Source organism: Paroedura picta, chromosome 2 (assembly GCF_049243985.1).
Source record: "Paroedura picta isolate Pp20150507F chromosome 2, Ppicta_v3.0, whole genome shotgun sequence".
Classification (NCBI taxonomy): domain Eukaryota; kingdom Metazoa; phylum Chordata; class Lepidosauria; order Squamata; family Gekkonidae; genus Paroedura; species Paroedura picta.
In genome coordinates, this window is record NC_135370.1 from 13,027,311 (window position 1) to 13,171,489 (window position 144,179).

Genomic DNA, 144,179 nt, shown 5'->3' on the forward strand with positions numbered 1-144,179 from the left:
CCCACCCGGAACAATATATAAAGCTAAACGAACCGTTCACTGGGTACTTATCCGTACGAAAAACCCTATTGATTTACCTGTTTTTACAAGGAAGTAAATGTGAAAAAAATATTTCTACATCCCATGGCCTTTCCCAACCATTTAAATTTTTCTCTTACAGGTCTAACACTTCTGAAAAACCAATACAACGCCCACCCGGAACAATATATAAAGCTAAACGAACCGTTCACTGGGTACTTATCCGTACGAAAAACCCTATTGATTTACCTGTTTTTACAAGGAAGTAAATGTGAAAAAAATATTTCTACATCCCATGGCCTTTCCCAACCATTTAAATTTTTCTCTTACAGGTCTAACACTTCCGAAAAACCAATACAACGCCCACCCGGAACAATATATAAAGCTAAACGAACCGTTCACTGCGTACGTATCCGTACAAAAAACCCTATTGATTTACCTGTTTTTACAAGGAAGTATATGTGAAAAAAATATTTCTACATCCCACGGCCTTTCCCAACCATTTAAATTTTTGTCTTACAGGTCTAACACTTCTGAAAAACCAAAACAACGCCCACCCGGAACAATATATAAAGCTAAACGAACCGTTCACTGGGCACTTATCCGTACGAAAAACCCTATTGATTTACCTGTATTACAAGGAAATAAAATGTGAAAAAAGTATTTCTACATCCCATGGCCTTTCCCAACCATTTAAATTTTTCTCTTACAGGTCTAACACTTCTGAAAAACCAAAAAAACGCCCACCCGGAACAATATATAAAGCTAAACGAACGGTTCACTGGGTACTTATCCGTACGAAAATCCCTTTTGATTTTCCTGTATTTACAAGGAATTAAAATGTGAAAAAAATATTTCTACATCCCATGGCCTTTCCCAACCGTTTAAATTTTTCTATTACAGGTCTAACACTTCCGAAAAAACAATACAACGCCCACCCGGAAGAATATATAAAGATAAACGAACCGTTCACTGGGTACTTATCCGTATGAAAATCCCTATCGATTTTCCTGTTTTTACAAGGAAGTAAAATGTGAAAAAAATATTTCTACATCCCATGGCCTTTCCCAACCATTTAAATTTTTCTCTTACAGGTCTAACACTTCCGAAAAAACAATACAACGCCCACCCGGAACAATATATAAAGCTAAACGAACCGTTCACTGGGTACTTATCCGTACGAAAATCCCTATTGATTTACCTGTTTTTAAATGGAAATAAAATGTGAAAAAAATATTTCTACATCCCATGGCCTTTCCCAACCATTTAAATTTTTCTCTTACAGGTCTAACACTTCTGAAAAACCAATACAACGCCCACCCGGAACAATATATAAAGCTAAACGAACCTTTCACTGGGTACTTATCCGTACGAAAAACCCTATTGATTTACCTGTTTTTACAAGGAAGTAAATGTGAAAAAAATATTTCTACATCCCATGGCCTTTCCCAACCATTTAAATTTTTTTCTTACAGGTCTAACGCTTCCGAAAAACCAATACAACGCCCACCCGGACCAATATATAAAGCTAAACGAACCGTTCACTGCGTACTTATCCGTACGAAAAACCCTATTGATTTACCTGTTTTTACAAGGAAGTATATGTGAAAAAAATATTTCTACATCCCACGGCCTTTCCCAACCATTTAAATTTTTCTCTTACAGGTCTAACACTTCTGAAAAACCAAAACAACGCCCACCCGGAACAATATATAAAGCTAAACGAACCGTTCACTGGGCACTTATCCGTACGAAAAACCCTATTGATTTACCTGTATTACAAGGAAATAAAATGTGAAAAAAGTATTTCTACATCCCATGGCCTTTCCCAACCATTTAAATTTTTCTCTTACAGGTCTAACACTTCTGAAAAACCAAAACAACGCCCACCCGGAACAATATATAAAGCTAAACGAACGGTTCACTGGGTACTTATCCGTACGAAAATCCCTATTGATTTTCCTGTATTTACAAGGAATTAAAATGTGAAAAAAATATTTCTACATCCCATGGCCTTTCCCAACCGTTTAAATTTTTCTATTACAGGTCTAACACTTCCGAAAAAACAATACAACGCCCACCCGGAAGAATATATAAAGATAAACGAACCGTTCACTGGGTACTTATCCGTATGAAAATCCCTATCGATTTTCCTGTTTTTACAAGGAAGTAAAATGTGAAAAAAATATTTCTACATCCCATGGCCTTTCCCAACCATTTAAATTTTTCTCTTACAGGTCTAACACTTCTGAAAAACCAAAAAAACGCCCACCCGGAACAATATATAAAGCTAAACGAACGGTTCACTGGGTACTTATCCGTACGAAAATCCCTGTTGATTTTCCTGTATTTACAAGGAATTAAAATGTGAAAAAAATATTTCTACATCCCATGGCCTTTCCCAACCGTTTAAATTTTTCTATTACAGGTCTAACACTTCCGAAAAAACAATACAACGCCCACCCGGAAGAATATATAAAGATAAACGAACCGTTCACTGGGTACTTATCCGTATGAAAATCCCTATCGATTTTCCTGTTTTTACAAGGAAGTAAAATGTGAAAAAAATATTTCTACATCCCATGGCCTTTCCCAACCATTTAAATTTTTCTCTTACAGGTCTAACACTTCCGAAAAAACAATACAACGCCCACCCGGAACAATATATAAAGCTAAACGAACCGTTCACTGGGTACTTATCCGTACGAAAATCCCTATTGATTTACCTGTTTTTAAATGGAAATAAAATGTGAAAAAAATATTTCTACATCCCATGGCCTTTCCCAACCATTTAAATTTTTCTCTTACAGGTCTAACACTTCTGAAAAACCAATACAACGCCCACCCGGAACAATATATAAAGCTAAACGAACCTTTCACTGGGTACTTATCCGTACGAAAAACCCTATTGATTTACCTGTTTTTACAAGGAAGTAAATGTGAAAAAAATATTTCTACATCCCATGGCCTTTCCCAACCATTTAAATTTTTTTCTTACAGGTCTAACGCTTCCGAAAAACCAATACAACGCCCACCCGGACCAATATATAAAGCTAAACGAACCGTTCACTGCGTACTTATCCGTACGAAAAACCCTATTGATTTACCTGTTTTTACAAGGAAGTATATGTGAAAAAAATATTTCTACATCCCATGGCCTTTCCCAACCATTTAAATTTTTCTCTTACAGGTCTAACACTTCCGAAAAACCAATACAACGCCCACCCGGAACAATATATAAAGCTAAACGAACCGTTCACTGGGTACTTATCCGTACGATAATCCCTATTGATTTACCTGTTTTTAAAAGGAAATAAAATGTGAAAAAAATATTTCTACATCCCATGGCCTTTCCCAACCATTTAAATTTTTCTCTTACAGGTCTAACACTTCCGAAAAACCAATACAACGCCCACCCGGAACAATATATAAAGCTAAACGAACCGTTCACTGGGTACTTATCCGTACAAAAAACCCTATTGATTTACCTGTTTTTACAAGGAAGTAAATGTGAAAAAAATATTTCTACATCCCATGGCCTTTCCCAAGCATTTAAATTTTTCTCTTACAGGTCTAACACTTCCGAAAAACCAATACAACGCCCACCCGGAACAATATATAAAGCTAAACGAACCGTTCACTGGGTACTTATCCGTACGAAAAACCCTATTGATTTACCTGTTTTTACAAGGAAGTATATGTGAAAAAAATATTTCTACATCCCATGGCCTTTCCCAACCATTTAAATTTTTCTCTTACAGGTCTAACACTTCCGAAAAACCAAAACAACGCCCACCTGGAACAATATATAAAGCTAAACGAACCGTTCACTGGGCACTTATCCGTACGAAAAACCCTATTGATTTACCTGTATTACAAGGAAATAAAATGTGAAAAAAATATTTCTACATCCCATGGCATTTCCCAACCATTTAAATTTTTCTCTTACAGGTCTAACACTTCCGAAAAACCAAAACAACGCCCACCCGGAACAATATATAAAGCTAAACGAACGGTTCACTGGGTACTTATCCGTACGAAAATCCCTATTGATTTACCTGTTTTTAAAAGGAAATAAAATGTGAAAAAAATATTTCTACATCCCATGGCCTTTCCCAACCATTTAAATTTTTCTTTTACAGGTCTAACACTTCTGAAAAACCAATACAACGCCCAACCGGAACAATATATAAAGCTCAACGAACCGTTCACTGGGTACTTATCCGTACGAAAAACCCTATTGATTTACCTGATTTTACAAGGAAGTAAATGTGAAAAAAATATTTCTACATCCCATGGCCTTTCCCAACCATTTAAATTTTTCTCTTACAGATCTAACACTTCCGAAAAACCAATACAACGCCCACCCGGAACAATATATAAAGCTAAACGAACCGTTCACTGGGTACTTATCCGTACAAAAAACCCTATTGATTTACCTGTTTTTACAAGGAAGTATATGTGAAAAAAATATTTCTACATCCCATGGCCTTTCCCAACCATTTAAATTTTTCTCTTACAGGTCTAACACTTCCGAAAAACCAATACAACGCCCACCCGGAACAATATATAAAGCTAAACGAACCGTTCACTGGGTACATATCCGTACGAAAATCCCTATTGATTTTCCAGTTTTTATTAGGAAGTAAAATGTGAAAAAAATATTTCTACATCCCATGGCCTTTCCCAACCACTTAAATTTTTCTCTTACAGGTCTAACACTTCCAAAAAACCAGTACAACGCCCACCCGGAACAATATATAAAGCTAAACGAACCGTTCACTGGGTAATTATCCGTACGAAAATCCCTATTGAGTTACATGTTTTTAAAAGGAAATAAAATGTGAAAAAAATATTTCTACATCCCATGGCCTTTCCCAACCATTTAAATTTTTCTCTTACAGGTCTAACACTTCCAAAAAACCAATACAACGCCCACCCGGAACAATATATAAAGCTAAACGAACCGTTCACTGGGTACTTATCCGTACGAAAAACCCTATTGATTTACCTGTTTTTACAAGGAAGTAAATGTGAAAAAAATATTTCTACATCCCATGGCCTTTCCCAACCATTTAAATTTTTCTCTTACAGGTCTAACACTTCCAAAAAACCAATACAACGCCCACCCGGAACAATATATAAATCTAAATGAACCGTTCACTGGGTACTTATCCGTACGAAAAACCCTATTGATTTACCTGTTTTTACAAGGAAGTATATGTGAAAAAAATATTTCTACATCCCATGGCCTTTCCCAACCATTTAAATTTTTCTCTTACAGGTCTAACACTTCCGAAAAACCAAAACAACGCCCACCCGGAACAATATATAAAGCTAAACGAACCGTTCACTGGGCACTTATCCGTACGAAAAACCCTATTGATTTACCTGTTTTTACAAGGAAATAAAATGTGAAAAAAATATTTCTACATCCCATGGCCTTTCCCAACCATTTAAATTTTTCTCTTACAGGTCTAACACTTCCGAAAAACCAAAACAACGCCCACCCGGAACAATATATAAAGCTAAACGAACGGTTCACTGGGTACTTATCGGTACGAAAATCCCTATTGATTTTCCTGTTTTTACAAGGAAGTAAAATGTGAAAAAAATATTTCTACATCCCATGGCCTTTCCCAACCATTTAAATTTTTCTCTTACAGGTCTAACACTTCCGAAAAAACAATACAACGCCCACCCGGAACAATATATAAAGCTAAACGAACGGTTCACTGGGTACTTATCCGTACGAAAAACCCTATTGATTTACCTGTTTTTACAAGGAAGTAAATGTGAAAAAAATATTTCTACATCCCATGGCCTTTCCCAACCATTTAAATTTTTCTCTTACAGGTCTAACACTTCAGAAAAACCAATACAACGCCCACCCGGAAGAATATATAAAGATAAACGAACCGTTCACGGGGTACTTATCCGTATGAAAATCCCTATCGATTTTCCTGTTTTTACAAGGAAGTAAAATGTGAAAAAAATATTTCTACATTCCATGGCCTTTCCCAACCATTTAAATTTTTCTCTTACAGGTCTAACACTTCCGAAAAACCAAAACAACGCCCACCCGGAACAATATATAAAGCTAAACGAACGGTTCACTGGGTACTTATCCGTATGAAAATCCCTATTGATTTTCCTGTTTTTACAAGGAAGTAAAATGTGAAAAAAATATTTCTACATCCCATGGCCTTTCCCAACCATTAAAATTTTTCTCTTACAGGTCTAACACTTAAAAAAAACCAATACAACGCCCACCCGGAACAATATATAAAGCTACCCGAACCGTTCACTGGGTAATTATCCGTACGAAAATCCCTATTGATTTACCTGTTTTTAAAAGGAAATAAAATGTGAAAAAAATATTTCTACATCCCATGGCCTTTCCCAACCATTTAAATTTTTCTCTTACAGGTCTAACACTTCCAAAAAACCAATACAACGCCCACCCGGAACAATATATAAAGCTAAACGAACCGTTCACTGGGTAAATATCCGTACGGAAATCCCTATTGATTTACCTGTTTTTAAAAGGAAATAAAATGTGAAAAAAATATTTCTACATACCATGGCCTTTCCCAACCATTTAAATTTTTCTCTTACAGGTCTAACACTTCTGAAAAACCAATACAACGCCCTCCCGGAACAATATATAAAGCTAAACGAACCGTTCACTGGGTACTTATCCGTACTAAAAACCCTATTGATTTACCTGTTTTTACAAGGAAGTAAATGTGAAAAAAATATTTCTACATCCCATGGCCTTTCCCAACCATTTAAATTTTGCTCTTACAGGTCTAACACTTCCAAAAAACCAATACAACGCCCACCCGGAACAATATATAAAGCTAAACGAACCGTTCACTGGGTACTTATCCGTACGAAAATCCCTATTGATTTACCTGTTTTTAAAAGGAAATAAAATGTGAAAAAAATATTTCTACATCCCATGGCCTTTCCCAACCATTTAAATTTTTCTCTTACAGGTCTAACACTTCCAAAAAACCAATACAACGCCCACCCGGAACAATATATAAAGCTAAACGAACCGTTCACTGGGTAAATATCCGTACGAAAATCCCTATTGATTTACCTGTTTTTAAAAGGAAATAAAATGTGAAAAAAATATTTCTACATACCATGGCCTTTCCCAACCATTTAAATTTTTCTCTTACAGGTCTAACACTTCTGAAAAACCAATACAACGCCCACCCGGAACAATATATAAAGCTAAACGAACCGTTCACTGGGTACTTATCCGTACTAAAAACCCTATTGATTTACCTGTTTTTACAAGGAAGTAAATGTGAAAAAAATATTTCTACATCCCATGGCCTTTCCCAACCATTTAAATTTGTCTCTTACAGGTCTAACACTTCCAAAAAACCAATACAACGCCCACCCGGAACAATATATAAAGCTAAACGAACCGTTCACTGGGCAATTATCCGTACGAAAAACCCTATTGATTTACCTGTTTTTACATGGAAATAAAATGTGAAAAAAATATTTCTACATCCCATGGCCTTTCCCAACCATTTAAATTTTTCTCTTACAGGTCTAACACTTCCGAAAAACCAAAACAACGCCCACCCGGAACAATATATAAAGCTAAACGAACCGTTCACTGGGCACTTATGCGTACGAAAAACCCTATTGATTTACCTGTATTACAAGGAAATAAAATGTGAAAAAAATATTTCTACATCCCATGGCCTTTCCCAACCATTTAAATTTTTCTCTTACAGGTCTAACACTTCCGAAAAAACAATACAACGCCCACCCGGAAAAATGTATAAAGCTAAACAAACCGTTCACTGGGCACTTATCCGTACGAAAAACCCTATTGATTTACCTGTTTTTACAAGGAAATAAAATGTGAAAAAAATATTTCTACATCCCATGGCCTTTCCCAACCATTTAAATTTTTTTCTGACAGGTCTAACGCTTCCGAAAAACCAATACAACGCCCACCCGGAACAATATATAAAGCTAAACGAACCGTTCACTGGGTACATATCCGTACGAAAATCCCTATTGATTTTCCTGTTTTTATAAGGAAGTAAAATGTGAAAAAAATATTTCTACATCCCATGGCCTTTCCCAACCATTTAAATTTTTCTCTTACAGGTCTAACACTTCCGAAAAACCAAAACAACGCCCACCCGGAACAATATATAAAGCTAAACGAACCGTTCACTGGGCACTTATCCGTACGAAAAACCCTATTGATTTACCTGTATTACAAGGAAATAAAATGTGAAAAAAATATTTCTACATCCCATGGCCTTTCCCAACCATTTAAATTTTTCTCTTACAGGTCTAACACTTCCGAAAAACCAAAACAACGCCCACCCGGAACAATATATAAAGCTAAACGAACGGTTCACTGGGTACTTATCCGTACGAAAATCCCTATTGATTTTCCTGTTTTTACAAGGAAGTAAAATGTGAAAAAAATATTTCTACATCCCATGGCCTTTCCCAACCATTTAAATTTTTCTCTTACAGGTCTAACACTTCCGAAAAACCAAAACAACGCCCACCCGGAACAATATATAAAGCTAAACGAACGGTTCACTGGGTACTTATCCGTACGAAAATCCCTATTGATTTTCCTGTTTTTACAAGGAAGTAAAATGTGAAAAAAATATTTCTACATCCCATGGCCTTTCCCAACCATTTAAATTTTTCTCTTACAGGTCTAACACTTCCGAAAAAACAATACAACGCCCACCCGGAACAATACATAAAGCTAAACGAACGGTTCACTGGGTACTTATCCGTACGAAAAACCCTATTGATTTACCTGTTTTTACAAGGAAGTAAATGTGAAAAAAATATTTCTACATCCCATGGCCTTTCCCAACCATTTAAATTTTTCTCTTACAGGTCTAACACTTCTGAAAAACCAATACAACGCCCACCCGGAACAATATATAAAGCTAAACGAACCGTTCACTGGGTACTTATCCGTACGAAAAACCCTATTGATTTACCTGTTTTTACAAGGAAGTAAATGTGAAAAAAATATTTCTACATCCCATGGCCTTTCCCAACCATTTAAATTTTCTGTTACAGGTCTAACACTTCCGAAAAACCAATACAACGCCCACCCGGAACAATATATAAAGCTAAACGAACCGTTCACTGGGTACTTATCCGTACGAAAAACCCTATTGATTTACCTGTTTTTACAAGGAAGTAAATGTGAAAAAAATTTTTCTACATCCCATGGCCTTTCCCAACCATTTAAATTTTTCTCTTACAGGTCTAATACTTACGAAAAACCATTACAACGCCCACCCGGAACAATATATAAAGCTAAACGAACCGTTCACTGGGTACTTATCCGTACGAAAAACCCTATTGATTTACCTGTTTTTACAAGGAAGTATATGTGAAAAAAATATTTCTACATCCCATGGCCTTTCCCAACCATTTAAATTTTTCTCTTACAGGTCTAACACTTCCGAAAAACCAAAACAACGCCCACCCGGAACAATATATAAAGCTAAACGAACCGTTCACTGGGCACTTATCCGTACGAAAAACCCTATTGTTTTACCTGTTTTTACAAGGAAATAAAATGTGAAAAAAATATTTCTACATCCCATGGCCTTTCCCAACCATTTAAATTTTTTTCTTACAGGTCTAACGCTTCCGAAAAAACAATACAACGCCCACCCGGAACAATGTATAAAGCTAAACAAACCGTTCACTGGGCACTTATCCGTACGAAAAACCCTATTGATTTACCTGTTTTTACAAGGAAATAAAATGTGAAAAAAATATTTCTACATCCCATGGCCTTTCCCAACCATTTAAATTTTTTTCTTACAGGTCTAACGCTTCCGAAAAACCAATACAACGCCCACCCGGACCAATATATAAAGCTAAATGAACCGTTCACTGGGTACATATCCGTACGAAAATCCCTATTGATTTTCCTGTTTTTATAAGGAAGTAAAATGTGAAAAAAATATTTCTACATCCCATAGCCTTTCCCAACCATTTAAATTTTTCTCTTACAGGTCTAACACTTCCAAAAAACCGATACAACGCCCACCCGGAACAATATATAAAGCTAAACGAACCGTTCATTGGGTACTTATCCGTACGAAAATCCCTATTGATTTAGCTGTTTTTAAAAGGAAATAAAATGTGAAAAAAATATTTCTACATCCCATGGCCTTTCCCAACCATTTAAATTTTTCTCTTACAGGTCCAACACTTCTGAAAAACCAATACAACGCCCACCCGGAACAATATATAAAGCTAAACGAACCGTTCACTGGGTAGTTATCCGTACGAAAAACCCTATTGATTTACCTGTTTTTACAAGGAAGTAAATGTGAAAAAAATATTTCTACATCCCATGGCCTTTCCCAACCATTTAAATTTTTCTCTTACAGGTCTAACACTTCCGAAAAACCAATACAACGCCCACCCGGAACAATATATAAAGCTAAACGAACCGTTCACTGGGTACTTATCCGTACGAAAATCCCTATTGATTTACCTGTTTTTAAAAGGAAATAAAATGTGAAAAAAATATTTCTACATCCCATGGCCTTTCCCAACCATTTAAATTTTTCTTTTACAGGTCTAACACTTCTGAAAAAACAATACAACGCCCACCCGGAACAATATATAAAGCTAAACGAACCGTTCACTGGGCACTTATCCGTACGAAAATTCCTATTGATTTACCTGTTTTTACAAGGAAATAAAATGTGAAAAAAATATTTCTACATCCCATGGCCTTTCCCAACCATTTAAATTTTTCTCTTACAGGTCTAACACTTCCGAAAAACCAAAACAACGCCCACCCGGAACAATATATAAAGCTAAACGAACGGGTCACTGGGTACTTATCCGTACGAAAATCCCTATTGATTTTCCTGTTTTTACAAGGAAGTATATGTGAAAAAAATATTTCTACATCCCATGGCCTTTCCCAACCATTTAAATTTTTCTCTTACAGGTCTAACACTTCCGAAAAACCAAAACAACGCCCACCCGGAACAATATATAAAGCTAAACGAACCGTTCACTGGGCACTTATCCGTACGAAAAACCCTATTGATTTACCTGTTTTTACAAGGAAATAAAATGTGAAAAAAATATTTCTACATCCCATGGCCTTTCCCAACCATTTAAATTTTTCTCTTACAGGTCTAACACTTCCGAAAAACCAAAACAACGCCCACCCGGAACAATATATAAAGCTACACCTACCGTTCACTGGGTAATTATCCGTACGAAAATCCCTATTGATTTACCTGTTTTTAAAAGGAAATAAAATGTGAAAAAAATATTTCTACATCCCATGGCCTTTCCCAACCATTTAAATTTTTCTCTTACAGGTCTAACACTTCCGAAAAAACAATACAACGCCCACCCGGAAAAATGTATAAAGCTAAACAAACCGTTCACTGGGCACTTATCCGTACGAAAAACCCTATTGATTTACCTGTTTTTACAAGGAAATAAAATGTGAAAAAAATATTTCTACATCCCATGGCCTTTCCCAACCATTTAAATTTTTTTCTGACAGGTCTAACGCTTCCGAAAAACCAATACAACGCCCACCCGGAACAATATATAAAGCTAAACGAACCGTTCACTGGGTACATATCCGTACGAAAATCCCTATTGATTTTCCTGTTTTTATAAGGAAGTAAAATGTGAAAAAAATATTTCTACATCCCATGGCCTTTCCCAACCATTTAAATTTTTCTCTTACAGGTCTAACACTTCCGAAAAACCAAAACAACGCCCACCCGGAACAATATATAAAGCTAAACGAACCGTTCACTGGGCACTTATCCGTACGAAAAACCCTATTGATTTACCTGTATTACAAGGAAATAAAATGTGAAAAAAATATTTCTACATCCCATGGCCTTTCCCAACCATTTAAATTTTTCTCTTACAGGTCTAACACTTCCGAAAAACCAAAACAACGCCCACCCGGAACAATATATAAAGCTAAACGAACGGTTCACTGGGTACTTATCCGTACGAAAATCCCTATTGATTTTCCTGTTTTTACAAGGAAGTAAAATGTGAAAAAAATATTTCTACATCCCATGGCCTTTCCCAACCATTTAAATTTTTCTCTTACAGGTCTAACACTTCCGAAAAACCAAAACAACGCCCACCCGGAACAATATATAAAGCTAAACGAACGGTTCACTGGGTACTTATCCGTACGAAAATCCCTATTGATTTTCCTGTTTTTACAAGGAAGTAAAATGTGAAAAAAATATTTCTACATCCCATGGCCTTTCCCAACCATTTAAATTTTTCTCTTACAGGTCTAACACTTCCGAAAAAACAATACAACGCCCACCCGGAACAATACATAAAGCTAAACGAACGGTTCACTGGGTACTTATCCGTACGAAAAACCCTATTGATTTACCTGTTTTTACAAGGAAGTAAATGTGAAAAAAATATTTCTACATCCCATGGCCTTTCCCAACCATTTAAATTTTTCTCTTACAGGTCTAACACTTCTGAAAAACCAATACAACGCCCACCCGGAACAATATATAAAGCTAAACGAACCGTTCACTGGGTACTTATCCGTACGAAAAACCCTATTGATTTACCTGTTTTTACAAGGAAGTAAATGTGAAAAAAATATTTCTACATCCCATGGCCTTTCCCAACCATTTAAATTTTCTGTTACAGGTCTAACACTTCCGAAAAACCAATACAACGCCCACCCGGAACAATATATAAAGCTAAACGAACCGTTCACTGGGTACTTATCCGTACGAAAAACCCTATTGATTTACCTGTTTTTACAAGGAAGTAAATGTGAAAAAAAATTTTCTACATCCCATGGCCTTTCCCAACCATTTAAATTTTTCTCTTACAGGTCTAATACTTACGAAAAACCATTACAACGCCCACCCGGAACAATATATAAAGCTAAACGAACCGTTCACTGGGTACTTATCCGTACGAAAAACCCTATTGATTTACCTGTTTTTACAAGGAAGTATATGTGAAAAAAATATTTCTACATCCCATGGCCTTTCCCAACCATTTAAATTTTTCTCTTACAGGTCTAACACTTCCGAAAAACCAAAACAACGCCCACCCGGAACAATATATAAAGCTAAACGAACCGTTCACTGGGCACTTATCCGTACGAAAAACCCTATTGTTTTACCTGTTTTTACAAGGAAATAAAATGTGAAAAAAATATTTCTACATCCCATGGCCTTTCCCAACCATTTAAATTTTTTTCTTACAGGTCTAACGCTTCCGAAAAAACAATACAACGCCCACCCGGAACAATGTATAAAGCTAAACAAACCGTTCACTGGGCACTTATCCGTACGAAAAACCCTATTGATTTACCTGTTTTTACAAGGAAATAAAATGTGAAAAAAATATTTCTACATCCCATGGCCTTTCCCAACCATTTAAATTTTTTTCTTACAGGTCTAACGCTTCCGAAAAACCAATACAACGCCCACCCGGACCAATATATAAAGCTAAATGAACCGTTCACTGGGTACATATCCGTACGAAAATCCCTATTGATTTTCCTGTTTTTATAAGGAAGTAAAATGTGAAAAAAATATTTCTACATCCCATAGCCTTTCCCAACCATTTAAATTTTTCTCTTACAGGTCTAACACTTCCAAAAAACCGATACAACGCCCACCCGGAACAATATATAAAGCTAAACGAACCGTTCATTGGGTACTTATCCGTACGAAAATCCCTATTGATTTAGCTGTTTTTAAAAGGAAATAAAATGTGAAAAAAATATTTCTACATCTCATGGCCTTTCCCAACCATTTAAATTTTTCTCTTACAGGTCCAACACTTCTGAAAAACCAATACAACGCCCACCCGGAACAATATATAAAGCTAAACGAACCGTTCACTGGGTACTTATCCGTACGAAAAACCCTATTGATTTACCTGTTTTTACAAGGAAGTAAATGTGAAAAAAATATTTCTACATCCCATGGCCTTTCCCAACCATTTAAATTTTTCTCTTACAGGTCTAACACTTCCGAAAAACCAATACAACGCCCACCCGGAACAATATATAAAGCTAAACGAACCGTTCACTGGGTACTTATCCGTACGAAAATCCCTATTGATTTACCTGTTTTTAAAAGGAAATAAAATGTGAAAAAAATATTTCTACATCCCATGGCCTTTCCCAACCATTTAAATTTTTCTTTTACAGGTCTAACACTTCTGAAAAAACAATACAACGCCCACCCGGAACAATATATAAAGCTAAACGAACCGTTCACTGGGCACTTATCCGTACGAAAATTCCTATTGATTTACCTGTTTTTACAAGGAAATAAAATGTGAAAAAAATATTTCTACATCCCATGGCCTTTCCCAACCATTTAAATTTTTCTCTTACAGGTCTAACACTTCCGAAAAACCAAAACAACGCCCACCCGGAACAATATATAAAGCTAAACGAACGGGTCACTGGGTACTTATCCGTACGAAAATCCCTATTGATTTTCCTGTTTTTACAAGGAAGTATATGTGAAAAAAATATTTCTACATCCCATGGCCTTTCCCAACCATTTAAATTTTTCTCTTACAGGTCTAACACTTCCGAAAAACCAAAACAACGCCCACCCGGAACAATATATAAAGCTAAACGAACCGTTCACTGGGCACTTATCCGTACGAAAAACCCTATTGATTTACCTGTTTTTACAAGGAAATAAAATGTGAAAAAAATATTTCTACATCCCATGGCCTTTCCCAACCATTTAAATTTTTCTCTTACAGGTCTAACACTTCCGAAAAACCAAAACAACGCCCACCCGGAACAATATATAAAGCTACACGAACCGTTCACTGGGTAATTATCCGTACGAAAATCCCTATTGATTTACCTGTTTTTAAAAGGAAATAAAATGTGAAAAAAATATTTCTACATCCCATGGCCTTTCCCAACCATTTAAATTTTTCTCTTACAGGTCTAACACTTCCAAAAAACCAATACAAAGCCCACCCGGAACAATATATAAAGCTAAACGAACCGTTCACTGGGTAAATATCCGTACGAAAATCCCTATTGATTTACCTGTTTTTAAAAGGAAATAAAATGTGAAAAAAATATTTCTACATACCATGGCCTTTCCCAACCATTTAATTTTTCTGTTACAGGTCTAACACTTCTGAAAAACCAATACAACGCCCACCCGGAACAATATATAAAGCTAAACGAACCGTTCACTGGGTACTTATCCGTACGAAAAACCCTATTGATTTACCTGTTTTTACAAGGAAGTAAATGTGAAAAAAATATTTCTACATCCCATGGCCTTTCCCAACCATTTAAATTTTTTTCTTACAGGACTAACGCTTCCGAAAAACCAATACAACGCCCACCCGGAACAATATATAAAGCTAAACGAACCGTTCACTGGGTACATATCCGTACGAAAATCCCTATTGATTTTCCTGTTTTTATAAGGAAGTAAAATGTGAAAAAAATATTTCTACATACCATGGCCTTTCCCAACCATTTAAATTTTTCTCTTACAGGTCTAACACTTCTGAAAAACCAATACAACGCCCACCCGGAACAATATATAAAGCTAAACGAACCGTTCACTGGGTACTTATCCGTACGAAAAACCCTATTGATTTACCTGTTTTTACAAGGAAGTAAAATGTGAAAAAAATATTTCTACATCCCATGGCCTTTCCCAACCATTTAAATTTTTCTCTTACAGGTCTAACACTTCCGAAAAAACAATACAACGGCCACCCGGAACAATGTATAAAGCTAAACAAACCGTTCACTGGGTACATATCCGTACGAAAATCCCTATTGATTTTCCTGTTTTTATAAGGAAGTAAAATGTGAAAAAAATATTTCTACATCCCATGGCCTTTCCCAACCATTTAAATTTTTCTCTTACAGGTCTAACACTTCTGAAAAACCAATACAACGCCCACCCGGAACAATATATAAAGCTAAACGAACCGTTCACTGGGCACTTATCCGTACGAAAAACCCTATTGATTTACCTGTATTACAAGGAAATAAAATGTGAAAAAAATATTTTTACATCCCATGCCCTTTCCCAACCATTTAAATTTTTCTCTTACAGGTCTAACACTTCCGAAAAACCAATACAACGCCCACCCGGAACTATATATAAAGCTAAACGAACCGTTCACTGGGCACTTATCCGTACGAAAAACCCTATTGATTTACCTGTATTACAAGGAAATAAAATGTGAAAAAAATATTTCTACATCCCATGGCCTTTCCCAACCATTTAAATTTTTCTCTTACAGGTCTAACACTTCCGAAAAACCAAAACAACGCCCACCCGGAACAATATATAAAGCTAAACGAACGGTTCACTGGGTACTTATCCGTACGAAAAACCCTATTGATTTACCTGTATTACAAGGAAATAAAATGTGAAAAAAATATTTCTACATCCCATGGCCTTTCCCAACCATTTAAATTTTTCTCTTACAGGTCTAACACTTCCGAAAAACCAAAACAACGCCCACCCGGAACAATATATAAAGCTAAACGAACGGTTCACTGGGTACTTATCCGTACGAAAATCCCTATTGATTTACCTGTATTACAAGGAAATAAAATGTGAAAAAAATATTTCTACATCCCATGGCCTTTCCCAACCATTTAAATTTTTCTCTTACAGGTCTAACACTTCCGAAAAACCAAAACAACGCCCACCCGGAACAATATATAAAGCTAAACGAACGGTTCACTGGGTACTTATCCGTACGAAAATCCCTATTGATTTTCCTGTTTTTACAAGGAAGTAAAATGTGAAAAAAATATTTGTACATCCCATGGCCTTTCCCAACCATTTAATTTTTTCTCTTACAGGTCTAACACTTCCGAAAAAACAATACAACGCCCACCCGGAAGAATATATAAAGATAAACGAACCGTTCACTGGGTACTTATCCGTATGAAAATCCCTATCGATTTTCCTGTTTTTACAAGGAAGTAAAATGTGAAAAAAATATTTCTACATCCCATGGCCTTTCCCAACCATTTAAATTTTTTTCTTACAGGACTAACGCTTCCGAAAAACCAATACAACGCCCACCCGGAACAATATATAAAGCTAAACGAACCGTTCACTGGGTACATATCCGTACGAAAATCCCTATTGATTTTCCTTTTTTTATAAGGAAGTAAAATGTGAAAAAAATATTTCTACATCCCATGGCCTTTCCCAACCATTTAAATATTTCTCTTACAGGTCTAACACTTCTGAAAAACCAATACAACGCCCACCCGGAACAATATATAAAACTAAACGAACCGTTCACTAGGTACTTATCCGTACGAAATACCCTATTGATTTACCTGTTTTTACAAGGAAGTAAATGTGAAAAAAATATTTCTACATCCCATGGCCTTTCCCAACCATTTAAATTTTTCTCTTACAGGTCTAACACTTCCAAAAAACCAATACAACGCCCACCCGGAACAATATATAAAGCTAAACGAACCGTTCACTGGGTACTTATCTGTACGAAAATCCCTATTGATTTACCTGTTTTTAAAAGGAAATAAAATGTGAAAAAAATATTTCTACATCCCATGGCCTTTCCCAACCATTTAAATTTTTCTCTTACAGGTCTAACACTTCCGAAAAAACAATACAACGCCCACCCGGAACAATATATAAAGCTAAATGAACGGTTCACTGGGTACTTATCCGTACGAAAAACCCTATTGATTTACCTGTTTTTACAAGGAAGTAAATGTGAAAAAAATATTTCTACATCCCATGGCCTTTCCCAACCATTTAAATTTTTCTCTTACAGGTCTAACACATCCGAAAAACCAATACAACGCCCACCTGGAAGAATATATAAAGATAAACGAACCGTTCACTGGGTACTTATCCGTATGAAAATCCCTATCGATTTTCCTGTTTTTATAAGGAAGTAAAATGTGAAAAAAATATTTCTACATCCCATGGCCTTTCCCAACCATTTAAATTTTTCTCTTACAGGTCTAACACTTCCGAAAAAACAATAGCCCACCCGGAACAATGTATAAAGCTAAACAAACCGTTCACTGGGCACTTATCCGTACGAAAAACCCTATTGATTTACCTGTTTTTACAAGGAAATAAAATGTGAAAAAAATATTTCTACATCCCATGGCCTTTCCCAACCATTTAAATTTTTTTCTTACAGGTCTAACGCTTCCGAAAAACCAATACAACGCCCACCCGGAACAATATATAAAACTAAACGAACCGTTCACTGGGTACATATCCGTACGAAAATCCCTATTGATTTTCCTGTTTTTATAAGGAAGTAAAATGTGAAAATAATATTTCTACATCCCATGGCCTTTCCCAACCATTTAAATTTTTCTCTTACATGTCTAACACTTCCAAAAAACCAATACAACGCCCACCCGGAACAATATATAAAGCTAAACGAACCGTTCACTGGGTAATTATCCGTACGAAAATCCCTATTGATTTACCTGTTTTTACAAGGAAGTAAAATGTGAAAAAAATATTTCTACATCCCATGGCCTTTCCCAACCATTTAAATTTTTCTCTTACAGGTCTAACACTTCCGAAAAAACAATACAACGCCCACCCGGAACAATGTATAAATCTAAACAAACCGTTCACTGGGCACTTATCCGTACGAAAAACCCTATTGATTTACCTGTTTTTACAAGGAAATAAAATGTGAAAAAAATATTTCTACATCCCATGGCCTTTCCCAACCATTTAAATTTTTTTCTTACAGGTCTAACGCTTCCGAAAAACCAATACAACGCCCACCCGGAACAATATATAAAGCTAAACGAACCGTTCACTGGGTACATATCCGTACCAAAATCCCTATTGATTTTCCTGTTTTTATAAGGAAGTAAAATGTGAAAAAAATATTTCTACATCCCATGGCCATTCCCAGCCATTTAAATTTTTCTCTTACATGTCTAACACTTCCAAAAAACCAATACAACGCCCACCCGGAACAATATATAAAGCTAAACGAACCGTTCACTTGGTAATTATCCGTACGAAAATCCCTATTGATTTACCTGTTTTTAAAAAGAAATAAAATGTGAAAAAAATATTTCTACATCCCATGGCCTTTCCCAACCATTTAAATTTTTCTCTTACAGGTCTAACACTTCTGAAAAACCAATACAACGCCCACCCGGAACAATATATAAAGCTAAACGAACCGTTCACTGGGTATTTATCCGTACGAAAAACCCTATTGATTTACCTGTTTTTACAAGGAAGTAAATGTGAAAAAATATTTCTACATCCCATGGCCTTTCCCAACCATTTAAATTTTTCTCTTACAGGTCTAACACTTCCGAAAAACCCATACAACGCCCACCCGGAACAATATATAAAGCTAAACGAACCGTTCACTGGGTACTTATCCGTACGAAAAACCCTATCGATTTTCCTGTTTTTACAAGGAAGTAAAATGTGAAAAAAATATTTCTACATCCCATGGCCTTTCCCAACCATTTAAATTTTTCTCTTACAGGTCTAACACTTCCGAAAAAACAATAGCCCACCCGGAACAATGTATAAAGCTAAACGAACCGTTCACTGGGTAATTATCCGTACGAAAATCCCTATTGATTTACCTGTTTTTACAAGGAAGTAAAATGTGAAAAAAATATTTCTACATCCCATGGCCTTTCCCAACCATTTAAATTTTTCTCTTACAGGTCTAACACTTCCGAAAAAACAATAGCCCACCCGGAACAATATATAAAGCTAAACGAACCGTTCACTCGGTAATTATCCGTACGAAAATCCCTATTGATTTACCTGTTTTTACAAGGAAGTAAAATGTGAAAAAAATATTTCTACATCCCATGGCCTTTCCCAACCATTTAAATTTTTCTCTTACAGGTCTAACACTTCCGAAAAAACAATACAACGCCCACCAGGAACAATGTATAAAGCTAAACAAACCGTTCACGGGGCACTTATCCGTACGAAAAACCCTATTGATTTACCTGTTTTTACAAGGAAGTAAATGTGAAAAAAATATTTCTACATCCCATGGCCTTTCCCAGCCATTTAAATTTTTCTCTTACATGTCTAACACTTCCAAAAAACCAATACAACGCCCACCCGGAACAATATATAAAGCTAAACGAACCGTTCACTTGGTAATTATCCGTACGAAAATCCCTATTGATTTACCTGTTTTTAAAAGGAAATAAAATGTGAAAAAAATATTTCTACATCCCATGGCCTTTCCCAACCATTTAAATTTTTCTCTTACAGGTCTAACACTTCTGAAAAACCAATACAACGCCCACCCGGAACAATATATAAAGCTAAACAAACCGTTCACTGGGTACTTATCCGTACGAAAAACCCTATTGATTTACCTGTTTTTACAAGGAAGTAAATGTGAAAAAAATATTTCTACATCCCATGGCCTTTCCCAACCATTTAAATTTTTCTCTTACAGGTCAAACACTTCTGAAAAACCAATACAACGCCCACCCGGAACAATATATAAAGCTAAACGAACCGTTCACTGGGTACTTATCCGTACGAAAAACCCTATTGATTTACCTGTTTTTACAAGGAAGTAAATGTGAAAAAAATATTTCTACATCCCATGGCCTTTCCCAACCATTTAAATTTTTCTCTTACAGGTCTAACACTTCCGAAAAACCAATACAACGCCCACCCGGAACAATATATAAAGCTAAACGAACCGTTCACTGCGTACTTATCCGTACGAAAAACCCTATTGATTTACCTGTTTTTACAAGGAAGTATATGTGAAAAAAATATTTCTACATCCCATGGCCTTTCCCAACCATTTAAATTTTTCTCTTACAGGTCTAACACTTCCGAAAAACCAAAACAACGCCCACCCGGAACAATATATAAAGCTAAACGAACCGTTCACTGGGCACTTATCCGTACGAAAAACCCTATTGATTTACCTGTATTACAAGGAAATAAAATGTGAAAAAAATATTTCTACATCCCATGGCCTTTCCCAACCATTTAAATTTTTCTCTTACAGGTCTAACACTTCCGAAAAACCAAAACAACGCCCACCCGGAACAATATATAAAGCTAAACGTACGGTTCACTGGGTACTTATCCGTACGAAAATCCCTATTGATTTTCCTGTTTTTACAAGGAAGTAAAATGTGAAAAGAGCCTCTTGTGGCGCAGAGTGGTAAGGCAGCCGCGTGAAAGCTTTGCCCATGAGGTTGGGAGTTCAATCCCAGCAGCCGGCTCAAGGTTGACTCAGCCTTCCATCCTTCCGAGGTCGGTAAAATGAGTACCCAGCTTGCTGGGGGGTAAACGGTAATGACTGGGGAAGGCACTGGCAAACCACCCCGTATTGAGTCTGCCATGAAAACGCTAGAGGGCGTCACCCCAAGGGTCAGACATGACTCGGTGCTTGCACAGGGGATACCTTTACCTTTACCTTTAAAATGTGAAAAAAATATTTCTACATCCCATGGCCTTTCCCAACCATTTAAATTTTTCTCTTACAGGTCTAACACTTCCGAAAAAACAATACAACGCCCACCCGGAAGAATATATAAAGATAAACGAACCGTTCACTGGGTACTTATCCGTATGAAAATCCCTATCGATTTTCCTGTTTTTACAAGGAAGTAAAATGTGAAAAAAATATTTCTACATCCCATGGCCTTTCCCAACCATTTAAATTTTTCTCTTACAGGTCTAACACTTCCGAAAAACCAATACAACGCCCACCCGGAACAATATATAAAGCTAAACGAACCGTTCACTGGGTACATATCCGTACGAAAATCCCTATTGATTTACTTGTTTTTACAAGGAAGTAAAATGTGAAAAAAATATTTCTACATCCCATGGCCTTTCCCAACCATTTAAATTTTTCTCTTACAGGTCTAACACTTCCGAAAAAACAATATAACGCCCACCCGGAACAATATATAAAGCTAAACGAACAGTTCACTGGGTACTTATCCGTACGAAAAACCCTATTGATTTACCTGTTTTTACAAGGAAGTATATGTGAAAAAAATATTTCTACATCCCATGGCCTTTCCCAACCATTTAAATTTTTCTCTTACAGGTCTAACACTTCCGAAAAACCAAAACAACGCCCACCCGGAACAATATATAAAGCTAAACGTACGGTTCACTGGGTACTTATCCGTACGAAAATCCCTATTGATTTTCCTGTTTTTACAAGGAAGTAAAATGTGAAAAAAATATTTCTACATCCCATGGCCTTTCCCAACCATTTAAATTTTTCTCTTACAGGTCTAACACTTCCGAAAAAACAATACAACGCCCACCCGGAAGAATATATAAAGATAAACGAACCGTTCACTGGGTACTTATCCGTACGAAAATCCCTATCGATTTTCCTGTTTTTACAAGGAAGTAAAATGTGAAAAAAATATTTCTACATCCCATGGCCTTTCCCAACCATTTAAATTTTTCTCTTACAGGTCTAACGCTTCCGAAAAACCAATACAACGCCCACCCGGAACAATATATAAAGCTAAACGAACCGTTCACTGGGTACATATCCGTACGAAAAACCCTATTGATTTACCTGTTTTTACAAGGAAGTATATGTGAAAAAAATATTTCTGCATCCCATGGCCTTTCCCAACCATTTAAATTTTTCTCTTACAGGTCTAACACTTCCGAAAAACCAAAACAACGCCCACCCGGAACAATGTATAAAGCTAAACAAACCGTTCACGGGGCACTTATCCGTATGAAAAACCCTATTGATTTACCTGTTTTTACAAGGAAGTAAAATGTGAAAAAAATATTTCTACATCCCACGGCCTTTCCCAGCCATTTAAATTTTTCTCTTACAGGTCTAACACTTCTGAAAAACCAATACAACGCCCACCCGGAACAATATATAAAGCTAAACGATCCGTTCACTGGGTACTTATCCGTACGAAAAACCCTATTGATTTACCTGTTTTTACAAGGAAGTAAATGTGAAAAAAATATTTCTACATCCCATGGCCTTTCCCAACCATTTAAATTTTTCTCTTACAGGTCTAACACTTCTGAAAAACCAATACAACGCCCACCCGGAACAATATATAAAGATAAACGAACCGTTCACTGGGTACTTATCCGTACGAAAAACCCTATTGATTTACCTGTTTTTACAAGGAAGTAAATGTGAAAAAAATATTTCTACATCCCATGGCCTTTCCCAACCATTTAAATTTTTCTCTTACAGGTCTAACACTTCCGAAAAACCAATACAACGCCCACCCGGAACAATATATAAAGCTAAACGAACCGTTCACTGCGTACTTATCCGTACGAAAAACCCTATTGATTTACCTGTTTTTACAAGGAAATAAAATGTGAAAAAAATATTTCTACATCCCATGGCCTTTCCCAACCATTTAAATTTTTTTCTTACAGGTCTAACGCTTCCGAAAAACCAATACAACGCCCACCCGGACCAATATATAAAGCTAAACGAACCGTTCACTGGGTACATATCCGTACCAAAATCCCTATTGATTTTCCTGTTTTTATAAGGAAGTAAAATGTGAAAAAAATATTTCTACATCCCATGGCCTTTCCCAGCCATTTAAAATTTTCTCTTACATGTCTAACACTTCCAAAAAACCAATACAACGCCCACCCGGAACAATATATAAAGCTAAACGAACCGTTCACTTGGTAATTATCCGTACGAAAATCCCTATTGATTTACCTGTTTTTAAAAGGAAATAAAATGTGAAAAAAATATTTCTACATCCCATGGCCTTTCCCAACCATTTAAATTTTTCTCTTACAGGTCTAACACTTCTGAAAAACCAATACAATGCCCACCCGGAACAATATATAAAGCTAAACGAACCGTTCACTGGGTACTTATCCGTACGAAAAACCCTATTGATTTACCTGTTTTTACAAGGAAGTAAATGTGAAAAAAATATTTCTACATCCCATGGCCTTTCCCAACCATTTAAATTTTTCTCTTACAGGTCTAACACTTCTGAAAAACCAATACAACGCCCACCCGGAACAATATATAAAGCTAAACGAACCGTTCAATGGGTACTTATCCGTACGAAAAACCCTATTGATTTACCTGTTTTTACAAGGAAGTAAATGTGAAAAAAATATTTCTACATCCCATGGCCTTTCCCAACCATTTAAATTTTTCTCTTACAGGTCAAACACTTCTGAAAAACCAATACAACGCCCACCCGGAACAATATATAAAGCTAAACGAACCGTTCACTGGGTACTTATCCGTACGAAAAACCCTATTGATTTACCTGTTTTTACAAGGAAGTAAATGTGAAAAAAATATTTCTACATCCCATGGCCTTTCCCAACCATTTAAATTTTTCTCTTACAGGTCTAACACTTCCGAAAAACCAATACAACGCCCACCCGGAACAATATATAAAGCTAAACGAACCGTTCACTGCGTACTTATCCGTACGAAAAACCCTATTGATTTACCTGTTTTTACAAGGAAGTATATGTGAAAAAAATATTTCTGCATCCCATGGCCTTTCCCAACCATTTAAATTTTTCTCTTACAGGTCTAACACTTCCGAAAAAACAATACAACGCCCACCCGGAAGAATATATAAAGATAAACGAACCGTTCACTGGGTACTTATCCGTATGAAAATCCCTATCGATTTTCCTGTTTTTACAAGGAAGTAAAATGTGAAAAAAATATTTCTACATCCCATGGCCTTTCCCAACCATTTAAATTTTTCTCTTACAGGTCTAACGCTTCCGAAAAACCAATACAACGCCCACCCGGAACAATATATAAAGCTAAACGAACCGTTCACTGGGTACATATCCGTACGAAAATCCCTATTGATTTTCCTGTTTTTATAAGGAAGTAAAATGTGAAAAAAATATTTCTACATCCCATGGCCTTTCCCAACCATTTAAATTTTTCTCTTACATGTCTAACACTTCCAAAAAACCAATACAACGCCCACCCGGAACAATATATAAAGCTAAACGAACCGTTCACTGGGTAATTATCCGTACGAAAATCCCTATTGATTTACCTGTTTTTACAAGGAAGTAAAATGTGAAAAAAATATTTCTACATCCCATGGCCTTTCCCAACCATTTAAATTTTTCTCTTACAGGTCTAACACTTCCGAAAAAACAATATAACGCCCACCCGGAACAATATATAAAGCTAAACGAACAGTTCACTGGGTACTTATCCGTACGAAAAACCCTATTGGTTTACCTGTTTTTACAAGGAAGTAAAATGTGAAAAAAATATTTCTACATCCCATGGCCTTTCCCAACCATTTAAATTTTTCTCTTACAGGTCTAACACTTCCGAAAAAACAATACAACGCCCACCCGGAACAAAGTATAAAGCTAAACAAACCGTTCACTGGGCACTTATCCGTACGAAAAACCCTATTGATATACCTGTATTACAAGGAAATAAAATGTGAAAAAAATATTTCTACATCCCATGGCCTTTCCCAACCATTTAAATTTTTCTCTTACAGGTCTAACACTTCCGAAAAACCAAAACAACGCCCACCCGGAACAATATATAAAGCTAAACGTACGGTTCACTGGGTACTTATCCGTACGAAAATCCCTATTGATTTTCCTGTTTTTACAAGGAAGTAAAATGTGAAAAAAATATTTCTACATCCCATGGCCTTTCCCAACCATTTAAATTTTTCTCTTACAGGTCTAACACTTCCGAAAAAACAATACAACGCCCACCCGGAAGAATATATAAAGATAAACGAACCGTTCACTGGGTACTTATCCGTATGAAAATCCCTAACGATTTTCCTGTTTTTACAAGGAAGTAAAATGTGAAAAAAATATTTCTACATCCCATGGCCTTTCCCAACCATTTAAATTTTTCTCTTACAGGTCTAACGCTTCCGAAAAACCAATACAACGCCCACCCGGAACAATATATAAAGCTAAACGAACCGTTCACTGGGTACATATCCGTACGAAAATCCCTATTGATTTTCCTGTTTTTATAAGGAAGTAAAATGTGAAAAAAATATTTCTACATCCCATGGCCTTTCCCAACCATTTAAATTTTTCTCTTACATGTCTAACACTTCCAAAAAACCAATACAATGCCCACCCGGAACAATATATAAAGCTAAACGAACCGTTCACTGGGTAATTATCCGTACGAAAATCCCTATTGATTTACCTGTTTTTACAAGGAAGTAAAATGTGAAAAAAATATTTCTACATCCCATGGCCTTTCCCAACCATTTAAATTTTTCTCTTACAGGTCTAACACTTCCGAAAAAACAATATAACGCCCACCCGGAACAATATATAAAGCTAAACGAACAGTTCACTGGGTACTTATCCGTACGAAAAACCCTATTGATTTACCTGTTTTTACAAGGAAGTAAATGTGAAAAAAAATATTTCTACATCCCATGGCCTTTCCCAACCATTTAAATTTTTCTCTTACAGGTCTAACACTTCCGAAAAAACAATACAACGCCCACCCGGAACAAAGTATAAAGCTAAACAAACCGTTCACTGGGCACTTATCCGTACGAAAAACCCTATTGATTTACCTGTTTTTACAAGGAAATAAAATGTGAAAAAAATATTTCTACATCCCATGGCCTTTCCCAACCATTTAAATTTTTTTCTTACAGGTCTAACGCTTCCGAAAAACCAATACAACGCCCACCCGGACCAATATATAAAGCTAAACGAACCGTTCACTGGGTACATATCCGTACCAAAATCCCTATTGATTTTCCTGTTTTTATAAGGAAGTAAAATGTGAAAAAAATATTTCTACATCCCATGGCCTTTCCCAGCCATTTAAAATTTTCTCTTACATGTCTAACACTTCCAAAAAACCAATACAACGCCCACCCGGAACAATATATAAAGCTAAACGAACCGTTCACTTGGTAATTATCCGTACGAAAATCCCTATTGATTTACCTGTTTTTAAAAGGAAATAAAATGTGAAAAAAATATTTCTACATCCCATGGCCTTTCCCAACCATTTAAATTTTTCTCTTACAGGTCTAACACTTCTGAAAAACCAATACAACGCCCACCCGGAACAATATATAAAGCTAAACGAACCGTTCACTGGGTACTTATCCGTACGAAAAACCCTATTGATTTACCTGTTTTTACAAGGAAGTAAATGTGAAAAAAATATTTCTACATCCCATGGCCTTTCCCAACCATTTAAATTTTTCTCTTACAGGTCTAACACTTCTGAAAAACCAATACAACGCCCACCCGGAACAATATATAAAGCTAAACGAACCGTTCAATGGGTACTTATCCGTACGAAAAACCCTATTGATTTACCTGTTTTTACAAGGAAGTAAATGTGAAAAAAATATTTCTACATCCCATGGCCTTTCCCAACCATTTAAATTTTTCTCTTACAGGTCTAACACTTCCGAAAAACCAATACAACGACCACCCGGAACAATATATAAATCTAAACGAACCGTTCACTGCGTACTTATTCGTACGAAAAACCCTATTGATTTACCTGTTTTTACAAGGAAATAAAATGTGAAAAAAATATTTCTACATCCCATGGCCTTTCCCAACCATTTAAATTTTTTTCTTACAGGTCTAACGCTTCCGAAAAACCAATACAACGCCCACCCGGACCAATATATAAAGCTAAACGAACCGTTCACTGGGTACATATCCGTACCAAAATCCCTATTGATTTTCCTGTTTTTATAAGGAAGTAAAATGTGAAAAAAATATTTCTACATCCCATGGCCTTTCCCAGCCATTTAAAATTTTCTCTTACATGTCTAACACTTCCAAAAAACCAATACAACGCCCACCCGGAACAATATATAAAGCTAAACGAACCGTTCACTTGGTAATTATCCGTACGAAAATCCCTATTGATTTACCTGTTTTTAAAAGGAAATAAAATGTGAAAAAAATATTTCTACATCCCATGGCCTTTCCCAACCATTTAAATTTTTCTCTTACAGGTCTAACACTTCTGAAAAACCAATACAACGCCCACCCGGAACAATATATAAAGCTAAACGAACCGTTCACTGGGTACTTATCCGTACGAAAAACCCTATTGATTTACCTGTTTTTACAAGGAAGTAAATGTGAAAAAAATATTTCTACATCCCATGGCCTTTCCCAACCATTTAAATTTTTCTCTTACAGGTCTAACACTTCTGAAAAACCAATACAACGCCCACCCGGAACAATATATAAAGCTAAACGAACCGTTCAATGGGTACTTATCCGTACGAAAAACCCTATTGATTTACCTGTTTTTACAAGGAAGTAAATGTGAAAAAAATATTTCTACATCCCATGGCCTTTCCCAACCATTTAAATTTTTCTCTTACAGGTCTAACACTTCCGAAAAACCAATACAACGACCACCCGGAACAATATATAAATCTAAACGAACCGTTCACTGCGTACTTATTCGTACGAAAAACCCTATTGATTTACCTGTTTTTACAAGGAAGTATATGTGAAAAAAATATTTCTACATCCCATGGCCTTTCCCAACCATATAAATTTTTCTCTTACAGGTCTAACACTTCCGAAAAACCAAAACAACGCCCACCCGGAACAATATATAAAGCTAAACGAACCGTTCACTGGGCACTTATCCGTACGAAAAACCCTATTCATTTACCTGTATTACAAGGAAATAAAATGTGAAAAAAATATTTCTACATCCCATGGCCTTTCCCAACCATTTAAATTTTTCTCTTACAGGTCTAACACTTCTGAAAAACCAATACAACGCCCATCCGGAACAATATATAAAGCTAAACGAACCGTTCACTGGGTACTTATCCGTATGAAAAACCCTATTGATTTAACTGTTTTTACAAGGAAGTAAATGTGAAAAAAATATTTCTACATCCCATGGCCTTTCCCAACCATTTAAATTTTTCTCTTACAGGTCTAACACTTCGGAAAATCCAATACAACGCCCACCCCGAACAATATATAAAGATAAACGAACCGTTCACTAGGTACTTATCCGTCCGAAAATCCCTATCGATTTTCCTGTTTTTACAAGGAAGTAAAATGTGAAAAAAATATTTCTACATCCCATGGTCTTTCCCAACCATTTAAATTTTTCTCTTACAGGTCTAACACTTCCGAAAAAACAATATAACGCCCACCCGGAACAATATATAAAGCTAAACGAACAGTTCACTGGGTACTTATCCGTACGAAAAACCCTATTGATTTACCTGTTTTTACAAGGAAGTAAATGTGAAAAAAAATATTTCTACATCCCATGGCCTTTCCCAACCATTTAAATTTCTTTCTTACAGGTCTAACGCTTCCGAAAAACCAATACAACGCCCACCCGGAACAATATATAAAGCTAAACGAACCGTTCACTGGGTACATATCCGTACGAAAATCCCTATTGATTTTCCTGTTTTTATAAGGAAGTAAAATGTGAAAAAAATATTTCTACATCCCATGGCCTTTCCCAACCATTTAAATTTTTCTCTTACTTGTCTAACACTTCCAAAAAACCAATACAATGCCCACCCGGAACAATATATAAAGCTAAACGAACCGTTCACTGGGTAATTATCCGTACGAAAATCCCTATTGATTTACCTGTTTTTACAAGGAAGTAAAATGTGAAAAAAATATTTCTACATCCCATGGCCTTTCCCAACCATGTAAATTTTTCTCTTACAGGTCTAACACTTCCGAAAAAACAATACAACGCCCACCCGGAACAATATATAAAGCTAAACGAACGGTTCACTGGGTACTTATCCATACGAAAAACCCTATTGATTTACCTGTTTTTACAAGGAAGTAAATGTGAAAAAAATATTTCTACATCCCATGGCCTTTCCCAACCATTTAAATTTTTTTCTTACAGGTCTAACGCTTCCGAAAAACCAATACAACGCCCACCCGGAACAATATATAAAGCTAAACGAACCGTTCACTGGGTACATATCCGTATGAAAATCCCTATTGATTTTCCTGTTTTTATAAGGAAGTAAAATGTGAAAAAAATATTTCTACATCCCATGGCCTTTCCCAACCATTTAAATTTTTCTCTTACATGTCTAACACTTCCAAAAAACCAATACAACGCCCACCCGGAACAATATATAAAGCTAAACGAACCGTTCACTGGGTACTTATCCGTACGAAAATCACTATTGATTTACCTGTTTTTACAAGGAAGTAAAATGTGAAAAAAATATTTCTACATCCCATGGCCTTTCCCAACCATTTAAATTTTTCTCTTACAGGTCTAACACTTCCGAAAAAACAATACAACGCCCACCCGGAACAATATATAAAGCTAAACGAACGGTTCACTGGGTACTTATCCGTACGAAAAACCCTATTGATTTACCTGTTTTTACAAGGAAGTAAATGTGAAAAAAATATTTCTACATCCCATGGCCTTTCCCAACCATTTAAATTTTTCTCTTACAGGTCTAACACATCCGAAAAACCAATACAACGCCCACCCGGAAGAATATATAAAGATAAACGAACCGTTCACTGGGTACTTATCCGTATGAAAATCCCTATCGATTTTCCTGTTTTTACAAGGAAGTAAAATGTGAAAAAAATATTTCTACATCCCATGGCCTTTCCCAACCATTTAAATTTTTCTCTTACAGGTCTAACACTTCTGAAAAAACAATAGCCCACCCGGAACAATGTATAAAGCTAAACAAACCGTTCACTGGGCACTTATCCGTACGAAAAACCCTATTGATTTACCTGTTTTTACAAGGAAATAAAATGTGAAAAAAATATTTCTACATCCCATGGCCTTTCCCAACCATTTAAATTTTTTTCTTACAGGTCTAACGCTTCCGAAAAACCAATACAACGCCCACCCGGAACAATATATAAAGCTAAACGAACCGTTCACTGGGTACATATCCGTACGAAAAACCCTATTGATTTACCTGTATTACAAGGAAATAAAATGTGAAAAAAATATTTCTACATCCCATGGCCTTTCCCAACCATTTAAATTTTTCTCTTACAGGTCTAACACTTCCAAAAAACCAATACAACGCCCACCCGGAACAATATATAAAGCTAAACGAACCGTTCACTGGGCACTTATCCGTACGAAAAACCCTATTGATTTACCTGTATTACAAGGAAATAAAATGTGAAAAAAATATTTCTACATCCCATGGCCTTTCCCAACCATTTAAATTTTTCTCTTACAGGTCTAACACTTCCGAAAAACCAAAACAACGCCCACCCGGAACAATATATAAAGCTAAACGAACGGTTCACTGGGTACTTATCTGTACGAAAATCCCTATTGATTTTCCTGTTTTTAAAAGGAAATAAAATGTGAAAAAAATATTTCTACATCCCATGGCCTTTCCCAACCATTTAAATTTTTCTCTTACATGTCTAACACTTCTGAAAAACCAATACAACGCCCACCCGGAACAATATATAAAGCTAAACGAACCGTTCACTGGGTACTTATCCGTACGAAAAACCCTATTGATTTACCTGTTTTTACAAGGAAGTAAATGTGAAAAAATATTTCTACATCCCATGGCCTTTCCCAACCATTTAAATTTTTCTCTTACAGGTCTAACACTTCCGAAAAACCAAAACAACGCCCACCCGGAACAATATATAAAGCTAAACGAACCGTTCACTGGGCACTTATCCGTACGAAAAACCCTATTGATTTACCTGTATTACAAGGAAATAAAATGTGAAAAAAATATTTCTACATCCCATGGCCTTTCCCAACCATTTAAATTTTTCTCTTACAGGTCTAACACTTCCGAAAAACCAAAACAACGCCCACCCGGAACAATATATAAAGCTAAACGAACGGTTCACTGGGTACTTATCCGTACGAAAATCACTATTGATTTTCCTGTTTTTACAAGGAAGTAAAATGTGAAAAAAATATTTCTACATCCCATGGCCTTTCCCAACCATTTAAATTTTTCTCTTACAGGTCTAACACTTCCGAAAAAACAATACAACGCCCACCCGGAAGAATATATAAAGATAAACGAACCGTTCACTGGGTACTTATCCGTATGAAAATCCCTATCGATTTTCCTGTTTTTACAAGGAAGTAAAATGTGAAAAAAATATTTCTACATCCCATGGCCTTTCCCAACCATTTAAATTTTTCTCTTACAGGTCTAACACTTCCGAAAAAAAAATAGCCCACCCGGAACAATGTATAAAGCTAAACAAACCGTTCACTGGGCACTTATCCGTACGAAAAACCCTATTGATTTACCTGTTTTTACAAGGAAATAAAATGTGAAAAAAATATTTCTACATCCCATGGCCTTTCCCAACCATTTAAATTTTTTTCTTACAGGTCTAACGCTTCCGAAAAACCAATACAACGCCCACCCGGAACAATATATGAAGCTAAACGAACCGTTCACTGGGTACATATCCGTATGAAAATCCCTATCGATTTTCCTGTTTTTACAAGGAAGTAAAATGTGAAAAAAATATTTCTACATCCCATGGCCTTTCCCAACCATTTAAATTTTTCTCTTACATGTCTAACACTTCCAAAAAACCAATACAACGCCCACCCGGAACAATATATAAAGCTAAACGAACCGTTCACTGGGTACTTATCCGTACGAAAATCACTATTGATTTACCTGTTTTTACAAGGAAGTAAAATGTGAAAAAAATATTTCTACATCCCATGGCCTTTCCCAACCATTTAAATTTTTCTCTTACAGGTCTAACACTTCTGAAAAAACAATACAACGCCCACCCGGAACAATATATAAAGCTAAACGAACGGTTCACTGGGTACTTATCCGTACGAAAAACCCTATTGATTTACCTGTTTTTACAAGGAAGTAAATATGAAAAAAATATTTCTACATCCCATGGCCTTTCCCAACCATTTAAATTTTTCTCTTACAGGTCTAACACATCCGAAAAACCAATACAACGCCCACCCGGAAGAATATATAAAGATAAACGAACCGTTCACTGGGTACTTATCCGTATGAAAATCCCTATCGATTTTCCTGTTTTTACAAGGAAGTAAAATGTGAAAAAAAATATTTCTACATCCCATGGCCTTTCCCAACCATTTAAATTTTTCTCTTACAGGTCTAACACTTCCAAAAAAACAATAGCCCACCCGGAACAATGTATAAAGCTAAACAAACCGTTCACTGGGCACTTATCCGTACGAAAAACCCTATTGATTTACCTGTTTTTACAAGGAAATAAAATGTGAAAAAAATATTTCTACATCCCATGGCCTTTCCCAACCATTTAAATTTTTTTCTTACAGGTCTAACGCTTCCGAAAAACCAATACAACGCCCACCCGGAACAATATATAAAGCTAAACGAACCGTTCACTGGGTACATATCCGTACGAAAATCCCTATTGATTTTCCTGTTTTTATAAGGAAGTAAAATGTGAAAAAAATATTTCTACATCCCATGGCCTTTCCCAACCTTTTAAATTTTTCTCTTACATGTCTAACACTTCCAAAAAACCAATACAACGCCCACCCTGAACAATATATAAAGCTAAACGAACCGTTCACTGGGTAATTATCCGTACGAAAATCCCTATTGATTTACCTGTTTTTACAAGGAAGTAAAATGTGAAAAAAATATTTCTACATCCCATGGCCTTTCCCAACCATTTAAATTTTTCTCTTACAGGTCTAACACTTCCGAAAAAACAATACAACGCCCACCCGGAACAATGTATAAATCTAAACAAACCGTTCACTGGGCACTTATCCGTACGAAAAACCCTATTGATTTACCTGTTTTTACAAGGAAATAAAATGTGAAAAAAATATTTCTACATCCCATGGCCTTTCCCAACCATTTAAATTTTTTTCTTACAGGTCTAACGCTTCCGAAAAACCAATACAACGCCCACCCGGAACAATATATAAAGCTAAACGAACCGTTCACTGGGTATTTATCCGTACGAAAAACCCTATTGATTTACCTGTTTTTACAAGGAAGTAAATGTGAAAAAATATTTCTACATCCCATGGCCTTTCCCAACCATTTAAATTTTTCTCTTACAGGTCTAACACTTCCGAAAAACCCATACAACGCCCACCCGGAACAATATATAAAGCTAAACGAACCGTTCACTGGGTACTTATCCGTACGAAAAACCCTATTGATTTACCTGTTTTTACAAGGAAGTATATGTGAAAAAAATATTTCTACCTCCCATGGCCTTTCCCAACCATTTAAATTTTTCTCTTACAGGTCTAACACTTCCGAAAAACCAAAACAACGCCCACCCGGAACAATATATAAAGCTAAACGAACCGTTCACTGGGCACTTATCCGTACGAAAAACCCTATTGATTTACCTGTATTACAAGGAAATAAAATGTGAAAAAAATATTTCTACATCCCATGGCCTTTCCCAACCATTTAAATTTTTCTCTTACAGGTCTAACACTTCCGAAAAAACAATACAACGCCCACCCGGAAGAATATATAAAGATAAATGAACCGTTCACTGGGTACTTATCCGTATGAAAATCCCTATCGATTTTCCTGTTTTTACAAGGAAGTAAAATGTGAAAAAAATATTTCTACATCCCATGGCCTTTCCCAACCATTTAAATTTTTCTCTTACAGGTCTAACACTTCCGAAAAAACAATAGCCCACCCGGAACAATATATAAAGCTAAACGAACCGTTCACTGGGTAATTATCCGTACGAAAATCCCTATTGATTTACCTGTTTTTACAAGGAAGTAATATGTGAAAAAAATATTTCTACATCCCATGGCCTTTCCCAACCATTTAAATTTTTCTCTTACAGGTCTAACACTTCCGAAAAAACAATATAACGCCCACCCGGAACAATATATAAAGCTAAACGAACAGTTCACTGGGTACTTATCCGTACGAAAAACCCTATTGATTTACCTGTTTTTACAAGGAAGTAAATGTGAAAAAAATATTTCTACATCCCATGGCCTTTCCCAACCATTTAAATTTTTTTCTTACAGGTCTAACACTTCTGAAAAACCAATACAACGCCCACCCGGAACAATATATAAAGCTCAACGAACCATTCACTGGGTACTTATCCGTACGAAAAACCCTATTGATTTACCTGTTTTTACAAGGAAGTAAATGTGAAAAAAATATTTCTACATCCCATGGCCTTTCCCAACCATTTAAATTTTTCTCTTACAGGTCTAACACTTCCGAAAAACCAATACAACGCCCACCCGGAACAATATATAAATCTAAATGAACCGGTCACTGGGTACTTATCCGTACGAAAAACCCTATTGATTTACCTGTTTTTACAAGGAAGTAAATGTGAAAAAAATATTTCTACATCCCATGGCCTTTCCCAACCATTTAAATTTTTCTCTTACAGGTCTAACACATCCGAAAAACCAATACAACGCCCACCCGGAAGAATATATAAAGATAAACGAACCGTTCACTGGGTACTTATCCGTATGAAAATCCCTATCGATTTTCCTGTTTTTACAAGGAAGTAAAATGTGAAAAAAATATTTCTACATCCCATGGCCTTTCCCAACCATTTAAATTTTTCTCTTACAGGTCTAACACTTCCAAAAAAACAATAGCCCACCCGGAACAATGTATAAAGCTAAACAAACCGTTCACTGGGCACTTATCCGTACGAAAAACCCTATTGATTTACCTGTTTTTACAAGGAAATAAAATGTGAAAAAAATATTTCTACATCCCATGGCCTTTCCCAACCATTTAAATTTTTTTCTTACAGGTCTAACGCTTCCGAAAAACCAATACAACGCCCACCCGGAACAATATATAAAGCTAAACGAACCGTTCACTGGGTACATATCCGTACGAAAATCCCTATTGATTTTCCTGTTTTTATAAGGAAGTAAAATGTGAAAAAAATATTTCTACATCCCATGGCCTTTCCCAACCTTTTAAATTTTTCTCTTACATGTCTAACACTTCCAAAAAACCAATACAACGCCCACCCTGAACAATATATAAAGCTAAACGAACCGTTCACTGGGTAATTATCCGTACGAAAATCCCTATTGATTTACCTGTTTTTACAAGGAAGTAAAATGTGAAAAAAATATTTCTACATCCCATGGCCTTTCCCAACCATTTAAATTTTTCTCTTACAGGTCTAACACTTCCGAAAAAACAATACAACGCCCACCCGGAACAATGTATAAATCTAAACAAACCGTTCACTGGGCACTTATCCGTACGAAAAACCCTATTGATTTACCTGTTTTTACAAGGAAATAAAATGTGAAAAAAATATTTCTACATCCCATGGCCTTTCCCAACCATTTAAATTTTTTTCTTACAGGTCTAACGCTTCCGAAAAACCAATACAACGCCCACCCGGAACAATATATAAAGCTAAACGAACCGTTCACTGGGTATTTATCCGTACGAAAAACCCTATTGATTTACCTGTTTTTACAAGGAAGTAAATGTGAAAAAATATTTCTACATCCCATGGCCTTTCCCAACCATTTAAATTTTTCTCTTACAGGTCTAACACTTCCGAAAAACCCATACAACGCCCACCCGGAAAATATATAAAGCTAAACGAACCGTTCACTGGGTACTTATCCGTACGAAAAACCCTATTGATTTACCTGTTTTTACAAGGAAGTATATGTGAAAAAAATATTTCTACCTCCCATGGCCTTTCCCAACCATTTAAATTTTTCTCTTACAGGTCTAACACTTCCGAAAAACCAAAACAACGCCCACCCGGAACAATATATAAAGCTAAACGAACCGTTCACTGGGCACTTATCCGTACGAAAAACCCTATTGATTTACCTGTATTACAAGGAAATAAAATGTGAAAAAAATATTTCTACATCCCATGGCCTTTCCCAACCATTTAAATTTTTCTCTTACAGGTCTAACACTTCCGAAAAAACAATACAACGCCCACCCGGAAGAATATATAAAGATAAATGAACCGTTCACTGGGTACTTATCCGTATGAAAATCCCTATCGATTTTCCTGTTTTTACAAGGAAGTAAAATGTGAAAAAAATATTTCTACATCCCATGGCCTTTCCCAACCATTTAAATTTTTCTCTTACAGGTCTAACACTTCCGAAAAAACAATAGCCCACCCGGAACAATATATAAAGCTAAACGAACCGTTCACTGGGTAATTATCCGTACGAAAATCCCTATTGATTTACCTGTTTTTACAAGGAAGTAATATGTGAAAAAAATATTTCTACATCCCATGGCCTTTCCCAACCATTTAAATTTTTCTCTTACAGGTCTAACACTTCCGAAAAAACAATATAACGCCCACCCGGAACAATATATAAAGCTAAACGAACAGTTCACTGGGTACTTATCCGTACGAAAAACCCTATTGATTTACCTGTTTTTACAAGGAAGTAAATGTGAAAAAAATATTTCTACATCCCATGGCCTTTCCCAACCATTTAAATTTTTTTCTTACAGGTCTAACGCTTCCGAAAAACCAATACAACGCCCACCCGGACCAATATATAAAGCTAAACGAACCGTTCACTGAGTACATATCCGTACCAAAATCCATATTGATTTTCCTGTTTTTATAAGGAAGTAAAATGTGAAAAAAATATTTCTACATCCCATGGCCTTTCCCAGCCATTTAAATTTTTCTCTTACAGGTCTAACACTTCTGAAAAACCAATACAACGCCCACCCGGAACAATATATAAAGCTAAACGAACCGTTCACTGGGTACTTATCCGTACGAAAAACCCTATTGATTTACCTGTTTTTACAAGGAAGTAAATGTGAAAAAAATATTTCTACATCCCATGGCCTTTCCCAACCATTTAAATTTTTCTCTTACAGGTCTAACACTTCTGAAAAACTAATACAACGCCCACCCGGAATAATATATAAAGCTAAACGAACCGTTCACTGGGTACTTATCCGTACGAAAAACCCTATTGATTTACCTGTTTTTACAAGGAAGTAAATGTGAAAAAAATATTTCTACATCCCATGGCCTTTCCCAACCATTTAAATTTTTCTCTTACAGGTCTAACACTTCCGAAAAACCAATACAACGCCCACCCGGAACAATATATAAAGCTAAACGAACCGTTCACTGCGTACTTATCCGTACGAAAAACCCTATCGATTTACCTGTTTTTACAAGGAAGTATATGTGAAAAAAATATTTCTACATCCCATGGCCTTTCCCAACCATTTAAATTTTTCTCTTACAGGTCTAACACTTCCGAAAAACCAAAACAACGCCCACCCGGAACAATATATAAAGCTAAACGAACCGTTCACTGGGCACTTATCCGTACGAAAAACCCTATTGATTTACCTGTTTTTACAAGGAAATAAAATGTGAAAAAAATATTTCTACATCCCATGGCCTTTCCCAACCATTTAAATTTTTTTCTTACAGGTCTAACGCTTCCGAAAAACCAATACAACGCCCACCCGGACCAATATATAAAGCTAAACGAACCGTTCACTGGGTACTTATCCGTATGAAAATCCCTATCGATTTTCCTGTTTTTACAAGGAAATAAAATGTGAAAAAAATATTTCTACATCCCATGGCCTTTCCCAACCATTTAAATTTTTCTCTTACAGGTCTAACACTTCCGAAAAAACAATAGCCCACCCGGAACAATATATAAAGCTAAACGAACCGTTCACTGGGTAATTATCCGTACGAAAATCCCTATTGATTTACCTGTTTTTACAAGGAAGTAAAATGTGAAAAAAATATTTCTACATCCCATGGCCTTTCCCAACCATTTAAATTTTTCTCTTACAGGTCTAACACTTCCGAAAAAACAATATAACGCCCACCCGGAACAATATATAAAGCTAAACGAACAGTTCACTGGGTACTTATCCGTACGAAAAACCCTATTGATTTACCTGTTTTTACAAGGAAGTAAATGTGAAAAAAATATTTCTACATCCCATGGCCTTTCCCAACCATTTAAATTTTTCTCTTACAGGTCTAACACTTCTGAAAAACTAATACAACGCCCACCCGGAATAATATATAAAGCTAAACGAACCGTTCACTGGGTACTTATCCGTACGAAAAACCCTATTGATTTACCTGTTTTTACAAGGAAGTAAATGTGAAAAAAATATTTCTACATCCCATGGCCTTTCCCAACCATTTAAATTTTTCTCTTACAGGTCTAACACTTCCGAAAAACCAATACAACGCCCACCCGGAACAATATATAAAGCTAAACGAACCGTTCACTGCGTACTTATCCGTACGAAAAACCCTATCGATTTACCTGTTTTTACAAGGAAGTATATGTGAAAAAAATATTTCTACATCCCATGGCCTTTCCCAACCATTTAAATTTTTCTCTTACAGGTCTAACACTTCCGAAAAACCAAAACAACGCCCACCCGGAACAATATATAAAGCTAAACGAACCGTTCACTGGGCACTTATCCGTACGAAAAACCCTATTGATTTACCTGTTTTTACAAGGAAATAAAATGTGAAAAAAATATTTCTACATCCCATGGCCTTTCCCAACCATTTAAATTTTTTTCTTACAGGTCTAACGCTTCCGAAAAACCAATACAACGCCCACCCGGACCAATATATAAAGCTAAACGAACCGTTCACTGGGTACTTATCCGTATGAAAATCCCTATCGATTTTCCTGTTTTTACAAGGAAATAAAATGTGAAAAAAATATTTCTACATCCCATGGCCTTTCCCAACCATTTAAATTTTTCTCTTACAGGTCTAACACTTCCGAAAAAACAATAGCCCACCCGGAACAATATATAAAGCTAAACGAACCGTTCACTGGGTAATTATCCGTACGAAAATCCCTATTGATTTACCTGTTTTTACAAGGAAGTAAAATGTGAAAAAAATATTTCTACATCCCATGGCCTTTCCCAACCATTTAAATTTTTCTCTTACAGGTCTAACACTTCCGAAAAAACAATATAACGCCCACCCGGAACAATATATAAAGCTAAACGAACAGTTCACTGGGTACTTATCCGTACGAAAAACCCTATTGATTTACCTGTTTTTACAAGGAAGTAAATGTGAAAAAAATATTTCTACATCCCATGGCCTTTCCCAACCATTTAAATTTTTCTCTTACAGGTCTAACACATCCGAAAAACCAATACAACGCCCACCCGGAAGAATATATAAAGATAAACGAACCGTTCACTGGGTACTTATCCGTACGAAAAACCCTATTGATTTACCTGTTTTTACAAGGAAGTATATGTGAAAAAAATATTTCTACATCCCATGGCCTTTCCCAACCATTTAAATTTTTCTCTTACAGGTCTAACACTTCCGAAAAACCAATACAACGCCCACCCGGAACAATATATAAAGCTAAACGAACCGTTCACTGGGTACATATCCGTACGAAAATCCCTATTGATTTTCCAGTTTTTATTAGGAAGTAAAATGTGAAAAAAATATTTCTACATCCCATGGCCTTTCCCAACCATTTAAATTTTTCTCTTACAGGTCTAACACTTCCGAAAAAACAATACAACGCCCACCCGGAACAATGTATAAAGCTAAACAAACCGTTCACTGGGCACTTATCCGTACGAAAAACCCTATTGATTTACCTGTTTTTACAAGGAAATAAAATGTGAAAAAAATATTTCTACATCCCATGGCCTTTCCCAACCATTTAAATTTTTTTCTTACAGGTCTAACGCTTCCGAAAAACCAATACAACGCCCACCCGGACCAATATATAAAGCTAAACGAACCGTTCACTGGGTACATATCCGTACCAAAATCCCTATTGATTTTCCTGTTTTTATAAGGAAGTAAAATGTGAAAAAAATATTTCTACATCCCATCGCCTTTCCCAGCCATTTAAATTTTTCTCTTACAGGTCTAACACTTCTGAAAAACCAATACAACGCCCACCCGGAACAATATATAAAGCTAAACGAACCGTTCACTGGGTACTTATCCGTACGAAAAACCCTATTGATTTACCTGTTTTTACAAGGAAGTAAATGTGAAAAAAATATTTCTACATCCCATGGCCTTTCCCAACCATTTAAATTTTTCTCTTACAGGTCTAACACTTCTGAAAAACCAATACAACGCCCACCCGGAACAATATATAAAGCTAAACGAACCGTTCACTGGGTACTTATCCGTACGAAAAACCCTATTGATTTACCTGTTTTTACAAGGAAGTAAACGTGAAAAAAATATTTCTACATCCCATGGCCTTTCCCAACCATTTAAATTTTTCTCTTACAGGTCTAACACTTCCGAAAAACCAATACAACGCCCACCCGGAACAATATATAAAGCTAAACGAACCGTTCACTGCGTACTTATCCGTACGAAAAACCCTATTGATTTACCTGTTTTTACAAGGAAGTATATGTGAAAAAAATATTTCTACATCCCATGGCCTTTCCCAACCATTTAAATTTTTCTCTTACAGGTCTAACACTTCAGAAAAACCAAAACAACGCCCACCCGGAACAATATATAAAGCTAAACGAACCGTTCACTGGGCACTTATCCGTACGAAAAACCCTATTGATTTACCTGTTTTTACAAGGAAATAAAATGTGAAAAAAATATTTCTACATCCCATGGCCTTTCCCAACCATTTAAATTTTTTTCTTACAGGTCTAACGCTTCCGAAAAACCAATACAACGCCCACCCGGACCAATATATAAAGCTAAACGAACCGTTCACTGGGTACATATCCGTACCAAAATTCCTATTGATTTTCCTGTTTTTATAAGGAAGTAAAATGTGAAAAAAATATTTCTACATCCCATGGCCTTTCCCAGCCATTTAAATTTTTCTCTTACAGGTCTAACACTTCTGAAAAACCAATACAACGCCCACCCGGAACAATATATAAAGCTAAACAAACCGTTCACTGGGTACTTATCCGTACGAAAAACCCTATTGATTTACCTGTTTTTACAAGGAAGTAAATGTGAAAAAAATATTTCTACATCCCATGGCCTTTCCCAACCATTTAAATTTTTCTCTTACAGGTCTAACACTTCTGAAAAACCAATACAACGCCCACCGGGAACAATATATAAAGCTAAACGAACCGTTCACTGGGTACTTATGCGTACGAAAAACCCTATTGATTTACCTGTTTTTACAAGGAAGTAAATGTGAAAAAAATATTTCTACATCCCATGGCCTTTCCCAACCATTTAAATTTTTCTCTTACAGGTCTAACACTTCCGAAAAACCAATACAACGCCCACCCGGAACAATATATAAAGCTAAACGAACCGTTCACTGCGTACTTATCCGTACGAAAAACCCTATTGATTTACCTGTTTTTACAAGGAAGTATATGTGAAAAAAATATTTCTACATCCCATGGCCTTTCCCAACCATTTAAATTTTTCTCTTACAGGTCTAACACTTCCGAAAAACCAATACAACGCCCACCCGGAACAATATATAAAGCTAAACGAACCGTTCACTGCGTACTTATCCGTACGAAAAACCCTATTGATTTACCTGTTTTTACAAGGAAGTATATGTGAAAAAAATATTTCTACATCCCATGGCCTTTCCCAACCATTTAAATTTTTCTCTTACAGGTCTAACACTTCCGAAAAACCAATACAACGCCCACCCGGAACAATATATAAATCTAAACGAACCGTTCACTGCGTACTTATTCGTACGAAAAACCCTATTGATTTACCTGTTTTTACAAGGAAGTATATGTGAAAAAAATATTTCTACATCCCATGGCCTTTCCCAACCATTTAAATTTTTCTCTTACAGGTCTAACACTTCCGAAAAACCAAAACAACGCCCACCCGGAACAATATATAAAGCTAAACGAACCGTTCACTGGGCACTTATCCGTACGAAAAACCCTATTGATTTACCTGTATTACAAGGAAATAAAATGTGAAAAAAATATTTCTACATCCCATGGCCTTTCCCAACCATTTAAATTTTTCTCTTACAGGTCTAACACTTCCGAAAAACCAAAACAACGCCCACCTGGAACAATATATAAAGCTAAACGTACGGTTCACTGGGTACTTATACGTACGAAAATCCCTATCGATTTTCCTGTTTTTACAAGGAAGTAAAATGTGAAAAAAATATTTCTACATCCCATGGCCTTTCCCAACCATTTAAATTTTTCTCTTACAGGTCTAACACTTCCGAAAAAACAATACAACGCCCACCCGGAACAATGTATAAAGCTAAACAAACCGTTCACTGGGCACTTATCCGTACGAAAAACCCTATTGATTTACCTGTTTTTACAAGGAAATAAAATGTGAAAAAAATATTTCTACATCCCATGGCCTTTCCCAACCATTTAAATTTTGCTCTTACAGGTCTAACACTTCCAAAAAACCAATACAACGCCCACCCGGAACAATATATAAAGCTAAACGAACCGTTCACTGGGTACTTATCCGTACGAAAAACCCTATTGATTTACCTGTTTTTACAAGGAAGTAAATGTGAAAAAAATATTTCTACATCCCATGGCCTTTCCCAACCATTTAAATTTTTCTCTTACAGGTCTAACACTTCTGAAAAACCAATACAACGCCCACCCGGAACAATATATAAAGCTAAACGAACCGTTCACTGGGTACTTATCCGTACGAAAAACCCTATTGATTTACCTGTTTTTACAAGGAAGTAAATGTGAAAAAAATATTTCTACATCCCATGGCCTTTCCCAACCATTTAAATTTTTCTCTTACAGGTCTAACACTTCCGAAAAACCAATACAACGCCCACCCGGAACAATATATAAAGCTAAACGAACCGTTCACTGCGTACTTATCCGTACGAAAAACCCTATTGATTTACCTGTTTTTACAAGGAAGTATATGTGAAAAAAATATTTCTACATCCCACGGCCTTTCCCAACCATTTAAATTTTTCTCTTACAGGTCTAACACTTCTGAAAAACCAAAACAACGCCCACCCGGAACAATATATAAAGCTAAACGAACCGTTCACTGGGCACTTATCCGTACGAAAAACCCTATTGATTTACCTGTATTACAAGGAAATAAAATGTGAAAAAAGTATTTCTACATCCCATGGCCTTTCCCAACCATTTAAATTTTTCTCTTACAGGTCTAACACTTCTGAAAAACCAAAACAACGCCCACCCGGAACAATATATAAAGCTAAACGAACGGTTCACTGGGTACTTATCCGTACGAAAATCCCTATTGATTTTCCTGTATTTACAAGGAATTAAAATGTGAAAAAAATATTTCTACATCCCATGGCCTTTCCCAACCGTTTAAATTTTTCTATTACAGGTCTAACACTTCCGAAAAAACAATACAACGCCCACCCGGAAGAATATATAAAGATAAACGAACCGTTCACTGGGTACTTATCCGTATGAAAATCCCTATCGATTTTCCTGTTTTTACAAGGAAGTAAAATGTGAAAAAAATATTTCTACATCCCATGGCCTTTCCCAACCATTTAAATTTTTCTCTTACAGGTCTAACACTTCCGAAAAAAGAATACAATGCCCACCCGGAACAATATATAAAGCTAAACGAACCGTTCACTGGGTACTTATCCGTACGAAAATCCCTATTGATTTACCTGTTTTTAAATGGAAATAAAATGTGAAAAAAATATTTCTACATCCCATGGCCTTTCCCAACCATTTAAATTTTTCTCTTACAGGTCTAACACTTCTGAAAAACCAATACAACGCCCACCCGGAACAATATATAAAGCTAAACGAACCTTTCACTGGGTACTTATCCGTACGAAAAACCCTATTGATTTACCTGTTTTTACAAGGAAGTAAATGTGAAAAAAATATTTCTACATCCCATGGCCTTTCCCAACCATTTAAATTTTTCTCTTACAGGTCTAACACTTCCAAAAAACCAATACAACGCCCACCCGGAACAATATATAAAGCTAAACGAACCGTTCACTGGGTACTTATCCGTACGAAAAACCCTATTGATTTACCTGTTTTTACAAAGAAGTATAAGTGAAAAAAATATTTCTACATCCCATGGCCTTTCCCAACCATTTAAATTTTTCTCTTACAGGTCTAACACTTCCGAAAAACCAAAACAACGCCCACCCGGAACAATATATAAAGCTAAACGAACCGTTCACTGGGCACTTATCCGTACGAAAAACCCTATTGATTTACCTGTATTACAAGGAAATAAAATGTGAAAAAAATATTTCTACATCCCATGGCCTTTCCCAACCATTTAAATTTTTCTCTTACAGGTCTAACACTTCCGAAAAACCAAAACAACGCCCACCCGGAACAATATATAAAGCTAAACGAACGGTTCACTGGGTACTTATCCGTATGAAAATCCCTATCGATTTTCCTGTTTTTACAAGGAAGTAAAATGTGAAAAAAATATTTCTACATCCCATGGCCTTTCCCAACCATTTAAATTTTTCTCTTACAGGTCTAACACTTCCGAAAAAACAATACAACGCCCACCCGGAACAATGTATATAGCTAAACAAACCGTTCACTGGGCACTTATCCGTACAAAAAACCCTATTGATTTACCTGTTTTTACAAGGAAATAAAATGTGAAAAAAATATTTCTACATCCCATGGCCTTTCCCAACCATTTAAATTTTTTTCTTACAGGTCTAACGCTTCCGAAAAACCAATACAACGCCCACCCGGAACAATATATAAAGCTAAACGAACCGTTCACTGGGTACATATCCGTACGAAAATCCCTATTGATTTTCCTGTTTTTATAAGGAAGTAAAATGTGAAAAAAATATTTCTACATCCCATGGCCTTTCCCAACCATTTAAATTTTTCTCTTACATGTCTAACACTTCCAAAAAACCAATACAACGCCCACCCGGAACAATATATAAAGCTAAACGAACCGTTCACTGGGTAATTATCCGTACGAAAATCCCTATTGATTTACCTGTTTTTAAAAGGAAATAAAATGTGAAAAAAATATTTCTACACCCCATGGCCTTTCCCAACCATTTAAATTTTTCTCTTACAGGTCTAACACTTCTGAAAAACCAATACAACGCCCACCCGGAACAATATATAAAGCTAAACGAACCGTTCACTGGGTACTTATCCGTACGAAAAACCCTATTGATTTACCTGTTTTTACAAGGAAGTAAATGTGAAAAAAATATTTCTACATCCCATGGCCTTTCCCAACCATTTAAATTTTTCTCTTACAGGTCTAACACTTCCGAAAAACCAATACAACGCCCACCCGGAACAATATATAAAGCTAAACGAACCGTTCACTGGGTACTTATCCGTACGATAATCCCTATTGATTTACCTGTTTTTAAAAGGAAATAAAATGTGAAAAAAATATTTCTACATCCCATGGCCTTTCCCAACCATTTAAATTTTTCTCTTACAGGTCTAACACTTCTGAAAAACCAATACAACGCCCACCCGGAACAATATATAAAGCTAAACAAACCGTTCACTGGGTACTTATCCGTACAAAAAACCCTATTGATTTACCTGTTTTTACAAGGAAGTAAATGTGAAAAAAATATTTCTACATCCCATGGCCTTTCCCAAGCATTTAAATTTTTCTCTTACAGGTCTAACACTTCCGAAAAACCAATACAACGCCCACCCGGAACAATATATAAAGCTAAACGAACCGTTCACTGGGTACTTATCCGTACGAAAAACCCTATTGATTTACCTGTTTTTACAAGGAAGTATATGTGAAAAAAATATTTCTACATCCCATGGCCTTTCCCAACCATTTAAATTTTTCTCTTACAGGTCTAACACTTCCGAAAAACCAAAACAACGCCCACCCGGAACAATATATAAAGCTAAACGAACCGTTCACTGGGCACTTATCCGTACGAAAAACCCTATTGATTTACCTGTATTACAAGGAAATAAAATGTGAAAAAAATATTTCTACATCCCATGGCATTTCCCAACCATTTAAATTTTTCTCTTACAGGTCTAACACTTCCGAAAAACCAAAACAACGCCCACCCGGAACAATATATAAAGCTAAACGAACGGTTCACTGGGTACTTATCCGTACGAAAATCCCTATTGATTTACCTGTTTTTAAAAGGAAATAAAATGTGAAAAAAATATTTCTACATCCCATGGCCTTTCCCAACCATTTAAATTTTTCTTTTACAGGTCTAACACTTCCGAAAAACCAATACAACGCCCACCCGGAACAATATATAAAGCTAAACGAACCGTTCACTGGGTACATATCCGTACGAAAATCCCTATTGATTTTCCAGTTTTTATTAGGAAGTAAAATGTGAAAAAAATATTTCTACATCCCATGGCCTTTCCCAACCACTTAAATTTTTCTCTTACAGGTCTAACACTTCCAAAAAACCAATACAACGCCCTCTCGGAACAATATATAAAGCTAAACGAACCGTTCACTGGGTAATTATCCGTACGAAAATCCCTATTGAGTTACCTGTTTTTAAAAGGAAATAAAATGTGAAAAAAATATTTCTACATCCCATGGCCTTTCCCAACCATTTAAATTTTTCTCTTACAGGTCTAACACTTCCAAAAAACCAATACAACGCCCACCCGGAACAATATATAAAGCTAAACGAACCGTTCACTGGGTACTTATCCGTACGAAAAACCCTATTGATTTACCTGTTTTTACAAGGAAGTAAATGTGAAAAAAATATTTCTACATCCCATGGCCTTTCCCAACCATTTAAATTTTTCTCTTACAGGTCTAACACTTCCAAAAAACCAATACAACGCCCACCCGGAACAATATATAAAGCTCAACGAACCGTTCACTGGGTACTTATCCGTACGAAAAACCCTATTGATTTACCTGTTTTTACAAGGAAGTAAATGTGAAAAAAATATTTCTATATCCCATGGCCTTTCCCAACCATTTAAATTTTTCTCTTACAGGTCTAACACTTCCGAAAAACCAATACAACGCCCACCCGGAACAATATATAAATCTAAATGAACCGTTCACTGGGTACTTATCCGTACGAAAAACCCTATTGATTTACCTGTTTTTACAAGGAAGTATATGTGAAAAAAATATTTCTACATCCCATGGCCTTTCCCAACCATTTAAATTTTTCTCTTACAGGTCTAACACTTCCGAAAAACCAAAACAACGCCCACCCGGAACAATATATAAAGCTAAACGAACCGTTCACTGGGCACTTATCCGTACGAAAAACCCTATTGATTTACCTGTTTTTACAAGGAAATAAAATGTGAAAAAAATATTTCTACATCCCATGGCCTTTCCCAACCATTTAAATTTTTCTCTTACAGGTCTAACACTTCCGAAAAACCAAAACAACGCCCACCCGGAACAATATATAAAGCTAAACGAACCGTTCACTGGGTAATTATCCGTACGAAAATCCCTATTGTGTTACCTGTTTTTAAAAGGAAATAAAATGTGAAAAAAATATTTCTACATCCCATGGCCTTTCCCAACCATTTAAATTTTTCTCTTACAGGTCTAACACTTCCAAAAAACCAATACAACGCCCACCCGGAACAATATATAAAGCTAAACGAACCGTTCACTGGGTACTTATCCGTACGAAAAACCCTATTGATTTACCTGTTTTTACAAGGAAGTAAATGTGAAAAAAATATTTCTACATCCCATGGCCTTTCCCAACCATTTAAATTTTTCTCTTACAGGTCTAACACTTCCAAAAAACCAATACAACGCCCACCCGGAACAATATATAAAGCTAAACGAACCGTTCACTGGGTACTTATCCGTACGAAAATCCCTATTGATTTACCTGTTTTTAAAAGGAAATAAAATGTGAAAAAAATATTTCTACATCCCATGGCCTTTCCCAACCATTTAAATTTTTCTTTTACAGGTCTAACACTTCTGAAAAACCAATACAACGCCCACCCGGAACAATATATAAAGCTCAACGAACCATTCACTGGGTACTTATCCGTACGAAAAACCCTATTGATTTACCTGTTTTTACAAGGAAATAAATGTGAAAAAAATATTTCTACATCCCATGGCCTTTCCCAACCATTTAAATTTTTCTCTTACAGGTCTAACACTTCCAAAAAACCAATACAACGCCCACCCGGAACAATATATAAAGCTAAACGAACCGTTCACTGGGTACTTATCCGTACGAAAATCCCTATTGATTTACCTGTTTTTAAAAGGAAATAAAATGTGAAAAAAATATTTCTACATCCCATGGCCTTTCCCAACCATTTAAATTTTTCTTTTACAGGTCTAACACTTCTGAAAAACCAATACAACGCCCACCCGGAACAATATATAAAGCTCAACGAACCATTCACTGGGTACTTATCCGTACGAAAAACCCTATTGATTTACCTGTTTTTACAAGGAGGTAAATGTGAAAAAAATATTTCTACATCCCATGGCCTTTCCCAACCATTTAAATTTTTCTCTTACAGGTCTAACACTTCCGAAAAACCAATACAACGCCCACCCGGAACAATATATAAATCTAAATGAACCGGTCACTGGGTACTTATCCGTACGAAAAACCCTATTGATTTACCTGTTTTTACAAGGAAGTATATGTGAAAAAAATATTTCTACATCCCATGGCCTTTCCCAACCATTTAAATTTTTCTCTTACAGGTCTAACACTTCCGAAAAACCAAAACAACGCCCACCCGGAACAATATATAAAGCTAAACGAACCGTTCACTGGGCACTTATCCGTACGAAAAACCCTATTGATTTACCTGTTTTTACAAGGAAATAAAATGTGAAAAAAATATTTCTACATCCCATGGCCTTTCCCAACCATTTAAATTTTTCTCTTACAGGTCTAACACTTCCGAAAAACCAAAACAACGCCCACCCGGAACAATATATAAAGCTAAACGAACGGTTCACTGGGTACTTATCGGTACGAAAATCCCTATTGATTTTCCTGTTTTTACAAGGAAGTAAAATGTGAAAAAAATATTTCTACATCCCATGGCCTTTCCCAACCATTTAAATTTTTCTCTTACAGGTCTAACACTTCCGAAAAAACAATACAACGCCCAGCCGGAACAATATATAAAGTTAAACGAACGGTTCACTGGGTACTTATCCGTACGAAAAACCCTATTGATTTACCTGTTTTTACAAGGAAGTAAATGTGAAAAAAATATTTCTACATCCCATGGCCTTTCCCAACCATTTAAATTTTTCTCTTACAGGTCTAACACTTCCGAAAAACCAATACAACGCCCACCCGGAAGAATATATAAAGATAAACGAACCGTTCACTGGGTACTTATCCGTATGAAAATCCCTATCGATTTTCCTGTTTTTACAAGGAAGTAAAATGTGAAAAAAATATTTCTACATCCCATGGCCTTTCCCAACCATTTAAATTTTTCTCTTACAGGTCTAACACTTCCGAAAAACCAAAACAACGCCCACCCGGAACAATATATAAAGGTAAACGAACGGTTCACTGGGTACTTATCCGTACGAAAATCCCTATTGATTTTCCTGTTTTTACAAGGAAGTAAAATGTGAAAAAAATATTTCTACATCCCATGGCCTTTCCCAACCATTTAAATTTTTCTCTTACAGGTCTAACACTTCCGAAAAAACAATACAACGCCCACCCGGAACAATATATAAAGCTAAACGAACGGTTCACTGGGTACTTATCCGTACGAAAAACCCTATTGATTTACCTGTTTTTACAAGGAAGTAAATGTGAAAAAAATATTTCTACATCCCATGGCCTTTCCCAACAATTTAAATTTTTCTCTTACAGGTCTAACACTTCAGAAAAACCAATACAACGCCCACCCGGAAGAATATATAAAGATAAACGAACCGTTCACTGGGTACTTATCCGTATGAAAATCCCTATCGATTTTCCTGTTTTTACAAGGAAGTAAAATGTGAAAAAAATATTTCTACATCCCATGGCCTTTCCCAACCTTTTAAATTTTTCTCTTACAGGTCTAACACTTCCGAAAAACCAAAACAACGCCCACCCGGAACAATATATAAAGCTAAACGAACCGTTCACTGGGCACTTATCCGTACGAAAAACCCTATTGATTTACCTGTTTTTACAAGGAAATAAAATGTGAAAAAAATATTTCTACATCCCATGGCCTTTCCCAACCATTTAAATTTTTCTCTTACAGGTCTAACACTTCCGAAAAACCAATACAACGCCCACCCGGAACAATATATAAAGCTAAACGAACCGTTCACTGGGTACTTATCCGTACGAAAAACCCTATTGATTTACCTGTTTTTACAAGGAAGTATATGTGAAAAAAATATTTCTACATCCCATGGCCTTTCCCAACCATTTAAATTTTTCTCTTACAGGTCTAACACTTCTGAAAAACCAATACAACGCCCACCCGGAACAATATATAAAGCTAAACGAACCGTTCACTGGGTACATATCCGTACGAAAATCCCTATTGATTTTCCAGTTTTTATTAGGAAGTAAAATGTGAAAAAAATATTTCTACATCCCATGGCCTTTCCCAACCACTTAAATTTTTCTCTTACAGGTCTAACACTTCCAAAAAACCAATACAACGCCCACCCGGAACAATATATAAAGCTAAACGAACCGTTCACTGGGTAATTATCCGTACGAAAATCCCTATTGAGTTACCTGTTTTTAAAAGGAAATAAAATGTGAAAAAAATATTTCTACATCCCATGGCCTTTCCCAACCATTTAAATTTTTCTCTTACAGGTCTAACACTTCCAAAAAACCAATACAACGCCCACCCGGAACAATATATAAAGCTAAACGAACCGTTCACTGGGTACTTATCCGTACGAAAAACCCTATTGATTTACCTGTTTTTACAAGGAAGTAAATGTGAAAAAAATATTTCTACATCCCATGGCCTTTCCCAACCACTTAAATTTTTCTCTTACAGGTCTAACACTTCCAAAAAACCAATACAACGCCCACCCGGAACAATATATAAAGCTAAACGAACCGTTCACTGGGTAATTATCCGTACGAAAATCCCTATTGATTTACCTGTTTTTAAAAGGAAATAAAATGTGAAAAAAATATTTCTACATCCCATGGCCTTTCCCAACCATTTAAATTTTCCTTTTACAGGTCTAACACTTCCGAAAAACCAATACAACGCCCACCCGGAACAATATATAAAGCTAAACGAACCGTTCACTGGGTACATATCCGTACGAAAATCCCTATTGATTTTCCAGTTTTTATTAGGAAGTAAAATGTGAAAAAAATATTTCTACATCCCATGGCCTTTCCCAACCACTTAAATTTTTCTCTTACAGGTCTAACACTTCCAAAAAACCAATACAACGCCCTCCCGGAACAATATATAAAGCTAAACGAACCGTTCACTGGGTAATTATCCGTACGAAAATCCCTATTGAGTTACCTGTTTTTAAAAGGAAATAAAATGTGAAAAAAATATTTCTACATCCCATGGCCTTTCCCAACCATTTAAATTTTTCTCTTACAGGTCTAACACTTCCAAAAAACCAATACAACGCCCACCCGGAACAATATATAAAGCTAAACGAACCGTTCACTGGGTACTTATCCGTACGAAAAACCCTATTGATTTACCTGTTTTTACAAGGAAGTAAATGTGAAAAAAATATTTCTACATCCCATGGCCTTTCCCAACCATTTAAATTTTTCTCTTACAGGTCTAACACTTCCAAAAAACCAATACAACGCCCACCCGGAACAATATATAAAGCTCAACGAACCGTTCACTGGGTACTTATCCGTACGAAAAACCCTATTGATTTACCTGTTTTTACAAGGAAGTAAATGTGAAAAAAATATTTCTATATCCCATGGCCTTTCCCAACCATTTAAATTTTTCTCTTACAGGTCTAACACTTCCGAAAAACCAATACAACGCCCACCCGGAACAATATATAAATCTAAATGAACCGTTCACTGGGTACTTATCCGTACGAAAAACCCTATTGATTTACCTGTTTTTACAAGGAAGTATATGTGAAAAAAATATTTCTACATCCCATGGCCTTTCCCAACCATTTAAATTTTTCTCTTACAGGTCTAACACTTCCGAAAAACCAAAACAACGCCCACCCGGAACAATATATAAAGCTAAACGAACCGTTCACTGGGCACTTATCCGTACGAAAAACCCTATTGATTTACCTGTTTTTACAAGGAAATAAAATGTGAAAAAAATATTTCTACATCCCATGGCCTTTCCCAACCATTTAAATTTTTCTCTTACAGGTCTAACACTTCCGAAAAACCAAAACAACGCCCACCCGGAACAATATATAAAGCTAAACGAACCGTTCACTGGGTAATTATCCGTACGAAAATCCCTATTGTGTTACCTGTTTTTAAAAGGAAATAAAATGTGAAAAAAATATTTCTACATCCCATGGCCTTTCCCAACCATTTAAATTTTTCTCTTACAGGTCTAACACTTCCAAAAAACCAATACAACGCCCACCCGGAACAATATATAAAGCTAAACGAACCGTTCACTGGGTACTTATCCGTACGAAAAACCCTATTGATTTACCTGTTTTTACAAGGAAGTAAATGTGAAAAAAATATTTCTACATCCCATGGCCTTTCCCAACCATTTAAATTTTTCTCTTACAGGTCTAACACTTCCAAAAAACCAATACAACGCCCACCCGGAACAATATATAAAGCTAAACGAACCGTTCACTGGGTACTTATCCGTACGAAAATCCCTATTGATTTACCTGTTTTTAAAAGGAAATAAAATGTGAAAAAAATATTTCTACATCCCATGGCCTTTCCCAACCATTTAAATTTTTCTTTTACAGGTCTAACACTTCTGAAAAACCAATACAACGCCCACCCGGAACAATATATAAAGCTCAACGAACCATTCACTGGGTACTTATCCGTACGAAAAACCCTATTGATTTACCTGTTTTTACAAGGAAATAAATGTGAAAAAAATATTTCTACATCCCATGGCCTTTCCCAACCATTTAAATTTTTCTCTTACAGGTCTAACACTTCCAAAAAACCAATACAACGCCCACCCGGAACAATATATAAAGCTAAACGAACCGTTCACTGGGTACTTATCCGTACGAAAATCCCTATTGATTTACCTGTTTTTAAAAGGAAATAAAACGTGAAAAAAATATTTCTACATCCCATGGCCTTTCCCAACCATTTAAATTTTTCTTTTACAGGTCTAACACTTCTGAAAAACCAATACAACGCCCACCCGGAACAATATATAAAGCTCAACGAACCATTCACTGGGTACTTATCCGTACGAAAAACCCTATTGATTTACCTGTTTTTACAAGGAAGTAAATGTGAAAAAAATATTTCTACATCCCATGGCCTTTCCCAACCATTTAAATTTTTCTCTTACAGGTCTAACACTTCCGAAAAACCAATACAACGCCCACCCGGAACAATATATAAATCTAAATGAACCGGTCACTGGGTACTTATCCGTACGAAAAACCCTATTGATTTACCTGTTTTTACAAGGAAGTATATGTGAAAAAAATATTTCTACATCCCATGGCCTTTCCCAACCATTTAAATTTTTCTCTTACAGGTCTAACACTTCCGAAAAACCAAAACAACGCCCACCCGGAACAATATATAAAGCTAAACGAACCGTTCACTGGGCACTTATCCGTACGAAAAACCCTATTGATTTACCTGTTTTTACAAGGAAATAAAATGTGAAAAAAATATTTCTACATCCCATGGCCTTTCCCAACCATTTAAATTTTTCTCTTACAGGTCTAACACTTCCGAAAAACCAAAACAACGCCCACCCGGAACAATATATAAAGCTAAACGAACGGTTCACTGGGTACTTATCGGTACGAAAATCCCTATTGATTTTCCTGTTTTTACAAGGAAGTAAAATGTGAAAAAAATATTTCTACATCCCATGGCCTTTCCCAACCATTTAAATTTTTCTCTTACAGGTCTAACACTTCCGAAAAAACAATACAACGCCCAGCCGTAACAATATATAAAGTTAAACGAACGGTTCACTGGGTACTTATCCGTACGAAAAACCCTATTGATTTACCTGTTTTTACAAGGAAGTAAATGTGAAAAAAATATTTCTACATCCCATGGCCTTTCCCAACCATTTAAATTTTTCTCTTACAGGTCTAACACTTCCGAAAAACCAATACAACGCCCACCCGGAAGAATATATAAAGATAAACGAACCGTTCACTGGGTACTTATCCGTATGAAAATCCCTATCGATTTTCCTGTTTTTACAAGGAAGTAAAATGTGAAAAAAATATTTCTACATCCCATGGCCTTTCCCAACCATTTAAATTTTTCTCTTACAGGTCTAACACTTCCGAAAAACCAAAACAACGCCCACCCGGAACAATATATAAAGGTAAACGAACGGTTCACTGGGTACTTATCCGTACGAAAATCCCTATTGATTTTCCTGTTTTTACAAGGAAGTAAAATGTGAAAAAAATATTTCTACATCCCATGGCCTTTCCCAACCATTTAAATTTTTCTCTTACAGGTCTAACACTTCCGAAAAAACAATACAACGCCCACCCGGAACAATATATAAAGCTAAACGAACGGTTCACTGGGTACTTATCCGTACGAAAAACCCTATTGATTTACCTGTTTTTACAAGGAAGTAAATGTGAAAAAAATATTTCTACATCCCATGGCCTTTCCCAACAATTTAAATTTTTCTCTTACAGGTCTAACACTTCAGAAAAACCAATACAACGCCCACCCGGAAGAATATATAAAGATAAACGAACCGTTCACTGGGTACTTATCCGTATGAAAATCCCTATCGATTTTCCTGTTTTTACAAGGAAGTAAAATGTGAAAAAAATATTTCTACATCCCATGGCCTTTCCCAACCTTTTAAATTTTTCTCTTACAGGTCTAACACTTCCGAAAAACCAAAACAACGCCCACCCGGAACAATATATAAAGCTAAACGAACCGTTCACTGGGCACTTATCCGTACGAAAAACCCTATTGATTTACCTGTTTTTACAAGGAAATAAAATGTGAAAAAAATATTTCTACATCCCATGGCCTTTCCCAACCATTTAAATTTTTCTCTTACAGGTCTAACACTTCCGAAAAACCAATACAACGCCCACCCGGAACAATATATAAAGCTAAACGAACCGTTCACTGGGTACTTATCCGTACGAAAAACCCTATTGATTTACCTGTTTTTACAAGGAAGTATATGTGAAAAAAATATTTCTACATCCCATGGCCTTTCCCAACCATTTAAATTTTTCTCTTACAGGTCTAACACTTCTGAAAAACCAATACAACGCCCACCCGGAACAATATATAAAGCTAAACGAACCGTTCACTGGGTACATATCCGTACGAAAATCCCTATTGATTTTCCAGTTTTTATTAGGAAGTAAAATGTGAAAAAAATATTTCTACATCCCATGGCCTTTCCCAACCACTTAAATTTTTCTCTTACAGGTCTAACACTTCCAAAAAACCAATACAACGCCCACCCGGAACAATATATAAAGCTAAACGAACCGTTCACTGGGTAATTATCCGTACGAAAATCCCTATTGAGTTACCTGTTTTTAAAAGGAAATAAAATGTGAAAAAAATATTTCTACATCCCATGGCCTTTCCCAACCATTTAAATTTTTCTCTTACAGGTCTAACACTTCCAAAAAACCAATACAACGCCCACCCGGAACAATATATAAAGCTAAACGAACCGTTCACTGGGTACTTATCCGTACGAAAAACCCTATTGATTTACCTGTTTTTACAAGGAAGTAAATGTGAAAAAAATATTTCTACATCCCATGGCCTTTCCCAACCACTTAAATTTTTCTCTTACAGGTCTAACACTTCCAAAAAACCAATACAACGCCCACCCGGAACAATATATAAAGCTAAACGAACCGTTCACTGGGTACTTATCCGTACGAAAATCCCTATTGATTTACCTGTTTTTAAAAGGAAATAAAATGTGAAAAAAATATTTCTACATCCCATGGCCTTTCCCAACCATTTAAATTTTTCTTTTACAGGTCTAACACTTCTGAAAAACCAATACAACGCCCACCCGGAACAATATATAAAGCTCAACGAACCATTCACTGGGTACTTATCCGTACGAAAAACCCTATTGATTTACCTGTTTTTACAAGGAAGTAAATGTGAAAAAAATATTTCTACATCCCATGGCCTTTCCCAACCATTTAAATTTTTCTCTTACAGGTCTAACACTTCCGAAAAACCAAAACAACGCCCACCCGGAACAATATATAAAGCTAAACGAACCGTTCACTGGGCACTTATCCGTACGAAAAACCCTATTGATTTACCTGTTTTTACAAGGAAATAAAATGTGAAAAAAATATTTCTACATCCCATGGCCTTTCCCAACCATTTAAATTTTTCTCTTACAGGTCTAACACTTCCGAAAAACCAAAACAACGCCCACCCGGAACAATATATAAAGCTAAACGAACGGTTCACTGGGTACTTATCGGTACGAAAATCCCTATTGATTTTCCTGTTTTTACAAGGAAGTAAAATGTGAAAAAAATATTTCTACATCCCATGGCCTTTCCCAACCATTTAAATTTTTCTCTTACAGGTCTAACACTTCCGAAAAAACAATACAACGCCCAGCCGGAACAATATATAAAGTTAAACGAACGGTTCACTGGGTACTTATCCGTACGAAAAACCCTATTGATTTACCTGTTTTTACAAGCAAGTAAATGTGAAAAAAATATTTCTACATCCCATGGCCTTTCCCAACCATTTAAATTTTTCTCTTACAGGTCTAACACTTCCGAAAAACCAATATAACGCCCACCCGGAAGAATATATAAAGATAAACGAACCGTTCACTGGGTACTTATCCGTATGAAAATCCCTATCAATTTTCCTGTTTTTACAAGGAAGTAAAATGTGAAAAAAATATTTCTACATCCCATGGCCTTTCCCAACCATTTAAATTTTTCTCTTACAGGTCTAACACTTCCGAAAAACCAAAACAACGCCCACCCGGAACAATATATAAAGGTAAACGAACGGTTCACTGGGTACTTATCCGTACGAAAATCCCTATTGATTTTCCTGTTTTTACAAGGAAGTAAAATGTGAAAAATATATTTCTACATCCCATGGCCTTTCCCAACCATTTAAATTTTTCTCTTACAGGTCTAACACTTCCGAAAAAACAATACAACGCCCACCCGGAACAATATATAAAGCTAAACGAACGGTTCACTGGGTACTTATCCGTACGAAAAACCCTATTGATTTACCTGTTTTTACAAGGAAGTAAATGTGAAAAAAATATTTCTACATCCCATGGCCTTTCCCAACAATTTAAATTTTTCTCTTATAGGTCTAACACTTCAGAAAAACCAATACAACGCCCACCCGGAAGAATATATAAAGATAAACGAACCGTTCACTGGGTACTTATCCGTATGAAAATCCCTATCGATTTTCCTGTTTTTACAAGGAAGTAAAATGTGAAAAAAATATTTCTACATCCCATGGCCTTTCCCAACCTTTTAAATTTTTCTCTTACAGGTCTAACACTTCCGAAAAACCAAAACAACGCCCACCCGGAACAATATATAAAGCTAAACGAACCGTTCACTGGGCACTTATCCGTACGAAAAACCCTATTGATTTACCTGTTTTTACATGGAAGTATATGTGAAAAAAATATTTCTACATCCCATGGCCTTTCCCAACCATTTAAATTTTTCTCTTACAGGTCTAACACTTCCGAAAAACCAATACAACGCCCACCCGGAACAATATATAAAGCTAAACGAACCGTTCACTGGGTACATATCCGTACGAAAATCCCTATTGATTTTCCAGTTTTTATTAGGAAGTAAAATGTGAAAAAAATATTTCTACATCCCATGGCCTTTCCCAACCACTTAAATTTTTCTCTTACAGGTCTAACACTTCCAAAAAACCAATACAACGCCCACCCGGAACAATATATAAAGCTAAACGAACCGTTCACTGGGTAATTATCCGTACGAAAATCCCTATTGAGTTACCTGTTTTTAAAAGGAAATAAAATGTGAAAAAAATATTTCTACATCCCATGGCCTTTCCCAACCATTTAAATTTTTCTCTTACAGGTCTAACACTTCCAAAAAACCAATACAACGCCCACCCGGAACAATATATAAAGCCAAACGAACCGTTCACTGGGTACTTATCCGTACGAAAAACCCTATTGATTTACCTGTTTTTACAAGGAAGTAAATGTGAAAAAAATATTTCTACATCCCATGGCCTTTCCCAACCATTTAAATTTTTCTCTTACAGGTCTAACACTTCCAAAAAACCAATACAACGCCCACCCGGAACAATATATAAAGCTAAACGAACCGTTCACTGGGTACTTATCCGTACGAAAATCCCTATTGATTTACCTGTTTTTAAAAGGAAATAAAATGTGAAAAAAATATTTCTACATCCCATGGCCTTTCCCAACCATTTAAATTTTTCTTTTACAGGTCTAACACTTCTGAAAAACCAATACAACGCCCACCCGGAACAATATATAAAGCTCAACGAACCATTCACTGGGTACTCATCCGTACGAAAAACCCTATTGATTTACCTGTTTTTACAAGGAAGTAAATGTGAAAAAAATATTTCTACATCCCATGGCCTTTCCCAACCATTTAAATTTTTCTCTTACAGGTCTAACACTTCCGAAAAACCAATACAACGCCCACCCGGAACAATATATAAATCTAAATGAACCGTTCACTGGGTACTTATCCGTACGAAAAACCCTATTGATTTACCTGTTTTTACAAGGCATTATATGTGAAAGAAATATTTCTACATCCCATGGCCTTTCCCAACCATTTAAATTTTTCTCTTACAGGTCTAACACTTCCGAAAAACCAAAACAACGCCCACCCGGAACAATATATAAAGCTAAACGAACCGTTCACTGGGCACTTATCCGTACGAAAAACCCTATTGATTTACCTGTTTTTACAAGGAAATAAAATGTGAAAAAAATATTTCTACATCCCATGGCCTTTCCCAACCATTTAAATTTTTCTCTTACAGGTCTAACACTTCCGAAAAACCAAAACAACGCCCACCCGGAACAATATATAAAGCTAAACGAACGGTTCACTGGGTACTTATCGGTACGAAAATCCCTATTGATTTTCCTGTTTTTACAAGGAAGTAAAATGTGAAAAAAATATTTCTACATCCCATGGCCTTTCCCAACCATTTAAATTTTTCTCTTACAGGTCTAACACTTCCGAAAAAACAATACAACGCCCACCCGGAACAATATATAAAGCTAAACGAACGGTTCACTGGGTACTTATCCGTACGAAAAACCCTATTGATTTACCTGTTTTTACAAGGAAGTAAATGTGAAAAAAATATTTCTACATCCCATGGCCTTTCCCAACAATTTAAATTTTTCTCTTACAGGTCTAACACTTCAGAAAAACCAATACAACGCCCACCCGGAAGAATATATAAAGATAAACGAACCGTTCACTGGGTACTTATCCGTATGAAAATCCCTATCGATTTTCCTGTTTTTACAAGGAAGTAAAATGTGAAAAAAATATTTCTACATCCCATAGCCTTTCCCAACCTTTTAAATTTTTCTCTTACAGGTCTAACACTTCCGAAAAACCAAAACAACGCCCACCCGGAACAATATATAAAGCTAAACGAACCGTTCACTGGGCACTTATCCGTACGAAAAACCCTATTGATTTACCTGTTTTTACAAGGAAATAAAATGTGAAAAAAATATTTCTACATCCCATGGCCTTTCCTAACCATTTAAATTTTTCTCTTACAGGTCTAACACTTCCGAAAAACCAAAACAACGCCCACCCGGAACAATATATAAAGCTAAACGAACGGTTCACTGGGTACTTATCCGTACGAAAATCCCTATTGATTTTCCTGTTTTTACAAGGAAGTAAAATGTGAAAAAAATATTTCTACATCCCATGGCCTTTCCCAACCATTTAAATTTTTCTCTTACAGGTCTAAAACTTCCGAAAAAACAATACAACGCCCACCCGGAACAATATATAAAGCTAAACGAACGGTTCACTGGGTACTTATCCGTACGAAAAACCCTATTGATTTACCTGTTTTTACAAGGAAGTAAATGTGAAAAAAATGTTTCTACATCCCATGGCCTTTCCCAACCATTTAAATTTTTCTCTTACAGGTCTAACTCTTCCGAAAAACCAAAACAACGCCCACCCGGATCAATATATAAAGGTAAACGAACGGTTCACTGGGTACTTATCCGTACGAAAATCCCTATTGATTTTCCTGTTTTTACAAGGAAGTAAAATGTGAAAAAAATATTTCTACATCTCATGGCCTTTCCCAACCATTTAAATTTTTCTCTTACAGGTCTAACACTTCCGAAAAAACAATACAACACCCACCCGGAACAATATATAAAGCTAAACGAACGGTTCACTGGGTACTTATCCGTACGAAAAACCCTATTGATTTACCTGTTTTTACAAGGAAGTAAATGTGAAAAAAATATTTCTACATCCCATGGCCTTTCCCAACCATTTAAATTTTTCTCTTACAGGTCTAACACTTCAGAAAAACCAATACAACGCCCACCCGGAAGAATATATAAAGCTAAACGAACCGTTCACTGGGTACTTATCCGTATGAAAATCCCTATCGATTTTCCTGTTTTTACAAGGAAGTAAAATGTGAAAAAAATATTTCTACATCCCATGGCCTTTCCCAACCATTTAAATTTTTCTCTTACAGGTCTAACACTTCCGAAAAACCAAAACAACGCCCACCCGGAACAATATATAAAGCTAAACGAACGGTTCACTGGGTACTTATCCGTACGAAAATCCCTATTGATTTTCCTGTTTTTACAAGGAAGTAAAATGTGAAAAAAATATTTCTACATCCCATGGCCTTTCCCAACCGTTTAAATTTTTCTCTTACAGGTCTAACACTTCCGAAAAAACAATACAACGCCCACCCGGAACAATATATAAAGCTAAACGAACGGTTCACTGGGTACTTATCCGTACGAAAAACCCTATTGATTTACCTGTTTTTACAAGGAAGTAAATGTGAAAAAAATATTTCTACATCCCATGGCCTTTCCCAACCATTTAAATTTTTCTCTTACAGGTCTAACACTTCCGAAAAAACAATACAACGCCCACCCGGAACAATGCATAAAGCTAAACAAACCGTTCACTGGGCACTTATCCGTACGAAAAACCCTATTGATTTACCTGTTTTTACAAGGAAATAAAATGTGAAAAAAATATTTCTACATCCCATGGCCTTTCCCAACCATTTAAATTTTTTTCTTACAGGTCTAACGCTTCCGAAAAACCAATACAACGCCCAACCGGAACAATATATAAAGCTAAACGAACCGTTCACTGGGTACATATCCGTATGAAAATCCCTATTGATTTTCCAGTTTTTATTAGGAAGTAAAATGTGAAAAAAATATTTCTACATCCCATGGCCTTTCCCAACCATTAAAATTTTTCTCTTACAGGTCTAACACTTACAAAAAACCAATACAACGCCCACCCGGAACAATATATAAAGCTACCCGAACCGTTCACTGGGTAATTATCCGTACGAAAATCCCTATTGATTTACCTGTTTTTAAAAGGAAATAAAATGTGAAAAAAATATTTCTACATCCCATGGCCTTTCCCAACCATTTAAATTTTTCTCTTACAGGTCTAACACTTCCAAAAAACCAATACAACGCCCACCCGGAACAATATATAAAGCTAAACGAACCGTTCACTGGGTAAATATCCGTACGAAAATCCCTATTGATTTACCTGTTTTTAAAAGGAAATAAAATGTGAAAAAAATATTTCTACATACCATGGCCTTTCCCAACCATTTAAATTTTTCTCTTACAGTTCTAACACTTCTGAAAAACCAATACAACGCCCACCCGGAACAATATATAAAGCTAAACGAACCGTTCACTGGGTACTTATCCGTACTAAAAACCCTATTGATTTACCTGTTTTTACAAGGAAGTAAATGTGAAAAAAATATTTCTACATCCCATGGCCTTTCCCAACCATTTAAATTTTGCTCTTACAGGTCTAACACTTCCAAAAAACCAATACAACGCCCACCCGGAACAATATATAAAGCTAAACGAACCGTTCACTGGGTACTTATCCGTACGAAAATCCCTATTGATTTACCTGTTTTTAAAAGGAAATAAAATGTGAAAAAAATATTTCTACATCCCATGGCCTTTCCCAACCATTTAAATTTTTCTCTTACAGGTCTAACACTTCCAAAAAACCAATACAACGCCCACCCGGAACAATATATAAAGCTAAACGAACCGTTCACTGGGTAAATATCCGTACGAAAATCCCTATTGATTTACCTGTTTTTAAAAGGAAATAAAATGTGAAAAAAATATTTCTACATACCATGGCCTTTCCCAACCATTTAAATTTTTCTCTTACAGGTCTAACACTTCTGAAAAACCAATACAACGCCCACCCGGAACAATATATAAAGCTAAACGAACCGTTCACTGGGTACTTATCCGTACTAAAAACCCTATTGATTTACCTGTTTTTACAAGGAAGTAAATGTGAAAAAAATATTTCTACATCCCATGGCCTTTCCCAACCATTTAAATTTTGCTCTTACAGGTCTAACACTTCCAAAAAACCAATACAACGCCCACCCGGAACAATATATAAAGCTAAACGAACCGTTCACTGGGTACTTATCCGTACGAAAATCCCTATTGATTTACCTGTTTTTAAAAGGAAATAAAATGTGAAAAAAATATTTCTACATCCCATGGCCTTTCCCAACCATTTAAATTTTTCTTTTACAGGTCTAACACTTCTGAAAAACCAATACAACGCCCACCCGGAACAATATATAAAGCTAAACGAACCGTTCACTGGGTACTTATCCGTACGAAAAACCCTATTGATTTACCTGTTTTTACAAGGAAGTAAATGTGAAAAAAATATTTCTACATCCCATGGCCTTTCCCAATCATTTAAATTTTTCTCTTACAGGTCTAACACTTCCGAAAAACCAATACAACGCCCACCCGGAACAATATATAAAGCTAAACGAACCGTTCAATGGGTACTTATCCGTACGAAAAACCCTATTGATTTACCTGTTTTAACAAGGAAGTATATGTGAAAAAAATATTTCTACATCCCATGGCCTTTCCCAACCATTTAAATTTTTCTCTTACAGGTCTAACACTTCTGAAAAAACAATACAACGCCCAACCGGAACAATGTATAAAGCTAAACGAACCGTTCACTGGGCACTTATCCGTACGAAAAACCCTATCGATTTACCTTTTTTTTACAAGGAAATAAAATGTGAAAAAAATATTTCTACATCCCATGGCCTTTCCCAACCATTTAAATTTTTCTCTTACAGGTCTAACACTTCCGAAAAACCAAAACAACGCCCACCCGGAACAATATATAAAGCTAAACGAACGGTTCACTGGGTACTTATCGGTACGAAAATCCCTATTGATTTTCCTGTTTTTACAAGGAAGTAAAATGTGAAAAAAATATTTCTACATCCCATGGCCTTTCCCAACCATTTAAATTTTTCTCTTACAGGTCTAACACTTCCGAAAAAACAATACAACGCCCACCCGGAACAATATATAAAGCTAAACGAACGGTTCACTGGGTACTTATCCGTACGAAAAACCCTATTGATTTACCTGTTTTTACAAGGAAGTAAATGTGAAAAAAATATTTCTACATCCCATGGCCTTTCCCAACAATTTAAATTTTTCTCTTACAGGTCTAACACTTCAGAAAAACCAATACAACGCCCACCCGGAAGAATATATAAAGATAAACGAACCGTTCACTGGGTACTTATCCGTATGAAAATCCCTATCGATTTTCCTGTTTTTACAAGGAAGTAAAATGTGAAAAAAATATTTCTACATCCCATAGCCTTTCCCAACCTTTTAAATTTTTCTCTTACAGGTCTAACACTTCCGAAAAACCAAAACAACGCCCACCCGGAACAATATATAAAGCTAAACGAACCGTTCACTGGGCACTTATCCGTACGAAAAACCCTATTGATTTACCTGTTTTTACAAGGAAATAAAATGTGAAAAAAATATTTCTACATCCCATGGCCTTTCCTAACCATTTAAATTTTTCTCTTACAGGTCTAACACTTCCGAAAAACCAAAACAACGCCCACCCGGAACAATATATAAAGCTAAACGAACGGTTCACTGGGTACTTATCCGTACGAAAATCCCTATTGATTTTCCTGTTTTTACAAGGAAGTAAAATGTGAAAAAAATATTTCTACATCCCATGGCCTTTCCCAACCATTTAAATTTTTCTCTTACAGGTCTAAAACTTCCGAAAAAACAATACAACGCCCACCCGGAACAATATATAAAGCTAAACGAACGGTTCACTGGGTACTTATCCGTACGAAAAACCCTATTGATTTACCTGTTTTTACAAGGAAGTAAATGTGAAAAAAATGTTTCTACATCCCATGGCCTTTCCCAACCATTTAAATTTTTCTCTTACAGGTCTAACTCTTCCGAAAAACCAAAACAACGCCCACCCGGATCAATATATAAAGGTAAACGAACGGTTCACTGGGTACTTATCCGTACGAAAATCCCTATTGATTTTCCTGTTTTTACAAGGAAGTAAAATGTGAAAAAAATATTTCTACATCTCATGGCCTTTCCCAACCATTTAAATTTTTCTCTTACAGGTCTAACACTTCCGAAAAAACAATACAACACCCACCCGGAACAATATATAAAGCTAAACGAACGGTTCACTGGGTACTTATCCGTACGAAAAACCCTATTGATTTACCTGTTTTTACAAGGAAGTAAATGTGAAAAAAATATTTCTACATCCCATGGCCTTTCCCAACCATTTAAATTTTTCTCTTACAGGTCTAACACTTCAGAAAAACCAATACAACGCCCACCCGGAAGAATATATAAAGCTAAACGAACCGTTCACTGGGTACTTATCCGTATGAAAATCCCTATCGATTTTCCTGTTTTTACAAGGAAGTAAAATGTGAAAAAAATATTTCTACATCCCATGGCCTTTCCCAACCATTTAAATTTTTCTCTTACAGGTCTAACACTTCCGAAAAACCAAAACAACGCCCACCCGGAACAATATATAAAGCTAAACGAACGGTTCACTGGGTACTTATCCGTACGAAAATCCCTATTGATTTTCCTGTTTTTACAAGGAAGTAAAATGTGAAAAAAATATTTCTACATCCCATGGCCTTTCCCAACCGTTTAAATTTTTCTCTTACAGGTCTAACACTTCCGAAAAAACAATACAACGCCCACCCGGAACAATATATAAAGCTAAACGAACGGTTCACTGGGTACTTATCCGTACGAAAAACCCTATTGATTTACCTGTTTTTACAAGGAAGTAAATGTGAAAAAAATATTTCTACATCCCATGGCCTTTCCCAACCATTTAAATTTTTCTCTTACAGGTCTAACACTTCCGAAAAAACAATACAACGCCCACCCGGAACAATGCATAAAGCTAAACAAACCGTTCACTGGGCACTTATCCGTACGAAAAACCCTATTGATTTACCTGTTTTTACAAGGAAATAAAATGTGAAAAAAATATTTCTACATCCCATGGCCTTTCCCAACCATTTAAATTTTTTTCTTACAGGTCTAACGCTTCCGAAAAACCAATACAACGCCCAACCGGAACAATATATAAAGCTAAACGAACCGTTCACTGGGTACATATCCGTATGAAAATCCCTATTGATTTTCCAGTTTTTATTAGGAAGTAAAATGTGAAAAAAATATTTCTACATCCCATGGCCTTTCCCAACCATTAAAATTTTTCTCTTACAGGTCTAACACTTACAAAAAACCAATACAACGCCCACCCGGAACAATATATAAAGCTACCCGAACCGTTCACTGGGTAATTATCCGTACGAAAATCCCTATTGATTTACCTGTTTTTAAAAGGAAATAAAATGTGAAAAAAATATTTCTACATCCCATGGCCTTTCCCAACCATTTAAATTTTTCTCTTACAGGTCTAACACTTCCAAAAAACCAATACAACGCCCACCCGGAACAATATATAAAGCTAAACGAACCGTTCACTGGGTAAATATCCGTACGAAAATCCCTATTGATTTACCTGTTTTTAAAAGGAAATAAAATGTGAAAAAAATATTTCTACATACCATGGCCTTTCCCAACCATTTAAATTTTTCTCTTACAGTTCTAACACTTCTGAAAAACCAATACAACGCCCACCCGGAACAATATATAAAGCTAAACGAACCGTTCACTGGGTACTTATCCGTACTAAAAACCCTATTGATTTACCTGTTTTTACAAGGAAGTAAATGTGAAAAAAATATTTCTACATCCCATGGCCTTTCCCAACCATTTAAATTTTGCTCTTACAGGTCTAACACTTCCAAAAAACCAATACAACGCCCACCCGGAACAATATATAAAGCTAAACGAACCGTTCACTGGGTACTTATCCGTACGAAAATCCCTATTGATTTACCTGTTTTTAAAAGGAAATAAAATGTGAAAAAAATATTTCTACATCCCATGGCCTTTCCCAACCATTTAAATTTTTCTCTTACAGGTCTAACACTTCCAAAAAACCAATACAACGCCCACCCGGAACAATATATAAAGCTAAACGAACCGTTCACTGGGTAAATATCCGTACGAAAATCCCTATTGATTTACCTGTTTTTAAAAGGAAATAAAATGTGAAAAAAATATTTCTACATACCATGGCCTTTCCCAACCATTTAAATTTTTCTCTTACAGGTCTAACACTTCTGAAAAACCAATACAACGCCCACCCGGAACAATATATAAAGCTAAACGAACCGTTCACTGGGTACTTATCCGTACTAAAAACCCTATTGATTTACCTGTTTTTACAAGGAAGTAAATGTGAAAAAAATATTTCTACATCCCATGGCCTTTCCCAACCATTTAAATTTTGCTCTTACAGGTCTAACACTTCCAAAAAACCAATACAACGCCCACCCGGAACAATATATAAAGCTAAACGAACCGTTCACTGGGTACTTATCCGTACGAAAATCCCTATTGATTTACCTGTTTTTAAAAGGAAATAAAATGTGAAAAAAATATTTCTACATCCCATGGCCTTTCCCAACCATTTAAATTTTTCTTTTACAGGTCTAACACTTCTGAAAAACCAATACAACGCCCACCCGGAACAATATATAAAGCTAAACGAACCGTTCACTGGGTACTTATCCGTACGAAAAACCCTATTGATTTACCTGTTTTTACAAGGAAGTAAATGTGAAAAAAATATTTCTACATCCCATGGCCTTTCCCAATCATTTAAATTTTTCTCTTACAGGTCTAACACTTCCGAAAAACCAATACAACGCCCACCCGGAACAATATATAAAGCTAAACGAACCGTTCAATGGGTACTTATCCGTACGAAAAACCCTATTGATTTACCTGTTTTAACAAGGAAGTATATGTGAAAAAAATATTTCTACATCCCATGGCCTTTCCCAACCATTTAAATTTTTCTCTTACAGGTCTAACACTTCTGAAAAAACAATACAACGCCCAACCGGAACAATGTATAAAGCTAAACAAACCGTTCACTGGGCACTTATCCGTACGAAAAACCCTATTGATTTACCTGTTTTTACAAGGAAATAAAATGTGAAAAAAATATTTCTACATCCCATGGCCTTTCCCAACCATTTAAATTTTTCTCTTACAGGTCTAACACTTCCGAAAAACCAATACAACGCCCACCCGGAACAATATATAAATCTAAACGAACCGTTCACTGGGCACTTATCCGTACGAAAATCCCTATTGATTTACCTGTTTTTACAAGGAAGTAAAATGTGAAAAAAATATTTCTACATCCCATGGCCTTTCCCAACCATTTAAATTTTTCTCTTACAGGTCTAACACTTCCGAAAAAACAATACAACGCCCACCCGGAACAATATATAAAGCTAAACGAACGGTTCACTGGGTACTTATCCGTACGAAAAACCCTATTGATTTACCTGTTTTTACAAGGAAGTAAATGTGAAAAAAATATTTCTACATCCCATGGCCTTTCCCAACCATTTAAATTTTTCTCTTACAGGTCTAACACATCCGAAAAACCAATACAACGCCTACCCGGAAGAATATATAAAGATAAACGAACCGTTCACTGGGTACTTATCCGTATGAAAATCCCTATCGATTTTCCTGTTTTTACAAGGAAGTAAAATGTGAAAAAAATATTTCTACATCCCATGGCCTTTCCCAACCATTTAAATTTTTCTCTTACAGGTCTAACACTTCTGAAAAACCAATACAACGCCCACCCGGAACAATATATAAAGCTAAACGAACCGTTCACTGGGTACTTATCCGTACGAAAAACCCTATTGATTTTCCTGTTTTTACAAGGAAGTAAATGTGAAAAAAATATTTCTACATCCCATGGCCTTTCCCAACCATTTAAATTTTTCTCTTACAGGTCTAACACTTCCGAAAAACCAATACAACGCCCACCCGGAACAATATATAAAGCTAAACGAACCGTTCACTGCGTACTTATCCGTACGAAAAACCCTATTGATTTACCTGTTTTTCCAAGGAAGTATATGTGAAAAAAATATTTCTACATCCCATGGCCTTTCCCAACAATTTAAATTTTTCTCTTACAGGTCTAACACTTCCGAAAAACCAAAACAAAGCCCACCCGGAACAATATATAAAGCTAAACGAACCGTTCACTGGGCACTTATCCGTACGAAAAACCCTATTGATTTACCTGTATTACAAGGAAATAAAATGTGAAAAAAATATTTCTACATCCCATGGCCTTTCCCAACCATTTAAATTTTTCTCTTACAGGTCTAACACTTCCGAAAAACCAATACAACGCCCACCCGGAACAATATATAAAGCTAAACGAACCGTTCACTGGGTACTTATCCGTACGAAAAACCCTATTGATTTACCTGTTTTTACAAGGAAGTATAAGTGAAAAAAATATTTCTACATCCCATGGCCTTTCCCAACCATTTAAATTTTTCTCTTACAGGTCTAACACTTCCGAAAAACCAAAACAACGCCCACCCGGAACAATATATAAAGCTAAACGAACCGTTCACTGGGCACTTATCCGTACGAAAAACCCTATTGATTTACCTGTATTACAAGGAAATAAAATGTGAAAAAAATATTTCTACATCCCATGGCCTTTCCCAACCATTTAAATTTTTCTCTTACAGGTCTAACACTTCCGAAAAAACAATACAACGCCCACCCGGAACAATGTATAAAGCTAAACAAACCGTTCACTGGGCACTTATCCGTACGAAAAACCCTATTGATTTACCTGTTTTTACAAGGAAATAAAATGTGAAAAAAATATTTCTACATCCCATGGCCTTTCCCAACCATTTAAATTTTTCTCTTACAGGTCTAACACTTCCGAAAAACCAAAACAACGCCCACCCGGAACAATATATAAAGCTAAACGAACGGTTCACTGGGTACTTATCCGTACGAAAATCCCTATTGATTTTCCTGTTTTTACAAGGAAGTAAATGTGAAAAAAATATTTCTACATCCCATGGCCTTTCCCAACCATTTAAATTTTTCTCTTACAGGTCTAACACATCCGAAAAACCAATACAACGCCCACCCGGAAGAATCTATAAAGATAAACGAACCGTTCACTGGGTACTTATCCGTATGAAAATCCCTATCGATTTTCCTGTTTTTACAAGGAAGTAAAATGTGAAAAAAATATTTCTACATCCCATGGCCTTTCCCAACCATTTAAATTTTTCTCTTACAGGTCTAACACTTCTGAAAAAACAATACAACGCCCAACCGGAACAATGTATAAAGCTAAACAAACCGTTCACTGGGCACTTATCCGTACGAAAAACCCTATTGATTTTCCTGTTTTTACAAGGAAATAAAATGTGAAAAAAATATTTCTACATCCCATGGCCTTTCCCAACCATTTAAATTTTTCTCTTACAGGTCTAACACTTCCGAAAAACCAATACAACGCCCACCCGGAACAATATATAAATCTAAACGAACCGTTCACTGGGCACTTATCCGTACGAAAATCCCTATTGATTTACCTGTTTTTACAAGGAAGTAAAATGTGAAAAAAATATTTCTACATCCCATGGCCTTTCCCAACCATTTAAATTTTTCTCTTACAGGTCTAACACTTCCGAAAAAACAATACAACGCCCACCCGGAACAATATATAAAGCTAAACGAACGGTTCACTGGGTACTTATCCGTACGAAAAACCCTATTGATTTACCTGTTTTTACAAGGAAGTAAATGTGAAAAAAATATTTCTACATCCCATGGCCTTTCCCAACCATTTAAATTTTTCTCTTACAGGTCTAACACATCCGAAAAACCAATACAACGCCTACCCGGAAGAATATATAAAGATAAACGAACCGTTCACTGGGTACTTATCCGTATGAAAATCCCTATCGATTTTCCTGTTTTTACAAGGAAGTAAAATGTGAAAAAAATATTTCTACATCCCATGGCCTTTCCCAACCATTTAAATTTTTCTCTTACAGGTCTAACACTTCCGAAAAACCAATACAACGCCCACCCGGAACAATATATAAAGCTAAACGAACCGTTCACTGGGTACTTATCCGTACGAAAAACCCTATTGATTTTCCTGTTTTTACAAGGAATTAAATGTGAAAAAAATATTTCTACATCCCATGGCCTTTCCCAACCATTTAAATTTTTCTCTTACAGGTCTAACACTTCCGAAAAACCAATACAACGCCCACCCGGAACAATATATAAAGCTAAACGAACCGTTCACTGCGTACTTATCCGTACGAAAAACCCTATTGATTTACCTGTTTTTCCAATGAAGTATATGTGAAAAAAATATTTCTACATCCCATGGCCTTTCCCAACAATTTAAATTTTTCTCTTACAGGTCTAACACTTCCGAAAAACCAAAACAAAGCCCACCCGGAACAATATATAAAGCTAAACGAACCGTTCACTGGGCACTTATCCGTACGAAAAACCCTATTGATTTACCTGTATTACAAGGAAATAAAATGTGAAAAAAATATTTCTACATCCCATGGCCTTTCCAAACCATTTAAATTTTTCTCTTACAGGTCTAACACTTCCGAAAAACCAAAACAACGCCCACCCGGAACAATATATAAAGCTAAACAAACGGTTCACTGGGTACTTATCCGTATGAAAATCCCTATCGATTTTCCTGTTTTTACAAGGAAGTAAAGTGTGAAAAAAATATTTCTACATCCCATGGCCTTTCCCAACCATTTAAATTTTTCTCTTACAGGTCTAACACTTCTGAAAAACCAATACAACGCCCACCCGGAACAATATATAAAGCTAAACGAACCTTTCACTGGGTACTTATCCGTACGAAAAACCCTATTGATTTACCTGTTTTTACAAGGAAGTAAATGTGAAAAAAATATTTCTACATCCCATGGCCTTTCCCAACCATTTAAATTTTTCTCTTACAGGTCTAACACTTCCCAAAAACCAATACAACGCCCACCCGGAACAATATATAAAGCTAAACGAACCGTTCACTGGGTACTTATCCGTACGAAAAACCCTATTGATTTACCTGTTTTTACAAGGAAGTATAAGTGAAAAAAATATTTCTACATCCCATGGCCTTTCCCAACCATTTAAATTTTTCTCTTACAGGTCTAACACTTCCGAAAAACCAAAACAACGCCCACCCGGAACAATATATAAAGCTAAACGAACCGTTCACTGGGCACTTATCCGTACGAAAAACCCTATTGATTTACCTGTATTACAAGGAAATAAAATGTGAAAAAAATATTTCTACATCCCATGGCCTTTCCCAACCATTTAAATTTTTCTCTTACAGGTCTAACACTTCCGAAAAAACAATACAACGCCCACCCGGAACAATGTATAAAGCTAAACAAACCGTTCACTGGGCACTTATCCGTACGAAAAACCCTATTGATTTACCTGTTTTTACAAGGAAATAAAATGTGAAAAAAATATTTCTACATCCCATGGCCTTTCCCAACCATTTAAATTTTTCTCTTACAGGTCTAACACTTCCGAAAAACCAAAACAACGCCCACCCGGAACAATATATAAAGCTAAACGAACGGTTCACTGGGTACTTATCCGTACGAAAATCCCTATTGATTTTCCTGTTTTTACAAGGAAGTAAATGTGAAAAAAATATTTCTACATCCCATGGCCTTTCCCAACCATTTAAATTTTTCTCTTACAGGTCTAACTCTTCCGAAAAACCAAAACAACGCCCACCTGGAACAATATATAAAGGTAAACGAACGGTTCACTGGGTACTTATCCGTACGAAAATCCCTATTGATTTTCCTGTTTTTACAAGGAAGTAAAATGTGAAAAAAATATTTCTACATCTCATGGCCTTTCCCAACCATTTAAATTTTTCTCTTACAGGTCTAACACTTCCGAAAAAACAATACAACGCCCACCCGGAACAATATATAAAGCTAAACGAACGGTTCACTGGGTACTTATCCGTACGAAAAACCCTATTGATTTACCTGTTTTTACAAGGAAGTAAATGTGAAAAAAATATTTCTACATCCCATGGCCTTTCCCAACCATTTAAATTTTTCTCTTACAGGTCTAACACTTCAGAAAAACCAATACAACGCCCACCCGGAAGAATATATAAAGATAAACGAACCGTTCACTGGGTACTTATCCGTATGAAAATCCCTATCGATTTTCCTGTTTTTACAAGGAAGTAAAATGTGAAAAAAATATTTCTACATCCCATGGCCTTTCCCAACCATTTAAATTTTTCTCTTACAGGTCTAACACTTCCGAAAAACCAAAACAACGCCCACCCGGAACAATATATAAAGCTAAACGAACGGTTCACTGGGTACTTATCCGTACGAAAATCCCTATTGATTTTCCTGTTTTTACAAGGAAGTAAAATGTGAAAAAAATATTTCTACATCCCATGGCCTTTCCCAAACATTTAAATTTTTCTCTTACAGGTCTAACACTTCCAAAAAACCAATACAACGCCCACCCGGAACAATATATAAAGCTAAACGAACCGTTCACTGGGTAAATATCCGTACGAAAATCCCTATTGATTTACCTGTTTTTAAAAGGAAATAAAATGTGAAAAAAATATTTCTACATACCATGGCCTTTCGAACCATTTAAATTTTTCTCTTACAGGTCTAACACTTCTGAAAAACCAATACAACGCCCACCCGGAACAATATATAAAGCTAAACGAACCGTTCACTGGGTACTTATCCGTACTAAAAACCCTATTGATTTACCTGTTTTTACAAGGAAGTAAATGTGAAAAAAATATTTCTACATCCCATGACCTTTCCCAACCATTTAAATTTTGCTCTTACAGGTCTAACACTTCCAAAAAACCAATACAACGCCCACCCGGAACAATATATAAAGCTAAACGAACCGTTCACTGGGTACTTATCCGTACGAAAATCCCTATTGATTTACCTGTTTTTAAAAGGAAATAAAATGTGAAAAAAATATTTCTACATCCCATGGCCTTTCCCAACCATTTAAATTTTTCTTTTACAGGTCTAACACTTCTGAAAAACCAATACAACGCCCACCCGGAACAATATATAAAGCTAAACGAACCGTTCACTGGGTACTTATCCGTACGAAAAACCCTATTGATTTACCTGTTTTTACAAGGAAGTAAATGTGAAAAAAATATTTCTACATACCTTGGCCTTTCCCAACCATTTAAATTTTTCTCTTACAGGTCTAACACTTCCGAAAAACCAATACAACGCCCACCCGGAACAATATATAAAGCTAAACGAACCGTTCACTGGGTACTTATCCGTACGAAAAACCCTATTGATTTACCTGTTTTAACAAGGAAGTATATGTGAAAAAAATATTTCTACATCCCATGGCCTTTCCCTACCATTTAAATTTTTCTCTTACAGGTCTAACAATTCCGAAAAACCAAAACAACGCCCACTCGGAACAATATATAAAGCTAAACGAACCGTTCACTGGGCACTTATCCGTACGAAAAACCCTATTGATTTACCTGTTTTTACAAGGAAATAAAATGTGAAGAAAATATTTCTACATCCCATGGCCTTTCCCAACCATTTACATTTTTCTCTTACAGGTCTAACACTTCCGAAAAACCAAAACAACGCCCACCCGGAACAATATATAAAGCTAAACGAACGGTTCACTGGGTACTTATCCGTACGAAAAACCCTATTGATTTACCTGTTTTTACAAGGAAGTAAATGTGAAAAAAATATTTCTACATCCCATGGCCTTTCCCAACCATTTAAATTTTTCTCTTACAGGTCTAACACATCCGAAAAACCAATACAACGCCCACCCGGAAGAATCTATAAAGATAAACGAACCGTTCACTGGGTACTTATCCGTATGAAAATCCCTATCGATTTTCCTGTTTTTACAAGGAAGTAAAATGTGAAAAAAATATTTCTACATCCCATGGCCTTTCCCAACCATTTAAATTTTTCTCTTACAGGTCTAACACTTCTGAAAAAACAATACAACGCCCAACCGGAACAATGTATAAAGCTAAACAAACCGTTCACTGGGCACTTATCCGTACGAAAAACCCTATTGATTTACCTGTTTTTACAAGGAAATAAAATGTGAAAAAAATATTTCTACATCCCATGGCCTTTCCCAACCATTTAAATTTTTCTCTTACAGGTCTAACACTTCCGAAAAACCAATACAACGCCCACCCGGAACAATATATAAATCTAAACGAACCGTTCACTGGGCACTTATCCGTACGAAAAACCCTATTGATTTACCTGTTTTTACAAGGAAGTAAATGTGAAAAAAATATTTCTACATCCCATGGCCTTTCCCAACCATTTAAATTTTTCTCTTACAGGTCTAACACTTCTGAAAAACCAATACAACGCCCACCCGGAACAATATATAAAGCTAAACGAACCGTTCACTGGGTACTTATCCGTACGAAAAACCCTATTGATTTTCCTGTTTTTACAAGGAAGTAAATGTGAAAAAAATATTTCTACATCCCATGGCCTTTCCCAACCATTTAAATTTTTCTCTTACAGGTCTAACACTTCCGAAAAACCAATACAACGCCCACCCGGAACAATATATAAAGCTAAACGAACCGTTCACTGCGTACTTATCCGTACGAAAAACCCTATTGATTTACCTGTTTTTACAAGGAAGTAAATGTGAAAAAAATATTTCTACATCCCATGGCCTTTCCCAACCATTTAAATTTTTCTCTTACAGGTCTAACACTTCCGAAAAACCAATACAACGCCCACCCGGAACAATATATAAAGCTAAACGAACCGTTCACTGGGTACTTATCCGTACGAAAAACCCTATTGATTTACCTGTTTTAACAAGGAAGTATATGTGAAAAAAATATTTCTACATCCCATGGCCTTTCCCTACCATTTAAATTTTTCTCTTACAGGTCTAACACTTCCGAAAAACCAAAACAACGCCCACCCGGAAGAATCTATAAAGATAAACGAAACGTTCACTGGGTACTTATCCGTATGAAAATCCCTATCGATTTTCCTGTTTTTACAAGGAAGTAAAATGTGAAAAAAATATTTCTACATCCCATGGCCTTTCCCAACCATTTAAATTTTTCTCTTACAGGTCTAACACTTCTGAAAAAACAATACAACGCCCAACCGGAACAATGTATAAAGCTAAACAAACCGTTCACTGGGCACTTATCCGTACGAAAAACCCTATTGATTTACCTGTTTTTACAAGGAAATAAAATGTGAAAAAAATATTTCTACATCCCATGGCCTTTCCCAACCATTTAAATTTTTCTCTTACAGGTCTAACACTTCCGAAAAACCAATACAACGCCCACCCGGAACAATATATAAATCTAAACGAACCGTTCACTGGGCACTTATCCGTACGAAAAACCCTATTGATTTACCTGTTTTTACAAGGAAGTAAATGTGAAAAAAATATTTCTACATCCCATGGCCTTTCCCAACCATTTAAATTTTTCTCTTACAGGTCTAACACTTCTGAAAAACCAATACAACGCCCACCCGGAACAATATATAAAGCTAAACGAACCGTTCACTGGGTACTTATCCGTACGAAAAACCCTATTGATTTTCCTGTTTTTACAAGGAAGTAAATGTGAAAAAAATATTTCTACATCCCATGGCCTTTCCCAACCATTTAAATTTTTCTCTTACAGGTCTAACACTTCCGAAAAACCAATACAACGCCCACCCGGAACAATATATAAAGCTAAACGAACCGTTCACTGCGTACTTATCCGTACGAAAAACCCTATTGATTTACCTGTTTTTCCAAGGAAGTATATGTGAAAAAAATATTTCTACATCCCATGGCCTTTCCCAACAATTTAAATTTTTCTCTTACAGGTCTAACACTTCCGAAAAACCAAAATAACGCCCACCCGGAACAATATATAAAGCTAAACGAACCGTTCACTGGGCACTTATCCGTACGAAAAACCCTATTGATTTACCTGTATTACAAGGAAATAAAATGTGAAAAAAATATTTCTACATCCCATGGCTTTTCCAAACCATTTAAATTTTTCTCTTACAGGTCTAACACTTCCGAAAAACCAAAACAACGCCCACCCGGAACAATATATAAAGCTAAACGAACGGTTCACTGGGTACTTATCCGTATGAAAATCCCTATCGATTTTCCTGTTTTTACAAGGAAGTAAAATGTGAAAAAAATATTTCTACATCCCATGGCCTTTCCCAACCATTTAAATTTTTCTCTTACAGGTCTAACACTTCTGAAAAACCAATACAACGCCCACCCGGAACAATATATAAAGCTAAACGAACCTTTCACTGGGTACTTATCCGTACGAAAAACCCTATTGATTTACCTGTTTTTACAAGGAAGTAAATGTGAAAAAAATATTTCTACATCCCATGGCCTTTCCCAACCATTTAAATTTTTCTCTTACAGGTCTAACACTTCCGAAAAAACAATACAACGCCCACCCGGAACAATGTATAAAGCTAAACAAACCGTTCACTGGGCACTTATCCGTACGAAAAACCCTATTGATTTACCTGTTTTTACAAGGAAATAAAATGTGAAAAAAATATTTCTACATCCCATGGCCTTTCCCAACCATTTAAATTTTTCTCTTACAGGTCTAACACTTCCGAAAAACCAAAACAACGCCCACCCGGAACAATATATAAAGCTAAACGAACGGTTCACTGGGTACTTATCCGTACGAAAATCCCTATTGATTTTCCTGTTTTTACAAGGAAGTAAAATGTGAAAAAAATATTTCTACATCCCATGGCCTTTCCCAACCATTTAAATTTTTCTCTTACAGGTCTAACACTTCCGAAAAAACAATACAACGCCCACCCGGAACAATACATAAAGCTAAACGAACGGTTCACTGGGTACTTATCCGTACGAAAAACCCTATTGATTTACCTGTTTTTACAAGGAAGTAAATGTGAAAAAAATATTTCTACATCCCATGGCCTTTCCCAACCATTTAAATTTTTCTCTTACAGGTCTAACACTTCTGAAAAACCAATACAACGCACACCCGGAACAATATATAAAGCTAAACGAACCGTTCACTGGGTACTTATCCGTACGAAAAACCCTATTGATTTACCTGTTTTTACAAGGAAGTAAATGTGAAAAAAATATTTCTACATCCCATGGCCTTTCCCAACCATTTAAATTTTCTGTTACAGGTCTAACACTTCCGAAAAACCAATACAACGCCCACCCGGAACAATATATAAAGCTAAACGAACCGTTCACTGGGTACTTATCCGTACGAAAAACCCTATTGATTTACCTGTTTTTACAAGGAAGTAAATGTGAAAAAAATTTTTCTACATCCCATGGCCTTTCCCAACCATTTAAATTTTTCTCTTACAGGTCTAATACTTACGAAAAACCATTACAACGCCCACCCGGAACAATATATAAAGCTAAACGAACCGTTCACTGGGCACTTATCCGTACGAAAAACCCTATTGATTTACCTGTTTTTACAAGGAAATAAAATGTGAAAAAAATATTTCTACATCCCATGGCCTTTCCCAACCATTTAAATTTTTTTCTGACAGGTCTAACGCTTCTGAAAAACCAATACAACGCCCACCCGGAACAATATATAAAGCTAAACGAACCGTTCACTGGGTACATATCCGTACGAAAATCCCTATTGATTTTCCTGTTTTTATAAGGAAGTAAAATGTGAAAAAAATATTTCTACATCCCATGGCCTTTCCCAACCATTTAAATTTTTCTCTTACAGGTCTAACACTTCCGAAAAACCAAAACAACGCCCACCCGGAACAATATATAAAGCTAAACGAACCGTTCACTGGGCACTTATCCGTATGAAAAACCCTATTGATTTACCTGTATTACAAGGAAATAAAATGTGAAAAAAATATTTCTACATCCCATGGCCTTTCCCAACCATTTAAATTTTTCTCTTACAGGTCTAACACTTCCGAAAAACCAAAACAACGCCCACCCGGAACAATATATAAAGCTAAACGAACGGTTCACTGGGTACTTATCCGTACGAAAATCCCTATTGATTTTCCTGTTTTTACAAGGAAGTAAAATGTGAAAAAAATATTTCTACATCCCATGGCCTTTCCCAACCATTTAAATTTTTCTCTTACAGGTCTAACACTTCCGAAAAAACAATACAACGCCCACCCGGAACAATACATAAAGCTAAACGAACGGTTCACTGGGTACTTATCCGTACGAAAAACCCTGTTGATTTACCTGTTTTTACAAGGAAGTAAATGTGAAAAAAATATTTCTACATCCCATGGCCTTTCCCAACCATTTAAATTTTTCTCTTACAGGTCTAACACTTCTGAAAAACCAATACAACGCCCACCCGGAACAATATATAAAGCTAAACGAACCGTTCACTGGGTACTTATCCGTACGAAAAACCCTATTGATTTACCTGTTTTTACAAGGAAGTAAATGTGAAAAAAATATTTCTACATCCCATGGCCTTTCCCAACCATTTAAATTTTCTGTTACAGGTCTAACACTTCCGAAAAACCAATACAACGCCCACCCGGAACAATATATAAAGCTAAACGAACCGTTCACTGGGTACTTATCCGTACGAAAAACCCTATTGATTTACCTGTTTTTACAAGGAAGTAAATGTGAAAAAAATTTTTCTACATCCCATGGCCTTTCCCAACCATTTAAATTTTTCTCTTACAGGTCTAATACTTACGAAAAACCATTACAACGCCCACCCGGAACAATATATAAAGCTAAACGAACCGTTCACTGGGCACTTATCCGTACGAAAAACCCTATTGATTTACCTGTTTTTACAAGGAAATAAAATGTGAAAAAAATATTTCTACATCCCATGGCCTTTCCCAACCATTTAAATTTTTTTCTTACAGGTCTAACGCTTCCGAAAAAACAATACAACGCCCACCCGGAACAATATATAAAGCTAAACGAACCGTTCACTGGGTACATATCCGTACGAAAATCCCTATTGATTTTCCTGTTTTTATAAGGAAGTAAAATGTGAAAAAAATATTTCTACATCCCATAGCCTTTCCCAACCATTTAAATTTTTCTCTTACAGGTCTAACACTTCCGAAAAAACAATACAACGCCCACCCGAAACAATATATAAAGGTAAACGAACGGTTCACTGGGTACTTATCCGTACGAAAAACCCTATTGATTTACCTGTTTTTACAAGGAAGTAAATGTGAAAAAAATATTTCTACATCCCATGGCCTTTCCCAACCATTTAAATTTTTCTCTTACAGGTCTAACACTTCTGAAAAACCAATACAACGCCCACCCGGAAGAATATATAATGATAAACGAACCGTTCACTGGGTACTTATCCGTACGAAAATCCCTATCGATTTTCCTTTTTTTACAAGGAAGTAAAATGTGAAAAATATATTTCTACATCCCATGGCCTTTCCCAACCATTTAAATTTTTCTCTTACAGGTCTAACACTTCCGAAAAACCTAAACAATGCCCACCCGGAACAATATATAAAGCTAAACGAACCGTTCACTGGGCACATATCCGTACGAAAAACCCTATTGATTTACCTGTTTTTACAAGGAAGTAAAATGTGAAAAAAATATTTCTACATCCCATGGCCTTTCCCAACCATTTAAATTTTTCTCTTACAGGTCTAACACTTCCGAAAAACCAATACAACGCCCACCCGGAAGAATATATAAAGATAAACGAACCGTTCACTGGGTACTTATCCGTACGAAAATCCCTATCGATTTTCCTGTTTTTACAAGGAAGTAAAATGTTAAAAAAATATTTCTACATCCCATGGCCTTTCCCAACCATTAAAATTTTTCTCTTACAGGTCTAACACTTCCGAAAAACCAATACAACGCCCACCCGGAAGAATATATAAAGATAAACGAACCGTTCACTGGGTACTTATCCGTACGAAAATCCCTATCAATTTTCCTGTTTTTACAAGGAAGTAAAATGTGAAAAAAATATTTCTACATCCCATGGCCTTTCCCAACCATTTAAATTTTTCTCTTACAGGTCTAACACTTCCGAAAAACCAAAACAACGCCCACCCGGAACAATATATAAAGCTAAACGAACCGTTCACTGGGCACTTATCCGTACGAAAAACCCTATTGATTTACCTGTTTTAACAAGGAAATAAAATGTGAAAAAAATATTTCTACATCCCATGGCCTTTCCCAACCTTTTAAATTTTTCTCTTACAGGTTTAACACTTCCGAAAAACCAATACAACGCCCACCCGGAACAATATATAAAGCTAAACGAACCGTTCACTGGGCACTTATCCGTACGAAAAACCCTATTGATTTACCTGTTTTTACAAGGAAATAAAATGTGAAAAAGATATTTCTACATCCCATGGCCTTTCCCAACCATTTAAATTTTTCTCTTACAGGTCTAACACTTCCGAAAAACCAATACAACGCCCACCCGGAACAATATATAAAGCTAAACGAACCGTTCACTGGGTACATATCCGTATGAAAATTCCTATTGATTTTCCTGTTTTGACAAGGAAGTAAAATGTGAAAAAAATATTTCTACATGCCATGGCCTTTCCCAACCATTTAAATTTTTCTCTTACAGGTCTAACACTTCCGAAAAACCAATACAACGCCCACCCGGAACAATATATAAAGCTAAACGAACCGTTCACTTGGTACTTATCCGTACGAAAATCCCTATTGATTTACCTGTTTTTAAAAGGAAATAAAATGTGAAAAAAATATTTCTACATACCATGGCCTTTCCCAACCATTTAAATTTTTCTCTTACAGGTCTAACACTTCCGAAAAACCAATACAACGCCCACCCAGAACAATATATAAAGCTAAACGAACCGTTCACTGGGTACTTATCCGTACGAAAAACCCTATTGATTTACCTGTTTTTACAAGGAAGTAAATGTGAAAAAAATATTTCTACATCCCATGGCCTTTCCCAACCATTTAAATTTTTCTCTTACAGGTCTAACACTTCCGAAAAACCTAAACAATGCCCACCCGGAACAATATATAAAGCTAAACGAACCGTTCACTGGGCACTTATCCGTACGAAAAACCCTATTGATTTACCTGTTTTTACAAGGAAGTAAAATGTGAAAAAAATATTTCTACATCCCATGGCCTTTCCCAACCATTTAAATTTTTCTCTTACAGGTCTAACACTTCCGAAAAACCAATACAACTCCCACCCGGAACAATATATAAAGCTAAACGAACCGTTCACTAGGTACTTATCCGTACGAAAATCCCTATCGATTTACCTGTTTTTACAAGGAAGTAAAATGTGAAAAAAATATTTCTACATCCCATGGCCTTTCCCAACCATTTAAATTTTTCTCTTACAGGTCTAACACTTCCGAAAAACCAAAACAACGCCCACCCGGAACAATATATAAAGCTAAACGAACCGTTCACTGGGCACTTATCCGTACGAAAAACCCTATTGATTTACCTGTTTTTACAAGGAAATAAAATGTGAAAAAAATATTTCTACATCCCATGGCCTTTCCCAACCATTTAAATTTTTCTCTTACAGGTCTAACACTTCCGAAAAACCAATACAACGCCCACCCGGAACAATATATAAAGCTAAACGAACTGTTCACTGGGCACTTATCCGTACGAAAATCCCTATCGATTTACCTGTATTTACAAGGAAATAAAATGTGAAAAAAATATTTCTCCAAACCACGGCCTTTCCCAACCATTTAAATTTTTCTCTTACAGGTCAAACACTTCCGAAAAACCAAAACAATGCCCACCCGGAACAATATATAAAGCTAAACGAACCGTTCACTGGGCACTTATCCGTATGAAAAACCCTATTGATTTACCTGTTTTTACAAGGAAATAAAATGTGAAAAAAATATTTCTACATCCCATGGCCTTTCCCAACCATTTAAATTTTTCTCTTACAGGTCTAACACTTCCGAAAAACCAATACAACGCCCACCCGGAACAATATATAAAGCTAAACGAACCGTTCACTGGGCACTTATCCGTACGAAAAACCCTATTGATTTACCTGTTTTTACAAGGAAATAAAATGTGAAAAAAATATTTCTACATCCCATGGCCTTTCCCAACCATTTAAATTTTTCTCTTGCAGGTCTAACACTTCCGAAAAACCAATACAACGCCCACACGGAACAATATATAAAGCTAAACGAACCGTTCACTGGGTACTTATCCGTACGAAAAACCCTATTGATTTACCTGTTTTTAAACGGAACTAAAATGTGAAAAAAATATTTCTATATCTCATGGCCTTTCCCAACCATTTAAATTTTTCTCTTACAGGTCTAACACTTCCGAAAAACCAATACAACGCCCACCCGGAACAATATATAAAGCTAAACGAACCGTTCACTGGGTACTTATCCGTACGAAAATCCCTATCGATTTTCCTGTTTTTACAAGGAAATAAAATGTGAAAAAAATATTTCTACATCCCATGGCCTTTCCCAACCATTTAAATTTTTCTCTTACAGGTCTAACACTTCCGAAAAACCAAAACAACGCCCACCCGGAACAATATATAAAGCTAAACGAACCGTTCACTGGGCACTTATCCGTACGAAAAACCCTATTGATTTACCTGTTTTTACAAGGAAATAAAATGTGAAAAAAATATTTCTACATCCCATGGCCTTTCCCAACCATTTAAATTTTTCTCTTGCAGGTCTAACACTTCCGAAAAACCAATACAACGCCCACACGGAACAATATATAAAGCTAAACGAACCGTTCACTGGGTACTTATCCGTACGAAAAACCCTATTGATTTACCTGTTTTTAAACGGAACTAAAATGTGAAAAAAATATTTCTATATCTCATGGCCTTTCCCAACCATTTAAATTTTTCTCTTACAGGTCTAACACTTCCGAAAAACCAATACAACGCCCACCCGGAACAATATATAAAGCTAAACGAACCGTTCACTGGGTACTTATCCGTACGAAAATCCCTATCGATTTTCCTGTTTTTACAAGGAAATAAAATGTGAAAAAAATATTTCTACATCCCATGGCCTTTCCCAACCATTTAAATTTTTCTCTTACAGGTCTAACACTTCCGAAAAACCAAAACAACGCCCACCCGGAACAATATATAAAGCTAAACGAACCGTTCACTGGGCACTTATCCGTACGAAAAACCCTATTGATTTACCTGTTTTTACAAGGAAATAAAATGTGAAAAAAATATTTCTACATCCCATGGCCTTTCCCAACCATTTAAATTTTTCTCTTACAGGTCTAACACTTCCGAAAAACCAAAACAACGCCCACCCGGAACAATATATAAAGCTAAACGAACCGTACACTGGGCACTTATCCGTACGAAAAACCCTATTGATTTACCTGTTTTTACAAGGAAATAAAATGTGAAAAAAATATTTCTACATCCATGGCCTTTCCCAACCATTTAAATATTTCTCTTGCACGTCTAACACTTCCGAAAAACCAATACAACGCCCACCCGGAACAATATATAAAGCTAAACGAACCGTTCACTGGGTACTTATCCGTACGAAAATCCCTATCGATTTTCCTGTTTTTAAAAGGAAATAAAATGTGAAAAAAATATTTCTATATCTCATGGCCTTTCCCAACCATATAAATTTTTCTCTTACAGGTCTAACACTTCCGATAAACCAATACAACGCCCACCCGGAACAATATATAAAGCTAAACGAACCGTTCACTGGGTACTTATCCGTACGAAAATCCCTATCGATTTTCCTGTTTTTAAAAGGAAATAAAATGTGAAAAAAATATTTCTACATCCCATGGCCTTTCCCAACCATTTAAATTTTTCTCTTACAGGTCTAACACTTCCGAAAAACCAATACAACGCCCACCCGGAACAATATATAAAGCTAAACGAACCGTTCACTGGGTACTTATCCGTACGAAAAACCCTATTGATTTACCTGTTTTTACAAGGAAGTAAATGTGAAAAAAATATTTCTACATCCCATGGCCTTTCCCAACCATTTAAATTTTTCTCTTACAGGTCTAACACTTCCGAAAAACCAATACAACGCCCACCCGGAACAATATATAAAGCTAAACGAACCGTTCACTGGGTACTTATCCGTACGAAAATCCCTATTGATTTACCTGATTTTAAAAGGAAATAAAATGTGAAAAAAATATTTCTACATCCCATGGCCTTTCCCAACCATTTAAATTTTTCTTTTACAGGTCTAACACTTCTGAAAAAACAATACAACGCCCACCCGGAACAATATATAAAGCTAAACGAACCGTTCACTGGGCACTTATCCGTACGAAAATTCCTATTGATTTACCTGTTTTTACAAGGAAATAAAATGTGAAAAAAATATTTCTACATCCCATGGCCTTTCCCAACCATTTAAATTTTTCTCTTACAGGTCTAACACTTCCGAAAAACCAAAACAACGCCCACCCGGAACAATATATAAAGCTAAACGAACGGTTCACTGGGTACTTATCCGTACGAAAATCCCTATTGATTTTCCTGTTTTTACAAGGAAGTATATGTGAAAAAAATATTTCTACATCCCATGGCCTTTCCCAACCATTTAAATTTTTCTCTTACAGGTCTAACACTTCCGAAAAACCAAAACAACGCCCACCCGGAACAATATATAAAGCTAAACGAACCGTTCACTGGGCACTTATCCGTACGAAAAACCCTATTGATTTACCTGTTTTTACAAGGAAATAAAATGTGAAAAAAATATTTCAACATCCCATGGCCTTTCCCAACCATTTAAATTTTTCTCTTACAGGTCTAACACTTCCGAAAAACCAAAACAACGCCCACCCGGAACAATATATAAAGCTACACGAACCGTTCACTGGGTAATTATCCGTACGAAAATCCCTATTGATTTACCTGTTTTTAAAAGGAAATAAAATGTGAAAAAAATATTTCTACATCCCATGGCCTTTCCCAACCATTTAAATTTTTCTCTTACAGGTCTAACACTTCCAAAAAACCAATACAACGCCCACCCGGAACAATATATAAAGCTAAACGAACCGTTCACTGGGTAAATATCCGTACGAAAATCCCTATTGATTTACCTGTTTTTAAAAGGAAATAAAATGTGAAAAAAATATTTCTACATACCATGGCCTTTCCCAACCATTTAATTTTTCTCTTACAGGTCTAACACTTCTGAAAAACCAATACAACGCCCACCCAGAACAATATATAAAGCTAAACGAACCGTTCACTGGGTACTTATCCGTACGAAAAACCCTATTGATTTACCTGTTTTTACAAGGAAGTAAATGTGAAAAAAATATTTCTACATCCCATGGCCTTTCCCAACCATTTAAATTTTTTTCTTACAGGACTAACGCTTCCGAAAAACCAATACAACGCCCACCCGGAACAATATATAAAGCTAAACGAACCGTTCACTGGGTACATATCCGTACGAAAATCCCTATTGATTTTCCTGTTTTTATAAGGAAGTAAAATGTGAAAAAAATATTTCTACATCCCATGGCCTTTCCCAACCATTTAAATTTTTCTCTTACAGGTCTAACACTTCTGAAAAACCAATACAACGCCCACCCGGAACAATATATAAAGCTAAACGAACCGTTCACTGGGTACTTATCCGTACGAAAAACCCTATTGATTTACCTGTTTTTACAAGGAAGTAAAATGTGAAAAAAATATTTCTACATCCCATGGCCTTTCCCAACCATTTAAATTTTTCTCTTACAGGTCTAACACTTCCGAAAAAACAATACAACGGCCACCCGGAACAATGTATAAAGCTAAACAAACCGTTCACTGGGTACATATCCGTACGAAAATCCCTATTGATTTTCCTGTTTTTATAAGGAAGTAAAATGTGAAAAAAATATTTCTACATCCCATGGCCTTTCCCAACCATTTAAATTTTTCTCTTACAGGTCTAACACTTCTGAAAAACCAATACAACGCCCTCCCGGAACAATATATAAAGCTAAACGAACCGTTCACTGGGCACTTATCCGTACGAAAAACCCTATTGATTTACCTGTATTACAAGGAAATAAAATGTGAAAAAAATATTTCTACATCCCATGCCCTTTCCCAACCATTTAAATTTTTCTCTTACAGGTCTAACACTTCCGAAAAACCAATACAACGCCCACCCGGAACTATATATAAAGCTAAACGAACCGTTCACTGGGCACTTATCCGTACGAAAAACCCTATTGATTTACCTGTATTACAAGGAAATAAAATGTGAAAAAAATATTTCTACATCCCATGGCCTTTCCCAACCATTTAAATTTTTCTCTTACAGGTCTAACACTTCCGAAAAACCAAAACAACGCCCACCCGGAACAATATATAAAGCTAAACGAACGGTTCACTGGGTACTTATCCGTACGAAAATCCCTATTGATTTTCCTGTTTTTACAAGGAAGTAAAATGTGAAAAAAATATTTGTACATCCCATGGCCTTTCCCAACCGTTTAAATTTTTCTCTTACAGGTCTAACACTTCCGAAAAAACAATACAACGCCCACCCGGAAGAATATATAAAGATAAACGAACCGTTCACTGGGCACTTATCCGTACGAAAAACCCTATTGATTTACCTGTTTTTACAAGGAAATAAAATGTGAAAAAAATATTTCTACATCCCATGGCCTTTCCCAACCATTTAAATTTTTCTCTTACAGGTCTAACACTTCCGAAAAACCAATACAACGCCCACCCGGAACAATATATAAATCTAAACGAACCGTTCACTGGGCACTTATCCGTACGAAAAACCCTATTGATTTACCTGTTTTTACAAGGAAGTAAATGTGAAAAAAATATTTCTACATCCCATGGCCTTTCCCAACCATTTAAATTTTTCTCTTACAGGTCTAACACTTCTGAAAAACCAATACAATGCCCACCCGGAACAATATATAAAGCTAAACGAACCGTTCACTGGGTACTTATCCGTACGAAAAACCCTATTGATTTTCCTGTTTTTACAAGGAAGTAAATGTGAAAAAAATATTTCTACATCCCATGGCCTTTCCCAACCATTTAAATTTTTCTCTTACAGGTCTAACACTTCCGAAAAACCAATACAACGCCCACCCGGAACAATATATAAAGCTAAACGAACCGTTCACTGCGTACTTATCCGTACGAAAAACCCTATTGATTTACCTGTTTTTCCAAGGAAGTATATGTGAAAAAAATATTTCTACATCCCATGGCCTTTCCCAACAATTTAAATTTTTCTCTTACAGGTCTAACACTTCCGAAAAACCAAAATAACGCCCACCCGGAACAATATATAAAGCTAAACGAACCGTTCACTGGGCACTTATCCGTACGAAAAACCCTATTGATTTACCTGTATTACAAGGAAATAAAATGTGAAAAAAATATTTCTACATCCCATGGCTTTTCCAAACCATTTAAATTTTTCTCTTACAGGTCTAACACTTCCGAAAAACCAAAACAACGCCCACCCGGAACAATATATAAAGCTAAACGAACGGTTCACTGGGTACTTATCCGTATGAAAATCCCTATCGATTTTCCTGTTTTTACAAGGAAGTAAAATGTGAAAAAAATATTTCTACATCCCATGGCCTTTCCCAACCATTTAAATTTTTCTCTTACAGGTCTAACACTTCTGAAAAACCAATACAACGCCCACCCGGAACAATATATAAAGCTAAACGAACCTTTCACTGGGTACTTATCCGTACGAAAAACCCTATTGATTTACCTGTTTTTACAAGGAAGTAAATGTGAAAAAAATATTTCTACATCCCATGGCCTTTCCCAACCATTTAAATTTTTCTCTTACAGGTCTAACACTTCCGAAAAACCAATACAACGCCCACCCGGAACAATATATAAAGCTAAACGAACCGTTCACTGGGTACTTATCCGTACGAAAAACCCTATTGATTTACCTGTTTTTACAAGGAAGTATAAGTGAAAAAAATATTTCTACATCCCATGGCCTTTCCCAACCATTTAAATTTTTCTCTTACAGGTCTAACACTTCCGAAAAACCAAAACAACGCCCACCCGGAACAATATATAAAGCTAAACGAACCGTTCACTGGGCACTTATCCGTACGAAAAACCCTATTGATTTACCTGTATTACAAGGAAATAAAATGTGAAAAAAATATTTCTACATCCCATGGCCTTTCCCAACCATTTAAATTTTTCTCTTACAGGTCTAACACTTCCGAAAAAACAATACAACGCCCACCCGGAACAATGTATAAAGCTAAACAAACCGTTCACTGGGCACTTATCCGTACGAAAAACCCTATTGATTTACCTGTTTTTACAAGGAAATAAAATGTGAAAAAAATATTTCTACATCCCATGGCCTTTCCCAACCATTTAAATTTTTCTCTTACAGGTCTAACACTTCCGAAAAACCAAAACAACGCCCACCCGGAACAATATATAAAGCTAAACGAACGGTTCACTGGGTACTTATCCGTACGAAAATCCCTATTGATTTTCCTGTTTTTACAAGGAAGTAAAATGTGAAAAAAATATTTCTACATCCCATGGCCTTTCCCAACCATTTAAATTTTTCTCTTACAGGTCTAACACTTCTGAAAAACCAATACAACGCACACCCGGAACAATATATAAAGCTAAACGAACCGTTCACTGGGTACTTATCCGTACGAAAAACCCTATTGATTTACCTGTTTTTACAAGGAAGTAAATGTGAAAAAAATATTTCTACATCCCATGGCCTTTCCCAACCATTTAAATTTTCTGTTACAGGTCTAACACTTCCGAAAAACCAATACAACGCCCACCCGGAACAATATATAAAGCTAAACGAACCGTTCACTGGGTACTTATCCGTACGAAAAACCCTATTGATTTACCTGTTTTTACAAGGAAGTAAATGTGAAAAAAATTTTTCTACATCCCATGGCCTTTCCCAACCATTTAAATTTTTCTCTTACAGGTCTAATACTTACGAAAAACCATTACAACGCCCACCCAGAACAATATATAAAGCTAAACGAACCGTTCACTGGGCACTTATCCGTACGAAAAACCCTATTGATTTACCTGTTTTTACAAGGAAATAAAATGTGAAAAAAATATTTCTACATCCCATGGCCTTTCCCAACCATTTAAATATTTTTCTGACAGGTCTAACGCTTCTGAAAAACCAATACAACGCCCACCCGGAACAATATATAAAGCTAAACGAACCGTTCACTGGGTACATATCCGTACGAAAATCCCTATTGATTTTCCTGTTTTTATAAGGAAGTAAAATGTGAAAAAAATATTTCTACATCCCATGGCCTTTCCCAACCATTTAAATTTTTCTCTTACAGGTCTAACACTTCCGAAAAACCAAAACAACGCCCACCCGGAACAATATATAAAGCTAAACGAACCGTTCACTGGGCACTTATCCGTATGAAAAACCCTATTTATTTACCTGTATTACAAGGAAATAAAATGTGAAAAAAATATTTCTACATCCCATGGCCTTTCCCAACCATTTAAATTTTTCTCTTACAGGTCTAACACTTCCGAAAAACCAAAACAACGCCCACCCGGAACAATATATAAAGCTAAACGAACGGTTCACTGGGTACTTATCCGTACGAAAATCCCTATTGATTTTCCTGTTTTTACAAGGAAGTAAAATGTGAAAAAAATATTTCTACATCCCATGGCCTTTCCCAACCATTTAAATTTTTCTCTTACAGGTCTAACACTTCCGAAAAAACAATACAACGCCCACCCGGAACAATACATAAAGCTAAACGAACGGTTCACTGGGTACTTATCCGTACGAAAAACCCTATTGATTTACCTGTTTTTACAAGGAAGTAAATGTGAAAAAAATATTTCTACATCCCATGGCCTTTCCCAACCATTTAAATTTTTCTCTTACAGGTCTAACACTTCCGAAAAACCAATACAACGCCCACCCGGAACAATATATAAAGCTAAACGAACCGTTCACTGGGTACTTATCCGTACGAAAAACCCTATTGATTTACCTGTTTTTACAAGGAAGTATAAGTGAAAAAAATATTTCTACATCCCATGGCCTTTCCCAACCATTTAAATTTTTCTCTTACAGGTCTAACACTTCCGAAAAACCAAAACAACGCCCACCCGGAACAATATATAAAGCTAAACGAACCGTTCACTGGGCACTTATCCGTACGAAAAACCCTATTGATTTACCTGTATTACAAGGAAATAAAATGTGAAAAAAATATTTCTACATCCCATGGCCTTTCCCAACCATTTAAATTTTTCTCTTACAGGTCTAACACTTCCGAAAAAACAATACAACGCCCACCCGGAACAATGTATAAAGCTAAACAAACCGTTCACTGGGCACTTATCCGTACGAAAAACCCTATTGATTTACCTGTTTTTACAATGAAATAAAATGTGAAAAAAATATTTCTACATCCCATGGCCTTTCCCAACCATTTAAATTTTTCTCTTACAGGTCTAACACTTCCGAAAAACCAAAACAACACCCACCCGGAACAATATATAAAGCTAAACGAACGGTTCACTGGGTACTTATCCGTACGAAAATCCCTATTGATTTTCCTGTTTTTACAAGGAAGTAAAATGTGAAAAAAATATTTCTACATCCCATGGCCTTTCCCAACCATTTAAATTTTTCTCTTACAGGTCTAACACTTCCGAAAAAACAATACAACGCCCACCCGGAACAATACATAAAGCTAAACGAACGGTTCACTGGGTACTTATCCGTACGAAAAACCCTATTGATTTACCTGTTTTTACAAGGAAGTAAATGTGAAAAAAATATTTCTACATCCCATGGCCTTTCCCAACCATTTAAATTTTTCTCTTACAGGTCTAACACTTCTGAAAAACCAATACAACGCACACCCGGAACAATATATAAAGCTAAACGAACCGTTCACTGGGTACTTATCCGTACGAAAAACCCTATTGATTTACCTGTTTTTACAAGGAAGTAAATGTGAAAAAAATATTTCTACATCCCATGGCCTTTCCCAACCATTTAAATTTTCTGTTACAGGTCTAACACTTCCGAAAAACCAATACAACGCCCACCCGGAACAATATATAAAGCTAAACGAACCGTTCACTGGGTACTTATCCGTACGAAAAACCCTATTGATTTACCTGTTTTTACAAGGAAGTAAATGTGAAAAAAATTTTTCTACATCCCATGGCCTTTCCCAACCATTTAAATTTTTCTCTTACAGGTCTAATACTTACGAAAAACCATTACAACGCCCACCCGGAACAATATATAAAGCTAAACGAACCGTTCACTGGGCACTTATCCGTACGAAAAACCCTATTGATTTACCTGTTTTTACAAGGAAATAAAATGTGAAAAAAATATTTCTACATCCCATGGCCTTTCCCAACCATTTAAATTTTTTTCTGACAGGTCTAACGCTTCTGAAAAACCAATACAACGCCCACCCGGAACAATATATAAAGCTAAACGAACCGTTCACTGGGTACATATCCGTACGAAAATCCCTATTGATTTTCCTGTTTTTATAAGGAAGTAAAATGTGAAAAAAATATTTCTACATCCCATGGCCTTTCCCAACCATTTAAATTTTTCTCTTACAGGTCTAACACTTCCGAAAAACCAAAACAACGCCCACCCGGAACAATATATAAAGCTAAACGAACCGTTCACTGGGCACTTATCCGTATGAAAAACCCTATTGATTTACCTGTATTACAAGGAAATAAAATGTGAAAAAAATATTTCTACATCCCATGGCCTTTCCCAACCATTTAAATTTTTCTCTTACAGGTCTAACACTTCCGAAAAACCAATACAACGCCCACCCGGAACAATATATAAAGCTAAACGAACCGTTCACTGGGTACTTATCCGTACGAAAAACCCTATTGATTTACCTGTTTTTACAAGGAAGTATAAGTGAAAAAAATATTTCTACATCCCATGGCCTTTCCCAACCATTTAAATTTTTCTCTTACAGGTCTAACACTTCCGAAAAACCAAAACAACGCCCACCCGGAACAATATATAAAGCTAAACGAACCGTTCACTGGGCACTTATCCGTACGAAAAACCCTATTGATTTACCTGTATTACAAGGAAATAAAATGTGAAAAAAATATTTCTACATCCCATGGCCTTTCCCAACCATTTAAATTTTTCTCTTACAGGTCTAACACTTCCGAAAAAACAATACAACGCCCACCCGGAACAATGTATAAAGCTAAACAAACCGTTCACTGGGCACTTATCCGTACGAAAAACCCTATTGATTTACCTGTTTTTACAAGGAAATAAAATGTGAAAAAAATATTTCTACATCCCATGGCCTTTCCCAACCATTTAAATTTTTCTCTTACAGGTCTAACACTTCCGAAAAACCAAAACAACGCCCACCCGGAACAATATATAAAGCTAAACGAACGGTTCACTGGGTACTTATCCGTACGAAAATCCCTATTGATTTTCCTGTTTTTACAAGGAAGTAAAATGTGAAAAAAATATTTCTACATCCCATGGCCTTTCCCAACCATTTAAATTTTTCTCTTACAGGTCTAACACTTCCGAAAAAACAATACAACGCCCACCCGGAACAATACATAAAGCTAAACGAACGGTTCACTGGGTACTTATCCGTACGAAAAACCCTATTGATTTACCTGTTTTTACAAGGAAGTAAATGTGAAAAAAATATTTCTACATCCCATGGCCTTTCCCAACCATTTAAATTTTTCTCTTACAGGTCTAACACTTCTGAAAAACCAATACAACGCACACCCGGAACAATATATAAAGCTAAACGAACCGTTCACTGGGTACTTATCCGTACGAAAAACCCTATTGATTTACCTGTTTTTACAAGGAAGTAAATGTGAAAAAAATATTTCTACATCCCATGGCCTTTCCCAACCATTTAAATTTTCTGTTACAGGTCTAACACTTCCGAAAAACCAATACAACGCCCACCCGGAACAATATATAAAGCTAAACGAACCGTTCACTGGGTACTTATCCGTACGAAAAACCCTATTGATTTACCTGTTTTTACAAGGAAGTAAATGTGAAAAAAATTTTTCTACATCCCATGGCCTTTCCCAACCATTTAAATTTTTCTCTTACAGGTCTAATACTTACGAAAAACCATTACAACGCCCACCCGGAACAATATATAAAGCTAAACGAACCGTTCACTGGGCACTTATCCGTACGAAAAACCCTATTGATTTACCTGTTTTTACAAGGAAATAAAATGTGAAAAAAATATTTCTACATCCCATGGCCTTTCCCAACCATTTAAATTTTTTTCTGACAGGTCTAACGCTTCTGAAAAACCAATACAACGCCCACCCGGAACAATATATAAAGCTAAACGAACCGTTCACTGGGTACATATCCGTACGAAAATCCCTATTGATTTTCCTGTTTTTATAAGGAAGTAAAATGTGAAAAAAATATTTCTACATCCCATGGCCTTTCCCAACCATTTAAATTTTTCTCTTACAGGTCTAACACTTCCGAAAAACCAAAACAACGCCCACCCGGAACAATATATAAAGCTAAACGAACCGTTCACTGGGCACTTATCCGTATGAAAAACCCTATTGATTTACCTGTATTACAAGGAAATAAAATGTGAAAAAAATATTTCTACATCCCATGGCCTTTCCCAACCATTTAAATTTTTCTCTTACAGGTCTAACACTTCCGAAAAACCAAAACAACGCCCACCCGGAACAATATATAAAGCTAAACGAACGGTTCACTGGGTACTTATCCGTACGAAAATCCCTATTGATTTTCCTGTTTTTACAAGGAAGTAAAATGTGAAAAAAATATTTCTACATCCCATGGCCTTTCCCAACCATTTAAATTTTTCTCTTACAGGTCTAACACTTCCGAAAAAACAATACAACGCCCACCCGGAACAATACATAAAGCTAAACGAACGGTTCACTGGGTACTTATCCGTACGAAAAACCCTATTGATTTACCTGTTTTTACAAGGAAGTAAATGTGAAAAAAATATTTCTACATCCCATGGCCTTTCCCAACCATTTAAATTTTTCTCTTACAGGTCTAACACTTCTGAAAAACCAATACAACGCACACCCGGAACAATATATAAAGCTAAACGAACCGTTCACTGGGTACTTATCCGTACGAAAAACCCTATTGATTTACCTGTTTTTACAAGGAAGTAAATGTGAAAAAAATATTTCTACATCCCATGGCCTTTCCCAACCATTTAAATTTTCTGTTACAGGTCTAACACTTCCGAAAAACCAATACAACGCCCACCCGGAACAATATATAAAGCTAAACAAACCGTTCACTGGGTACTTATCCGTACGAAAAACCCTATTGATTTACCTGTTTTTACAAGGAAGTAAATGTGAAAAAAAATTTTCTACATCCCATGGCCTTTCCCAACCATTTAAATTTTTCTCTTACAGGTCTAATACTTACGAAAAACCATTACAACGCCCACCCGGAACAATATATAAAGCTAAACGAACCGTTCACTGGGCACTTATCCGTACGAAAAACCCTATTGATTTACCTGTTTTTACAAGGAAATAAAATGTGAAAAAAATATTTCTACATCCCATGGCCTTTCCCAACCATTTAAATTTTTTTCTGACAGGTCTAACGCTTCTGAAAAACCAATACAACGCCCACCCGGAACAATATATAAAGCTAAACGAACCGTTCACTGGGTACATATCCGTACGAAAATCCCTATTGATTTTCCTGTTTTTATAAGGAAGTAAAATGTGAAAAAAATATTTCTACATCCCATGGCCTTTCCCAACCATTTAAATTTTTCTCTTACAGGTCTAACACTTCCGAAAAACCAAAACAACGCCCACCCGGAACAATATATAAAGCTAAACGAACCGTTCACTGGGCACTTATCCGTATGAAAAACCCTATTGATTTACCTGTATTACAAGGAAATAAAATGTGAAAAAAATATTTCTACATCCCATGGCCTTTCCCAACCATTTAAATTTTTCTCTTACAGGTCTAACACTTCCGAAAAACCAAAACAACGCCCACCCGGAACAATATATAAAGCTAAACGAACGGTTCACTGGGTACTTATCCGTACGAAAATCCCTATTGATTTTCCTGTTTTTACAAGGAAGTAAAATGTGAAAAAAATATTTCTACATCCCATGGCCTTTCCCAACCATTTAAATTTTTCTCTTACAGGTCTAACACTTCCGAAAAAACAATACAACGCCCACCCGGAACAATACATAAAGCTAAACGAACGGTTCACTGGGTACTTATCCGTACGAAAAACCCTATTGATTTACCTGTTTTTACAAGGAAGTAAATATGAAAAAAATATTTCTACATCCCATGGCCTTTCCCAACCATTTAAATTTTTCTCTTACAGGTCTAACACTTCTGAAAAACCAATACAACGCCCACCCGGAACAATATATAAAGCTAAACGAACCGTTCACTGGGTACTTATCCGTACGAAAAACCCTATTGATTTACCTGTTTTTACAAGGAAGTAAATGTGAAAAAAATATTTCTACATCCCATGGCCTTTCCCAACCATTTAAATTTTCTGTTACAGGTCTAACACTTCCGAAAAACCAATACAACGCCCACCCGGAACAATATATAAAGCTAAACGAACCGTTCACTGGGTACTTATCCGTACGAAAAACCCTATTGATTTACCTGTTTTTACAAGGAAGTAAATGTGAAAAAAATTTTTCTACATCCCATGGCCTTTCCCAACCATTTAAATTTTTCTCTTACAGGTCTAATACTTACGAAAAACCATTACAACGCCCACCCGGAACAATATATAAAGCTAAACGAACCGTTCACTGGGTACTTATCCGTACGAAAAACCCTATTGATTTACCTGTTTTTACAAGGAAGTATATGTGAAAAAAATATTTCTACATCCCATGGCCTTTCCCAACCATTTAAATTTTTCTCTTACAGGTCTAACACTTCCGAAAAACCAAAACAACGCCCACCCGGAACAATATATAAAGCTAAACGAACCGTTCACTGGGCACTTATCCGTACGAAAAACCCTATTGATTTACCTGTTTTTACAAGGAAATAAAATGTGAAAAAAATATTTCTACATCCCATGGCCTTTCCCAACCATTTAAATTTTTTTCTTACAGGTCTAACGCTTCCGAAAAAACAATACAACGCCCACCCGGAACAATATATAAAGCTAAACGAACCGTTCACTGGGTACATATCCGTACGAAAATCCCTATTGATTTTCCTGTTTTTATAAGGAAGTAAAATGTGAAAAAAATATTTCTACATCCCATAGCCTTTCCCAACCATTTAAATTTTTCTCTTACAGGTCTAACACTTCCAAAAAACCAATACAACGCCCACCCGGAACAATATATAAAGCTAAACGAACCGTTCACTGGGTACTTATCCGTACAAAAATCCCTATTGATTTACCTGTTTTTAAAAGGAAATAAAATGTGAAAAAAATATTTCTACATCCCATGGCCTTTCCCAACCATTTAAATTTTTCTCTTACAGGTCTAACACTTCTGAAAAACCAATACAACGCCCACCCGGAACAATATATAAAGCTAAACGAACCGTTCACTGGGTACTTATCCGTACGAAAAACCCTATTGATTTACCTGTTTTTACAAGGAAGTAAATGTGAAAAAAATATTTCTACATCCCATGGCCTTTCCCAACCATTTAAATTTTTCTCTTACAGGTCTAACACTTCCGAAAAACCAATACAACGCCCACCCGGAACAATATATAAAGCTAAACGAACCGTTCACTGGGTACTTATCCGTACGAAAATCCCTATTGATTTACCTGTTTTTAAAAGGAAATAAAATGTGAAAAAAATATTTCTACATCCCATGGCCTTTCCCAACCATTTAAATTTTTCTTTTACAGGTCTAACACTTCTGAAAAAACAATACAACGCCCACCCGGAACAATATATAAAGCTAAACGAACCGTTCACTGGGCACTTATCCGTACGAAAATTCCTATTGATTTACCTGTTTTTACAAGGAAATAAAATGTGAAAAAAATATTTCTACATCCCATGGCCTTTCCCAACCATTTAAATTTTTCTCTTACAGGTCTAACACTTCCGAAAAACCAAAACAACGCCCACCCGGAACAATATATAAAGCTAAACGAACGGTTCACTGGGTACTTATCCGTACGAAAATCCCTTTTGATTTTCCTGTTTTTACAAGGAAGTATATGTGAAAAAAATATTTCTACATCCCATGGCCTTTCCCAACCATTTAAATTTTTCTCTTACAGGTCTAACACTTCCGAAAAACCAAAACAACGCCCACCCGGAACAATATATAAAGCTAAACGAACCGTTCACTGGGCACTTATCCGTACGAAAAACCCTATTGATTTACCTGTTTTTACAAGGAAATAAAATGTGAAAAAAATATTTCTACATCCCATGGCCTTTCCCAACCATTTAAATTTTTCTCTTACAGGTCTAACACTTCCGAAAAACCAAAACAACGCCCACCCGGAACAATATATAAAGCTACACGAACCGTTCACTGGGTAATTATCCGTACGAAAATCCCTATTGATTTACCTGTTTTTAAAAGGAAATAAAATGTGAAAAAAATATTTCTACATACCATGGCCTTTCCCAACCATTTAATTTTTCTCTTACAGGTCTAACACTTCTGAAAAACCAATACAACGCCCACCCGGAACAATATATAAAGCTAAACGAACCGTTCACTGGGTACTTATCCGTACGAAAAACCCTATTGATTTACCTGTTTTTACAAGGAAGTAAATGTGAAAAAAATATTTCTACATCCCATGGCCTTTCCCAACCATTTAAATTTTTTTCTTACAGGACTAACGCTTCCGAAAAACCAATACAACGCCCACCCGGAACAATATATAAAGCTAAACGAACCGTTCACTGGGTACATATCCGTACGAAAATCCCTATTGATTTTCCTGTTTTTATAAGGAAGTAAAATGTGAAAAAAATATTTCTACATCCCATGGCCTTTCCCAACCATTTAAATTTTTCTCTTACAGGTCTAACACTTCTGAAAAACCAATACAACGCCCACCCGGAACAATATATAAAGCTAAACGAACCGTTCACTGGGTACTTATCCGTACGAAAAACCCTATTGATTTACCTGTTTTTACAAGGAAGTAAAATGTGAAAAAAATATTTCTACATCCCATGGCCTTTCCCAACCATTTAAATTTTTCTCTTACAGGTCTAACACTTCCGAAAAAACAATACAACGGCCACCCGGAACAATGTATAAAGCTAAACAAACCGTTCACTGGGTACATATCCGTACGAAAATCCCTATTGATTTTCCTGTTTTTATAAGGAAGTAAAATGTGAAAAAAATATTTCTATATCCCATGGCCTTTCCCAACCATTTAAATTTTTCTCTTACAGGTCTAACACTTCTGAAAAACCAATACAACGCCCACCCGGAACAATATATAAAGCTAAACGAACCGTTCACTGGGCACTTATCCGTACGAAAAACCCTATTGATTTACCTGTATTACAAGGAAATAAAATGTGAAAAAAATATTTCTACATCCCATGCCCTTTCCCAACCATTTAAATTTTTCTCTTACAGGTCTAACACTTCCGAAAAACCAATACAACGCCCACCCGGAACTATATATAAAGCTAAACGAACCGTTCACTGGGCACTTATCCGTACGAAAAACCCTATTGATTTACCTGTATTACAAGGAAATAAAATGTGAAAAAAATATTTCTACATCCCATGGCCTTTCCCAACCATTTAAATTTTTCTCTTACAGGTCTAACACTTCCGAAAAACCAAAACAACGCCCACCCGGAACAATATATAAAGCTAAACGAACGGTTCACTGGGTACTTATCCGTACGAAAATCCCTATTGATTTTCCTGTTTTTACAAGGAAGTAAAATGTGAAAAAAATATTTGTACATCCCATGGCCTTTCCCAACCGTTTAAATTTTTCTCTTACAGGTCTAACACTTCCGAAAAACCAAAACAACGCCCACCCGGAACAATATATAAAGCTAAACGAACGGTTCACTGGGTACTTATCCGTACGAAAATCCCTATTGATTTTCCTGTTTTTACAAGGAAGTAAAATGTGAAAAAAATATTTCTACATCCCATGGCCTTTCCCAACCATTTAAATTTTTCTCTTACAGGTCTAACACTTCCGAAAAAACAATAGCCCACCCGGAACAATATATAAAGCTAAACGAACCGTTCACTGGGTAATTATCCGTACGAAAATCCCTATTGATTTACCTGTTTTTACAAGGAAGTAAAATGTGAAAAAAATATTTCTACATCCCATGCCCTTTCCCAACCATTTAATTTTTTCTCTTACAGGTCTAACACTTCCGAAAAAACAATATAACGCCCACCCGGAACAATATATAAAGCTAAACGAACAGTTCACTGGGTACTTATCCGTACGAAAAACCCTATTGATTTACCTGTTTTTACAAGGAAGTAAATGTGAAAAAAATATTTCTACATCCCATGGCCTTTCCCAACCATTTAAATTTTTCTCTTACAGGTCTAACACATCCGAAAAACCAATACAACGCCCACCCGGAAGAATATATAAAGATAAACGAACCGTTCACTGGGTACTTATCCGTAAGAAAATCCCTATTGATTTACCTGTTTTTACAAGGAAATAAAATGTGAAAAAAATATTTCTACATCCCATGGCCTTTCCCAACCATTTAAATTTTTTTCTTACAGGTCTAACGCTTCCGAAAAACCAATACAACGCCCACCCGGACCAATATATAAAGCTAAACGAACCGTTCACTGGGTACATATCCGTACCAAAATCCCTATTGATTTTCCTGTTTTTATAAGGAAGTAAAATGTGAAAAAAATATTTCTCCATCCCATGGCCTTTCCCAGCCATTTAAATTTTTCTCTTACAGGTCTAACACTTCTGAAAAACCAATACAACGCCCACCCGGAACAATATATAAAGCTAAACGAACCGTTCACTGGGTACTTATCCGTACGAAAAACCCTATTGATTTACCTGTTTTTACAAGGAAGTAAATGTGAAAAAAATATTTCTACATCCCATGGCCTTTCCCAACCATTTAAATTTTTCTCTTACAGGTCTAACACTTCTGAAAAACCAATACAACGCCCACCCGGAACAATATATAAAGCTAAACGAACCGTTCACTGGGTACTTATCCGTACGAAAAACCCTATTGATTTACCTGTTTTTACAAGGAAGTAAATGTGAAAAAAATATTTCTACATCCCATGGCCTTTCCCAACCATTTAAATTTTTCTCTTACAGGTCTAACACTTCCGAAAAACCAATACAACGCCCACCCGGAACAATATATAAAGCTAAACGAACCGTTCACTGGGTACTTATCCGTACGAAAAACCCTATTGATTTACCTGTTTTTACAAGGAAGTATATGTGAAAAAAATATTTCTACATCCCATGGCCTTTCCCAACCATTTAAATTTTTCTCTTACAGGTCTAACACTTCCGAAAAACCAAAACAACGCCCACCCGGAACAATATATAAAGCTAAACGAACCGTTTACTGGGCACTTATCCGTACGAAAAACCCTATTGATTTACCTGTTTTTACAAGGAAATAAAATGTGAAAAAAATATTTCTACATCCCATGGCCTTTCCCAACCATTTAAATTTTTTTCTTACAGGTCTAACGCTTCCGAAAAACCAATACAACGCCCACCCGGACCAATATATAAAGCTAAACGAACCGTTCACTGGGTACTTATCCGTACGAAAAACCCTATTGATTTACCTGTTTTTACAAGGAAGTAAATGTGAAAAAAATATTTCTACATCCCATGGCCTTTCCCAACCATTTAAATTTTTCTCTTACAGGTCTAACACTTCCGAAAAACCAATACAACGCCCACCCGGAACAATATATAAAGCTAAACGAACCGTTCACTGGGTACTTATCCGTACGAAAAACCCTATTGATTTACCTGTTTTTACAAGGAAGTATATGTGAAAAAAATATTTCTACATCCCATGGCCTTTCCCAACCATTTAAATTTTTCTCTTACAGGTCTAACGCTTCCGAAAAACCAAAACAACGCCCACCCGGAACAATATATAAAGCTAAACGAACCGTTCACTGGGTACTTATCCGTATGAAAATCCCTATCGATTTTCCTGTTTTTACAAGGAAGTAAAATGTGAAAAAAATATTTCTACATCCCATGGTCTTTCCCAACCATTTAAATTTTTCTCTTACAGGTCTAACACTTCCGAAAAAACAATAGCCCACCCGGAACAATGTATAAAGCTAAACGAACCGTTCACTGGGTAATTATCCGTACGAAAATCCCTATTGATTTACCTGTTTTTACAAGGAAGTAAAATGTGAAAAAAATATTTCTACATCCCATGGCCTTTCCCAACCATTTAAATTTTTCTCTTACAGGTCTAACACTTCCGAAAAAACAATAGCCCACCCGGAACAATATATAAAGCTAAACGAACCGTTCACTGGGTAATTATCCGTACGAAAATCCCTATTGATTTACCTGTTTTTACAAGGAAGTAAAATGTGAAAAAAATATTTCTACATCCCATGGCCTTTCCCAACCATTTAAATTTTTCTCTTACAGGTCTAACACTTCCGAAAAAACAATACAACGCCCACCCGGAACAATGTATAAAGCTAAACAAACCGTTCACGGGGCACTTATCCGTACGAAAAACCCTATTGATTTACCTGTTTTTACAAGGAAATAAAATGTGAAAAAAATATTTCTACATCCCATGGCCTTTCCCAACCATTTAAATTTTTTTCTTACAGGTCTAACGCTTCCGAAAAACCAATACAACGCCCACCCGGACCAATATATAAAGCTAAACGAACCGTTCACTGGGTACATATCCGTACCAAAATCCCTATTGATTTTCCTGTTTTTATAAGCAAGTAAAATGTGAAAAAAATATTTCTACATCCCATGGCCTTTCCCAGCCATTTAAATTTTTCTCTTACAGGTCTAACACTTCTGAAAAACCAATACAACGCCCACCCGGAACAATATATAAAGCTAAACGAACCGTTCACTGTGTACTTATCCGTACGAAAAACCCTATTGATTTACCTGTTTTTACAAGGAAGTAAATGTGAAAAAAATATTTCTACATCCCATGGCCTTTCCCAACCATTTAAATTTTTCTCTTACAGGTCTAACACTTCCGAAAAACCAATACAACGCCCACCCGGAACAATATATAAAGCTAAACGAACCGTTCACTGCGTACTTATCCGTACGAAAAACCCTATTGATTTACCTGTTTTTACAAGGAAGTATATGTGAAAAAAATATTTCTACATCCCATGGCCTTTCCCAACCATTTAAATTTTTCTCTTACAGGTCTAACACTTCCGAAAAACCAAAACAACGCCCACCCGGAACAATATATAAAGCTAAACGAACCGTTCACCGGGCACTTATCCGTACGAAAAACCCTATTGATTTACCTGTTTTTACAAGGAAATAAAATGTGAAAAAAATATTTCTACATCCCATGGCCTTTCCCAACCATTTAAATATTTTTCTTACAGGTCTAACGCTTCCGAAAAACCAATACAACGCCCACCCGGACCAATATATAAAGCTAAACGAACCGTTCTCTGGGTACATATCCGTACCAAAATCCCTATTGATTTTCCTGTTTTTATAAGGAAGTAAAATGTGAAAAAAATATTTCTACATCCCATGGCCTTTCCCAGCCATTTAAATTTTTCTCTTACATGTCTAACACTTCCAAAAAACCAATACAACGCCCACCCGGAACAATATATAAAGCTAAACGAACCGTTCACTTGGTAATTATCCGTACGAAAATCCCTATTGATTTACCTGTTTTTAAAAGGAAATAAAATGTGAAAAAAATATTTCTACATCCCATGGCCTTTCCCAACCATTTAAATTTTTCTCTTACAGGTCTAACACTTCTGAAAAACCAATACAACGCCCACCCGGAACAATATATAAAGCTAAACAAACCGTTCACTGGGTACTTATCCGTACGAAAAACCCTATTGATTTACCTGTTTTTACAAGGAAGTAAATGTGAAAAAAATATTTCTACATCCCATGGCCTTTCCCAACCATTTAAATTTTTCTCTTACAGGTCAAACACTTCTGAAAAACCAATACAACGCCCACCCGGAACAATATATAAAGCTAAACGAACCGTTCACTGGGTACTTATCCGTACGAAAAACCCTATTGATTTACCTGTTTTTACAAGGAAGTAAATGTGAAAAAAATATTTCTACATCCCATGGCCTTTCCCAACCATTTAAATTTTTCTCTTACAGGTCTAACACTTCCGAAAAACCAATACAACGCCCACCCGGAACAATATATAAAGCTAAACGAACCGTTCACTGCGTACTTATCCGTACGAAAAACCCTATTGATTTACCTGTTTTTACAAGGAAGTATATGTGAAAAAAATATTTCTACATCCCATGGCCTTTCCCAACCATTTAAATTTTTCTCTTACAGGTCTAACACTTCCGAAAAACCAAAACAACGCCCACCCGGAACAATATATAAAGCTAAACGAACCGTTCACTGGGCACTTATCCGTACGAAAAACCCTATTGATTTACCTGTATTACAAGGAAATAAAATGTGAAAAAAATATTTCTACATCCCATGGCCTTTCCCAACCATTTAAATTTTTCTCTTACAGGTCTAACACTTCCGAAAAACCAAAACAACGCCCACCCGGAACAATATATAAAGCTAAACGTACGGTTCACTGGGTACTTATCCGTACGAAAATCCCTATTGATTTTCCTGTTTTTACAAGGAAGTAAAATGTGAAAAGAGCCTCTTGTGGTGCAGAGTGGTAAGGCAGCCGCGTGAAAGCTTTGCCCATGAGGTTGGGAGTTCAATCCCAGCAGCCGGCTCAAGGTTGACTCAGCCTTCCATCCTTCCGAGGTCGGTAAAATGAGTACCCAGCTTGCTGGGGGGTAAACGGTAATGACTGGGGAAGGCACTGGCAAACCACCCCGTATTGAGTCTGCCATGAAAACGCTAGAGGGCGTCACCCCAAGGGTCAGACATGACTCGGTGCATGCACAGGGGATACCTTTACCTTTACCTTTAAAATGTGAAAAAAATATTTCTACATCCCATGGCCTTTCCCAACCATTTAAATTTTTCTCTTACAGGTCTAACACTTCCGAAAAAACAATACAACGCCCACCCGGAAGAATATATAAAGATAAACGAACCGTTCACTGGGTACTTATCCGTATGAAAATCCCTATCGATTTTCCTGTTTTTACAAGGAAGTAAAATGTGAAAAAAATATTTCTACATCCCATGGCCTTTCCCAACCATTTAAATTTTTCTCTTACAGGTCTAACGCTTCCGAAAAACCAATACAACGCCCACCCGGAACAATATATAAAGCTAAACGAACCGTTCACTGGGTACATATCCGTACGAAAATCCCTATTGATTTTCCTGTTTTTATAAGGAAGTAAAATGTGAAAAAAATATTTCTACATCCCATGGCCTTTCCCAACCATTTAAATTTTTCTCTTACATGTCTAACACTTCCAAAAAACCAATACAACGCCCACCCGGAACAATATATAAAGCTAAACGAACCGTTCACTGGGTAATTATCCGTACGAAAATCCCTATTGATTTACCTGTTTTTACAAGGAAGTAAAATGTGAAAAAAATATTTCTACATCCCATGGCCTTTCCCAACCATTTAAATTTTTCTCTTACAGGTCTAACACTTCCGAAAAAACAATATAACGCCCACCCGGAACAATATATAAAGCTAAACGAACAGTTCACTGGGTACTTATCCGTACGAAAAACCCTATTGATTTACCTGTTTTTACAAGGAAGTATATGTGAAAAAAATATTTCTACATCCCATGGCCTTTCCCAACCATTTAAATTTTTCTCTTACAGGTCTAACACTTCCGAAAAACCAAAACAACGCCCACCCGGAACAATATATAAAGCTAAACGTACGGTTCACTGGGTACTTATCCGTACGAAAATCCCTATTGATTTTCCTGTTTTTACAAGGAAGTAAAATGTGAAAAAAATATTTCTACATCCCATGGCCTTTCCCAACCATTTAAATTTTTCTCTTACAGGTCTAACACTTCCGAAAAAACAATACAACGCCCACCCGGAAGAATATATAAAGATAAACGAACCGTTCACTGGGTACTTATCCGTACGAAAATCCCTATCGATTTTCCTGTTTTTACAAGGAAGTAAAATGTGAAAAAAATATTTCTACATCCCATGGCCTTTCCCAACCATTTAAATTTTTCTCTTACAGGTCTAACGCTTCCGAAAAACCAATACAACGCCCACCCGGAACAATATATAAAGCTAAACGAACCGTTCACTGGGTACATATCCGTACGAAAATCCCTATTGATTTTCCTGTTTTTATAAGGAAGTAAAATGTGAAAAAAATATTTCTACATCCCATGGCCTTTCCCAACCATTTAAATTTTTCTCTTACAGGTCTAACACTTCTGAAAAACCAATACAACGCCCACCCGGAACAATATATAAAGCTAAACGAACCGTTCACTGGGTACTTATCCGTACGAAAAACCCTATTGATTTACCTGTTTTTACAAGGAAGTAAATGTGAAAAAAATATTTCTACATCCCATGGCCTTTCCCAACCATTTAAATTTTTCTCTTACAGGTCTAACACTTCCGAAAAACCAATACAACGCCCCCCCGGAACAATATATAAAGCTAAACGAACCGTTCACTGGGTACTTATCCGTACGAAAAACCCTATTGATTTACCTGTTTTTACAAGGAAGTATATGTGAAAAAAATATTTCTACATCCCATGGCCTTTCCCAACCATTTAAATTTTTCTCTTACAGGTCTAACACTTCCGAAAAACCAAAACAACGACCACCCGGAACAATATATAAAGCTAAACGAACCGTTTACTGGGCACTTATCCGTACGAAAAACCCTATTGATTTACCTGTTTTTACAAGGAAATAAAATGTGAAAAAAATATTTCTACATCCCATGGCCTTTCCCAACCATTTAAATTTTTTTCTTACAGGTCTAACGCTTCCGAAAAACCAATACAACGCCCACCCGGACCCATATATAAAGCTAAACGAACCGTTCACTGGGTACTTATCCGTATGAAAATCCCTATCGATTTTCCTGTTTTTACAAGGAAGTAAAATGTGAAAAAAATATTTCTACATCCCATGGCCTTTCCCAACCATTTAAATTTTTCTCTTACAGGTCTAACACTTCCGAAAAAACAATAGCCCACCCGGAACAATGTATAAAGCTAAACGAACCGTTCACTGGGTAATTATCCGTACGAAAATCCCTATTGATTTACCTGTTTTTACAAGGAAGTAAAATGTGAAAAAAATATTTCTACATCCCATGGCCTTTCCCAACCATTTAAATTTTTCTCTTACAGGTCTAACACTTCCGAAAAAACAATAGCCCACCCGGAACAATATATAAAGCTAAACGAACCGTTCACTGGGTAATTATCCGTACGAAAATCCCTATTGATTTACCTGTTTTTACAAGGAAGTAAAATGTGAAAAAAATATTTCTACATCCCATGGCCTTTCCCAACCATTTAAATTTTTCTCTTACAGGTCTAACACTTCCGAAAAAACAATACAACGCCCACCCGGAACAATGTATAAAGCTAAACAAACCGTTCACGGGGCACTTATCCGTACGAAAAACCCTATTGATTTACCTGTTTTTACAAGGAAATAAAATGTGAAAAAAATATTTCTACATCCCATGGCCTTTCCCAACCATTTAAATTTTTTTCTTACAGGTCTAACGCTTCCGAAAAACCAATACAACGCCCACCCGGACCAATATATAAAGCTAAACGAACCGTTCACTGGGTACATATCCGTACCAAAATCCCTATTGATTTTCCTGTTTTTATAAGGAAGTAAAATGTGAAAAAAATATTTCTACATCCCATGGCCTTTCCCAGCCATTTAAATTTTTCTCTTACAGGTCTAACACTTCTGAAAAACCAATACAACGCCCACCCGGAACAATATATAAAGCTAAACGAACCGTTCACTGGGTACTTATCCGTACGAAAAACCCTATTGATTTACCTGTTTTTACAAGGAAATAAATGTGAAAAAAATATTTCTACATCCCATGGCCTTTCCCAAACATTTAAATTTTTCTCTTACAGGTCTAACACTTCTGAAAAACCAATACAACGCACACCCAGAACAATATATAAAGCTAAACGAACCGTTCACTGGGTACTTATCCGTACGAAAAACCCTATTGATTTACCTGTTTTTACAAGGAAGTAAATGTGAAAAAAATATTTCTACATCCCATGGCCTTTCCCAACCATTTAAATTTTTCTCTTACAGGTCTAACACTTCCGAAAAACCAATACAACGCCCACCCGGAACAATATATAAAGCTAAACGAACCGTTCACTGCGTACTTATCCGTACGAAAAACCCTATTGATTTACCTGTTTTTACAAGGAAGTATATGTGAAAAAAATATTTCTACATCCCATGGCCTTTCCCAACCATTTAAATTTTTCTCTTACAGGTCTAACACTTCCGAAAAACCAAAACAACGCCCACCCGGAACAATATATAAAGCTAAACGAACCGTTCACCGGGCACTTATCCGTACGAAAAACCCTATTGATTTACCTGTTTTTACAAGGAAATAAAATGTGAAAAAAATATTTCTACATCCCATGGCCTTTCCCAACCATTTAAATTTTTTTCTTACAGGTCTAACGCTTCCGAAAAACCAATACAACGCCCACCCGGACCAATATATAAAGCTAAACGAACCGTTCACTGGGTACATATCCGTACCAAAATCCCTATTGATTTTCCTGTTTTTATAAGGAAGTAAAATGTGAAAAAAATATTTCTACATCCCATGGCCTTTCCCAGCCATTTAAATTTTTCTCTTACATGTCTAACACTTCCAAAAAACCAATACAACGCCCACCCGGAACAATATATAAAGCTAAACGAACCGTTCACTTGGTAATTATCCGTACGAAAATCCCTATTGATTTACCTGTTTTTAAAAGGAAATAAAATGTGAAAAAAATATTTCTACATCCCATGGCCTTTCCCAACCATTTAAATTTTTCTCTTACAGGTCTAACACTTCTGAAAAACCAATACAACGCCCACCCGGAACAATATATAAAGCTAAACAAACCGTTCACTGGGTACTTATCCGTACGAAAAACCCTATTGATTTACCTGTTTTTACAAGGAAGTAAATGTGAAAAAAATATTTCTACATCCCATGGCCTTTCCCAACCATTTAAATTTTTCTCTTACAGGTCTAACACTTCCGAAAAACCAAAACAACGACCACCCGGAACAATATATAAAGCTAAACGAACCGTTTACTGGGCACTTATCCGTACGAAAAACCCTATTGATTTACCTGTTTTTACAAGGAAATAAAATGTGAAAAAAATATTTCTACATCCCATGGCCTTTCCCAACCATTTAAATTTTTTTCTTACAGGTCTAACGCTTCCGAAAAACCAATACAACGCCCACCCGGACCCATATATAAAGCTAAACGAACCGTTCACTGGGTACTTATCCGTATGAAAATCCCTATCGATTTTCCTGTTTTTACAAGGAAGTAAAATGTGAAAAAAATATTTCTACATCCCATGGCCTTTCCCAACCATTTAAATTTTTCTCTTACAGGTCTAACACTTCCGAAAAAACAATAGCCCACCCGGAACAATGTATAAAGCTAAACGAACCGTTCACTGGGTAATTATCCGTACGAAAATCCCTATTGATTTACCTGTTTTTACAAGGAAGTAAAATGTGAAAAAAATATTTCTACATCCCATGGCCTTTCCCAACCATTTAAATTTTTCTCTTACAGGTCTAACACTTCCGAAAAAACAATAGCCCACCCGGAACAATATATAAAGCTAAACGAACCGTTCACTGGGTAATTATCCGTACGAAAATCCCTATTGATTTACCTGTTTTTACAAGGAAGTAAAATGTGAAAAAAATATTTCTACATCCCATGGCCTTTCCCAACCATTTAAATTTTTCTCTTACAGGTCTAACACTTCCGAAAAAACAATACAACGCCCACCCGGAACAATGTATAAAGCTAAACAAACCGTTCACGGGGCACTTATCCGTACGAAAAACCCTATTGATTTACCTGTTTTTACAAGGAAATAAAATGTGAAAAAAATATTTCTACATCCCATGGCCTTTCCCAACCATTTAAATTTTTTTCTTACAGGTCTAACGCTTCCGAAAAACCAATACAACGCCCACCCGGACCAATATATAAAGCTAAACGAACCGTTCACCGGGCACTTATCCGTACGAAAAACCCTATTGATTTACCTGTTTTTACAAGGAAATAAAATGTGAAAAAAATATTTCTACATCCCATGGCCTTTCCCAACCATTTAAATTTTTTTCTTACAGGTCTAACGCTTCCGAAAAACCAATACAACGCCCACCCGGACCAATATATAAAGCTAAACGAACCGTTCACTGGGTACATATCCGTACCAAAATCCCTATTGATTTTCCTGTTTTTATAAGGAAGTAAAATGTGAAAAAAATATTTCTACATCCCATGGCCTTTCCCAGCCATTTAAATTTTTCTCTTACATGTCTAACACTTCCAAAAAACCAATACAACGCCCACCCGGAACAATATATAAAGCTAAACGAACCGTTCACTTGGTAATTATCCGTACGAAAATCCCTATTGATTTACCTGTTTTTAAAAGGAAATAAAATGTGAAAAAAATATTTCTACATCCCATGGCCTTTCCCAACCATTTAAATTTTTCTCTTACAGGTCTAACACTTCTGAAAAACCAATACAACGCCCACCCGGAACAATATATAAAGCTAAACAAACCGTTCACTGGGTACTTATCCGTACGAAAAACCCTATTGATTTACCTGTTTTTACAAGGAAGTAAATGTGAAAAAAATATTTCTACATCCCATGGCCTTTCCCAACCATTTAAATTTTTCTCTTACAGGTCAAACACTTCTGAAAAACCAATACAACGCCCACCCGGAACAATATATAAAGCTAAACGAACCGTTCACTGGGTACTTATCCGTACGAAAAACCCTATTGATTTACCTGTTTTTACAAGGAAGTAAATGTGAAAAAAATATTTCTACATCCCATGGCCTTTCCCAACCATTTAAATTTTTCTCTTACAGGTCTAACACTTCCGAAAAACCAATACAACGCCCACCCGGAACAATATATAAAGCTAAACGAACCGTTCACTGCGGACTTATCCGTACGAAAAACCCTATTGATTTACCTGTTTTTACAAGGAAGTATATGTGAAAAAAATATTTCTACATCCCATGGCCTTTCCCAACCATTTAAATTTTTCTCTTACAGGTCTAACACTTCCGAAAAACCAAAACAACGCCCACCCGGAACAATATATAAAGCTAAACGAACCGTTCACTGGGCACTTATCCGTATGAAAAACCCTATTGATTTACCTGTATTACAAGGAAATAAAATGTGAAAAAAATATTTCTACATCCCATGGCCTTTCCCAACCATTTAAATTTTTCTCTTACAGGTCTAACACTTCCGAAAAACCAAAACAACGCCCACCCGGAACAATATATAAAGCTAAACGTACGGTTCACTGGGTACTTATCCGTACGAAAATCCCTATTGATTTTCCTGTTTTTACAAGGAAGTAAAATGTGAAAAAAATATTTCTACATCCCATGGCCTTTCCCAACCATTTAAATTTTTCTCTTACAGGTCTAACACTTCCGAAAAAACAATACAACGCCCACCCGGAAGAATATATAAAGATAAACGAACCGTTCACTGGGTACTTATCCGTATGAAAATCCCTATCGATTTTCCTGTTTTTACAAGGAAGTAAAATGTGAAAAAAATATTTCTACATCCCATGGCCTTTCCCAACCATTTAAATTTTTCTCTTACAGGTCTAACGCTTCCGAAAAACCAATACAACGCCCACCCGGAACAATATATAAAGCTAAACGAACCGTTCACTGGGTACATATCCGTACGAAAATCCCTATTGATTTTCCTGTTTTTATAAGGAAGTAAAATGTGAAAAAAATATTTCTACATCCCATGGCCTTTCCCAACCATTTAAATTTTTCTCTTACAGGTCTAACACTTCCGAAAAAACAATATAACGCCCACCCGGAACAATATATAAAGCTAAACGAACAGTTCACTGGGTACTTATCCGTACGAAAAACCCTATTGATTTACCTGTTTTTACAAGGAAGTATATGTGAAAAAAATATTTCTACATCCCATGGCCTTTCCCAACCATTTAAATTTTTCTCTTACAGGTCTAACACTTCCGAAAAACCAAAACAACGCCCACCCGGAACAATATATAAAGCTAAACGAACCGTTCACTGGGCACTTATCCGTACGAAAAACCGTATTGATTTACCTGTATTACAAGGAAATAAAATGTGAAAAAAATATTTCTACATCCCATGGCCTTTCCCAACCATTTAAATTTTTCTCTTACAGGTCTAACACTTCTGAAAAACCAAAACAACGCCCACCTGGAACAATATATAAAGCTAAACGTACGGTTCACTGGGTACTTATCCATACGAAAATCCCTATTGATTTTCCTGTTTTTACAAGGAAGTAAAATGTGAAAAAAAATATTTCTACATCCCATGGCCTTTCCCAACCGTTTAAATTTTTCTCTTACAGGTCTAACACTTCCGAAAAAACAATACAACGCCCACCCGGAAGAATATATAAAGATAAACGAACCGTTCACTGGGTACTTTTCCGTATGAAAATCCCTATCGATTTTCCTGTTTTTACAAGGAAGTAAAATGTGAAAAAAATATTTCTACATCCCATGGCCTTTCCCAACCATTTAAATTTTTCTCTTACAGGTCTAACACTTCCGAAAAAACAATACAACGCCCACCCGGAACAATGTATAAAGCTAAACAAACCGTTCACTGGGCACTTATCCGTACGAAAAACCCTATTGATTTACCTGTTTTTACAAGGAAATAAAATGTGAAAAAAATATTTCTACATCCCATGGCCTTTCCCAACCATGTAAATTTCTTTCTTACAGGTCTAACGCTTCCGAAAAACCAATACAACGCCCACCCGGAACAATATATAAAGCTAAACGAACCGTTCACTGGGTACATATCCGTACGAAAATCCCTATTGATTTTCCTGTTTTTATAAGGAAGTAAAATGTGAAAAAAATATTTCTACATCCCATGGCCTTTCCCAACCATTTAAATTTTTCTCTTACATGTCTAACACTTCCAAAAAACCAATACAACGCCCACCCGGAACAATATATAAAGCTAAACGAACCGTTCACTGGGTAATTATCCGTACGAAAATCCCTATTGATTTACCTGTTTTTACAAGGAAGTAAAATGTGAAAAAAATATTTCTACATCCCATGGCCTTTCCCAACCATTTAAATTTTTCTCTTACAGGTCTAACACTTCCGAAAAAACAATACAACGCCCACCCGGAACAATATATAAAGCTAAACGAACGGTTCACTGGGTACTTATCCATACGAAAAACCCTATTGATTTACCTGTTTTTACAAGGAAGTAAATGTGAAAAAAATATTTCTACATCCCATGGCCTTTCCCAACCATTTAAATTTTTCTCTTACAGGTCTAACACATCCGAAAAACCAATACAACACCCACCCGGAACAATATATAAAGATAAACGAACCGTTCACTGGGTACTTATCCGTATGAAAATCCCTATCGATTTTCCTGTTTTTACAAGGAAGTAAAATGCGAAAAAAATATTTCTACATCCCATGGCCTTTCCCAACCATTTAAATTTTTCTCTTACAGGTCTAACACTTCCGAAAAAACAATACAACGCCCACCCGGAACAATGTATAAAGCTAAACAAACCGTTCACTGGGCACTTATCCGTACGAAAAACCCTATTGATTTACCTGTTTTTACAAGGAAGTAAATGTGAAAAAAATATTTCTACATCCCATGGCCTTTCCCAACCATTTAAATTTTTCTCTTACAGGTCTAACACTTCTGAAAAACCAATACAACGCCCACCCGGAACAATATATAAAGCTAAACGAACCGTTCACTGGGTACTTATCCGTACGAAAAACCCTATTGATTTACCTGTTTTTACAAGGAAGTAAATGTGAAAAAAATATTTCTACATCCCATGGCCTTTCCCAACCATTTAAATTTTTCTCTTACAGGTCTAACACTTCCGAAAAACCAATACAACGCCCACCCGGAACAATATATAAAGCTAAACGAACCGTTCACTGCGTACTTATCCGTACGAAAAACCCTATTGATTTACCTGTTTTTACAAGGAAGTATATGTGAAAAAAATATTTCTACATCCCACGGCCTTTCCCAACAATTTAAATTTTTCTCTTACAGGTCTAACACTTCTGAAAAACCAAAACAACGCCCACCCGGAACAATATATAAAGCTAAACGAACCGTTCACTGGGCACTTATCCGTACGAAAAACCCTATTGATTTACCTGTATTACAAGGAAATAAAATGTGAAAAAAGTATTTCTACATCCCATGGCCTTTCCCAACCATTTAAATTTTTCTCTTACAGGTCTAACACTTCTGAAAAACCAAAACAACGCCCACCCGGAACAATATATAAAGCTAAACGAACGGTTCACTGGGTACTTATCCGTACGAAAATCCCTATTGATTTTCCTGTTTTTACAAGGAAGTAAAATGTGAAAAAAATATTTCTACATCCCATGGCCTTTCCCAACCGTTTAAATTTTTCTCTTACAGGTCTAACACTTCCGAAAAAACAATACAACGCCCACCCGGAAGAATATATAAAGATAAACGAACCGTTCACTGGGTACTTATCCGTATGAAAATCCCTATCGATTTTCCTGTTTTTACAAGGAAGTAAAATGTGAAAAAAATATTTCTACATCCCATGGCCTTTCCCAACCATTTAAATTTTTCTCTTAGAGGTCTAACACTTCCGAAAAAACAATACAACGCCCACCCGGAACAATATATAAAGCTAAACGAACCGTTCACTGGGTACTTATCCGTACGAAAATCCCTATTGATTTACCTGTTTTTAAATGGAAATAAAATGTGAAAAAAATATTTCTACATCCCATGGCCTTTCCCAACCATTTAAATTTTTCTCTTACATGTCTAACACTTCTGAAAAACCAATACAACGCCCACCCGGGACAATATATAAAGCTAAACGAACCTTTCACTGGGTACTTATCCGTACGAAAAACCCTATTGATTTACCTGTTTTTACAAGGAAGTAAATGTGAAAAAAATATTTCTACATCCCATGGCCTTTCCCAACCATTTAAATTTTTCTCTTACAGGTCTAACACTTCCGAAAAACCAATACAACGCCCACCCGGAACAATATATAAAGCTAAACGAACCGTTCACTGGGTACTTATCCGTACGAAAAACCCTATTGATTTACCTGTTTTTACAAGGAAGTATAAGTGAAAAAAATATTTCTACATCCCATGGCCTTTCCCAACCATTTAAATTTTTCTCTTACAGGTCTAACACTTCCGAAAAACCAAAACAACGCCCACCCGGAACAATATATAAAGCTAAACGAACCTTTCACTGGGCACTTATCCGTACGAAAAACCCTATTGATTTACCTGTATTACAAGGAAATAAAATGTGAAAAAAATATTTCTACATCCCATGGCCTTTCCCAACCATTTAAATTTTTCTCTTACAGGTCTAACACATCCGAAAAACCAATACAACGCCCACCCGGAACAATATATAAAGATAAACGAACCGTTCACTGGGTACTTATCCGTATGAAAATCCCTATCGATTTTCCTGTTTTTACAAGGAAGTAAAATGCGAAAAAAATATTTCTACATGCCATGGCCTTTCCCAACCATTTAAATTTTTCTCTTACAGGTCTAACACTTCCGAAAAAACAATACAACGCCCACCCGGAACAATGTATAAAGCTAAACAAACCGTTCACTGGGCACTTATCCGTACGAAAAACCCTATTGATTTACCTGTTTTTACAAGGAAATAAAATGTGAAAAAAATATTTCAACATCCCATGGCCTTTCCCAACCATTTAAATTTTGCTCTTACAGGTCTAACACTTCCAAAAAACCAATACAACGCCCACCCGGAACAATATATAAAGCTAAACGAACCGTTCACTGGGTACTTATCCGTACGAAAAACCCTATTGATTTACCTGTTTTTACAAGGAAGTAAATGTGAAAAAAATATTTCTACATCCCATGGCCTTTCCCAACCATTTAAATTTTTCTCTTACAGGTCTAACACTTCTGAAAAACCAATACAACGCCCACCCGGAACAATATATAAAGCTAAACGAACCGTTCACTGGGTACTTATCCGTACGAAAAACCCTATTGATTTACCTGTTTTTACAAGGAAGTAAATGTGAAAAAAATATTTCTACATCCCATGGCCTTTCCCAACCATTTAAATTTTTCTCTTACAGGTCTAACACTTCCGAAAAACCAATACAACGCCCACCCGGAACAATATATAAAGCTAAACGAACCGTTCACTGCGTACTTATCCGTACGAAAAACCCTATTGATTTACCTGTTTTTACAAGGATGTATATGTGAAAAAAATATTTCTACATCCCACGGCCTTTCCCAACAATTTAAATTTTTCTCTTACAGGTCTAACACTTCTGAAAAACCAAAACAACGCCCACCCGGAACAATATATAAAGCTAAACGAACCGTTCACTGGGCACTTATCCGTACGAAAAACCCTATTGATTTACCTGTATTACAAGGAAATAAAATGTGAAAAAAGTATTTCTACATCCCATGGCCTTTCCCAACCATTTAAATTTTTCTCTTACAGGTCTAACACTTCTGAAAAACCAAAACAACGCCCACCTGGAACAATATATAAAGCTAAACGAACGGTTCACTGGGTACTTATCCGTACGAAAATCCCTATTGATTTTCCTGTTTTTACAAGGAAGTAAAATGTGAAAAAAATATTTCTACATCCCATGGCCTTTCCCAACCGTTTAAATTTTTCTCTTACAGGTCTAACGCTTCCGAAAAACCAATACAACGCCCACCCGGACCAATATATAAAGCTAAACGAACCGTTCACTGGGTACTTATCCGTATGAAAATCCCTATCGATTTTCCTGTTTTTACAAGGAAATAAAATGTGAAAAAAATATTTCTACATCCCATGGCCTTTCCCAACCATTTAAATTTTTCTCTTACAGGTCTAACACTTCCGAAAAAACAATAGCCCACCCGGAACAATATATAAAGCTAAACGAACCGTTCACTGGGTAATTATCCGTACGAAAATCCCTATTGATTTACCTGTTTTTACAAGGAAGTAAAATGTGAAAAAAATATTTCTACATCCCATGGCCTTTCCCAACCATTTAAATTTTTCTCTTACAGGTCTAACACTTCCGAAAAAACAATATAACGCCCACCCGGAACAATATATAAAGCTAAACGAACAGTTCACTGGGTACTTATCCGTACGAAAAACCCTATTGATTTACCTGTTTTTACAAGGAAGTAAATGTGAAAAAAATATTTCTACATCCCATGGCCTTTCCCAACCATTTAAATTTTTCTCTTACAGGTCTAACACATCCGAAAAACCAATACAACGCCCACCCGGAAGAATATATAAAGATAAACGAACCGTTCACTGGGTACTTATCCGTACGAAAAACCCTATTGATTTACCTGTTTTTACAAGGAAGTATATGTGAAAAAAATATTTCTACATCCCATGGCCTTTCCCAACCATTTAAATTTTTCTCTTACAGGTCTAACACTTCCGAAAAACCAATACAACGCCCACCCGGAACAATATATAAAGCTAAACGAACCGTTCACTGGGTACATATCCGTACGAAAATCCCTATTGATTTTCCAGTTTTTATTAGGAAGTAAAATGTGAAAAAAATATTTCTACATCCCATGGCCTTTCCCAACCATTTAAATTTTTCTCTTACAGGTCTAACACTTCCGAAAAAACAATACAACGCCCACCCGGAACAATGTATAAAGCTAAACAAACCGTTCACTGGGCAATTATCCGTACGAAAAACCCTATTGATTTACCTGTTTTTACAAGGAAATAAAATGTGAAAAAAATATTTCTACATCCCATGGCCTTTCCCAACCATTTAAATTTTTTTCTTACAGGTCTAACGCTTCCGAAAAACCAATACAACGCCCACCCGGAACAATATATAAAGCTAAACGAACCGTTCACTGGGTACATATCCGTATGAAAATCCCTATTGATTTTCCTGTTTTTATAAGGAAGTAAAATGTGAAAAAAATATTTCTACATCCCATGGCCTTTCCGAACCATTTAAATTTTTCTCTTACATGTCTAACACTTCCAAAAAACCAATACAACGCCCACCCGGAACAATATATAAAGCTAAACGAACCGTTCACTGGGTACTTATCCGTATGAAAATCCCTATCGATTTTCCTGTTTTTACAAGGAAGTAAAATGTGAAAAAAATATTTCTACATCCCATGGCCTTTCCCAACCATTTAAATTTTTCTCTTACAGGTCTAACACTTCCGAAAAAACAATACAACGCCCACCCGGAACAATATATAAAGCTAAACGAACCGTTCACTGGGTACTTATCCGTACGAAAATCCCTATTGATTTACCTGTTTTTAAATGGAAATAAAATGTGAAAAAAATATTTCTACATCCCATGGCCTTTCCCAACCATTTAAATTTTTCTCTTACATGTCTAACACTTCTGAAAAACCAATACAACGCCCACCCGGAACAATATATAAAGCTAAACGAACCTTTCACTGGGTACTTATCCGTACGAAAAACCCTATTGATTTACCTGTTTTTACAAGGAAGTAAATGTGAAAAAAATATTTCTACATCCCATGGCCTTTCCCAACCATTTAAATTTTTCTCTTACAGGTCTAACACTTCCGAAAAACCAATACAACGCCCACCCGGAACAATATATAAAGCTAAACGAACCGTTCACTGGGTACTTATCCGTACGAAAAACCCTATTGATTTACCTGTTTTTACAAGGAAGTATAAGTGAAAAAAATATTTCTACATCCCATGGCCTTTCCCAACCATTTAAATTTTTCTCTTACAGGTCTAACACTTCCGAAAAACCAAAACAACGCCCACCCGGAACAATATATAAAGCTAAACGAACCTTTCACTGGGCACTTATCCGTACGAAAAACCCTATTGATTTACCTGTATTACAAGGAAATAAAATGTGAAAAAAATATTTCTACATCCCATGGCCTTTCCCAACCATTTAAATTTTTCTCTTACAGGTCTAACACATCCGAAAAACCAATACAACGCCCACCCGGAACAATATATAAAGATAAACGAACCGTTCACTGGGTACTTATCCGTATGAAAATCCCTATCGATTTTCCTGTTTTTACAAGGAAGTAAAATGCGAAAAAAATATTTCTACATCCCATGGCCTTTCCCAACCATTTAAATTTTTCTCTTACAGGTCTAACACTTCCGAAAAAACAATACAACGCCCACCCGGAACAATGTATAAAGCTAAACAAACCGTTCACTGGGCACTTATCCGTACGAAAAAACCTATTGATTTACCTGTTTTTACAAGGAAATAAAATGTGAAAAAAATATTTCAACATCCCATGGCCTTTCCCAACCATTTAAATTTTGCTCTTACAGGTCTAACACTTCCAAAAAACCAATACAACGCCCACCCGGAACAATATATAAAGCTAAACGAACCGTTCACTGGGTACTTATCCGTACGAAAAACCCTATTGATTTACCTGTTTTTACAAGGAAGTAAATGTGAAAAAAATATTTCTACATCCCATGGCCTTTCCCAACCATTTAAATTTTTCTCTTACAGGTCTAACACTTCTGAAAAACCAATACAACGCCCACCCGGAACAATATATAAAGCTAAACGAACCGTTCACTGGGTACTTATCCGTACGAAAAACCCTATTGATTTACCTGTTTTTACAAGGAAGTAAATGTGAAAAAAATATTTCTACATCCCATGGCCTTTCCCAACCATTTAAATTTTTCTCTTACAGGTCTAACACTTCCGAAAAACCAATACAACGCCCACCCGGAACAATATATAAAGCTAAACGAACCGTTCACTGCGTACTTATCCGTACGAAAAACCCTATTGATTTACCTGTTTTTACAAGGAAGTATATGTGAAAAAAATATTTCTACATCCCACGGCCTTTCCCAACAATTTAAATTTTTCTCTTACAGGTCTAACACTTCTGAAAAACCAAAACAACGCCCACCCGGAACAATATATAAAGCTAAACGAACCGTTCACTGGGCACTTATCCGTACGAAAAACCCTATTGATTTACCTGTATTACAAGGAAATAAAATGTGAAAAAAGTATTTCTACATCCCATGGCCTTTCCCAACCATTTAAATTTTTCTCTTACAGGTCTAACACTTCTGAAAAACCAAAACAACGCCCACCCGGAACAATATATAAAGCTAAACGAACGGTTCACTGGGTACTTATCCGTACGAAAATCCCTATTGATTTTCCTGTTTTTACAAGGAAGTAAAATGTGAAAAAAATATTTCTACATCCCATGGCCTTTCCCAACCGTTTAAATTTTTCTCTTACAGGTCTAACGCTTCCGAAAAACCAATACAACGCCCACCCGGACCAATATATAAAGCTAAACGAACCGTTCACTGGGTACTTATCCGTATGAAAATCCCTATCGATTTTCCTGTTTTTACAAGGAAATAAAATGTGAAAAAAATATTTCTACATCCCATGGCCTTTCCCAACCATTTAAATTTTTCTCTTACAGGTCTAACACTTCCGAAAAAACAATAGCCCACCCGGAACAATATATAAAGCTAAACGAACCGTTCACTGGGTAATTATCCGTACGAAAATCCCTATTGATTTACCTGTTTTTACAAGGAAGTAAAATGTGAAAAAAATATTTCTACATCCCATGGCCTTTCCCAACCATTTAAATTTTTCTCTTACAGGTCTAACACTTCCGAAAAAACAATATAACGCCCACCCGGAACAATATATAAATCTAAACGAACAGTTCACTGGGTACTTATCCGTACGAAAAACCCTATTGATTTACCTGTTTTTACAAGGAAGTAAATGTGAAAAAAATATTTCTACATCCCATGGCCTTTCCCAACCATTTAAATTTTTCTCTTACAGGTCTAACACATCCGAAAAACCAATACAACGCCCACCCGGAAGAATATATAAAGATAAACGAACCGTTCACTGGGTACTTATCCGTACGAAAAACCCTATTGATTTACCTGTTTTTACAAGGAAGTATATGTGAAAAAAATATTTCTACATCCCATGGCCTTTCCCAACCATTTAAATTTTTCTCTTACAGGTCTAACACTTCCGAAAAACCAATACAACGCCCACCCGGAACAATATATAAAGCTAAACGAACCGTTCACTGGGTACATATCCGTACGAAAATCCCTATTGATTTTCCAGTTTTTATTAGGAAGTAAAATGTGAAAAAAATATTTCTACATCCCATGGCCTTTCCCAACCATTTAAATTTTTCTCTTACAGGTCTAACACTTCCGAAAAAACAATACAACGCCCACCCGGAACAATGTATAAAGCTAAACAAACCGTTCACTGGGCAATTATCCGTACGAAAAACCCTATTGATTTACCTGTTTTTACAAGGAAATAAAATGTGAAAAAAATATTTCTACATCCCATGGCCTTTCCCAACCATTTAAATTTTTTTCTTACAGGTCTAACGCTTCCGAAAAACCAATACAACGCCCACCCGGAACAATATATAAAGCTAAACGAACCGTTCACTGGGTACATATCCGTATGAAAATCCCTATTGATTTTCCTGTTTTTATAAGGAAGTAAAATGTGAAAAAAATATTTCTACATCCCATGGCCTTTCCCAACCATTTAAATTTTTCTCTTACATGTCTAACACTTCCAAAAAACCAATACAACGCCCACCCGGAACAATATATAAAGCTAAACGAACCGTTCACTGGGTACTTATCCGTACGAAAATCACTATTGATTTACCTGTTTTTACAAGGAAGTAAAATGGGAAAAAAATATTTCTACATCCCATGGCCTTTCCCAACCATTTAAATTTTTCTCTTACAGGTCTAACAGTTCCGAAAAAACAATACAACGCCCACCCGGAACAATATATAAAGCTAAACGAACGGTTCACTGGGTACTTATCCGTACGAAAAACCCTATTGATTTACCTGTTTTTACAAGGAAGTAAATGTGAAAAAAATATTTCTACATCCCATGGCCTTTCCCAACCATTTAAATTTTTCTCTTACAGGTCTAACACATCCGAAAAACCAATACAACGCCCACCCGGAAGAATATATAAAGATAAACGAACCGTTCACTGGGTACTTATCCGTATGAAAATCCCTATCGATTTTCCTGTTTTTACAAGGAAGTAAAATGTGAAAAAAATATTTCTACATCCCATGGCCTTTCCCAACCATTTAAATTTTTCTCTTACAGGTCTAACACTTCCGAAAAAACAATAGCCCACCCGGAACAATGTATAAAGCTAAACAAACCGTTCACTGGGCACTTATCCGTACGAAAAACCCTATTGATTTACCTGTTTTTACAAGGAAATAAAATGTGAAAAAAATATTTCTACATCCCATGGCCTTTCCCAACCATTTAAATTTTTTTCTTACAGGTCTAACGCTTCCGAAAAACCAATACAACGCCCACCCGGAACAATATATAAAGCTAAACGAACCGTTCACTGGGTACATATCCGTACGAAAATCCCTATTGATTTTCCTGTTTTTATAAGGAAGTAAAATGTGAAAAAAATATTTCTACATCCCATGGCCTTTCCCAACCTTTTAAATTTTTCTCTTACATGTCTAACACTTCCAAAAAACCAATACAACGCCCACCCTGAACAACATATAAAGCTAAACGAACCGTTCACTGGGTAATTATCCGTACGAAAATCCCTATTGATTTACCTGTTTTTACAAGGAAGTAAAATGTGAAAAAAATATTTCTACATCCCATGGCCTTTCCCAACCATTTAAATTTTTCTCTTACAGGTCTAACACTTCCGAAAAAACAATACAACGCCCACCCGGAACAATGTATAAATCTAAACAAACCGTTCACTGGGCACTTATCCGTACGAAAAACCCAATTGATTTACCTGTTTTTACAAGGAAATAAAATGTGAAAAAAATATTTCTACATCCCATGGCCTTTCCCAACCATTTAAATTTTTTTCTTACAGGTCTAACGCTTCCGAAAAACCAATACAACGCCCACCCGGAACAATATATAAAGCTAAACGAACCGTTCACTGGGTACTTATCCGTACGAAAAACCCTATTGATTTACCTGTTTTTACAAGGAAGTATATGTGAAAAAAATATTTCTACCTCCCATGGCCTTTCCCAACCATTTAAATTTTTCTCTTACAGGTCTAACACTTCCGAAAAACCAAAAAAACGCCCACCCGGAACAATATATAAAGCTAAACGAACCGTTCACTGGGCACTTATCCGTACGAAAAACCCTATTGATTTACCTGTATTACAAGGAAATAAAATGTGAAAAAAATATTTCTACATCCCATGGCCTTTCCCAACCATTTAAATTTTTCTCTTACAGGTCTAACACTTCCGAAAAAACAATACAACGCCCACCCGGAAGAATATATAAAGATAAACGAACCGTTCACTGGGTACTTATCCGTATGAAAATCCCTATCGATTTTCCTGTTTTTACAAGGAAGTAAAATGTGAAAAAAATATTTCTACATACCATGGCCTTTCCCAACCATTTAAATTTTTCTCTTACAGGTCTAACACTTCCGAAAAAACAATATAACGCCCACCCGGAACAATATATAAAGCTAAACGAACAGTTCACTGGGTACTTATCCGTACGAAAAACCCTATTGATTTACCTGTTTTTACAAGGAAGTAAATGTGAAAAAAATATTTCTACATCCCATGGCCTTTCCCAACCATTTAAATTTTTCTCTTACAGGTCTAACACTTCCGAAAAACCCATACAACGCCCACCCGGAACAATATATAAAGCTAAACGAACCGTTCACTGGGTACTTATCCGTACGAAAAACCCTATTGATTTACCTGTTTTTACAAGGAAGTATATGTGAAAAAAATATTTCTACCTCCCATGGCCTTTCCCAACCATTTAAATTTTTCTCTTACAGGTCTAACACTTCCGAAAAACCAAAAAAACGCCCACCCGGAACAATATATAAAGCTAAACGAACCGTTCACTGGGCACTTATCCGTACGAAAAACCCTATTGATTTACCTGTATTACAAGGAAATAAAATGTGAAAAAAATATTTCTACATCCCATGGCCTTTCCCAACCATTTAAATTTTTCTCTTACAGGTCTAACACTTCCGAAAAAACAATACAACGCCCACCCGGAAGAATATATAAAGATAAACGAACCGTTCACTGGGTACTTATCCGTATGAAAATCCCTATCGATTTTCCTGTTTTTACAAGGAAGTAAAATGTGAAAAAAATATTTCTACATCCCATGGCCTTTCCCAACCATTTAAATTTTTCTCTTACAGGTCTAACACTTCCGAAAAAACAATATAACGCCCACCCGGAACAATATATAAAGCTAAACGAACAGTTCACTGGGTACTTATCCGTACGAAAAACCCTATTGATTTACCTGTTTTTACAAGGAAGTAAATGTGAAAAAAATATTTCTACATCCCATGGCCTTTCCCAACCATTTAAATTTTTCTCTTACAGGTCTAACACATCCGAAAAACCAATACAACGCCCACCCGGAAGAATATATAAAGATAAACGAACCGTTCACTGGGTACTTATCCGTATGAAAATCCCTATCGATTTTCCTGTTTTTACAAGGAAGTAAAATGTGAAAAAAATATTTCTACATCCCATGGCCTTTCCCAACCATTTAAATTTTTCTCTTACAGGTCTAACACTTCCGAAAAAACAATACAACGCCCACCCGGAACAATGTATAAAGCTAAACAAACCGTTCACTGGGCACTTATCCGTACGAAAAACCCTATTGATTTACCTGTTTTTACAAGGAAATAAAATGTGAAAAAAATATTTCTACATCCCATGGCCTTTCCCAACCATTTAAATTTTTTTCTTACAGGTCTAACGCTTCCGAAAAACCAATACAACGCCCACCCGGACCAATATATAAAGCTAAATGAACCGTTCACTGAGTACATATCCGTACCAAAATCCCTATTGATTTTCCTGTTTTTATAAGGAAGTAAAATGTGAAAAAAATATTTCTACATCCCATGGCCTTTCCCAGCCATTTAAATTTTTCTCTTACAGGTCTAACACTTCTGAAAAACCAATACAACGCCCACCCGGAACAATATATAAAGCTAAACGAACCGTTCACTGGGTACTTATCCGTACGAAAAACCCTATTGATTTACCTGTTTTTACAAGGAAGTAAATGTGAAAAAAATATTTCTACATCCCATGGCCTTTCCCAACCATTTAAATTTTTCTCTTACAGGTCTAACACTTCCGAAAAACCAATACAACGCCCACCCGGAACAATATATAAAGCTAAACGAACCGTTCACTGCGTACTTATCCGTACGAAAAACCCTATCGATTTACCTGTTTTTACAAGGAAGTATATGTGAAAAAAATATTTCTACATCCCATGGCCTTTCCCAACCATTTAAATTTTTCTCTTACAGGTCTAACACTTCCGAAAAACCAAAACAACGCCCACCCGGAACAATATATAAAGCTAAACGAACCGTTCACTGGGCACTTATCCATACGAAAAACCCTATTGATTTACCTGTTTTTACAAGGAAATAAAATGTGAAAAAAATATTTCTACATCCCATGGCCTTTCCCAACCATTTAAATTTTTTTCTTACAGGTCTAACGCTTCCGAAAAACCAATACAACGCCCACCCGGACCAATATATAAAGCTAAACGAACCGTTCACTGGGTACTTATCCGTATGAAAATCCCTATCGATTTTCCTGTTTTTACAAGGAAATAAAATGTGAAAAAAATATTTCTACATCCCATGGCCTTTCCCAACCATTTAAATTTTTCTCTTACAGGTCTAACACTTCCGAAAAAACAATAGCCCACCCGGAACAATATATAAAGCTAAACGAACCGTTCACTGGGTAATTATCCGTACGAAAATCCCTATTGATTTACCTGTTTTTACAAGGAAGTAAAATGTGAAAAAAATATTTCTACATCCCATGGCCTTTCCCAACCATTTAAATTTTTCTCTTACAGGTCTAACACTTCCGAAAAAACAATATAACGCCCACCCGGAACAATATATAAAGCTAAACGAACAGTTCACTGGGTACTTATCCGTACGAAAAACCCTATTGATTTACCTGTTTTTACAAGGAAGTAAATGTGAAAAAAATATTTCTACATCCCATGGCCTTTCCCAACCATTTAAATTTTTCTCTTACAGGTCTAACACATCCGAAAAACCAATACAACGCCCACCCGGAAGAATATATAAAGATAAACGAACCGTTCACTGGGTACTTATCCGTACGAAAAACCCTATTGATTTACCTGTTTTTACAAGGAAGTATATGTGAAAAAAATATTTCTACATCCCATGGCCTTTCCCAACCATTTAAATTTTTCTCTTACAGGTCTAACACTTCCGAAAAACCAATACAACGCCCACCCGGAACAATATATAAAGCTAAACGAACCGTTCACTGGGTACATATCCGTACGAAAATCCCTATTGATTTTCCAGTTTTTATTAGGAAGTAAAATGTGAAAAAAATATTTCTACATCCCATGGCCTTTCCCAACCATTTAAATTTTTCTCTTACAGGTCTAACACTTCCGAAAAAACAATACAACGCCCACCCGGAACAATGTATAAAGCTAAACAAACCGTTCACTGGGCACTTATCCGTACGAAAAACCCTATTGATTTACCTGTTTTTAAAAGGAAATAAAATGTGAAAAAAATATTTCTACATCCCATGGCCTTTCCCAACCATTTAAATTTTTCTCTTACAGGTCTAACACTTCCGAAAAACCAATACAACGCCCACCCGGAACAATATATAAAGCTAAACGAACCGTTCACTGGGTACATATCCGTACCAAAATCCCTATTGATTTTCCTGTTTTTATAAGGAAGTAAAATGTGAAAAAAATATTTCTACATCCCATGGCCTTTCCCAGCCATTTAAATTTTTCTCTTACAGGTCTAACACTTCCGAAAAACCAATACAACGCCCACCCGGAACAATATATAAAGCTAAACGAACCGTTCACTGCGTACTTATCCGTACGAAAAACCCTATTGATTTACCTGTTTTTACAAGGAAGTATATGTGAAAAAAATATTTCTACATCCCATGGCCTTTCCCAACCATTTAAATTTTTCTCTTACAGGTCTAACACTTCCGAAAAACCAAAACAACGCCCACCCGGAACAATATATAAAGCTAAACGAACCGTTCACTGGGCACTTATCCGTACGAAAAACCCTATTGATTTACCTGTTTTTACAAGGAAATAAAATGTGAAAAAAATATTTCTACATCCCATGGCCTTTCCCAACCATTTAAATTTTTTTCTTACAGGTCTAACGCTTCCGAAAAACCAATACAACGCCCACCTGGACCAATATATAAAGCTAAACGAACCGTTCACTGGGTACATATCCGTACCAAAATTCCTATTGATTTTCCTGTTTTTATAAGGAAGTAAAATGTGAAAAAAATATTTCTACATCCCATGGCCTTTCCCAGCCATTTAAATTTTTCTCTTACAGGTCTAACACTTCTGAAAAACCAATACAACGCCCACCCGGAACAATATATAAAGCTAAACAAACCGTTCACTGGGTACTTATCCGTACGAAAAACCCTATTGATTTACCTGTTTTTACAAGGAAGTAAATGTGAAAAAAATATTTCTACATCCCATGGCCTTTCCCAACCATTTAAATTTTTCTCTTACAGGTCTAACACTTCTGAAAAACCAATACAACGCCCACCCGGAACAATATATAAAGCTAAACGAACCGTTCACTGGGTACTTATCCGTACGAAAAACCCTATTGATTTACCTGTTTTTACAAGGAAGTAAATGTGAAAAAAATATTTCTACATCCCATGGCCTTTCCCAACCGTTTAAATTTTTCTCTTACAGGTCTAACACTTCCGAAAAACCAATACAATGCCCACCCGGAACAATATATAAAGCTAAACGAACCGTTCACTGCGTACTTATCCGTACGAAAAACCCTATTGATTTACCTGTTTTTACAAGGAAGTATATGTGAAAAAAATATTTCTACATCCCATGGCCTTTCCCAACCATTTAAATTTTTCTCTTACAGGTCTAACACTTCCGAAAAACCAATACAACGCCCACCCGGAACAATATATAAAGCTAAACGAACCGTTCACTGCGTACTTTTCCGTACGAAAAACCCTATTGATTTACCTGTTTTTACAAGGAAGTATATGTGAAAAAAATATTTCTACATCCCATGGCCTTTCCCAACCATTTAAATTTTTCTCTTACAGGTCTAACACTTCCGAAAAACCAATACAACGCCCACCCGGAACAATATATAAATCTAAACGAACCGTTCACTGCGTACTTATTCGTACGAAAAACCCTATTGATTTACCTGTTTTTACAAGGAAGTATATGTGAAAAAAATATTTCTACATCCCATGGCCTTTCCCAACCATTTAAATTTTTCTCTTACAGGTCTAACACTTCCGAAAAACCAAAACAACGCCCACCCGGAACAATATATAAAGCTAAACGAACCGTTCACTGGGCACTTATCCGTACGAAAAACCCTATTGATTTACCTGTATTACAAGGAAATAAAATGTGAAAAAAATATTTCTACATCCCATGGCCTTTCCCAACCATTTAAATTTTTCTCTTACAGGTCTAACACTTCCGAAAAACCAAAACAACGCCCACCTGGAACAATATATAAAGCTAAACGTACGGTTCACTGGGTACTTATACGTACGAAAATCCCTATCGATTTTCCTGTTTTTACAAGGAAGTAAAATGTGAAAAAAATATTTCTACATCCCATGGCCTTTCCCAACCATTTAAATTTTTCTCTTACAGGTCTAACACTTCCGAAAAAACAATACAACGCCCACCCGGAACAATGTATAAAGCTAAACAAACCGTTCACTGGGCACTTATCCGTACGAAAAACCCTATTGATTTACCTGTTTTTACAAGGAAATAAAATGTGAAAAAAATATTTCTACATCCCATGGCCTTTCCCAACCATTTAAATTTTGCTCTTACAGGTCTAACACTTCCAAAAAACCAATACAACGCCCACCCGGAACAATATATAAAGCTAAACGAACCGTTCACTGGGTACTTATCCGTACGAAAAACCCTATTGATTTGCCTGTTTTTACAAGGAAGTAAATGTGAAAAAAATATTTCTACATCCCATGGCCTTTCCCAACCATTTAAATTTTTCTCTTACAGGTCTAACACTTCTGAAAAACCAATACAACGCCCACCCGGAACAATATATAAAGCTAAACGAACCGTTCACTGGGTACTTATCCGTACGAAAAACCCTATTGATTTACCTGTTTTTACAAGGAAGTAAATGTGAAAAAAATATTTCTACATCCCATGGCCTTTCCCAACCATTTAAATTTTTCTCTTACAGGTCTAACACTTCCGAAAAACCAATACAACGCCCACCCGGAACAATATATAAAGCTAAACGAACCGTTCACTGCGTACGTATCCGTACAAAAAACCCTATTGATTTACCTGTTTTTACAAGGAAGTATATGTGAAAAAAATATTTCTACATCCCACGGCCTTTCCCAACCATTTAAATTTTTCTCTTACAGGTCTAACACTTCTGAAAAACCAAAACAACGCCCACCCGGAACAATATATAAAGCTAAACGAACCGTTCACTGGGCACTTATACGTACGAAAAACCCTATTGATTTACCTGTATTACAAGGAAATAAAATGTGAAAAAAGTATTTATACATCCCATGGCCTTTCCCAACCATTTAAATTTTTCTCTTACAGGTCTAACACTTCTGAAAAACCAAAAAAACGCCCACCCGGAACAATATATAAAGCTAAACGAACGGTTCACTGGGTACTTATCCGTACGAAAATCCCTGTTGATTTTCCTGTATTTACAAGGAATTAAAATGTGAAAAAAATATTTCTACATCCCATGGCCTTTCCCAACCGTTTAAATTTTTCTATTACAGGTCTAACACTTCCGAAAAAACAATACAACGCCCACCCGGAAGAATATATAAAGATAAACGAACCGTTCACTGGGTACTTATCCGTATGAAAATCCCTATCGATTTTCCTGTTTTTACAAGGAAGTAAAATGTGAAAAAAATATTTCTACATCCCATGGCCTTTCCCAACCATTTAAATTTTTCTCTTACAGGTCTAACACTTCCGAAAAAACAATACAACGCCCACCCGGAACAATATATAAAGCTAAACGAACCGTTCACTGGGTACTTATCCGTACGAAAATCCCTATTGATTTACCTGTTTTTAAATGGAAATAAAATGTGAAAAAAATATTTCTACATCCCATGGCCTTTCCCAACCATTTAAATTTTTCTCTTACAGGTCTAACACTTCTGAAAAACCAATACAACGCCCACCCGGAACAATATATAAAGCTAAACGAACCTTTCACTGGGTACTTATCCGTACGAAAAACCCTATTGATTTACCTGTTTTTACAAGGAAGTAAATGTGAAAAAAATATTTCTACATCCCATGGCCTCTCCCAACCATTTAAATTTTTTTCTTACAGGTCTCACGCTTCCGAAAAACCAATACAACGCCCACCCGGACCAATATATAAAGCTAAACGAACCGTTCACTGCGTACTTATCCGTACGAAAAACCCTATTGATTTACCTGTTTTTACAAGGAAGTATATGTGAAAAAAATATTTCTACATCCCACGGCCTTTCCCAACCATTTAAATTTTTCTCTTACAGGTCTAACACTTCTGAAAAACCAAAACAACGCCCACCCGGAACAATATATAAAGCTAAACGAACCGTTCACTGGGCACTTATCCGTACGAAAAACCCTATTGATTTACCTGTATTACAAGGAAATAAAATGTGAAAAAAGTATTTCTACATCCCATGGCCTTTCCCAACCATTTAAATTTTTCTCTTACAGGTCTAACACTTCTGAAAAACCAAAACAACGCCCACCCGGAACAATATATAAAGCTAAATGAACGGTTCACTGGGTACTTATCCGTACGAAAATCCCTATTGATTTTCCTGTATTTACAAGGAATTAAAATGTGAAAAAAATATTTCTACATCCCATGGCCTTTCCCAACCGTTTAAATTTTTCTATTACAGGTCTAACACTTCCGAAAAAACAATACAACGCCCACCCGGAAGAATATATAAAGATAAACGAACCGTTCACTGGGTACTTATCCGTATGAAAATCCCTATCGATTTTCCTGTTTTTACAAGGAAGTAAAATGTGAAAAAAATATTTCTACATCCCATGGCCTTTCCCAACCATTTAAATTTTTCTCTTACAGGTCTAACACTTCTGAAAAACCAAAAAAACGCCCACCCGGAACAATATATAAAGCTAAACGAACGGTTCACTGGGTACTTATCCGTACGAAAATCCCTGTTGATTTTCCTGTATTTACAAGGAATTAAAATGTGAAAAAAATATTTCTACATCCCATGGCCTTTCCCAACCGTTTAAATTTTTCTATTACAGGTCTAACACTTCCGAAAAAACAATACAACGCCCACCCGGAAGAATATATAAAGATAAACGAACCGTTCACTGGGTACTTATCCGTATGAAAATCCCTATCGATTTTACTGTTTTTACAAGGAAGTAAAATGTGAAAAAAATATTTCTACATCCCATGGCCTTTCCCAACCATTTAAATTTTTCTCTTACAGGTCTAACACTTCCGAAAAAACAATACAACGCCCACCCGGAACAATATATAAAGCTAAACGAACCGTTCACTGCGTACTTATCCGTACGAAAAACCCTATTGATTTACCTGTTTTTACAAGGAAGTATATGTGAAAAAAATATTTCTACATCCCACGGCCTTTCCCAACCATTTAAATTTTTCTCTTACAGGTCTAACACTTCTGAAAAACCAAAACAACGCCCACCCGGAACAATATATAAAGCTAAACGAACCGTTCACTGGGCACTTATCCGTACGAAAAACCCTATTGATTTACCTGTATTACAAGGAAATAAAATGTGAAAAAAGTATTTCTACATCCCATGGCCTTTCCCAACCATTTAAATTTTTCTCTTACAGGTCTAACACTTCTGAAAAACCAATACAACGCCCACCCGGAACAATATATAAAGCTAAACGAACCTTTCACTGGGTACTTATCCGTACGAAAAACCCTATTGATTTACCTGTTTTTACAAGGAAGTAAATGTGAAAAAAATATTTCTACATCCCATGGCCTTTCCCAACCATTTAAATTTTTCTCTTACAGGTCTAACACTTCCGAAAAACCAATACAACGCCCACCCGGAACAATATATAAAGCTAAACGAACCGTTCACTGGGTACTTATCCGTACGAAAAACCCTATTGATTTACCTGTTTTTACAAGGAAGTATAAGTGAAAAAAATATTTCTACATCCCATGGCCTTTCCCAACCATTTAAATTTTTCTCTTACAGGTCTAACAATTCCGAAAAACCAAAACAACGCCCACCCGGAACAATATATAAAGCTAAACGAACCGTTCACTGGGCACTTATCCGTACGAAAAACCCTATTGATTTACCTGTATTACAAGGAAATAAAATGTGAAAAAAATATTTCTACATCCCATGGCCTTTCCCAACCATTTAAATTTTTCTCTTACAGGTCTAACACTTCCGAAAAACCAAAACAACGCCCACCCGGAACAATATATAAAGCTAAACGAACGGTTCACTGGGTACTTATCCGTATGAAAATCCCTATCGATTTTCCTGTTTTTACAAGGAAGTAAAATGTGAAAAAAATATTTCTACATCCCATGGCCTTTCCCAACCATTTAAATTTTTCTCTTACAGGTCTAACACTTCCGAAAAAACAATACAACGCCCACCCGGAACAATGTATATAGCTAAACAAACCGTTCACTGGGCACTTATCCGTACAAAAAACCCTATTGATTTACCTGTTTTTACAAGGAAATAAAATGTGAAAAAAATATTTCTACATCCCATGGCCTTTCCCAACCATTTAAATTTTTCTCTTACAGGTCTAACGCTTCCGAAAAACCAATACAACGCCCACCCGGAACAATATATAAAGCTAAACGAACCGTTCACTGGGTACATATCCGTACGAAAATCCCTATTGATTTTCCTGTTTTTATAAGGAAGTAAAATGTGAAAAAAATATTTCTACATCCCATGGCCTTTCCCAACCATTTAAATTTTTCTCTTACATGTCTAACACTTCCAAAAAACCAATACAACGCCCACCCGGAACAATATATAAAGCTAAACGAACCGTTCACTGGGTAATTATCCGTACGAAAATCCCTATTGATTTACCTGTTTTTAAAAGGAAATAAAATGTGAAAAAAATATTTCTACATCCCATGGCCTTTCCCAACCATTTAAATTTTTCTCTTACAGGTCTAACACTTCTGAAAAACCAATACAACGCCCACCCGGAACAATATATAAAGCTAAACGAACCGTTCACTGGGTACTTATCCGTACGAAAAACCCTATTGATTTACCTGTTTTTACAAGGAAGTAAATGTGAAAAAAATATTTCTACATCCCATGGCCTTTCCCAACCATTTAAATTTTTCTCTTACAGGTCTAACACTTCCGAAAAACCAATACAACGCCCACCCGGAACAATATATAAAGCTAAACGAACCGTTCACTGGGTACTTATCCGTACGATAATCCCTATTGATTTACCTGTTTTTAAAAGGAAATAAAATGTGAAAAAAATATTTCTACATCCCATGGCCTTTCCCAACCATTTAAATTTTTCTCTTACAGGTCTAACACTTCCGAAAAACCAATACAACGCCCACCCGGAACAATATATAAAGCTAAACGAACCGTTCACTGGGTAATTATCCGTACGAAAATCCCTATTGATTTACCTGTTTTTAAAAGGAAATAAAATGTGAAAAAAATATTTCTACATCCCATGGCCTTTCCCAACCATTTAAATTTTTCTCTTACAGGTCTAACACTTCTGAAAAACCAATACAACGCCCACCCGGAACAATATATAAAGCTAAACGAACCGTTCACTGGGTACTTATCCGTACGAAAAACCCTATTGATTTACCTGTTTTTACAAGGAAGTAAATGTGAAAAAAATATTTCTACATCCCATGGCCTTTCCCAACCATTTAAATTTTTCTCTTACAGGTCTAACACTTCCGAAAAACCAATACAACGCCCACCCGGAACAATATATAAAGCTAAACGAACCGTTCACTGGGTACTTATCCGTACGATAATCCCTATTGATTTACCTGTTTTTAAAAGGAAATAAAATGTGAAAAAAATATTTCTACATCCCATGGCCTTTCCCAACCATTTAAATTTTTCTCTTACAGGTCTAACACTTCCGAAAAACCAATACAACGCCCACCCGGAACAATATATAAAGCTAAACGAACCGTTCACTGGGTACTTATCCGTACAAAAAACCCTATTGATTTACCTGTTTTTACAAGGAAGTAAATGTGAAAAAAATATTTCTACATCCCATGGCCTTTCCCAAGCATTTAAATTTTTCTCTTACAGGTCTAACACTTCCGAAAAACCAATACAACGCCCACCCGGAACAATATATAAAGCTAAACGAACCGTTCACTGGGTACTTATCCGTACGAAAAACCCTATTGATTTACCTGTTTTTACAAGGAAGTATATGTGAAAAAAATATTTCTACATCCCATGGCCTTTCCCAACCATTTAAATTTTTCTCTTACAGGTCTAACACTTCCGAAAAACCAAAACAACGCCCACCTGGAACAATATATAAAGCTAAACGAACCGTTCACTGGGCACTTATCCGTACGAAAAACCCTATTGATTTACCTGTATTACAAGGAAATAAAATGTGAAAAAAATATTTCTACATCCCATGGCATTTCCCAACCATTTAAATTTTTCTCTTACAGGTCTAACACTTCCGAAAAACCAAAACAACGCCCACCCGGAACAATATATAAAGCTAAACGAACGGTTCACTGGGTACTTATCCGTACGAAAATCCCTATTGATTTACCTGTTTTTAAAAGGAAATAAAATGTGAAAAAAATATTTCTACATCCCATGGCCTTTCCCAACCATTTAAATTTTTCTTTTACAGGTCTAACACTTCTGAAAAACCAATACAACGCCCAACCGGAACAATATATAAAGCTCAACGAACCGTTCACTGGGTACTTATCCGTACGAAAAACCCTATTGATTTACCTGATTTTACAAGGAAGTAAATGTGAAAAAAATATTTCTACATCCCATGGCCTTTCCCAACCATTTAAATTTTTCTCTTACAGATCTAACACTTCCGAAAAACCAATACAACGCCCACCCGGAACAATATATAAAGCTAAACGAACCGTTCACTGGGTACTTATCCGTACAAAAAACCCTATTGATTTACCTGTTTTTACAAGGAAGTATATGTGAAAAAAATATTTCTACATCCCATGGCCTTTCCCAACCATTTAAATTTTTCTCTTACAGGTCTAACACTTCCGAAAAACCAATACAACGTCCACCCGGAACAATATATAAAGCTAAACGAACCGTTCACTGGGTACATATCCGTACGAAAATCCCTATTGATTTTCCAGTTTTTATTAGGAAGTAAAATGTGAAAAAAATATTTCTACATCCCATGGCCTTTCCCAACCACTTAAATTTTTCTCTTACAGGTCTAACACTTCCAAAAAACCAATACAACGCCCACCCGGAACAATATATAAAGCTAAACGAACCGTTCACTGGGTAATTATCCGTACGAAAATCCCTATTGAGTTACCTGTTTTTAAAAGGAAATAAAATGTGAAAAAAATATTTCTACATCCCATGGCCTTTCCCAACCATTTAAATTTTTCTCTTACAGGTCTAACACTTCCAAAAAACCAATACAACGCCCACCCGGAACAATATATAAAGCTAAACGAACCGTTCACTGGGTACTTATCCGTACGAAAAACCCTATTGATTTACCTGTTTTTACAAGGAAGTAAATGTGAAAAAAATATTTCTACATCCCATGGCCTTTCCCAACCATTTAAATTTTTCTCTTACAGGTCTAACACTTCCAAAAAACCAATACAACGCCCACCCGGAACAATATATAAATCTAAATGAACCGTTCACTGGGTACTTATCCGTACGAAAAACCCTATTGATTTACCTGTTTTTACAAGGAAGTATATGTGAAAAAAATATTTCTACATCCCATGGCCTTTCCCAACCATTTAAATTTTTCTCTTACAGGTCTAACACTTCCGAAAAACCAAAACAACGCCCACCCGGAACAATATATAAAGCTAAACGAACCGTTCACTGGGCACTTATCCGTACGAAAAACCCTATTGATTTACCTGTTTTTACAAGGAAATAAAATGTGAAAAAAATATTTCTACATCCCATGGCCTTTCCCAACCATTTAAATTTTTCTCTTACAGGTCTAACACTTCCGAAAAACCAAAACAACGCCCACCCGGAACAATATATAAAGCTAAACGAACGGTTCACTGGGTACTTATCGGTACGAAAATCCCTATTGATTTTCCTGTTTTTACAAGGAAGTAAAATGTGAAAAAAATATTTCTACATCCCATGGCCTTTCCCAACCATTTAAATTTTTCTCTTACAGGTCTAACACTTCCGAAAAAACAATACAACGCCCACCCGGAACAATATATAAAGCTAAACGAACGGTTCACTGGGTACTTATCCGTACGAAAAACCCTATTGATTTACCTGTTTTTACAAGGAAGTAAATGTGAAAAAAATATTTCTACATCCCATGGCCTTTCCCAACCATTTAAATTTTTCTCTTACAGGTCTAACACTTCAGAAAAACCAATACAACGCCCACCCGGAAGAATATATAAAGATAAACGAACCGTTCACGGGGTACTTATCCGTATGAAAATCCCTATCGATTTTCCTGTTTTTACAAGGAAGTAAAATGTGAAAAAAATATTTCTACATTCCATGGCCTTTCCCAACCATTTAAATTTTTCTCTTACAGGTCTAACACTTCCGAAAAACCAAAACAACGCCCACCCGGAACAATATATAAAGCTAAACGAACGGTTCACTGGGTACTTATCCGTACGAAAATCCCTATTGATTTTCCTGTTTTTACAAGGAAGTAAAATGTGAAAAAAATATTTCTACATCCCATGGCCTTTCCCAACCATTTAAATTTTTCTCTTACAGGTCTAACACTTCCAAAAAACCAATACAACGCCCACCCGGAACAATATATAAAGCTGAACGAACCGTTCACTGGGTACTTATCCGTACGAAAAACCCTATTGATTTACCTGTTTTTACAAGGAAGTAAATGTGAAAAAAATATTTCTACATCCCATGGCCTTTCCCAACCATTTAAATTTTTCTCTTACAGGTCTAACACTTCCAAAAAACCAATACAACGCCCACCCGGAACAATATATAAAGCTAAACGAACCGTTCACTGGGTACTTATCCGTACGAAAATCCCTATTCATTTACCTGTTTTTAAAAGGAAATAAAATGTGAAAAAAATATTTCTACATCCCATGGCCTTTCCCAACCATTTAAATTTTTCTTTTACAGGTCTAACACTTCTGAAAAACCAATACAACGCCCACCCGGAACAATATATAAAGCTCAACGAACCGTTCACTGGGTACTTATCCGTACGAAAAACCCTATTGATTTACCTGTTTTTACAAGGAAGTAAATGTGAAAAAAATATTTCTACATCCCATGGCCTTTCCCAACCATTTAAATTTTTCTCTTACAGGTCTAACACTTCCGAAAAACCAATACAACGCCCACCCGGAACAATATATAAAGCTAAACGAACCGTTCACTGGGTACTTATCCGTACGAAAAACCCTATTGATTTACCTGTTTTTACAAGGAAGTATATGTGAAAAAAATATTTCTACATCCCATGGCCTTTCCCAACCATTTAAATTTTTCTCTTACAGGTCTAACACTTCCGAAAAACCAATACAACGCCCACCCGGAACAATATATAAAGCTAAACGAACCGTTCACTGGGTACATATCCGTACGAAAATCCCTATTGATTTTCCAGTTTTTATTAGGAAGTAAAATGTGAAAAAAATATTTCTACATCCCATGGCCTTTCCCAACCACTTAAATTTTTCTCTTACAGGTCTAACACTTCCAAAAAACCAATACAACGCCCACCCGGAACAATATATAAAGCTAAACGAACCGTTCACTGGGTAATTATCCGTACGAAAATCCCTATTGAGTTACCTGTTTTTAAAAGGAAATAAAATGTGAAAAAAATATTTCTACATCCCATGGCCTTTCCCAACCATTTAAATTTTTCTCTTACAGGTCTAACACTTCCAAAAAACCAATACAACGCCCACCCGGAACAATATATAAAGCTAAACGAACCGTTCACTGGGTACTTATCCGTACGAAAAACCCTATTGATTTACCTGTTTTTACAAGGAAGTAAATGTGAAAAAAATATTTCTACATCCCATGGCCTTTCCCAACCATTTAAATTTTTCTCTTACAGGTCTAACACTTCCAAAAAACCAATACAACGCCCACCCGGAACAATATATAAAGCTAAACGAACCGTTCACTGGGTACTTATCCGTACGAAAATCCCTATTGATTTACCTGTTTTTAAAAGGAAATAAAATGTGAAAAAAATATTTCTACATCCCATGGCCTTTCCCAACCATTTAAATTTTTCTTTTACAGGTCTAACACTTATGAAAAACCAATACAACGCCCACCCGGAACAATATATAAAGCTCAACGAACCGTTCACTGGGTACTTATCCGTACGAAAAACCCTATTGATTTACCTGCTTTTACAAGGAAGTAAATGTGAAAAAAATATTTCTACATCCCATGGCCTTTCCCAACCATTTAAATTTTTCTCTTACAGGTCTAACTCTTCCGAAAAACCAAAACAACGCCCACCCGGAACAATATATAAAGGTAAACGAACGGTTCACTGGGTACTTATCCGTACGAAAATCCCTATTGATTTTCCTGTTTTTACAAGGAAGTAAAATGTGAAAAAAATATTTCTACATCTCATGGCCTTTCCCAACCATTTAAATTTTTCTCTTACAGGTCTAACACTTCCGAAAAACCAAAACAACGCCCACCCGGAACAATATATAAAGCTAAACGAACCGTTCACTGGGTACATATCCGTACGAAAATCCCTATTGATTTTCCAGTTTTTATTAGGAAGTAAAATGTGAAAAAAATATTTCTACATCCCATGGCCTTTCCCAACCACTTAAATTTTTCTCTTACAGGTCTAACACTTCCAAAAAACCAATACAACGCCCACCCGGAACAATATATAAAGCTAAACGAACCGTTCACTGGGTAATTATCCGTACGAAAATCCCTATTGAGTTACCTGTTTTTAAAAGGAAATAAAATGTGAAAAAAATATTTCTACATCCCATGGCCTTTCCCAACCATTTAAATTTTTCTCTTACAGGTCTAACACTTCCAAAAAACCAATACAACGCCCACCCGGAACAATATATAAAGCTAAACGAACCGTTCACTGGGTACTTATCCGTACGAAAAACCCTATTGATTTACCTGTTTTTACAAGGAAGTAAATGTGAAAAAAATATTTCTACATCCCATGGCCTTTCCCAACCATTTAAATTTTTCTCTTACAGGTCTAACACTTCCAAAAAACCAATACAACGCCCACCCGGAACAATATATAAAGCTAAACGAACCGTTCACTGGGTACTTATCCGTACGAAAATCCCTATTGATTTACCTGTTTTTAAAAGGAAATAAAATGTGAAAAAAATATTTCTACATCCCATGGCCTTTCCCAACCATTTAAATTTTTCTTTTACAGGTCTAACACTTATGAAAAACCAATACAACGCCCACCCGGAACAATATATAAAGCTCAACGAACCGTTCACTGGGTACTTATCCGTACGAAAAACCCTATTGATTTACCTGCTTTTACAAGGAAGTAAATGTGAAAAAAATATTTCTACATCCCATGGCCTTTCCCAACCATTTAAATTTTTCTCTTACAGGTCTAACTCTTCCGAAAAACCAAAACAACGCCCACCCGGAACAATATATAAAGGTAAACGAACGGTTCACTGGGTACTTATCCGTACGAAAATCCCTATTGATTTTCCTGTTTTTACAAGGAAGTAAAATGTGAAAAAAATATTTCTACATCTCATGGCCTTTCCCAACCATTTAAATTTTTCTCTTACAGGTCTAACACTTCCGAAAAAACAATACAACGCCCACCCGGAACAATATATAAAGCTAAACGAACGGTTCACTGGGTACTTATCCTTACGAAAAACCCTATTGATTTACCTGTTTTTACAAGGAAGTAAATGTGAAAAAAATATTTCTACATCCCATGGCCTTTCCCAACCATTTAAATTTTTCTCTTACAGGTCTAACACTTCAGAAAAACCAATACAACGCCCACCCGGAAGAATATATAAAGATAAACGAACCGTTCACTGGGTACTTATCCGTATGAAAATCCCTATCGATTTTCCTGTTTTTACAAGGAAGTAAAATGTGAAAAAAATATTTCTACATCCCATGGCCTTTCCCAACCATTTAAATTTTTCTCTTACAGGTCTAACACTTCCGAAAAACCAAAACAACGCCCACCCGGAACAATATATAAAGCTAAACGAACGGTTCACTGGGTACTTATCCGTACGAAAATCCCTATTGATTTTCCTGTTTTTACAAGGAAGTAAAATGTGAAAAAAATATTTCTACATCCCATGGCCTTTCCCAACCATTTAAATTTTTCTCTTACAGGTCTAACACTTCCGAAAAAACAATACAACGCCCACCCGGAACAATATATAAAGCTAAACGAACGGTTCACTGGGTACTTATCCGTACGAAAAACCCTATTGATTTACCTGTTTTTACAAGGAAGTAAATGTGAAAAAAATATTTCTACATCCCATGGCCTTTCCCAACCATTTAAATTTTTCTCTTACAGGTCTAACACTTCCGAAAAAACAATACAACGCCCACCCGGAACAATGCATAAAGCTAAACAAACCGTTCACTGGGCACTTATCCGTACGAAAAACCCTATTGATTTACCTGTTTTTACAAGGAAATAAAATGTGAAAAAAATATTTCTACATCCCATGGCCTTTCCCAACCATTTAAATTTTTTTCTTACAGGTCTAACGCTTCCGAAAAACCAATACAACGCCCAACCGGAACAATATATAAAGCTAAACGAACCGTTCACTGGGTACATATCCGTATGAAAATCCCTATTGATTTTCCAGTTTTTATTAGGAAGTAAAATGTGAAAAAAATATTTCTACATCCCATGGCCTTTCCCAACCATTAAAATTTTTCTCTTACAGGTCTAACACTTAAAAAAAACCAATACAACGCCCACCCGGAACAATATATAAAGCTACCCGAACCGTTCACTGGGTAATTATCCGTACGAAAATCCCTATTGATTTACCTGTTTTTAAAAGGAAATAAAATGTGAAAAAAATATTTCTACATCCCATGGCCTTTCCCAACCATTTAAATTTTTCTCTTACAGGTCTAACACTTCCAAAAAACCAATACAACGCCCACCCGGAACAATATATAAAGCTAAACGAACCGTTCACTGGGTAAATATCCGTACGGAAATCCCTATTGATTTACCTGTTTTTAAAAGGAAATAAAATGTGAAAAAAATATTTCTACATACCATGGCCTTTCCCAACCATTTAAATTTTTCTCTTACAGGTCTAACACTTCCAAAAAACCAATACAACGCCCACCCGGAACAATATATAAAGCTAAATGAACTGTTCACTGGGTAAATATCCGTACGAAAATCCCTATTGATTTACCTGTTTTTAAAAGGAAATAAAATGTGAAAAAAATATTTCTACATACCATGGCCTTTCCCAACCATTTAAATTTTTCTCTTACAGGTCTAACACTTCTGAAAAACCAATACAACGCCCACCCGGAACAATATATAAAGCTAAACGAACCGTTCACTGGGTACTTATCCGTACTAAAAACCCTATTGATTTACCTGTTTTTACAAGGAAGTAAATGTGAAAAAAATATTTCTACATCCCATGGCCTTTCCCAACCATTTAAATTTGTCTCTTACAGGTCTAACACTTCCAAAAAACCAATACAACGCCCACCCGGAACAATATATAAAGCTAAACGAACCGTTCACTGGGCACTTATCCGTACGAAAAACCCTATTGATTTACCTGTTTTTACAAGGAAATAAAATGTGAAAAAAATATTTCTACATCCCATGGCCTTTCCCAACCATTTAAATTTTTCTCTTACAGGTCTAACACTTCCGAAAAACCAAAACAACGCCCACCCGGAACAATATATAAAGCTAAACGAACCGTTCACTGGGCACTTATGCGTACGAAAAACCCTATTGATTTACCTGTTTTTACAAGGAAATAAAATGTGAAAAAAATATTTCTACATCCCATGGCCTTTCCCAACCATTTAAATTTTTTTCTGACAGGTCTAACGCTTCCGAAAAACCAATACAACGCCCACCCGGAACA